Raw genomic sequence first — 128,051 nt, forward strand, 5'->3', positions numbered from 1 at the left:
ATCGAAACCGAAGATACATATCTCATGATTCGTTTCAGGGACATTTTGCACCGCACTGCTTCTTTTTTAGAATTTGACCCCGTTTTTAGGGTTCCGTAGTCAACTAGGAACCCTTATAGTTTCGCCATGTCTGTCTGTCCGTCCGTCCGTCCGTCCGTCCGCGGATAATCTCAGTAACCGTTAGCACTAGAAAGCTGAAATTTGGTACCAATATATATATCAATCACGCCAACAAAGTGCAAAAATAAAAAATGGAAAAAAATGTTTTATTAGGGTACCCCCCCCCCCCTACATGTAAAGTGGGGGCTGATATTTTTTTTCATTCCAACCCCAACGTGTGATATATTGTTGGATAGGTATTTAAAAAATAATAAGGGTTTACTAAGATCGTTTTTTGAAAATATTAGTTTTTTCGGAAATAATCGCTCTAACTTTTGAAGCATATGTTTAAAAAATATGAAAAAAATCACAAAAGTAGAACTTTATAAAGACTTTCTAGGAAAATTATTTTGAACTTGATAGGTTCAGTAGTTTTTGAGAAAAATACGGCAAACTACGGAACCCTACACTGAGCGTGGCCCGACACGCTCTTGGCCGGTTTTTAAGTAAGTACCTAAGGTTGTAAAGATTAGGTCCTTTTTTAGGGTTTGCAACAGATTTTTATTTTAAATGGGTATTGTGGTAATAATGAAAATGCTATGTAATATTTTACTAACTGTTTTATTCAACCACTTAAGTCGATCCCACGGCAAGTCTACAATCTAGTTTTGATCGGTATGTACGGCATAACTATGATAATGAAAAGCACATACGTGTTGAAGCTCATTATAATCTATTTTACAAATCATATTTCATACTTGTTAAGGATTGTTCAAACAGCGTTGTTTCGTGTCCTTAACACATTCATTTCCAGGGCCAGCTACGCACTACGATTGTAATATAATATACTATATGGTTTTCTTGTTTGCAAAGAGAAGTACAGGGCATCTGCCTAGCGGGCCACTGCGTTGGCAGTGAATGTGAATACAATTACATTTCGTTCAAGCATATTTTTTTCACAAATGACTTGCTTCAAGGAACCAAGTCATCTTCACTCTTCTCATAACAAAACTTTTTTCAAGCGTGTATTTAGTCTCTTAACTGATATACATACCATATTCTTGCAGTATATGTATGAGAGCTGAAAAAAGTCACTGTCAGCCACCTGCTGTGCGGATTTTCTATTCGTAAAGCGAAGTTAGCGCTGGCAGTGAATGTGTTTTTAACATGCTAGTTTACTTAGCTGGCATTTTTCTCTTAAAAGAAACCGAGATATTATATTTAGTCCAGCTTTTATGATCTGATTGTTACATTGACCAATAAAATTATTTCTGTACATGTTATTCTTACTATGATCTATCTACTTTTCAGAATTCCATAAAATTCAACTAAAACGCTTAATAATTCGTGTCTAAATAGTTATATATTTCTTTCTATAGGGTACTCGTACAAATAATAACATGAAATTGCAACATCTGATTTAACTGTAATTTCGCTTTTTGAAACGACACATGCATGCCAGCTTTTAAATCTGAATGCAGCACCTAACTGGTATTTGGTGGGATTCTTATTTAATAGGTACAATCAGTACCTAGAAACATAAAGTAGGTATGTCCCGATAGAAATAACACTGCAGTTTAATTCTGCATTGACTGATTGCATCTTTTGTTATGTAAAACTTGCGTGGTTATCAATCCTTGTTTTTATAATTACAATACTTGTTAAATTCGTTTAAATATCTATTTACATTTCTTAACTTAAATGTACAATTTACATATTGCAGGGCGACAATATCGTCGCCAATTTTCAATATTATGTTTTTATTTGAACAATTGTTTGGAATAAATCTATATTTACAATTTGTTTTGTGAACTAGAATAAAGTGATGGCAAACACATCCGTCAGCTGTGAGGGAACTGAGAGTCTACCGTGAGTTTTTGGTCGTTACTCGTTAGCGTTCACGGAAAATGATTAATTAATTATATGGAACAAGTGAACAGTTATTTATTAAAACCAAAAATTAGATACTAACATTGTTAGCTATCGAGTACCGTATTCTGACCGCATGGTAATAAACGGATTGGTTATTATGGCAAAAAAACATTAAAATAATGGTTATAGTGTTATTTTTAGCAATAAACTCGTGTATGTTAAATTAGTAAGTTGTCTTATGTTCTGCTTTGCTGCTATAATTTGATGGCACAGTAAAATACATATTAACTATAATAAATTAATGAATTTCTGTTCATTTCATTCAATTGAAAAATCCATATTAAAGTACATAAACTTAACTGCAACTACATGGGTAGGTATGACAAATGTTTTAATGAATCACACTTTACTGTGTTATGTAAAATACATCATAGTACTTTTCAGATGTAGGTATAATTTGAATGATGAGTTTTTAATCGACACAAAATTCACTGTGCGTTCGTAATTTCGACGTAAACAACCACAGATGTTATACTTATTAATACTAAATGTTTCTACTTATAGGAAAATTGGCACCGGGAGCATAAAAATGTACAATTATTAGTAATTACTCACAAAATACATTTAGTACCATGTAAAATCTAACTATAATAAATACTTATTTTATCACATGACTACTTAAATGTAGGTATTTACAATATTAAAGATCAAGCTTCAATTTAAAGAACTAAAGTTGCTGTACATCTAGCAGGTATAAAACTTTAAAATTTAAAATAAATATAGCATACAACTTTTTATTTTGAGGTCTTAGACCAATTGTATCCCAATTCAAAAATCTTGCAGAAAGGGCATATACATTATATAATGTACGAATATGTCAGAATTATGTGACATAATATTATTGATGTGCCAGCAACAGATAATCCTTAATCTCATTAAAAATGATAATAGGCAAAATTGATGGGCTGAGCATCATCGTTAGTTTCACTTGCACCTTGTTCACTATCCACCTCGCTAGTGGCGATCTCTCTCTCGTTCTCGGCCATACTTTGTTCGAACTTGTCTCTGTGCCAGTTGGAGAGATCACAAGGACCCTCTTCGGGGAACGAATACCATCCAACGTCACTGGGTGGTCTGTAAATATCACTGGGAGCACTAAGGTTTGCACAGGCGTTGGGTTCATAGTCTTTGACGCCTGTCGGGAGCGATCACTGCCGGTGGTGCGGCAGGTGCATGGGGTGGTGTAGTTCGAGCCGCGGCCGCTTGGCGTCGTCGTCGTCGCTGCAGTCGTTGTCCTGCGGCTCCTGGTCGTCGCACTCGTCGCCGAGCTCTTCTTGCTTGCGTTTGGCGGTCGCCATTTCGGCCGCGTGCTTTTTCCGCCATTTTGTTCTTCTGTTTTGAAACCATACCTGTGAACAAGAAGTAGAATGTGAGTTACTATATAATGCCAATACTTTGTTAGAGTAAAAAATGATCAGGGTCGCAGTTATATAAGATAAACTTTCGTCTTAACTATTTTGAAATTCCTTGAGAGAAAGCAGCAATGTTTTTCGACTAACTGTGGTGCGTTCTTAAATTTATATTAAGTAGGTACCTATATCAAAAGTTTCAGGATCTCGGGATTAAACGTGAATATAAAAGCAAACATTAGTTTGAAACTTAAACACCTCTGTGTAGCGGATGCCATAATGCGCCACTAAATTCAAGCCCCTGTTTACCTCCCGAAAGCCAAATATAAAGAGCGCGCAAACAAATTTTCAGCGCCATGTGAACCTAATCTGCTCAAGCGACATCATAATGCCTCATTAAACAACGCCTTTAAAGTTGAACCGGCAACTTACGGTGGCCTCCCTCGCGCCCACCCAAGTGCTTCGAACGCGATAAGGATGGAGATAGTAGCCGTGTTCTACGGTAATTAAGGGTCGTTTTGCAAATTACACGGTACTTAACCAGCCATATAACAATCATTAATCACTGGCGTCGGCCCTGCGCTATCCTTCTTTCTCTTCTTTAGGCTCGAGTAAGGCTGTCCCGCTCTGTAGGTTCGGGAGGCAGCCGGCAGTTTAATTAGGTCATAAATACATTCTCATTATTAGAAGGATGCTTGTCGATTCCGGGCTGAATGATTTACTTTGAAGCAGATGCCACCGTTATTATGTCCTGGTATTATTATTGGTAATGGTGTCAAATCTTAATTTAATTTGTAAAATATAATCCAGAAGTTAGTAGGTACCGTTTCATACAGGTTCAAACTACAATATTCTTAATATTGCCTATCGCATGGGAGACAATAAATCGCTGGAATCCCGGGTTATCACAAACGCATTGCAGACAGTGACAATATTTCATACTTAAAACTTCCCTATGAGGGCTATGAGCTAGTTGGAAATATATGTTGAAGTTTTAAGCGATCTGTCATTTTTCTATCTTGTTCATTATACAATGGCTAAAAAAAATTACAACCGCATTTATTGCTTCCAACATTAATTGCTTTATATTTGTAAACACTGAGCACAGATTTTGAACGACGTTATGCCGCAGTAGGCTCGATAGGAAATCAGGTGAGCCTTAATATGACTGTAGGTACTGAGTTGCTGACGTCATATTATATCCGGGGCCCATTTGTCAAACGTTATTTAGTCCATGAACTGTCAAATTATATTGGTCACCATGACAACATACTAATAATATTAGACTAATATCTTCTAAGAAACGGGCCCCTGATGAAGCGCTGGTGCCGCCATTTCTCCGACGCGAAACGAAAACGAAACGCAGTCTGGCTCTGTCGCGCCAATCCGCAAGAGCGATGCGACTTTCAATCCGTTTCGTTTCGTGAGGTCGCGGGTTCGAACGTGCGAATGTGCGAAATATCATTTGATATTTGCCAGTCGCTTTTCGGTGAAGGAAAACATCGTGAGGAAACCGGACTAATTCCAATAAGGCCTAGTTTACCCTTTGGGTTGGAAGGTCAGATGGCAGTCGCTTTCGTAAAACTAGTGCCTACGCCAAATCTTGGGATTAGTTGTCACAGCGGACCCCAGGCTCCCATGAGCCGCGGCAAATGCCGGGATAACGCAAGGAGGATGATGATGAAACGGGCCCCTGATAGCGACCGTTCAGCAAACTAAATGCATGCAATATCAAGTACCGTTCATTAATAAGGCCCTTAACTTGCGACAGCGTCATAAAAACTTCGTTTCGCACTCTATACAGCCTCATTAAAAATTAAATTGAAAATAAAACTTGATATGTGTGATTTTTATGCTTTATGGTCACTGTGAGCCATTAAAATACTTCTTTATTTCTTTTATCGCAGTTTTACAAGTCCTTGGCACGTTTAGATTTATGCTTTAAGAGATGTTAAATTTAGTGCCTAATGGTATTTGGTAGAAAAGTAGTTAATTGTTGGTAAGCAATTTAGTATGCATATTTTTCTTTATTTACTCTATTTTAGGCTTTAAATGTAAATAAAAGTAGGTGTTATAATTTTCCTCACTTAGTTGCAAAAGGTTAAATATAGATAACAATAAATATATATCAATCATCATCATTCGCCTGCCCTTATCCCCGTTATTCAGGGTTGGCGCAGCATACCTACCCTTCTCTTCCATACCTCTCTATCACCCGTCATCTCATCATTCACTTGTTTCCGTTTCATATCATCTCGCACACAGTCCACCCACCTTTTTCTTGGTTTTCCTCTTCCATTACTTCCTTTGACAATCAATTCAATTCGTAACACCTTTGTCGTCACATAGATAGATAGATAAAAACTTTATTGCATAAAAATATCATGAAAATGAAAATAAAAATGAAATATTTATTTTTCAAGTAGGCATATTACAATGCGCATATGAACCTCAAATAAAGCTACGCCGGCTCTAACCCTACGCCTCAGCCTCGAGAAGATTTCAGTCCCGCCTCAGTTGGGAGGGGGACTGAAATCTTCTCTGATAAAAAATTAAGAACTAGAATATAATTTAGGCCTATAGAACTAACTACTAGCTACTATTTGACAATTTAGATTTTTTTATCATGACACAATTACGAATAGGCGCCGACTCAGCATGAGCTGCTGCATTGCTGTCGCAAGTGCCACAGCGCTGGTATTCTGACGGGACTTTCATCCCTTCGCATCATATGCCCATACCATACTCGTCGATTCGCTCTTACTTTTTTAATATATATAAATATATAAGGTGAATAATTATGTTTTTAATACTTATGAATACACACGAGTAAAAATATAAATAAGTTTATGTAATGTCATTCCTAAATACAAACTTTACGACCGAAAGAAAACTATGTAAGCCATTAAACGGAATTGAAAAAATAAAGCTAACACACAACAAAATAGCAATAAAAAAAATAGAGCGTACAAAACAAGACATCGTAAGTTACTCGCATTATTATTGCGTCATTTGTTTTTACTGCCAACTTGATGCGACAAACTTCATGTTTATGCCTTGTATCTATTTTAGTAGTTTACATTGTAAACATGTCTGCTATAGTGTCATACGATGGGAATGGTATACGATCTATGTATTGGTGTACATTGTTATATTGCTGTCTAGTTTTAGTATTGTATTTTGCTTTTACATATGACTGTACATTTCGTAGAGAACATTAAATAAAACGTTATCTCATTAAAGTAATTCTTAAAATATTTAAAAAATGATTTTGAAAAAAAACCCGAGGTAGTGGACCGCTTTCTATCAAAAATGGCTAAGAACACTCCCTACTAATTCAGCTTTCAAACAAAAAAATCTAGGGGAGCTACGATACTACAGACAGACACACACACATACAGACAGACAGACACGTCAAACTTATAACACCCCTTTAATAACAGACTCGCATAGGTAAACAATTAGGTACATGATTGAGGTTATGTTACTTTACAAAATAGAACTGGTTTTAATTTCAGGTTCAAGTTAACCGTCTTATATGTGTCAGTTACCGCCCAGCTCATAACAACTCGGATAAACTCAATGTTGGCCCAACAAACATCGTGACGTATGTTTATTATTATATTTACGACTACAGTAGTCTCCATAACTTGCGACCCTTTCACGCCGCGCCGCGAACATTATTACTTATATTATTATTTTCCAGTCTTCCTTTATGCCCCAACTTACCCGAGCCCCCTGCATTCAATTACTTAAGTGCTTAAAGACGCACGAAACGAAATATGGCCGTCTCGCTTTGCCGTATGCTATGACAGTGATATCGCCATCTCACGCTCCAGAGGAGGGTTGGGATAATTATGTGAATATCTATTATTTTTCACAAGAGAGCTCTGTAATGGCTTGATAGAGATAATGCGCTTTCAGTGGCGTCGACGAATAAAGGCGTCTTAACATGTCCGCCATGTTGTTTTCCAAGCAATTAATTTGAATGATAAGGTGAATGTTTTATTCTTTTGTTACGTGAACGTATTCAATAGGTTTAAATTCAAATTAATATACTAATTAACATAGAAAAAAAATCATCACGAGAAGGTAAGGGTTTCTAAACATATTAATAACGAAAAAAAAATTACAGCAAGTTTAAACTAAATTGACAATGATTGTGATAGAGCAAACTTTGCACGTATTAAGTGAACGTCATACTTTCATATAATTTTGACGTTTTAAATGCTCAATATGCGCATAATCTGTGCCTATCAAACTGGTGATCATCTTAACTTGGTATGTCTTAGGTCCTTATTTAGGTACAGTTTATTGCTAGTTACCAAGTAATCTGCAGCTTAGAGTACTAAATATAATATTTCTCCATAGACGGTTGAATCGTTGGCTCTGTCAATAGGCGGGATAAATCAAGCATTTGATCGCAGTGAGGTAGTTTGCGACGCGTGCCCTGCGTGCCAATGCCGGGGAACGAGGAAACAGCCACTTTTGCACTTTTACACACTATAATAATACTCATATGAGCAATGCTGGAGGATTTTACGACTGCGCTGAATTAAATTATAGCTCGAACAATTATAACTTTATGAGTGAAGTTGTCAATTAGGTATACGTAATTATCGAAGTACGTCTGAGCAGGGGTTGACCCTAAAGAATAAAAAACATAAAAATACCTTGGGCTGAGTTATCATGGTCAAAGCAATAATAAGTTCCGCAGTCAACAAAATATCCATTGATTGATGTCAATAAATAACGTGAAGGTTATTTTTATTATTTAAAAATAATATTGGTCTAAAACACAACCACGTGCAAAGTTTAAACCTATCACTTTTATTAAATACGAGTAGCATAAATGCCACCGAAAAAGTCTCCTCAGCATGACGTTAAGTTGCCTTTCGGGTGAGTATCTTGAAACTGGTCTTTCTTGGAAACCTGTGTAACATTATAAGTATTTTAGATAGCGATGATACGAAGAGTAGCCAAATCAGGCAACCCGACACAGCTACAATCGGACACAGGTATTTTAGATAACGACCACATGATGAGCAACCAAATCAGGTGGTACTCAACTACAATCTGATACAGGTATTTGAGATGGCGACAATATGAACAACAACCAAATCAGGCGGTACACGGCTACAATCCGACACAGGTATTTGAGATGGCGACCATATGAACAGCAACCAAATCAGGCGGTACACGGCTACAATCCGACACAGGTATTTGAGATGGCGACCATATGAACAGCAACCAAATCAGGCGATACACGGCTACAATCCAACACAGGTATTTGAGATGGCGACCATATGAACAGCAACCAAATCAGGCGGTACACGGCTACAATCCGACACAGGTATTTGAGGTGGCGACCATATGAATAGCAACCAAATTAGGCGGTACACCGCTACAATCCGACACAGGTATTTGAGATGGCGACCATATGAACAGCAACCAAATCGGGCGATACACGGCTACAATCCGACACAGGTATTTGAGATGGCGACCATATGAACAGCAACCAAATGAGGCGATACATCGCTACAATCCGACACAGGTATTTGAGATAGCGACCATATATGAACAGCAACCAAATGAATGTAAAACGTCCCACTTTGTCGGTTACCATTAAGGCGAGATTTACTTGTATCTTTATATGAATAAACTGACAAAGCGGCTTTAGCAATCGACGAAGTGGGATATTTTCCCGTGCACACTCACATATGAACAGCAACCAAATCAGGCGGTATTTGAGATGGCGACCATATGAACAGCAACCAAATCAGGGTACTCAGCTAAAATCCGACACAGGTATTTGAGATAGCGACCATATGAACAGCAACCAAATCAGGCGGTACACGGCTACAATCCGACACAGGTATTTGAGATGGCGACCATATGAACAGCAACCAAATCAGGGTACTCAGCTAAAATCCGACACAGGTATTTGAGATAGCGACCATATGAACAGCAACCAAATCAGGCGGTACACAGCTACTAGTACAATCCAACACATGTACGAGCGAGGCCATTAAGCGCGGCACCATTAGCGGAAGGGTGCAGTGACAAATGATCGCTAATGATGTGCGGATACACTGGAAAGGGTTTTGTCTATCCTAGATAAGTGGAGATTGCCTTTGTTTACATTTTAGTTTTGGTAAAAAATGGTCTTTTTTCTTGTTGTTACACAATCCTACGACTTTGTAGTCTTTACACTTATCACTCTTATCAGATAATTCTGCAAGATCCGACAGTCAAATATATTTTTTAAATAGTCATTTATTTTTAACTGTCCTTCATTTTGATGATTACACTGTCTGCTAAGCTCATAGTCTACTTGTCTTACTGTTATGTAGAAAGGCCAAAAACTTAATTTTTACATGTCTTGCTAATAACTAATTAATTAATTATGTTTAATTTATTAACCGTCGCCTCATATCTCAAGAAGGACGGTTATCAAGTCGTCTGTATTTTTTTTTATGTTTGTTCCTCGATATGTCCGTCGTTACTGGACCGATTTTGAACATTTTTTTTTGTTTGAATGTATATATACAGATTGGTCCCATTTTTCTCAGAACCCAGTTCTGATGATGGGATCCTGGAGAAATCGAGGGAACTCCTCAAATCTGAAAGGCATACATATGGTGATTTTTGTGTTTTTAAAGGAACAGCATGCATTTAGGTACGGAACAGTGACATTTGGTGCAGTGGAACTGCTGATGATCGCCAGAACGGAACTCCTCAAATCTGAACGGCACGCTTATAGTGACTTTGATATTTTTATAAGAACAGCATGCACTTTCGTCCAGAACAGTGACATTTGGTGCAGTGGAACTGCTGATGATGGCCAAAACCAAACTCCTCAAATCTGAACGGCACGCTTATAGTGACTTTGCCATTTTTATAAGAACAGCATGCACTTACGTCTAGAACAGTGATATTTGGTACAGTGGAACTGCTGATGATGGTCAGAACCGAACTCCTCAAATCTGAACGGCACGCTTATAGTGACTTTGGTATTTTTATAAGAACAGCATGCACTTACGTCAACAGTGACATTTGGTGCAGTGGAACTGCTGATGATAGTCAGAACCAAACTCCTCAAACCTGAACGGCACACTCATAGTGACTTTGGTATTTTTGTAAGAAAAGCATGCATTTAAGTTCAGAACAGTGACATTTATTTAGTTATGTTTGTTAAGCATATTGAGTTTTGAAGTCAAAGTTTGTCAAGCTTCGATTTCTTATATAATATAATCGGATTCATGAGGAATTGAGGAAACTCCTCAAACCTTAACGTTATACGTATATTCATTTGTGTTGCCATCTAATAATTAAAGCATTAAAAGCAGTTTTTAAAAATACTTACACATTTCTACATAATCCAACATTCGCAAGTAGCTTTCACCAGAACCCTAAGGGGACGGTTTTTTATGGTTCCGTAGTCAACTAGGAACCCTTATAGTTTCGCCATGTCTGTCTGTCCGTCCGTCCGTCCGTCCGTCCGTCCGTCCGTCCGTCCGTCCGTCCGTCCGTCCGTCCGTCCGTCCGTCCGTCCGTCCGTCCGTCCGCGGATAATCTCAGTAACCGTTAGCACTAGAAAGCTGAAATTTGGTACCAATATGTATATGAATCACGCCGACAAAGTGCAAAAATAAAAAATGGAAGAAAATGTTTTATTAGGGTACCCCCCCTGCATGTAAAGTGGGGGCTGAAATTTTTTTTCATTCCAACCCTAACGTGTGATATATTGTTGGATAGGTATTTAAAAATGAATAAGGGTTTGCTAAGATCGTTTTTTGATAATATTTATATTTTCGGAAATAATCGCTCCTAAAGAAAAAAAAAGTGCGTCCCCCCCCTCTAACTTTTGAACCCTATGTTTAAAAAATATGAAAAAAATCACAAAAGTAGAACTTTATAAAAACTTTCTAGGAAAATTATTTTGAACTTGATAGGTTCAGTAGTTTTTGAGAAAAATACGGAAAACTACGGAACCCTACACTGAGCGTGGCCCGACACGCTCTTGGCCGGCTTTTTTTTTAATTATTTAATAGTTCACGTTCGCGTGGATTGTAGAAGACGTTTAAAAATCCTACGATGCTTCGTTGCAATCCAATTAAATCTACATCCTAGTTCCTCCGCTTTAATAGTATTATAGTATTTTATACTACTTATACATACCTACATACCTACTCAGATATTACGAGTTTATAGTAATTATTACTAATTAATAAGTAAATAATTATTACTAATTTAGTAAGAAATATGTCTGAACTCGTAATATCTGAGTAGGTATGCTCATCCCGAGTGATCAGTGCTCATCAAAAGTGATCAATGATCGAATGTAAAAACATTATAACATCGCTTCATAGTTAACAATATCTCAGTCTGCCAAAAGCCACAGACAAACAGCACGTCACAGACCATAGCTATCGAGTTATTTTCTTTTTTGACATCCGGTATTTGTGGCCAGGAACAAATTGGAACGTTTGATCGATGGAACCGTCGGCCTAATGGATACCGATGCAGAATGGAAATGAAATGCAATTTCCATTCTGTGCATTCGGATGGTATCTTTGCGGCCTTTTAGATTTTTAGGATATTTATGGCCGCGGTTTGAACCAAACGTGGAATATTTATAGATTCGCAGAAGTAGAACAACAAAATATCATCTTTATTACATTTGTTTGTCATGATTTTAAAACACAACTACCTACCTAAATATACAAAGTTTACGTAGGTAGGTACTGTAGTCACATACTCGTATAGGGCAATATGCTTTAAATCTTTAAGTTTCACCTAATAAAGATATTGAAAATATTTTTCTTTACTAACCATATTATAGATATTTTAATTGCCAATTTTTTTAGTATGTAATTATTGATATTCGGTGCATCGGACAAATATTTTTTCCCCTCACTAGCTCGGAAACACGTGTTTTGTCCTTTAATACCAGCGGGTAAAAACGCATTTTATCCACTAGTGGGTAAAGTAATTTGACCTTGAATAAAGTCAAATTAACTGCTTTAAAATTGATTAAAGTAGGTGAATCTAGTAATAAAGATGATTTACCTCGCTATAGTGAGGGGAAAAGTTTTGTGTTACACTCGGGTGCAAATGTATTTTACTTCTCGTGTGTTAAAAATAGTCTCGCAAGTTCAGGAGTCTATTTCTCGAAGTGAGGGGAAAAGTTTTGTGTTACACTCGGGTGCAAATGTATTTTACTTCTCGCTTCGCTCGTGGTTCAACTATAGAATCCTTTCACTTGCTCGTTTTTCAATTCCACACTCGCCGTTAAAATACATCTTTGCACCCTTGTATAACAAATAACTAATAGACGGCAGGGTCCATCACATGTGTTAATTTGTTGGATTTCGCCAATTTACGGTCGATACCTACTATAACTTTCCGGCATTTCGAGTGTTGTACTTGGAACACATGTTGTTCGTTTTGTCACAGAGTACAAGTACAGAAGGCTCATCTCTTTGATGTTCACAAAATGCCGCCATTCTAAATTCTTACCTACATTAACAAACGGACCGCACGCGAGCAGCCAACATTGAATTTTATTGCGCCGCGCGAAGGTCGTCGCCAATGAATGGGCCGCGAACTCGCGGCCGCTGACATGTACACTGAGATAACTCTACAATTGAATATACTCTAAGGCCGCTTTCACATTATCCGATCCGATATCGGATGTCGAACTGACATCCTACATCCGATAAACGCTTCCGATAATGTCGGATGTAGGTCCGATAAAACGCATTGTTCCAAATCAATGAAGTATGATTTTGTATCAAAAAATATTTAAAAAATAATTTATATTTAATAATTATAAGCACTATATTCCAAATATTATATTGTAAAATTAAAATAACGAACATAAAAAATATTCAGTGTCAGGCAAAATAAATAATTTTACATTCAACTATATAAATATATATATTCAATATTATATATTGTAAATAATATTGCTATACTTGTCAATAGTTGTCATGCTTTCTAAATTTATTTTTCTCACTGCACCCACATTCGCGAATTTCTGTTTGGCCCTATGGTTGACTGGTAGAGAATGCCTTAAGGCATTAAGTCCGCCATTTGTACTTTTTTCCAATTGTGCAATAAAGTTTAAATAAATAAATAAATAAATATATCTACTAAAAGATGAAAAAACTAGTATCCGCAATTCGGACCGATGCATTACAACCTTTTTTATTTCAATGGAAATTGTCAACTAATTTGAATTTCGATCAATTAACAGCTGTTTAATAGACGCCATTTTTGTCACGCACACTACTACATACGTATACCTACATTATATACGCACACAAACAAATATTATCGGCCGACAACTGGCGGGGGGCCGGCATGCCAAAAATAGTCGGAAGCGTCCTGCCGATATCGGCAGTTCGATGGTGCCTCGGACAAAAACTGTTGTAGGAGAGTGCCATCGGCATTAAATCCGCAATTTTTGCGTTTTATATCGTTTTTTAGTAATAATGATCTATTAAATACATAAATGAAGACCTGGAAGCGCATAAATCTTACATTTTACGTCCTTCCTACATCCGATATCGGATCGGATAATGTGAAAACGGCCTAAGGTAGAGCAGAGTCTAACTGGGGAAGTATACCTCCGCTTTACAAAAGACCGCAGTCAAGTAGCACTAGACCTTACTCATTGTTGTGTTCCTGCCAGTGAGTAAGGCAGCCAGAGCTCAACGAGGGTGCGGTATGCTGACAACGGAAGTAATTTTTAGAACAATAGATTGTCCTTTGAGTCGTCGGTACCCAGGCCCCTTCTAAGTACAGATTTGTACAAGTTTCTAATGAGTCGAGTCGGCAACGCACATGTGCCACTCCTTGAGTGGCAGGCGTCCATAGGTTACAGTGACCGCTTTCCATCAGGCGGACCGTATGCCTGTTTGCCACCTACGTGGTACAAAAAAAACTCTCGACGAATTCACCTTAAACATTAAAAACTAAATCAAAACCGATTGATTCGTTCGGGAGCTTCATAGCCACAGACATACAGACATGTCAAGCGTCAAACCTATTATTATTATAACACTCCGTCGCTTTTGCGTTGGTGGTTAAAAACAAGAAACCTCCTTCAAAACTATAATAAAACACAACTTTCTAAGAAAATTGGTCAAGTGCGAGTCGGATTTCGACATTTCCATACAAAAAGGTCATGAGCGCCTGACGACATGTAATGGCAACGTTCACTAAATTTCGTACTATAAAGATTTTGCGTATATTTTGGAAACTATAAGAGATAGAGCAAATAGACTTCAGATTTTGGTTGTCGGTGGCACAATTTTTTTGTTTTCGTATATATACACCTTTTTTTGGACCTATGTGGGCAATATTATGGTCAGTGAAGTTCTAAACGGTCTTAAGCGCCTCCTTTTTAGTAGGAACTTAAGTCATTTTGGAAAATGTTTTTTTTTTTTTAACAATTTCTAAAGCAAAACGAAACAGAAATTGATTTCTTTATACCTGTCCAACGCGCTTACACAATTTTAAGTCGTTTAGTAACTACTTGCAGCGGCAGTGAGTGAAATTCGTAATCTGAGTATTTTTCTCTTAAGTCCGACTTACGCTTGACTGTAGATTTCTAATAGGTTTTCCTGTAATCTACAGATAGAGGGCTATCTCGTGTATTTTTTTGAAAATTTTACGCTAAGTAGTTTCGGAGATAAGGGGGGGAATGGTCATTTTTTGCTTATTTTCTTAAATTACTTCTAAATTACCAAAATAAAAAATATAAAAAAAATATATTTCAGATGCTGATAAAATGCTTTTTATTTGATATGTAACACAATATAGTTTTAATAACTTTGATTTTTAATTTTCAATTTTACCCCCCAAAAGTGACCCCTGCGATTAAATTTCATTTAATTAAATTACATGTCCGTCTTTGGGCCACAGGTTTACATACGTGTGCCAAATTTCAAGTAAATCGGTCCAGTAGTTTCGGAGAAATCGGCTGTGACAGAGGGACAGACAGACACGCGAGTGATCCTATAAGGGTTCCGTTTTTCCTCTTTGAGGTACGGAACCCTAAAAACACCTGAAACTCGTTCTTGACCAACGTACCTAACTGGATTTTATTTATTCGATCTGAATTAGTTATGGTTCATCTTTCATCTGTTCTTTTAGTCTCAGTTTCAGCCTGATTTGATCTTTCAGTGTGAAGAAAATACTTTTCAGTACAGATGGTGTTTTTTACGCACTAGTGCGAGAAATGGTTCATTTTTTGTCAGGTTGAAACATCGACCTGTACCTGCTGAAAAACGTCGTACGATACACGTGCGAAAAGGAAATTCGTAAGTCGTGTCAATTTATATATCACTCCCTTGGGTCGTGCTTTAATTTATCGCTAATCGTTTAGAACTTCCTTTTTTCCGCACTTGTATACTATTGTGGTAGAACTTCCCCTTCTTCACTAATAGATCAAATCCATATCTAATATGAGTAATATGTACAATACAATTCTTATTTGCTGGGTACACAACAACACAATACACTATAAAATAGAATCGGCTTCTTGAAACGCAGAAATTATTTGTCATATCAGTCATATGCCAGAGTCCAGTCGGCATTCACCACTCTTAAGAAACATGCAATAATCCTTGCTTCAGTAACTCTTATTATTAATGAATATTCGGCCATTATCGGAGAATAAGCGCCGGATTGGCCTTAATCACTTATTGATCTTTAGTTCCCACGCAACGAAGGCGTTAAGGAAGCCGTAGTTAGAGCAAGATCATGCAGAGCTCGGTAATTACGTGATTATCAAGGTTAATTACACGAGGACAGATAAAAATAAAGATTGATCATCGCAATAAACAGTTACGTTCATCATAAAGATTCATCAGTCACATTGTAGGGCCCAAATTTTCACTATCTAAGTATAGGTTACCTACTCAAAGGCGACTCGTGCTGCGTGCTGCCCTCACTTTGTCGGATTTTTGACGTTTGAAATAAAATAAGTTCCATATAAAAAGCTGCAGCTAGCATTATTGTTTGATTTGATATGCCCGATATTCCGTTAAAGGTATTATTTGTAATAATCAGCGCGGCAAGTCCACGAGCCTTTCCAATAACTCTTCTTCAATCTCCATACAACATAGATATAAAAGTAAGTATAAATACTAAACTAACAAGTGATAAGTGAATAACATTACTTACGAGTACAAATCAGTCTGAATTATTAAAAACAATAACTAAAAAAGCTTACGGCGAAAGTAACTGAGATGACGTGACGTCTCTAAATCAAGGGAAGGATTAGGGAAGAGCCAAATTGCGTTATTAAAAAAACTCATTAGCAAATTTTTAAGGACGAAGAGATATTAAAGCGATAAACTCAGTTATCTACAATTTACCCCCGGTGGGTGAACCCCTTTTTTCAGTGAAGAGAATATAAAAATGTTAATGTGAAGTATTTAGCATTATCTTAGAGAGTGTAATTAAGGATGGTTTTTCATTTAAACAAAAATAAAGAGGATTGTGCTAGTTCTTAGTTACTTGAATTAACACTACTTATAAGAATTATAAAAAAAATATGTTTCTTGATGACGATGTAGTTGGTGAAGTATAAGACAGTTAAAGAGGCTCATCTGTACTGAAAAACGTCGTACGATACACGTGCGAAAAGGAAATTCGTAACTCGTGTCGATTCCATTTTATCATCAAACCAAACCACAGGCTTTTTGAACGATACGAACAACGCCAAAAGCGATTAAAATTTGTCAAAAACAAACTTTTCCAATACAAGTCACGAGAGACGGCAGCGCCGGACAAGTCCAAATGCAACAAAAGGAAGTTTGCAAATTAAGAAAATGTAATTAGTGTACACCCCACGGCCCCCTAACGGACATAATTAAAGCAAATCTTGTTGTAATTTTGACATTTAATTTTTTCTCCCTACTTCACCTCTCCCTTATTAATTAATTAAAAAAAGTACCTCTAAAATTTTATCTTCGGACGACATTTTTTTCTAAGAGTTAATGAAACGGCTGAGATTTTTGATAGCAGTTTGTTTTTTAATTTTTTTCGACATGACTAATGGATTTCACCTTTTCTTATTAATTTTGGAGTTTTTAAATTTCGCCCGTTATTAGTTTTGGCTCTGATTCAAGTTCTGTTACAGTTGACAAGGCGAACTTTTGCTGCTTCATTTTCGTTTCGTTAAAAATATAAATTAATTTCGTTGGGTTGTGGCTATCGAAGCTTCTCAAAAAGCGAATTAACTTTAGGTTAACTAAATTCAGGTTCTATATATGTAAATACCCAGAAACTAAGAAAGAAACTAAGTACCTATAACCTATAACCTAATAGAGACGTTGATTTCATCTATTAGCCTTAAAAAATCTTATCTCATCAGATCTCATCATCCTATTAGACAGCACACGCCATTTAATCTTCAATAATTCCACACACGTAATATATGTAAAATAAAGCCAGCACATGTAAACCTTTTATCTTCAATCTTGAAATTTTAAAGGGCGCCACCCCCGCCTTATCAGCGTGTAAGCCACTCATCAATTCGGAATTAGCGTGTGAGGCCGTCTTTATGGCGACACGCCGTTATGTTGGTAGTGGGTGTGGCGGGAAAATTACAAAGATAATGTTGCCAGTGTAATTAAAGTGACACTTTTATAGTTTAATGCAAAATTATAAATAATATTGGGCATAATGAAGTTCTATCGTTAAATAAAACTATGGAAACGGATTAAATCGCGTATAATGAATTTATAATTCATCCCGACGTTTCGAACACTTTACAGCATTCGTGGTGAACGGGTGACTGAGAAAAAATTACAATGTGCAGAAGCTACCCACATACAAGAAATATTAACGAACCATGACCACAAATAATATAGATTTTTAAGGCAGGTTCACACACTATTAATAAAGCTAGTTATACAATATTCAAAAAATTTACCATTACTACGTTAAAAAACAATTAATCAATTAATCTACACAAAATTGACAAAAAACAAACTGCAAATGTCCAACACCATACAACACAAATGCTTCACAGTAAATACTTCGTTTCGTAAAGTCGGGTAGCTTTTGCACATTGTAATTTTTCCTCAGTCACCCCTAGGGTTTCTGGTCGAGAGTCTCGAACTCGAGACTTCTCGAGAATTTCGGCTTCATTCGAGACGAAAAAAAAACAGGTACTCGAGACGTCTCGAGTCCCGAATGTAAAGTACGACCTGAAGTGAAATGCAACTTTTTACCTTCTGTCCGGTCTCATCGCGAGGCGGTGGGGACGGTGTCTAACGGCGGCCATAAATTATAACGAGATAAAGCCTAACCTCTCATGCCAACGTAAGCTGGCAGCGACTTTGGCTAGTTTTGACAGCCTCGTGTTATTTAAAAGCAATTCGTCATTACGAAAAAGTCAGCGCGTTTATGTATCTTGGGTCATTGATAACCTGCGAAGAGTGCTATGGCTAACTTCGACAAGACTTGGAAAAAGAGAGGAATCCGACGTCAAAATAAAGTGCGATTATTTCGATATTTCTTGATCTCAATGGCCTCTTGCCCAAAATTTTGATGTGGCTAAGATTGACCTATTGCTTCTACTATAACTTGAAAAGCTAGAAGAACTAACAAACATCTCTATTTTGCAAGAACTTATCACCACACAGCTAGCATGATTGACTTTATCCATGACATGTTCAGAGACTGCAAACCTTTGCTCGACGGTGTTTGACTGTGTGATCCGCTATGTGTTCCTTCACCCGTGTGGAAACGCTGTGGTCGACTCGACGAAACGAGGAGAAGAAGAAGTTATTTTAAACGTTTAATTTCAATGACATTTGTTTAATACATGACATTTTATGTACACAGGCGGGGAAGTGTTGGTATTATTTTCAAGACTATAATTATTTTTCTTGTTAATTTTGATTTATGTTTATTTCAAAGTTTTTTCTTACATTTTTTATAATAGTAATGGTAATTTTTTTGAATATTATATAACTTTTACCTTTATAAAAAAAGACTCGAGACTGAACCTCGAGACTTTGGGCTCGAATTTTTTGAAATTTCATTTCGAGAAATCAACAGTCACCCGTTGACCACGAATGCTGTAAAGTGTTTGAAACGTCGGGATGAATTATAAATTCATTATACGCGATTTAATCCGTTTCCATAGTTTTATTTCATGAGTAACTATCGCGGTAACCGAAGACAATATTAAGTTCTATCGTTGTTACAATTACGCTGAATGTAAAATTTATAATTGAGTCAGCGATGCCGAGATTATGGCTGTCTGTATATAAGTTTGCGCTGGTGTTACCTATATAAAAAAGCGACATTATTAATTATTGTGCAAATTTTGCAAACTGCCAAAGTTGTACTGTACAAAGTATTGACAGCAATGCGGCAACAACTTCAACAGTGCCAATTATAACGCAAACTGTGACATCGCCAATGTCCTGCTGCAGCATATACTAATATGTACATGTAGTTACCTACAGAGAGATAAGCGCTTAGGTTTATCTACCATGTCCTTAAAATAACGGCGATTTATTGCTAAATCACGCCTGGCCACAATTTGTAAAACCATTAAACAAAACACAATGTCACTCGCAAACCCCCTATCGTCCACGAGCTTAGATGTCATTTAAATTTAAATTAAGGTATTAGCCAGTGTTGCCAGCAAACCGCGACCACGTCTTATCGTGTGAAGGGTGCATTATTTTACATTTTGCAATGTATTTACTGTTCATTTAGGGGCGATTAGATTGATTTGTTTAGTGATATGGAGTAATGTGACGGCTTAATGGGATTACTAGATCAGCATAAAGTGAGCCGTTTGTAAAACTTATTGGAAAATATGACTGTAGGTATTTTCGTGCTGTAGGTACTCGTAATAGTTTTCAAACAATATTTATGAAAAAATTTGGTGCAAATTCTGGACTTCTATAGCGACTACATTTTCAGAGGCAGCGAGGATTGATTCAATATCAATTGATCAATTTCATGTTCATGAAATTATGTTCAACTGATTAGTTGATACCAAAATAATTAATAATTTTATTATAAGTTGGTTATCTGGGTACCTAAGTCTCTGTCTGTGTCTGACTATAGGTAATACACAATGACACAATTATGATCCTCCTGTTATCCAATTCAGTTTCATTTTCCTTATGATATGTTGGTGTTGGTACCTATTTATCAAAGCTAATACTCGTAAACAGATAAACATTATTCCCTTCTTTGTGGTACTTCTTCTAGAGGTATAGATAAGAGTAATAAAGCGTAAAGGAAGCCTTTGCTTACTAACATAATTTTCATAGCCCATCGGCTCGGCCGTAAACACTCCAATTACGCCGTTACGACTATCAATAACAGGGGGACATCTCAGTCCCCGGAGAGGAGCCCGATAAAGGAAACCGCCGAAACAAATTGAAAATTCGCGCAAACAACCCTACATTCAGTGCCCTATCTAACCAACTCTTTGGTGCAGACAATAATGTAGCCAGCTCGAAAAAACAAAGGAAACTCGCTCCACAGAGAACGCAACAACACAGACTATAACAGCTCGCGAACTTCGCTGGTTACATTGGCAGAAATATATCCGATATCGGAATCACACACCGAGTGTTTTATACGCGGTTTTATTATTTATCCAGCGTTTAATCCGCGAACGCAATAAATCTGCGCGGACAGACATGGCGGCTTTTTTGGCGCGAAAAAGAATCGTTCGCGGAAAGCGGGAATGAACCAGATTAGGCCGGATAAGTCCGCGTTATTAATGGACCCTGATACCCGCCCGGGTAAATGGATAGGTAACAAATGGTGTTTTTTTTTCGACAGCCGATTTTTGTTTACGTGTGTGACGAATGGGCGGCGACAAACAAGTCGCTCTGCTGTCACCTGTGACGTAAACCGTTCACGAGATTTATACCTATAGCTTAACACACACAAACTTTATCACTAGTTTTGACTGAAACAATGAGGTTAACTCATACTGACATGTATACTTCCTACTTATTTCAGTTATTTAAGATTGTAGTTAGGATTTTTATTATAGAGGTATAAATGAAAATGAAAGTAAATCCTTCACATTGCTACACATTACCTACTACGAATATGAACACATGTTATATGAACTGTCTTATGAATCCGATGATATCGAAACGCAATAAAGAGAATAGTGTCCAGACTTCATATTTCTGTAGCTCACCAAGGCAAGACAGTGTTCATCTCAAGCTGTCTAGCCAACATGACAATCATGTACGCTTCATAGCATACAGTATAGACTATGCCAGAATAGTAGTTGGCTATAAATATATAATATTACATAAGTACCTTATGTGCTGTTGCTATGTTATTGTAATATATGCACAATAAATTTATTTGCCAACATCAAAAGACCCAATCAGAAAAGATACAACATCAAATACAACTCACACATCGATTGCCATACAATATTTTTTATCCAGAAAAAATGCAAATAAATTACATCATACGAATCGAGAACATAATCAGGATAAACGAATTCATTATTCGCATAGGCCGAGTGAAAGCGCAATATATATTCATGAATCGATCTGAGAATCGAATGGAATCGAATGGTATCGAGAGAACTCCTCGTTATATCAATATGATGGCGCATCAAATTTCATGGCCACACTGATTTTTATGGACACGCGTGATTTTTATTAATCTGTGGTGGTTATTTTTTAAATGTTGGTCATTATGTTTCTGTCATCAATTTTGTAGCTTCAGGTAAAGCTTAATATGTCCTTGATTTCTGGAAAACAGTTGTGCATAAAAATTTCATTAGGTACGTAGCTTTATGTTATAGGTATTATTTATACAATACTAACATTGTTTATTTATTACCCATGTGTTTAGACTGTTTAGGTCGCATTGGCGATTTCCTGATGATACTCCTCGGTAAGAAGGGAATTTCGACTTATCATTTAAACTTACTTCATATGTACCTACTCATTTTATTTAAATGTACCTACATGTAAATTTAAGACGAATTTACGTTTGAATTTGTTTATTCTCCAAATCCTTACAATGTGGCTAATAAACAAATTTAATGAATGTGTATAGTCCCCTGTAATACCGCTACAACTGCTCACGCTCAGTCGTCCATTTGTCGTGAAATTCGCTGAGCGCGAGTCAATATGTGGATATAATAATAAAGGCTCCGCGGGCCGCATACGCACGGCGCGGTCGGCGCGATTATTGGCCTCGAGCATCTGAAGTTGGCTATTGCTTATTCGCTTGTACCTTTTATAGACACCGTGCTTTTGTATTGTTGTAAGGCTGTGCAGATTATCCATGAATAACGGGTCACAGATATGAGCTTTTCCTTTAGTATGTCTATGTCCAAAAATCTGTTATTTTAATAATCTTGTATTTAATAATTCATTAAGCAGTCTAATTTTATATCAAAAAGGATTAAGTCATTTATCAATAATTACAAGTAGAAAATCTTATTCACAGCTGTAAATTGTCTACAGACCTAGACGCAGCATGTTTGAGAAGAGCTAAATTGAATAATAATTTTGACTGACTGACAGTTGCCAAATTTTCTAAAAGCCATTTTAAACGCGACACCTAAATCTAAAAATAACAATATATTTTTATGAAAAAGAAACATTTTCAGACAATCGTACCGCAATAGGTATTTAAACTGGCATTGTCTACGTTCACCGAAAACGTCTGGCCCAAGCAGTCCATACGGGGCCCGGGACACCCCGCCCCTCCCCCCTACGCTGTGGGGGAAAGACACGTGTAGCGGGAATCGATCCGGCTAATGTCTTTCCGATTGGCCGGCCAACATGCTTTTGATGGCTATTTAAAATAATGTGACAGACTGTGCACTTTGGAAATATTGGAAGATGGGTCAACGGCTGTGAGGAAGCTTGAATGGAATAACATATGTGCAGGGGTTTTGATCTACTTTTTAAACAGATCACTTGATATAAGTATATTGTTTGTAAATAGTAAATGTAACTTCAAATCTTGGTTTAGAATGACAATTTTAAACCGAAAATACGTACGAAGGAAAAACTAGCAAAATATCTAAGGGCCAGAACCGGATACGCAATAGCGTTCTCTGCAATAGCGTATTCGTGGCATCGTGACTAGATAACTGAGTGATCTAGGTATCTGTCCGGTGAACACAGACTTTAAGGCCTACTTGCACCAACCACTTAACTCAGGGTTAGTAGGTTGTCATCTGTCAAATTCCATAAAAAATTGTTGGATTAACCCTCCATTTTCTTTGATGCTAGTGGCCCTAATACAAATTAACTATTCTCACAGAAACTATAGTTCTTAGAGTACCGTCAAACGGGGTAGCCTTCAAATGCAAGGGCGAATCATACTCAAATATCATATTTTATATACAAATCTTTGCTATATATTTGTATAACCTGAATAATGATAAACATTTGATCAAAACAAACCTAACTACATTACCATCGTTGTTTGCTGCAAGTCCAATCGGCGTAACATAGAGCATGTATTACAATATTAGAAGAACATAACAAGTGTGCAATAACAAAGTGTACATGGAGTCGAGCAGATAATGCAATACCGCGACACGCCGGCGTACTCGGGACTAGGAAACTGTGGAGAGGACCTATTGTAGAAACTGTTGAGATATTTTATGAGATCAATTTTGAAAATGTCAGGTTTGAAGCTGTAATTTTATAAACTTAGATATTTACCTCTAAGACTAGAAGAATCTTTTTCATACCTAATTTAAAATAAGTGATACTGAAGTGAAGTGTCAAGAAATTAGTACCTAGCTCAGGAAATATTTTCAATGTTTTCATACTGCTACGATGGCATAGAAGCGCTCCCGCCTAAAGTGAAGCGGTCACAGCAGCTAAAAATTTTACGTGGAATCACAAACTCCTTGCAAACTTAGGTACAATGATTACGTTTTTATTACGCTGTTACGAAATGGTAAACTCCTCCACTCCAAAGATGTAAGAAATACCATCTAATACATCTGCACGCAGTAGTATATAAAAATCGTAACTTACATAATTTACAAAGAGCGGCTCTACATCATTCCCTAGCCGCCGCCAGGCGCGTCGTCGGCTCATATGAATAATGTGCTATCGATTGTCCTCGGGAGGGATGCGTGCGTTATAGACATGAGTAATACGGCATATGAGGTGTTTGGCGGAATGCTGACGTCTGTACGTGTCATTACTTTGCGCTTATAGAGATTCTGAGACGCCTAAATGTTTGAAACTATTGTTAGGTACGTAGTTACAGCATATTTTTTGGAAGCATTCGTTACATTGACAGACAATAATACATTATGTAGGTACTGTACTAACTTATCTACCCCTAAATATTAGACGCGCTCAATCTCCTACTTCTTTTAAGATACTTCTCAAGCTTCACTTTTTATCTGATCATTGATCAATGATACCTTGATAGACTTATGTCCCCTATGGCTGGCATGTAATTTGTTATATATATATATATTTGTATATTGTTTTGCGTAGTATGGTTTGTGCTAGATTTCCTCTAAGTCTACATTTAGTACACCTACTTACAAGGTTAAATTTATTATTCTCCACTACCTAGGTTGTCTGGAAAAGGTCGCTCTTTAGCGATAAGACCGCCTCTTGTTTTACCTCTTAAGTTGTTGTTTATACTTAAATTGCTATGTTGTTTCGTGTATTGAGATGTGCAATAAAGAGTAGTTGTATTGAATTGTATTATCTGTCACAGTGTGTAGCACATGAACTATTTTATAAAAATTGCTTCTAAGGTAGCAGTTTAAGAGTAGATTAGAAATGCAAACAATTATTTGATTCGTTCGTAACGAAGCTTTCAATCGACTTACGAAACTTTATAACAATAAATAACCTTTAAAAACAAATAAGTTTGAACAGTCAAACAGGATACAGCTACGTATATGATTAAGCAGTGACAATCTAACCGCTAACCACTTTATTCTCGAGATAATATCGATTGATCGCAGGTATGTTAGTCCACTCGCACACTAAATCAATTAAAGCTGCGTGCCCAAACGAGGAATTTACACGCGCGATTTGATTGACACCGTGAGAGCTAGTGTAGTTATCGAAATTTATTTTGCAGGCTTCTTGATCCGGCTATAGAAAAAGCTATGATGTTATGAATGCGACGATTTTTATGTCGTGTATATTTTATAGTAACGTCGAAACTAAGTGAACGATTTGGGTCAATGAAGTATTAATACATTCATTATATGACGCAAGTGACTGGTGCATAAGTTATATTTTAAGGACAAGTTAGTCCGTTTTCACATTATCCGATCCGATATCGGATGCCGGTGTATGATGTAATGTATGGAATATCGGTCCTACATCCGATATCGGATCGGATAATGTGAAAACGCAGTTAGGTTGCCTTAAATCTATGATTCTGTTTAAAAATCAGTGTCATAGTGCATTATGGAGGAACAAATGAAACTTATCAAGCTTATGTACACATAATCTCAATCCTAATCGTATGATTTTTAACCGTCGCCTCATATCTCTCAAGAAGGACGGTTATCAAGTCGTCTGTATGTTTTTTTTTTTTTTTAATGTTTGTTCCTCGATATCTCCGTCGTTACTGGACAGATTTTGAAATTTTTTTTTTCATTGAATGTACAAGCATACAGATTGGTCCCATTTTTCTCAGAACCCAGTTCTGATGATGGGATCCTGGAGAAATCGAGGGAACTCCTCGAATCTGAAAGGCATACATATGGTGATTTTTGTGTTTTTAAAGGAACAGCATGCATTTAGGTACGGAACAGTGACTTTTGGTGCAGTGGAACTGCTGATGATGGCCAGAATGGAACTCTTCAAATCTGAACGGCACGCTTATAGTGACTTTGGTATTTTTATAAGAACAGCATGCACTTTCGTCCAGAACAGTGACATTTGGTGCAGTGGAATTGCTGATGATGGTCAGAACCGAACTCCTCAAATCTGAACGGCACGCTTATAGTGACTTTGGTATTTTTATAAGAACAGCATGCACTTTCATCCAGAACAGTGACATTTGTGTTGCCATCTAATAATTAAAGCATTAAAAGCAGTTTTAAAAAATACTTACACATTTCTACATAATCCAACATTCGCATGTAGCTTTCACCAGAACCAGAACCCGAAAGGCGACGGTTTTTTTTTCTTAAAAATTATTATAATTACAGACCGGTCTGAGGAATGTTACTGTAGTCACGAATCGAAATGTTTGTCTGCAAACTATAAGGAGAAGATAAACTTAATGAAACCGATTTTTGTCTTTGTGCAACCGTGATTAGAAATATTACAGCTACTTATTGCGGCTACCTATTCTCATGCGCGTCTCTGCCGGCCTTATCTTAATATCATCGATTAATATATCACTCTGTCCGTCTATCCGTCCGTCGCGTGACAAATGAAAGCGTCAGCCGCCGTAAATACAGGCGTCGATAATTATCTAGGCCTGGGCAAGCGTGAGACGGGTTTATTAAGTTGATTCTGGCACAGATGAATAGGTAATCTTACTATGCCAACCAAAGATATTGTGCGCAATATTCTCGAAGGTACGTACGTTTCATTTATAAAGGCAATTGTATTCAGAGAATTCACTCAATTTTACATCTTTTAAAAATAATTAAGGTACAGCGGGGCAAATCTCGACTGTGGGGCAATTGTAACTAATCCATTTTTTTCATTATTACACTTGTACACATGTATCCACTGAACCCCCGCTGTACCTTAATCCATTTTTAGGGAAATATTAAGATATCCAACGCAGACCAAGCCAAGTTTTAAAATCAAGAACACCAGTTTTGAAAACGGATCGCTTTATTCGCTTATGGTTACCGAGGGCTATTTACTATCATAGGGTAGATATATATCAATTAGGTCAGCTTCAATCTCATAAAAAACTTTCATATCAGCCAAAATACAGAACTCTAAAATCAAATGCACCGCGAGCCAGTAAATTAACTTCCAACATCGCCGGATTAAATCTAGAAATCGATTAAAAATCGACTTACCGCACATTCGGATTGCGATTACTATTTCAGCTGTCAAACCCGTCTATCAAATACCATTTCCATATGTTCTTACACATACAACCGCAACACAAAAATCTACTTTAGATGATTAGACAGAGAATAGATTATTCGTGAGACGACGGTTGTTAGTTAGGTGGGAATGAATAGAGTGATTAAGTAAGTCGGAAGATTGGTTGGTGTCAAAATGGTAATGATGTTGTGTGAGAGTGCCGCCGTTCGGTAGCGCGTTGGTTTCATTAAATCCATTAGAATAAAGCCTTATTCATTTATTTATATTCTGTTTATATTACAAATATGATCTCTACTTCTTTAGACGTAGAGTACATAATTCCGTAGAATATAAAATTAAAGATAAGGCATTTTTAATGGGAGAGGGGAAAATGTCGCTACTAATGACATTAGAGTAATGAGATCGACGGGTACACGGGTTTAAGGCGGCTCGTTACACGGTTGTTATTTTCGACGAATTTCTGACGAGTCTTAATTGTTGGTTATTACGCATAAATTGATTTATCTCAAAGATAAGCTTAATCGAATAATTTAGTTAGTTTTATTGTGATTTATGTAGACCGTTACTTTTTTTACCGTCCGGATTTAAAAGTGTATAATGTCACTATTGAGTTATGAATGTGACACCTGAGCAATTTGCTATACCAATTTAGTTAATATCACAATCCATGTCTATGTTCTTAATTCGATATTTCTTACAGCATTGCTGACTGTATTTCAGTAATGGCGAATGACAATACTGTTGCAGTCACGCAAGTACAGTATCACCTGTACTCATCAAAGGCAAATTGGATTATTAGAACAGAAAACTCTTTTATTTCTACTGTGATACAGACTTAAATCTATATTTAATAAACCACATACCTAATTATACAGTTATTAAAATTAATCATCATTACTTTAATTTCAAACAGCCTTGATAAAAACACCTGCGACTTTTCCGTAATGAGGGATGAATGTTAACCTCCATAATCGCAGTCGGTTAAGGACCCCGCGGTCGGCGATTAATTTAAACATTAATTAGAATATTAATTATTAGCTAACTCGTGTCCCGACCCTTTTGGTGTAGCGACGGCAGAATAATTGTTAGGCTTGGATGCGATTTCCATCTGGACATCATGTTTAATTATAAAAACTGTGATAAAATTGGTACGCCATTCTTGCTGATATCGTAATTTAAAACTATCCGGCTAAGAGGATAATATTATCTGATTTTTAAGAAGTAATTTTCAAATACCTACAACTATTTATTGAAACGAATTACTTAATTTGAAATTATACATCTTCATTCAGTTTTCAGAATCAAATGCCATACTATGACATTTTCTTTTTTTTTTTTTTTTTTTTTTTTTTTCAATTTATTTGGGACAACAAACAGTAACACACAGGGCTCTAATAGAGAATTACAGTGTTAACAATAGTAAGGTGTGAGACCAACAACATTGTCCACCGATTACTAGATTTAACTTAAATCTAAAGTATACAGCGCAAGGTAACAATGATATTGAATTAAAGGTACTTAACAATGGAAATAGTACAAAGGTTTGTGAATACAGTAACGCACTAACACAATTTTATTAACAAATATAGGTACGTAACACGTAAAATGTAGATAAGAAATTACAAAACAAACGACTGCATTATCAACAATTTTGAGGACAAGTAAGAATGGTAGTAAGTACATAATAGTATGGTCTATTGGAGTGACTTTCAATTTTGTTTATTATTGAGTAATTTAATTAAGTTGTTTTTATATACATTGTCTGACATCATGAAAATGTCAATTTCATTGAAATGTAAGTTATATGATTTGACCATCCTGTAAAGGGGATCACGCTCCCCGGCGCGGGTTCGACAGCGCGCATCTGCTTTCTTTCTAAACCTTTATAAATACATGCACTTAGTTGATTCCGGGTTTCTCGGAAGGCCAATATCCCATATTTATTACATTTTGATTTTTGATGAAAGCCAGTACAAACTTAATCGCGTAGGTAAATTGAATACCATAAGAATGATAATAGAATTGTTTTTTTTTTTAACTGATTTGCATCCTCATTGCTATCTCAAATATATTTCAATAATGTCGGCGCAAAATTTCCAAAACTCATGAACAGTAATTGCTTGCCGACGCTACTTTAAACTGGCACATAAGCTCGAAGACGCGAGCGACATCTGTCCACGTAATTGAGGGATTACGCAGATAATTGAAACTGTGTGAGTGAGAACGGCACTGAGCAAATACATGAGGATAACAGAGATGAATAGACACTGCCGGTGCCGCCGTCAAGAGAACGTTTAACAACGTGTCTTCTTGTATATTGTATTATCTTACGTTTTATGCCCTATTAATCTTGCTCGAGAGTCGCTCTCCGCGGATTAAATGATTTGAGACTTGGAATAAGGGTAGTCTAAGGTTGTTTTTTGATCGTCCCTTTAGTTTCGCTTAGGGTGTTTGCTTGTTTTCGCAGCCATAAATAATTGTTTGTGCTCCGTAAAACGTGAAGCGTTTTGTCGACGTCTCCGTCTAAGCCGGATAACAAGATGTTTACAGATGAGCTAATAAACGTTCTAATTGCGAGCGATTGATGACCGCTTGTGGATCAGGTTTAAAGAAACTGTCATCTTAATCCCTAGAAAGGTATTAAGGCAGATAAATACAGCTAAGGAGACAATTTAGCCCATAGCTATTAGGACAGTTACAGACTAGCAATTTCTTACGCGCTTATATGGTTGTTTCAGCGTTAAGAGTTTATATGCGCGTTTAGTTTTCTAAAATATAGTTTTTACTCACATATGTACATATTTTGATATCGTCTTTATATTTTTAATTAAATGAGAAAATCTCTTTAACATATAATAACGTATTTTTATCAAAAGCAGATTATTTCAACCATTGCACCAATTTTTTTATTACTACTAACCGCAGTAAAAGCCTAGTTCTGTCAATTAGATTATTAAACCACTATGACACCCGTATTAAAATTAATTAGAAACCTATTAAGGCGGCGGAAACGTCACTCGAACCGAATACATATCCACTTTCATCACCCGTGTAACGTCACACGTGGACCGCGGTACTGTGTAATTAAATTTATTAATTTGGATAAGCCGATTAACAAATTGGGCCTTATAAAAAAGTAATTATGGAAGCGATTGAAGTTTAAGCTACTGTTTTAGATAATGAAGTTTTAGTTAAGAATAAAATACACTAATGTCAGCACTGATAATTTGATAGTACTCGTAGCGATGTGGCTCAAAAGTAGTGAGTTTTTATAAAAAAGCATACCTACGTCAAGAATGCCTAAATTCGTTTTCAGGGAGAAAAATATTAAACTACTGTTTATCGTAGTGAATTATCAATATATGTATAAATAAAATTCATACAGGTACGTTTTGTTCATTTTTGACACGTTTGTGGTTGAATAACACTCGAATAAATCGTAATAAAGTACGGAAAGCATTGAATAAAAATATGGAAAGTAGGAACAAATAATATCCCATTTAAATGAGTTGATATTATCAGTTTCGTTTCACCTTTAATAAAATTGTCACATAACATTCGCGTTTCTATCTTCATTATTTAAATTCTAAATGAGGGCCCATTCACACACATAGTCACCGTAGGGCGGCAGGGCGGGCGTAGGGCGGCGCCCATAAAAATGCAAATGGCGGCGTCGACAAGGGATTTCATTGTTGTATCAATCACGGGCCTTATTATTGCGGGATTTCGTGAGATCCGCGCCGTTTATTGTTTTTGAAGAATTGTTTTGTTTTGTTTTAAGTCTGTGCCTTTTTGTGAGAATTTAGAATTATGCTGGGCTTATGGTGTCTAATTTTATATAAAACTCAGTTGCAGTTGTTATTGATTAAATAACCGCCCAATTCAAAGAAAAAAATGAGTTTATCAGCAATTCAAAATGAGTAGGTATGTTACGCTGTCATAATTAAAAAGCAAGCGTATAGGTACACAAACAATATATTTCTGTCAAAATTGTTTCGTTACAGAGATGCGGAATACAAACAATGCTTTTATGGATAAAATGTCACTGCGGTATAATACAGACCCGTCAGTGTCAAAAGCGACATTTCTTAGAACGGAAATTTCAGTTTTGACACTAAAACATTTATACCGAAATTTGACTTGCAAAATAATTATAATCTGGCAGTAAGACTATTGCAGGTACCTGCAATAAGTAGGCACTACTTAAGAATAAGGTCCATTACTAGCAACCCTCGCACGTGTGAGGAGGCACTTGTCAAGGAGGCCCTTAATTGATCGGCCTCGTTAACTTGCCCGTTTATGGCAAGTCGAGCTGTAAAAATATGGAACAGTAGGCATTACCGGTGTGGGGGAATGTCACGTAGCTTTATTTTACTGCTCAAAATTATTGAAACCAATAAAGTAAGGTATATCTCCTGCTTAATACCTATTTACGTCAGTACTCTGCTCCAGTTAAATCAAAGGATATTCATGATCTAATTAATGAAACCACCGATGGATATACTATCCTTTGAAATTCTGTTTTTAATAGCGTAACTTTTTTATTAAAATATACGTCCATATTTTGAAAACGTCATACATCAAACAACAATGACATGTCACAATAGCACACGTCAGGGACGACACCGCCAAAAAACCGTCATTTATAAAAATCCCAGCATTCAACGCGTATAATTTTTCGCTAATTCTTCAAAAACCACATGTCGACAGCCCTAAACGATCGCGCGCAGATGTGTCCTCAGCTTAACATGAGAAAATGAGACGAATATATAAAAGCTGAGTGAGTGTAAAAGGGACGTGAGACGTGAAAGAATTAATCATACGTTTCCATAGTTAAGTCTAGGGTAAGATTGCACTAGGGTGGGATTGTGGATTTGAGCTGTAATATAATTTTATTTTTGCATTGATATTCAGGAAGGGTTTGTAAACAAATCGGTTGAATATTCGCGGCTCGCCACATGTGGCCAGTGTGGGGTTGGCTGAAAATTGGCCAACTTAATACCCGTAATACTTAATTCTGTATTTATTATCGTTTTCATTTAATGGTATTTTTACTGAATCTTGTTTATTTTTACCCGCTTTATGCAAATAATATTATGTGGCCTGCTAATTTAAACAGCTTCTGCTGTTGGCAATTTTGACAACTATTTATCATACAATATTTTTTTACAAAGAAAATTAGTTGACCCAAAGTGCGTATCTGGATTAAGACTTTAGTGAGTTAGCGTTACATTTAATTGTGCTTTTTATATACTAACCGATCAATAATAAATATATCATTAGTTTCCAAAAATGCATACTGTTTGATGTCCATCCATCAACAAACAACGCCCTCGTGGTACGGAAATGCAGTATTTAATAATAGCATTAGTATGGCAACATATTGACCGCGGCCGTATTATATCCATATTAGCATTACAATATGCTTCCCTACGGGCTCTGCTGTACGTTGTTATGTTCGAGCCACGAATGATGAATTACAGACAGTATTGATAACTTCATAAAGCCTAGTGTACATAGTGTGCACTATACTCGTAAGTACTGGAATATTTACATTCTGCTACATCGAAAAACTTGGCACACATTATATATTTATTTATAACAAGTAGCAAATTTAATCGGCTTTCATTATTTGATAATCATCAGACATCACTAGAATGAAAGCGTCCGCGAAATAAGCAAAAAAACCGAAAAACTGAAACTATAAACCCTTCTCCGGCTCAAAGGTTACGACTTTCGAGATTTTTACCCCCTAAAAAAGTTACTAAGTCAAAAATTATGTTCAAGCTTTTCCTTACTATTCGATTATTTTTTTGTATTTTCCTGGCCTTTAGGACATTGATTCCAATTTTCGTATTGGCCAACAATTACAATTCCTCAATACTTTACAACAAATATTTTACATACACTTAACAATGTGTAAAATGTCGAGAACAGCTGATGGAGCGACAGATGGTCGAGGAATCCGATTAGCTGCGGACTTATTGTTATGCCTGATTTGTACCTACTCAGACTGCAATTTCCTCGATTTAATATTGTGTTAATATGTGAAATGATAAAGATAATTCATACATTTATATTGGAAAAGTTTAGGTATGCACAACGTAAGATTCTAGGCCACGGCAATTATGAACAAAAATTGATGAAAATATTATCTACTACCGATGTCTATTTGTTTTAGATGAAGTAATGAACATCACAATCATAAATAAAATTCCATTTTTTCTGAGATTTTTAGGTCATCCTACAAAGCCTACCCTGCTAATAGGTTATTTTCATCACATAAATTAATCCTTAAACTTCTACACCAACGTTAAATTCGTCAGTTTTCCTCTTGAGCACCCTGTATTTATTAAGAATAAATGAAAGTCAACAAAAGCATTGACTTACCAAATATCCTCAAAATCAATCAGCCCAACTGGGTTCAATTGATGAGACTCGATTACCCCGCTGTTGTCATCGGCTCAATCGATTGATTTCCCAAACCGATATTAGCCAACTTCACAATCGTTTTCGCTTCTTAAGTGTATCGTAGCTAGCTCTCTCTGTCGCTCTTCTGTAGTGGCGAGACAGAGCCAGACTACGTTTCGGTAACCACGTAGCGTTAATGATTGCCAATTCGGCTAGAGCGGCGGGGCAATCAACTATCATTGCAGCGTATTTTCAACCTAAACATCATTGTATTAGAACTTTCATCCCATCATAATGTGGTATATTGACATCGAGTAATTATTGCACTGCATTTTGACCCTTATCAATGGTTCATTGAGTTGATTTCTTCATTGAGATCAGTTATAGGAAATGCAGAAGAGTGTAAAAGTGATTTCGTTAGTGTCTGTGTGATTAGTTTTTGTTTTTGGAAGGACTATCGATGTCGCGTTTGTTAGCACTATCCAATATATTTATCATTTATCCAAACAGGCCATGCGTTGCGGGATCACTTGGTGGTTTATACACAGTGTTTTTATTGAATTCCGTTAACTTAGATGTAACACCTGCGATAGATGTTACATCAATTGCTGTTGAAACGGGCTTTGTGTGTTCGATATGCGATTGACATGGCATAGTTTTGACACTTACTTAGTGTGAGTAAATTTGTAAAGCCCGTTTCTCAACAGCAGTTGAAGTAACATCTATCGCATGTGTATGGTTTTTTTAGAAAAAAAAAATAGAATTTGAGAAACTAATTATGCCATTTTGTTTTCTATAATGGACCTAACTATAATATGCCGAAGTTAACGGAATTTAATGAAAAAACCGGCCAAGAGCGTGTCGGGCCACGCTCAGTGTAGGGTTCCGTAGTTTTCCGTATTTTTCTCAAAAACTACTGAACCTATCAAGTTCAAAACAATTTTCCTAGAAAGTCTTTATAAAGTTCTACTTTTGTGATTTTTTTCATATTTTTTAAACATATGGTTCAAAAGTTAGAGGGGGGGGACGCACTTTTTTTTCCTTTAGGAGCGATTATTTCCGAAAATATTAATATTATCAAAAAACGATCTTAGTAAACCCTTATTCATTTTTAAATACCTATCCAACGATATATCACACGTTGGGGTTGGAATGAAAAAAAATATCCGCCCCCACTTGGCGTTAAGGGTTCCTAGATGACTTCGGAACCCTAAAAAATACGGTGTATATGGTTGCTATTGCTATTAAAGTTATGTTATGTCTCGAGTTTCGAGAAATCTCGAGCCCAAAGTCTCGAGTCTTCTCGAGTCTCGAGTCTTTTTTTATAAATGGTAAAATTTTGATAAAACAATAAACTACAATATGATTAGTAGTTTTTATTGCACCACACTATGCGTAAGAGCAATAAAAATCTTATTTGAAATAAACATAAATCAAATTTTTACAAGAAAACTACAATTATAGTCTTGAAAATAATACCTAATCCTTTAACTTCCCCGCCTGTGCACGGGTTAAGTAAATTAAAATGTCATGTATTAAATCATAATGTCATTGAAATTAAACGTTTAAAATAACTTCTTCTTCTTCCTCGTTTCCTCATTGCCGAGGTTCGCGACCACAAGTAGCGTGTCTCCATTGAACGCGGTCATAAGCCATGTGGACTGCACAGTATACGCTGTCGCCACACGATTTCTTCACATAGTCAGACCATCTCTTACGAGCCCCACCCCAAGAATGTTTACCATTAATTCGCCATATTATGCATTGGTGCTCTCATAATGTGTCCGAAAAATCTGAGGGTCGCTCTTGGCATATTTTGGAGAGCCGTGTGGTGATATTCAGTTCTTGCAAAATAGAGATGTTTGTTAGTTCTTCTAGCTTTTCAAGTTATACTCGTAGCAGTCTTCGCCAGCACCACATCTCAATAGCGTCAATCTTAGCCACATCAAAACTTTTCAGGGTCCAAGTTTCGGCACCATACATAAATATCGAGATTATTGAAATAATCGCACTTTATTTTGACGTCGGATTCCTCTGTTCTTCCAAATCTTGTCGAAGTTAGCCATAGCACTCTTCGCAGGTTATCAATGACCCAAGATACATAAACGCGCTGACTTTTTTGTAATGACGAATTGCTTTTAAATAACATGAGGCTGTCAAAACTAGCGAAAGTCGCTGCCAGCTTACGTTGGAATGAGAGGTTAGATCGCTTTATCTCGTTATAATTTATGACCGCCGTTCGACACCGTCACCACCGCCTTGCGATGAGACCGGGCAGAAGGTAAAAAGTTGCATTTCACTTCAGGTCGTACTTTACATTCGGGCCTCGAGACGTCTCGAGTACCTGTCATTTTTTTCTCGTCTCGAATGAAGCCGAAAGTCTCGAGAAGTCTCGAGTTCGAGACTCTCGAGCAGAAACCCTGTTTCGTTTATAAAGAGATGTTTACTGTAGTTTCAATTTATTTCGGTAGGTAATTATAAAAACAATTCCTACAAAAGTATCGTTAAACCAATAAGATTTGTCTCGATACCTACAATAAAGAGTTGTCTCTCTATTACGTGACTCATGAAACCAATCAAATATGTATTTCATTGGCATATGGATTCCATGCCATTATCACACACTCGTGTTCGACAAGGCCCGACGAACTAATAACTGCGTAAGGTGGATGTACTAGTGCTCGACGCGGTACTAGTACTCGTCACCCATGGTTTAAATAGCGATTAATAAGATAAGATTACCGTTACATTCATCGCAATTAGATTTATTAGATGAGAAATGTTTGTAGCCTTCACATTTCATACGCCATATTATAAAATATAGAAACTTTTTTCAATTAATGAATAATATATGTGATGACATTGTCATGAGCAATCAATCTCTCAATTTTGTTAGCGATTTGGTTAAGCTTTGCTCGTATTTGCTGACTTATTTAAAATACTTTCACGGTAAGTTGTGAACATATTCTATAATTGTGTTGGTGCTAGAATGTGCGGGGAGATATTTAAGTAATTAAATGTCGATTTCGTTCATTGTTACTGTGATAAACAAGCGTGTCATTTATTAGGACTGAAAACCGTCGCAAGTCTAAAACTCGACACGGCTGGCATTTATTGGGACTGTTACGTTATTTTCCAAGTCCCAGTGTTTGTCGAGCCGTTTTTTCAGGATATCACGATTAAAGTAGCCAAAACGAATCGTTTACAGTTTCATATTATCAGCATATTTTTCTGTAAGTTGTGACGATCCGATCATCTCGTTTCGTACAAATCTATGCATGCATATATAATAATAATATGTTTCAATACTAATCATTATTTTCATTCCAAATAGAAACATCATTCAAAACATCGGTAGCAAAAGTTCTAGGAAACAGGTCGAAACTCGACTTGGCGTCAGGCGATGGTGCGCAGCCAATCACGATCGAGATGAGCGCGTCGGCGCTGCAGGGTGCGCGTCGGATGCCCATATATGGTAATACAAGCGAGCAGGGTCGTCGGGGCTCCGGGGGGACGCTAGCGTGGCAGGTTCGGGCGGGGCCGGCACCCGAGCGGGCTATATAAGCCAGTACACGGGGCGCAGGGGGAACATTCAGGAACGAGTCGCGGGTCGAGGCAGCCACGGGGAGATCTCTCCAAAGATAAGAAGGAGTCATGTGAGTTCTTTAATATTTATCACTGTTTTTCTTTGTGATTTCATTATGATGTTCTATTGTGCTTTGTTATATGACTATTTTGTGGTACTTTGAAACATAACTGATTTATTAAGGGTTTTTATTATACACTTTGAATAATCTATAGATTTTAAATAATTCTCTGAAAATTCTGGAGCATATTATATTATAATTTTATTACAATGCTTATCTGCATATTTTCTGTGTATGAGATCCAAGGGTCTTCCATTAATTCTAATGAATGCTGAAGCAAACTAAATTATTTTATATGAGAACTTATTACAATGTTAATTATATGGTTATTTATACAAGCTTTTGCTTTTAAGTGAACTAAGGTTCTAAACAACTTCAGAAAAACAATGCTTAACTGCATGCTTTTGTGTTTGAGATCCAAGGGTCTTACTTTAAGTCCAAGGAGTTCTGAAGCAAACTAAATGATATTTTATGTGTTAATTATATGGTTATTCTGTACAAGCTTTTGCTTTTAAATGAACTAAGGTTCTTAATCAACTTCAGAAAATGCTGAAGCCAATTATATTTTATTTATTCTTCAGAAATAAAAGATTATTTTTATTTCTTTATACGTGATATTATATTTTTATTATATCTGTAGAATGAGCTGCTAATGGGGACTATATCTGTGGAGGTTTAATTGCTGAAGTATATGGGATAGCTGGGTTTTGAGAAGCTTAGGGACTAGGTTCTGTCGGGAATGCCAGTTTGAATTAAATATTTTTTATTTCGGGTTTGTTTTTGATAAATTAAAGAGACTCAGGTCTTTTCTCTTGCTAGTTGGCATTGAAGTTATGATGCTTGTTTGGGCAGGAGGTCCAGGCTTGAGTATATCAGCTAAGCGTAACGTGACAGTTGAGGCAAGTCTTGTATAGCAATGCGTACGAGCTTACCACATACAATGATGGCCATTAAATGGAATGTTCTTGTTCAAATATAGTAATTGTAGTCTTCATTTGTCGATATGTTGGAGGAGAGTCTGGGGTTCTATGGTTTATATGGTTCAAAATTTTTAAGAGAACCGGTTGAAAGGTTCACATTCCAGAAAAGATGATTCTAAGAAAGGATCCAAGGCCTGGTATTTTAGATGACAGAATAGGCGACCTTACCTCATGCGCAAACCAGGGGGCATTTGCCTAAATAAAGCCCTAAATACAAAATAAAACAAAGGGTTCTTGGAATTCTTGAATTGCTGAGAGTTTTCCTTTAATTATCTTTGAATAGTATTAATAGTGAAGTTGTATTCTCATTTTCGCTGATTCTCACTGATAATTTAACATAGAAACAATAGAAATAGCGTTCCAATTTTATTTTCGATTCAAAGAAAGAATTGAACTGGCAAATAGCTCTACGTTGATGGTCAGAGCTTAGTATGTATTACCGACTATGTATTGTAATTCATACTAGGACGCGTTGGGGATAAAACACCTTTAAAAATAAAATTCCTAAAAAAAATTTGACAAATAAATTGAAATTTTCACTTTAATTATTGTATTTTATTTCTTTCTACTTCACAAGGTGTATATTTGACTTTGAGAATTGAATGAACATGTTGGTTGTAATTGCTCTATAAAATAAATTATGTATCGGTACTCATCTATAGGGAATATCAGAATAGCAGAGACTATTATTACCTAGGAGGTAGAATTTCTAAATGTTAGGGGAATATCCAGTGTGTTGAAACTTACTACACTTGAGAAAAGGATTTGTGGTTACTTCGTACAATTTAGACGTCCTACTTTTACTAAACGATCACATTTTATTATTTTTCTATGGCCAATCGTTTTAAATGCAGAACAAAACAAACAAAATAAATTGGGATTAAATTCAGGGGTAGTTATTGAGCTTAATGGATCTTGGATTGTTAAATATATGGGGTGCTTATGGTAGAGTATAGGCTAGAGTAGGTAGGTCACCTTTTGACTGTTACAAAGTCACATTAACTTTACTGAAAAAAACAAATTACATGCACATAGACAGTTTTTGTATATCTTTTACGGTTTTATTGATATGTTTTCGTTAAATGTAGTGAAATCTGTATAATTTCTTTGGGTAGTGCTTGACATGTCATTTTTCACAAAACATTTTCCTGGATCTGTTCTTCGTGATGCTTCCAGATACAGAGGTGGATTTAAACGACGAAGAAGTGGAGCCGGCAAAGTATTGCAGAACCTGTGGAATACAATTTTTATTTTGGGGAATCACTATTTTAGTTCATTACATAATTTATTTTGCTATCGTTTATCTATTCGTACATATCACGGCACATATGTTTCCACCTGTGAGCAGTGGACATGACTACGGGAAACTATGATTAAATTTCGAACACGGATCTCAGCCTGTCATGACTATGATGATAATTATTTTTTGTGTATACGAGTTAGTACATACACAACTTGTACTTAAATATAAAGCTATTTTTATCAGCCAATAGGAAATATGTACATGAAATTTTTACTTTCAATGACTTTTCTTTGTGTATTCACCCAAAGATTCGAAATAGGTCACATCCTGGCCGATAGTGCAACTTTTTATAAAGTAACAAAGTAATAATAAAGTAAAAAATCCCTTTTATTACGTTACGTATCGTCCTGTATATCAATATTGTAAACCCTTAAATTATCTTTATTCCCTTCTTCAATATGCCCATAGAAAATTCAAAAATAAATCTGACAAAAATCCCATCTAAGTTTTTACAAATTAAGTATCTTTAATAGTACAAAGTTTACAAATATTCATTTTGGTGCACTCAAACTCATGTATTATTGCAAATACATACCTACCAAGTTAGCTTAATCCGACTCTATCGTTATCTAGACAAGCGCCTATAGCACAAAATTATCGAAATAGTCGCACGTTATACAGAATAGACCCCTTACGCCTAATGACGTCACACAGATAAGACAAACGACAGTTTAAACTCATGTAGATGACTCCGATACCTCCAGCCCTCGCTCGCACTTGTAGTACCCACTACCCTCTCTCGCACGCTCGCACTCATAGTTGGGCCCGCTACCCTCTCGCTCCAGGGGAAGCACCATATTAAATTATCGTGATGGATGACGCAGTAATTTAATTTTAATGTGTTTTGATATTTTATGAATGCTTAATCGCGTTACGGATTTTTTGTGATAATTTAAAGCGCCATTTAAATATAATTTGCAAGTGTCGTTGAGATTTAGGGCGAGATGTTTTCTTATTTTTAATGCCGCTGTTATTTTGTGCTAAAATAGTTTATTAAGCCTAATGTGTGTGAAGAGCACATCACCACGAAAAAAACTTTTAATCATAGGATTTGGTAAAATGAGTGACGGACTGACGATTTCTTCACTTATGCGGCACTAAAACAAACTACTCGGCTATCTACAAATGGTGAAATGTTGATGTATCATATTTGACTCAATTAGAGTTAGAGGATATAGGACCAATATCACCATAAATATATAAGTAATGATTCACGCGTTAATATTGGCTCACCTACCTGACTCGCGGTCCTAAACTTAACGATTCGCCCTGATATACAACAGCCCTTAACCTTCTTATTGCGCCTCATAATTCCGTCTCCTACACAAAATGCAAATCATTTCAGTTATCATCTTTATGGTGCACTAAAAAATTGAATTCGTTTTGTGTCCGTCATGTTTCTCATTGATGCGATATTATTAATTTTTATCTGTGGCGTTATTATAGCGCTTTTTAGGGGCGTTTTAAATGCGGTTTTCTTTTTGATTTTATTGCGTTACGGTGTTACTGCAGAATATTCAGACATTAAACTAATTGAAATGTGCAACGACAACAACAATAGTCAGGTTTTTCCCACGAATAGTTAAATTTCAATAAAATTTGTTCGAGTTCTGCCTCTGTGTGCAACATGACGATCAGTGCTCGATACTTAGACTTACTCACCGGTACCCATTTAAAAAATCTATCAACCGATCAAAAATATGTAAAAAAAAACCGAAGCAAGCAAAGAAATTAAGGAACTGGAAATGCTTAGCGACTAAATAATTGGTATAGCATCGTCTCTAACTATCAATCTCTGTCAAAATTATAAAGTGCATCATTTACACGCGTTATGCAAATTCGCGCACAGTTTAATGCATTTCGTCCACTAGCGCAGTGTCATCGTCATTAAGAGTCTGAAGTAGTCAGTCATTAATATAACCTACCAGTGGCGTGGTGTGAAAATTTTCGTTGATAAGCCGGAGGGGTTTTCGGGCTCTGTTTTGTATGAACTTCTTACTGATACTTGAGAATTTTAGGGAACCCGTAGGGAATCGAGTTGTATCGACGCCTCGCCACTGTAACCTACACTCTGCGCTTTAAATAATTATATAATTCGTAGCATAGGCAAAAATCATGTTATGGGAAATTTACAATTAAAGATAATTATACTCGTCATTTAGATAATGTACGTTATTGACGTTGTGATACATGTATTAGGCTCAAGTCAAGAGATGATTTTTTTTTTTTTAAGAACACAAACAGTCACATAAACAAATGAGTTGGTGTACTACAATGTAGGTACTTACTAAGTAATTTGGATAAAAAAAGACCTGGAGGTTCATTACTGAATATAAAGATTGTTAACATACTAACAAAATTAGGTATGTAAGCTAATAGGTAAGCAAAAGAAATCATGAACAGTAGGTAATACTTAAGAAATTTTACAGTCATTAGACTAAATACATTTTCATTACTACGATCGGATACAATTATAATTAATTTAATTAGAGATAAACATTAGTTACTCATATTAAACCGAACAAAAATGTACACTTAGGTTTTTTATTTGTAATACTAGTGTTAAATCTAAATCTAAAACACTTTTCGCTTGAGTAAAATTTTCAAACTACACAAAGAAGTGTTAAAAGGATCAATGTCAAATAGATACTTATTATAATAACTAGGGACTCGTCTGAAAAAAGTGTGCTTTGAGTAATTTTTACGAGCAAAACTAATATGAAATAGAGATCTAGGACGTAGGGGGTGTCGCGGACAACTGAAAGTAATTAAGGGCCAGTTGCATCAACCACATTTGACAGACACATCATCGTCACGCAGCAGACGACTATGGAACTTCCCATACAATAAAATTTAACGAACGCTTTAACAGTGACAGACGGTTTCATGCAACCGGCCCTAAGTCTAAAAGGTTAGATATTATTGGTAATGGCGATATATGGTGTTAGATATATAGTGATTCGTTATTAGACATTATGTTAGCTTTCGGGCTTCTGCTACGTTTCTTATACCTACTGACATATTGGCAGTCTGACACCCAATTGACATTTCAGGCTCTATTACGGCCATTAGTCGCTATACAATAATCCTTTGTGTCGCTAAACGTTGAACGTATCGCAGATCATCTCCATTCACAAATTGCGCTAAAAACCATACCATGGGGGCACGGTTTACCGTTACCACCTGTCGTCCAGCCAGTCAACATTCAACTTTGCTATATTGCTTTAAGAGCGGCTACAAGTGTAAATGTTTGTTTGTATTTTTCAATTCCCCTATACATTTATACAAAGTTTTACGTGCTGTATGTTAGTTCTTAGCACATTGACAGAGAGTATATTACTGTGTGAGGGATGTATGAAATAACTCGGTCAGTGAATGTCCGGGTGTCATAGCTCATTTGACATTCGATAAATTAATCCCAAGGGAGATGCAGGGGGTTCTGTGTTTACACATGTGTTGCACTGATGCAATTAATTCTAAGCAATTGTTTATTTTATTAAGTTAATATGGAGGATTATTAAGTGGGATATTATACGGAATAGGTTTAATCGGCTTTGTGTAATGGCTGCAGAAAAAAAAAACGAAAAATGGATTATTGTCACGCCAGCCAATAAAATTTTAAGCGTATTTAGGTAAGTAGGTATACAGGTACACGCGGCTAACTACGGTTTATTGTATTTTCTTCCTATATTAAAACATAACAAAACCTTGTTATGGAATGTATTTAAAAAAAATAGTTTATTTATATTATATAGCAATTTTACATCGAAAATTCCTAGACAGCACTTCTGCAATAAAACTTGTTTATGTTCTGCTAAGTCAATAAAGTGCCAAATATAAATATCTTACATAGACGTACAGTAATGTACTTGATTGATCATTTTATTGACAGCGCAGTGCATTCAGCGCAATTGTAACGGCATCCATTCATCGCGTTACTTCCAGTCAACTACCCGGCGAAGCGACGGCCCGAGAATATTGACACTAAATGGTTAAGTGAGTTAAAGTGAATAATACTCTTAATGTCAAAAAATGCTCTTTTGCGAAAATTATGATATGTCATTGAGCCAAATTGAATGCATTTCGAAGCGGAAGCTGCAAGATAAAAGTGCAATTTAGTATACTGCTAGTACTTTATTGGCGATATAGGTAGATACTACCTATATTGCATTTTTGATGCTATACCTCATACGTAATTTGTTACGTGTATATGAGCATTGACGGCCGTCTAACATAAGATCTTTCCTTGAGATTATGGACAGCAAACTATTTCGAAAAAAAAACAGTAATAATATGTGGGTTTTTCACAGTAGTTTTTTGATCATATTCGTCAGTGCACTAAAACTTTACGAAATGTGTAAATTTTCTAATGTACGTATGTACATTGTACAATCAGCCACAGAGAAAAGTTATCCTCATTGCATTGAAGTTAGTACGCAAGGGTGCTAAAAGCGAAAAAGACAGGTGATGAGTGAGGCTATATATTTTAGACATTTGCCTACCTTATCGGCATGTGGCTAACGTCTCACTCATATTTTTGATTTTAAAAAGCATAATGTCACGCTCCACTTGGCACTACTAACACGCACCCTCTAAATGGTAAGTATCACTTAGTATAATGCGATTTGTACCCTCGTGAGGGAGACTTGACTGCCAGTTTGTGACGTTTGGCTATGGATGACGATTTTAATTATGTTTGATGGCTGGCTGTACTTACACTTTATTCTGTTTTGGCCTTTAGTAATGTGCTAAGGTATATTGGTATGATGCGTTCATTAGACTTATAATTTTTATTGAGCCTGACAGGTTCAGTTGCTTTTGAGAAGCTTGAGAGTATTTAACTTATGGAGTGTTATTTGTAGTTTACTTGCAATACGCGTAAATATAAGGGAGGGTATGTAAATCAGACTGGATTCGAACTATACATTAATTTTAGGGTAGTCAGAAACTAGCTAAAATGAGATTCAAATGCACAGGAAAGGCCCAAGCATGTAGTAAACTAATAACCTACATTTTCTTACTTTATGAATACTTTTCAATTTATATGAAATATTGTGGTCGATCCTTTTAAACTAACAATTAATACAACGATAATACCATTCCATTCACTTAACTTGTTGATTATTTCATCGTAAGTTCATTTATCAAACTATCCCCATCGCTACACAGCAGCGCCCTCTGTCGCTCTAAATGCGCGTGACCGCAGCGTTTAGGACCCTAACCTATAGTTTAGCACGTCAACTAGTGGGGTAAATGCCTTCACATTGGGCGTTCACTGTTACGTTCATGGTAACAGTACATGTATAGTGCCAGTTGAGTGCTAGTATTTTAACTTGCCACGCAGCGATAGCGGCGGACTTGATCGCTTTTTTTTCAGTATGGTATCTATTTGATGGATATATCTATTTGGAGGATGCCGCGCCGCGGCTTAGCGACAACACCGTATTTTTTTTGCTCCGTGTTCAATATTCATTTCTAGTCGCAATACAGTTTTGTTTTCAAAGAAATTTGTATCTTAAGAAAGCGTAATTCGTGAGCTTTCTAGTGATAGCTTCAGTTTCAGTGAGAAGTGCGTGCCCGAAGTACAATCATAATATTAGTAAGACCGAAAACGTTGTTCACTTAAAACTAAACCGGCGTTATCAGTGTGCCGCGTCGGCCGTGCGCGTGAGTCACCACTCCGCCCCGCTACCACGAGACTCAACGGCACTGGTGCTACTTATCGCTTAGGTATCGCTTAGGCGTGCTTGGTACGAGGTGCAACATGAATTGCTCGGGCTGCATTTTACCGATAGAGGGGGGGCAATTTATTGCCTGTACTTTCGAAAACTGCGAGAAGGTGTGCCATTTGACCTGCGGAAATGCGCTAAAGCTCAACATTGAGCAAATAAAGACTTGGATATGCCCGGACTGTCAGGCAAGCTCCAGGGTAGGAGGTGACAACACGCACACTCCAGTCCGATCAGCTGGGAATATAACCTTCCGAAAAAATAACCTACAGTGTAGCTCGGTCCAGGATAAGCCACAAAGCCCGCGGGACGACATGCAAACGCTGATCTCAGAAATTAGGCTGCTACGAGAAGACATGACTAAACTTCGACTCGAGTTCACAAATCGCCTAGAGGCACTGTCAAAAAATATCTGTGACTACGATGCACGTATTTTGAAGCTGGAGGAGAAGGAAAATGAAAACGCGATCCTCAAAACCCAGGTCGCAGAGCTACAGTCCCAATTGAATCAACAGGCGCAACAATCTTTGTGCTCTGAGCTGGAAATAATAGGCCTACCAGAAACTCCCAATGAAAACCCTTATCACATAGTATTAACGACAGCGACGAAATTAGGGATGAATCTAGAAGAGACCGACGTGAATTTTGTGTCCCGCGTGGGCCCGCGTCGCAACACTGAAGGAGACAGCAGCCTGTCAAGGTCAAGACCGATGGTTGTTTCTTTTGTAAGGAGGGCGAAACGCGAAGAATTTCTGAAACATGCAAGAACTCGGCGATCTACACTTAGCAGTAAAGATATCGTACACACAGGCCAGGAGTCGAAAGTATTTATAAATGAGCGTCTCACCAGCGACGGCAGGCGTTTATTTCGTGACACGCGAGTGTGGGTCAGAGAGAACGGTTTCAAGTACTGCTGGACACGCAGAGGAAACATTTATGTCAGAAAGCACGAGGGTAGGGAAGGAAGCCCAGCTCTACAAATCCGATCTCACGAAGACCTGCAAAAGCTGGAACGAAAACACGACACACAACCCATATAAAAGGACTCTGTCTCTATGGTTTATAATAACACGATTTCTCGCGCTCTCTCTTTTAATAATGTTTCAACTTCACGTTACTTTATCATTAAGACATCTAGATTTAAATGTATTCATGTCGATTTGTCGAAGCACGCTCAAGCATCACTTAAACACACACTCACACAGTCACATACAAAAAAACCACTTAACAGATGCACCTTATTTTAAAACATACTCAACTAGGAATCACTACTCACCGCAAGTATGGGACATTTATAACTCCGTGTGGCGTTATTCTATCATCAGGTTCTATCATTTTATTTTATTTCAGCACTCTAAATGGCCGATTTAGAGCTTATGCGTGAAATCGACAATTCTCTCAATTTTGAATGCCACACAATCTCTACGCCTGAAGAGTGTTGTCCTATACTAAACAAATATAATCTTAAACTTTTACAAGTTAATATCAGGAGCATGCAAAGGAACTTCGATAATTTTCTACTGATTCTTGCACGTTTTAATGTAAACTTCGATATCATTCTCTTCAGTGAATGTTGGATTAATGATAGCTCTACCATCAAACAAATTGAAGGTTTTACGTCGTATAGAACAGAAAAATATATAAATAAAGCAGGTGGGGTGATCGCCTATGTAAATAATAGATGGTCTCCCAACGTTTCTGAACCCGAGATAGCTGACGCGAATTGTTTATTGATACATATTCCAACCGTTGCCTCAGTCCTGGGTCTTTACCGATCCCCGTCCATTTCTAATATTGACAACTTTACTCTATCTCTGGACCAACTTCTCAATAATATTAGCCGAAACTCGTGTCTTATTGTATCAGGTGATTTAAATATAAACATTTTAGAATCAGTTATAGACAGCGAACAGACATCACGTTATTTAGAGCTGCTTGCATCGCATGGTCTATTGCCAACTATCAACAAACCAACGCATGACAAAACCTGCATTGACCACATTTTCCTCACAAGTCGGTATAATGGCGAATCGATTATATGCACTACTGATCTTACTGACCATGACCTTATCATGATCGGCATCAATACAGAAAGTTCTAGAAGCACGACTCCAAAACGATCGAGGTTAAAAATTGACTATGGCGGCTTATGTAGAGAGCTACAATGTGTTGACTGGAGCCCTGTTAGCCAAGTTGGTACTGTCGATGATGCCGTATCTACTTTCTCAAATGTCATTTCAAACGCGGTCTCTAAGAATATGAAAATGACCCACGTAAGGCGCTCTAGATTTTGCATCCAACCTTGGATGACTCCGGGTCTTATACGGTGTTCAAAGCATAGGGACAAACTTCATCGTATCTCTAGACAGTTTCCAAACGATAAAATTAAGAGACTAATTTATACAAGGTATCGCAACTACCGGCCGATATCACTTCTCAGTTCTTTCTCTAAACTTCTTGAACGGGTTGTTAATAAAAGAGTGGTCAATTATCTGGAATCCAAATCTATTTTAACAGATCGTCAGTTTGGCTTTAGGAGGGGGATATCGACCGAAGACGCTGTCACGCTTTTAACAAAAATAGTCTCAACCCATATGGACGAAGGCCGGGCTTGTGTCGGAGTCTTCCTGGACCTAGCAAAGGCATTCGACACAGTGTCTGTTCCGGTATTATTAAGAAAGCTAGAAGCGCACGGGTTCCGAGGAAATACTCTGAAATGGTTCGAAAGCTATCTGACTGAAAGAAATCAATGTGTAAAGATAGGTGAGCATGTGAGTGACCTGAGACCAGTGTCTTGTGGTGTGCCCCAAGGAAGTATCCTGGGTCCTACGCTATTTCTGGTGTACATGAACGACATCTCACTCATACCTTTACAAAATGCGGAGATATTATGTTACGCCGACGACACGGCTTTAATTTTTCACGGGAGTTCATGGAAGGACGTCTATGTTCAAGTCGAGCGAGGTATGACGTTAGTGGCAGGGTGGTTGAAGCAGAACTTGTTAACACTGAACACATCAAAAACTAATTTCTTATGTTTTCATAAGACTTCGGCTTCTTCACCTGGAGCAAATCGGGAGCTTAAAATTCACAGGGTCAATTGTATAAATTCCCTAGACACAGACTGTGCCTGTGATCACATGACCAGAATGACCTTAACTAAGTACCTTGGCATCGTCATAGACGAAAAACTAAACTTCAAGGAGCATGTGGCAGCAGTCTCGGCCAGAGTTCGAAAGCTGATTCACATAATGAAAATGTTACGAGAGTCAGCTGAATTTTCTTTATTAAAAACTATATATTTATCACTAGGGCAGTCTATAATTAATTACTGCATTTTAGCATGGGGAGGTCAATCCTCTGCCACTCTACTGAAATTGGAAAGAGCACAAAGGGCGGTGTTGAAAGTTGCGCTGAAGAAACAAATTATGTACCCAACACAGGCATTGTACTACGAAGCACAGGTACTTAGTGTTCGAAAACTGTATTTGATGAGGGTAGCACTGCACGTGCATAAAACAGTTCTTAACTCACCCAACTACGACAATCTACTCAAACATCGTTTATTTAGAATTCCCACCACAGGTGTTAATACCAAATTTGCATACCATTTTTCAACATTTTTGTTTCCCCGTATTTACAACCGCTTAGTTAGTTTGTATGAGTTTAAAAATCTCTCCATCTACAAGACAAAAAAGTTGCTATCGAAAAGCATGATAAATCTCTCTTATGTAGATACGGAAAATCTAACGAAGATTACGTCGTAATCAGACCCAACTTTCAGACACTGAAATACATCTACATACCTACACACACACACAAACACACACACACACACACACACACACACACACACACACACACACACACACACACACACACACACACACACACACACACACACACACACACACACACACACACACACACACACACACACACACACACACACACACACACACACACACACGCACACACGCGCGCGCTTGTGCATGTTGTTATGTCATTGTATAAATACTATTTAGGATTCCTTTTGCATGTTACTTACCTACCTATGTACTTGGATCGTAAGCCATAACTTAAGCCTATTCTCTTTATTTAAAATCCCAAGTAACTAAATGTAATTTTTTTTTTTAATAGTTTCCTAGATTAATGTTGTTACTAAATGCCGCAAATATTTCTGTTAATCTTACATTCTCCTCCACGATACAGGCTACGCCTAGTGTGGAGGTCAGTATAATGTACCACTGACTAAATTTATATTGCCAAATAAACAATTTTGTTTTTTTTTTTTTGTTTTTTTGTTATTTCAGTTTGCCACGACTGAATTAAATAATATTTATCAAAAACAATAATTTTCTTGGTGAAAACAGTGTTACACATCGTTCACCCGTTTTAGGGAACGAAGTGTCAGATGACGCGTCTCGGCTCCGTCCTGGTCTAGCGTCAGTGATCCTTCAAGAAACTTTTTAGTCAAGTTCTAAACGGTTATTTGCAGAAATTAAACTCATGTGTTTATAACAATAAAATCAACCGGTTCAAATACTGCTTTTTATTTTAATTGTGACCTTCCTAGCCAGCGGGACGCAGGGTAAACATGTCGGTTTTGAGCCCTCACAGGCTGCACGACTGCAGGGTGCAAGCGCGCCAGTGTCGTCCCTATCGCTGTAAACGCTCCATTTAGCGTCACTTGAGGGTCACACCCTAATTAGTTTGGAATAAAAGCGAGCCTTTATCGTTGCGCGTTATTCGCCTAATTTATAGATGCTCGTTTAGTTTCTGAATAAAGTGCTTTCGGATTATTTAACTTTAATATATTATGATGACAAGTTTTGTGACGTCTTGGAAAGTTTTATTTGAAGTTAAATTGAACGAAATGTACCAAAACTTAGAATAAAATTAGTATCGTCTTCAATTAATGAAAGTGTAAACTATTATTAATTTTCCAAGTTATTGTAAGTCGGCTTGATTTAATTGAAATATTTTACTGATTACATTTACAAAAACCTCTGTATATTGTCACATTATTGATATTTTATAGAATATGTACATTACTTACATCATTCATTGTATCAACGATGCATCAAAAGTCATCATCATCCTCCTTGCGTTATCCTGGCAAAAGTATCAACTAGTAATAGTAAGTCAAACATCGCCTTCATAATTTTATAATAAGTAAAAAAAATAGCGACACGTAACCATAACTTCGATTGTCATGCTACATTGTCAATATGATCACAAATATTAATACTTTTTTACCATACCCCGTATAGAGACACATTGACATATGTACTCCCATAGCTCCAATACACACAGATACACCCCGATAGAGCAACTGCGCCACGGTTAATCCCGTTTGACTGCGCCGCTAAGTGATTGACTTTTCAATCTCGGTAATCGGATTACCGGCCGGTTAATTGTGCATGTACATGTGCACGCCGGATTGTCAGTGTGTTTGGACTTAATTAGAAGCATTGGCAGTCTATAGCGGACTTTATGAAGAAAATCTTCATTACTACCCCATTTACTATAGTCGTGTTATACTAGATGCAGAATATGCAAATTCTAAAGAGAAGTATCTAATATAAAATGAAAATAAGTTGCTAAGTTTGGTATAGTTTGTTGAATCAACCGCCAACCTAAGCTAGGGTGTGCAAACCGGTTAACCGGTTAACCGGTTAACCGAGACTTTTTGGCCTCTGTTAAAAACCGGTTTTTATAGTCTCTAACCGGTTAATAACCGAAACCGTATTTATTTCTCAAAATTTGGAAAATTAGGCATTAAAAGGTTCAAAAATACGTATTTATTTAATGTTTTGTAATACATAATAAAGATTTATTCATTACTTTTCATTGACAACATTATTATCTGTAATGATTTTATTTTAAAAATTAGTCCCGTGTCTACTCAATTATACATTTTATACAATACAGTAGAGTCCGGTTAGTATATTACGACTCCGCATAGACCTAACGTCCAACCTCTTACAACGAAACGACATAAGCACAGGTATTTATTTGGTTTTCGTATGTGATAGTATGAAAGTACATCCGTTTATTACGACTCCGATTTTAACGACCAGCCGCTTTTTACGACACATTTTACACAGAATCCGTCCGTCAAGTCCGGTTGCAACGACGAGCGACAACGTTTTTAGTTTTACTAGTAAATTGAGGAAACAAAGCTACTTCCACCCGAGCACGGCCCCCTGTCTTGCCTACAACAAGTAGCAAGATTTTGAAGTATTGCTTTTAAAATTTTAACAATTTGTTCGCCTCGGGTCTAATCTTATAAGCTAAATAGAACCCAATTTGCATTTTTCGATTGCGTATAAACTAGCTTTACTTACAAATGATGAGCAAGCACGCATACTAAAAAGGACTTTTTAACTAAACAAGTCACAATAAAATAAGGTATTAATACTATGATAATAATACCCTGTAAATAAACCTATTGATTGAAATGTTTTAGTAATAGAGATGTAGATATTACTTTTAATAAAAAGAAATGAAATTCGTTTTGTACGACATCCGGTTAGTACGACACGACGTAATATCAGCGGTCCCTTGAGCGTCGTTGTAACCGGAGTCTACCGTATATTTCAAACTATATTTTTTAAAAGAAAGGCAAAATTGAGATCTTGGTTTTCTTACATCAATTGCTTGTATTACTAGGGGCTCTGGGAGCTGTAGACATGCCTAGAAAACGCAAAACTGACGAATCACATTCAAACCACACAAGCCTATTTTAGCAATATCCGCATTTACTAAATTTCCAAAAACTGGAATTAACTGGATAAAAATGATCTTCATCGTGCAAGTAATACCTGCTACGATATCATCAACATCAGAATTCTTAAAGGTAATTGTAATTATTGCGTAGTACGGCCATTTACTAAAAATCCTCAAAACCGGTTAATAACCGGTTAACCGGTTTTGAAGGAAAAGTCTCGGTTATTAACCGGTTTTTTAAGTTAACCGGTTTTTGCATACCCTAACCTAAGCAGAACGAGAATGACATCTTCTTGCCTATCCGCGACTCTTCTTTCCTCCTCTATGTGTACAAGCAAACTTCGATGGTACATAGATATATTTCATAGAATGCTCACCTTGACTTGCGATTCCGTCATGCCCAGCGCATACGCAAGCTTGGCCCGCTCGGGCCCTGCCAAGTACTTGGTCTGCTCGAAAGTCTTCTCAAGAGCGAAGATCTGTTGCCCGCTGAATGTGGGCCGCGTATGTTTCTTCTTGCCGTCCTTGTCCATCCCGCCTTGTGCGCACGCGCTCAGCGCGCCATTGCTCACTGGAACAAAAAAAGGATGTTAAGGTTGATGTGTTCACTGCTAGCCTTTTCGTAGCGCAACGCGTACCCAATTCTAGCCTTGTAGAGGACTGACTGAATGACTACGAACAGAGTGACTGCAGTTCGTGTATTACGGTGTCTGTCCCGTAACGTGTCTGACACGCTCAATGTCTGTAGATATGAATGGACTTTTATGTCACAGTTATACGACAACGTACTGTATGTGTCAAAAGTGACGTATGTCATTGCAAATACGTTCTAAATTTCTTCAAATTTACCCTTTTTCTGGTGGTACAGTACAGAGTTTATTTACTTACTTTTTTAATCAAAATACCCGTGTTTACTATTTTTTACTCAAATTGGTGGATATAAACTATTTAGAGCGCTGAAAAGGGCATACAAATGAGATATATGGGTGTGTTTTGTAGGTATTTGTATTTGCAATCAAAAACTCCACTTTCGGCACTGACAGATCGGTGTCATATCGCTATGACATATAAGTATGTTTCGAATCAGACCGCCAGACACCAACAGACGCATCCTAATTAAAAATAATGCTCTTAATTAGTACTAATTAATCCCAGTGCATGGGGGTTTTGTGTTATGTTTTAAACATTCATAAATATTATTCAAAACTATCTTAATACTCTTTACATCGCTATGTCAGATTTATACATACAACTAAAGAGGTTTATAGCGCGTTGGACGCTTGCCAGTGTAATTGCTTAAATGGGGGAATGAACCAACGCATAAAAACTTATGGTGATATAATTTAAGAACATATGAGAAAGACATTTGAAAACTGTATGTTATCTATGTATACTGAAAAAGTAATCTACTTACAGGTCATTTTAAAAATACTTATTTATATTGATTAATCACCATCAAACGTAACAATTTGGCGAGAATATAAATGTATAATTGAGAGGATGTAAATTTGACTACCTACGAAACAATTATGCTGTACGAAATTATCAAAAATAGACTGACACTTGGTCTTTACTACGACGAAATATTTACAAACATATCGCTTTTATATATCTTTTATCTCATCCTAGATTATAGCATTATAATTAGCCAGCAACTTTAGACAGGTATATATATTTATATTTCATTCATCAATTCCATTGTCCCCAGACGCAACTCAAAATTAAAAACTCAACTGGAAAAGGGAAATAAAAGGCTCATGAAACCGCGCGGTCGGCGGAACATTCAGATGAAGCGCGTCCCGCGGGAGGGGCTGATAAAAACGCAGTAGCGTCGGAATAAAGGGACATCGAATGTAAGTACATTGTAGGATATTATAACTGGCTAAAACAAAACACTAATCGTCAACGCTTCGAAGTGAAAAGCAACTTTCTCTTTTACAAGAAGTAACTGTTGAAAAGCAGGAGAGAAGTGAACCTACGATACGCATGAACAATTGGCATTTAGTCTACAGACCCTGTCCGGCGTGCGTAGCCGAATACACAAACGCTTACGAAACGCTCACGAAACGAAACGCTCGTAGATATCTATCTCTATTAGGGTTGCCAACTTTTTTTTTAGGGAAATATAGTATGTTTTACTTAGCGTAATATATAACTAGTTTATTTATTATATGTAATGTACCAAATGTTTTATTGAACACCAACAATATATATGGCGTATTTCGAAAAATATGCAATATTGAGTCACTATCTAAATGTATTGACACTGACAGGTGTGCAATTTTTACTTACGTACCTATTAATATTCTTTTAATTTAAATAGTTACCTACTTACTTTTTTTACAAGACCCATATTTAAAGATACAAACATCTCAATCACACATAGTACTAAGTTCTTAGGACTACTCATAGACGATAAAATGAATTGGGCGACTCATACTGATAGTCTCTGTAACAAATTAATGAAATATTCGTATACCCTATATATGCTTAGTAAAACTGTAAATCGCGATGCTGTCATGTCTGCCTATCATGGCTACGTATCTTCTGCACTACGATACGGTATCATTTTCTGGGGGAACTCTAGCCAAGCCGACGATGTTCTCAAAGCACAAAAACGATGCGTAAGATCGATCTGTAAGTTGAGATATAATGCCAGCTGCCGACCACACTTTAAGCAACTACACCTACTAACTGTGCCTGCTTTATATATTTTAGAGACAGTATTGTTTGTACGAAAAAATTTACACCTTTACACACGTGTTGCAAGCGTAAGACATTGTGATAAACTTTACCCTGTTCCTGGCAAATCAGCTCTTTTCCAGAAGAGCATTTTCTCAATGGCGCCGAAAATCTATAACGGTTTGCCTAAATCATTAAGGTTGGTAGATGAAGAAGTCGTTTTTAAGAAACTGTTAATTAAGTTTTTGCATGAGCACTGTTTTTATTCAATGAAGGAATTTTTTAATATTAAAGAATGACTTTTATGACAACGATTATTTAAATTAATTACTTGATATAATATTACCCAATTTAATTATTTATTTTGACCTCAGATAATTTTATAGCATTTTATTTCTAACTTTAATTTTGTCGTGTAAATATGATGTAAATAGTTTTGTAAATATGAATGTTTTAATTTAGGTAGGTATTTTTATGATTTGCATGCCATATGGGTCAATGCACTGATACCATGTATATATTTCCACCATTATATTATGATGTACGTGCATTTTAGCAAATAAAAGTTTTGAAGTTTGAAGTTTAAAAAAAAATACCCATATTATAAGTACTTATATTTTTTATGAAATTTGACATTGTTTTAAAATCATTTTTACTTCAATGAAATGTAGACTTTTATAAAAATGCAAAAGCGATTTTAATTTTAAACTAATTAAGGCAAAAATTTTGACCAAAGAACCAGTTTCGGTCCTAAAATAGTTCATCTTTGATGCTAAATATCACAGAATCAATGAGCTGTGAAGTAGGTACCTAATTATGGGATGCTAGTTTGTTTAAAGACGATTCTGTTAATATGATATACTTCAGAAACTATCGTAATATTCATAACAGCAATGGATTCAAATCGAAGCTCATCGGAGTAGAGAATCCCCTTAAGAAATGTCGTTATTTAATATATCAAGGAAAAAATACGAATGTTTGCAAACAACGGTGGCTTTATACGTAACTGCAATATTTGCAGGACAGAACGAAGTAATAATGAAGGTAAAGGGCCCCCACAGACGGGAGACAAAACTGTTTTGTCTCCGTCGCTCGGTCTATGGGCTAGTATGAAGGTGCGCACACGAGGCGACGCAACTTTTCATACAAATACGAAAGTCGCCGAGCAACTTTGTCGCCCGTGTGCGCGCACCCTAAATATGAATAAAAGCGCGAGCAGAGCGAGCGCGAAATTTTTTTCATTATCAAAACGCCGCTCCTGGCGGTTTGACCCTAGTGTAAATTCGCCACTGGCATGGACCCCAAAAATATAGTACTTTTGCGTACTATATATGCTTCATATAGAATATAGTACGCTGGGCCAAAATATAGTACAGTACTATATTATATAGTACGGTTGGCAACCCTAATCTCTATCGCTCTTACGTATTGGCGCAACAGAGCCAGACTATCTTTCGCGGCGTTTCGTTTTCGTTTCGCGTCGTAGAAATGCCATTCGGCTACGTAGGGATTGCAGTACCGGTACTGTTTCAAAGAACCGGGATTTTCGGTACCGAAGCAATATGGAACCGGGATTTCCCGGGATTTTCGGTACTTTCGGGACTGGTTAATTTGTTTCGCTTTTTCAAATAAAACAACATATTTTTTGGCATTTCACATCTTTTATTATTATATTACCATAACCGAACCGTACCGCCTTCGATGGACGTATTATTTTATCTGTATTTTTTTATTATAAGGAAACGGGAGTCGAGAGAACAAGCATAAAATCGTGAAGAATTCCGCTTAAACCCGACTATATGGCCACCATAGGCTTTAATGGTTAACGTTGCAATACATTGCTCCGATTAAGCTATCTGCTATTACTGGGAGATGTTTAATGGATTAGTAAAAGAAATAAGACAAAATACTATTAAAGAAATGTAATAATTGATTATATAGACCGGCAGTAAAACCTCACAAAATTCCCCAAATATGTAATTTGAAGCAAATAATGTAAACTAAAGGAAACAAAACATTTGAGATGGTGCACAATTTTTTTTTGCTAGTCAGAGGGAACGTTCTCGAGAAAATTAGTCATTTTCTGGAAATTTATGTGGAATACCGTAATACCACATTATACGTAAACATTTTTTTTAAGTTAAGCATGTTTATAGCAGTTATCCTTTAAAGTTAGACATAAGCCATTGCCGACTTTTTTCTAGGCCTAAATTTATGTATAAGAGCGACAATTCCACCATACATTATTTTGTTATAAGTTGATCGGTACTTACGGGCAGGGTTTTCTATTGAAGCTCTTAAGCAGCGTGATTTTTAGCGACTTTTAGCACATATAGTCATGTTTTAATAATCAATTTATAATAACAAAACCTTAAACATTCCTCAAGAATCACTCTATTCATACATAGGTGAAAAACGCATAAATATCCGTTTAGTAGTTTTTGAGTCTATAGCAAACCCTAGCTACGGGGCCTGTTATTTGACAATCTAGTTAGTCAGTTTTATTGGGCATTTTCCGCAAGTCGACAACCATTGTGCCTATTTTGCGTGATTTGTCAATCTAATTCTTACAATAATATATTACGGTTTACCTCGAGTGTAAAGCTAGGTTCGCGCGAGGTTATTAGCATCTACAAGAAAATTAAAAAAATTTCAAATGGAAAAGCGAAATAAAAGGCTCGTGAAACTGCGCGGTCGACGCGAACATTCTGATGAAGCGCGTCCCGCGGGAGGGGCTGATAAAAACGCTGTAGCGTCAGAATAAAGGGTCATCGAATGAACGATATACTAACTGGCTGCTTACACAAGATGACTTTAACGCTTCGTTGCGAACGAAACGCAACAGTCTATGTCGGATCGATTTTTATTCAACGAAGACCAGTATTGTGCGAGTAGGTACAAAACTTTCAAATCGTCACGTATAATTCCAATAGCAGACGGTTCATGACCCTCTTTGTAGCCTTTTGTTAGGAATTATTATGAAAACAATTGGGACAGTGTCAACAACTCGAACGGAATATTGACGTAACCCACATCGTTAGCGCGGATTTGGACAATACCTAACATGATTTTATGAAAAACCTTCGGACACAAATACCGACTTAAATATTTTTGGTAACCTTTTTTTTATAAGATGACCAATTCAGCCCATTTTATACCGTTTTAAATCTCCCCTAAAGATATCAATATCTCCTCCCAGCAATAACGTCAAAATAAACGGCCTACATAATCAAATTAAACGCGAGAGCGGAATCATTATTAACATTGCCATTTCATCAAAATAAACACAATCACGTTATAAATAATTCGGTTAAGCACTTAATTATATGAAACGGGGACTTATGGCGCTTTTGTCGACGGTACAGACGATAAATAAAGTGGAATTGAATTGAACGTTTGCGACTGTACTGAATGTACCGGGGGCGGGATGCGACGCGCGACAGCGCGAGAGCGCGACTGTACTTGCGGAGTGAATATGCCTAGTTTGTGCTGGTACATTGAGTGTAGGATATTTACTATACCTACTTAATGTGCTTACAAATAGATAGCTGCAAACCAATTTGTTTGTATAGGTACCTTCGTAATTGCTAGTATGCCTAATAATAAAATCTTGCTGTGTATTCAACATTAAGGCATTACATTTGAGAATGCTTCTATTGGTGTAGCAAATTGTTCCAGTCAGACTTATTTGTGGTTGTTGTTCTCCTAAACTATTAGTGTAGACTTGGAGAGAACCTCAAGGTCCTGATATCTACCTGAACTTGAGTCTGTATTTGCCAATACGACTCGGTCTCCGTTATTGAGATTTCATATGTTACTTGTCTGCTGTCTAACGCATGAAATTATTGTAAATCAACAAATGAAAGAACAGTCTAAATCTAAATGCTTTTCACGGTCTTGCCCACGAACCTAAGATGTTTGCAAATAAAAGATAACGTGCTTCGATAAACTATGTTTTGCTATATCTCAGATACTTTAACTATGCATAAAGTGATATTAATATCACGGGCGACTTACAGAAGCCCGGATTGTTCATTAATATTAATCCGGGTTGTGTTCCGAGGTACGTAATTTATTGCCGCCCCATTATATGTATCATCGCTGGTTTTATTGCTGCACATATTTTCTGAATTATTTACGGGCTGAATATTTACCTATATAATTTAATTAGTTAAGAAAATACTTTGAATTATTTTACTCAACCCTTTTATGGGTAGGTAAGCCTAGTCTTCTTACATAATTTATTGTATGAATGCCTTTTGCATCATAATGCGAATAAATGTACAAGTATTGTTGCAAACATATATAGTACTAGCTTTTACCCGCGGCTTCGCCCGCGTAATAAAAGTATTCTTATTGAAACGTTTACAAAAAATAAGATTTTCATTTGGATCCGTAGGTTTCTTTGTAGGTACATCTGTCCGCGATTATTTCGATTAAGGTAAAGCGGGGCAATTCTCGACTGGAGGGCCATTGTAACTGATCTATTTGCTGTACGGTCCGGTTTTGGCTGACTGTACCTTACACCTATTGTTTTTAAAGAAATTCTTGCAATGATTGTAGAATTGTTACACAGCGACCACAGCGTAGGTAGTAGGTACGAATATGTATGTATTTTACCTTTATAAATATTTATACTGGGGAAACTTCATACAACCCACATAGCCAGTATCTCGACGCTAATGGTCGGTAGGGTAAAAAGTACTTCCTTGCATTATCGCTTACAATTTTTTCCATTTTGCTTATACTTATTGCAAACGTAAACATATAAAAGGCAAGCAAACAACGATCTTCTTACAGCACATTGAATGTAATAGTTATTACGGATGCAGGATACTCGCCGATGCCTACTTACTAATACCTTCCCACTAAGCCACCTGCATTTTACACTGCCTAGATATCGATTGCCGACCGATTATTCCGACCCCAATCCCTATTCTTATCCCCGTCCCTATCTCTATCTTTGTCCCCGTCCCTATCTCTATCTTTGTCCCCGTCCCCGTTCCCGTCCCGTCTCTGTCCCCGTCCCTCCCCTATCCCTATCCCCGTCCCCGTCCCCTATTTTTATCCATATTTCTATCCCTATCCCTATCCCTATCCCTATTTCTATCCCTATCCCTATCCCTATCCCTATCCCGATCCCGATCCCGATCCCTATCCCTATCCCTATCCCCACCCCTACCCCCACCCCCACCCCCACCCCTACCCCTACCACTACCCCTACCCCTACCCCTACCCTTACCCCTACCCCTATCCCTATCCCGATCCCGATCCCGATGCAGATCCCTATCCCTATCCCTATCCCCACCCCTACCCCACCCCCACCTCTACCCCTACCACTACCCCTACCCCTACCCCTATCCCTATCCCTATCCCTACCCCTTTCTTTGTAATGTAATAATTGTCTAAAGGATAGGATACCCCTAAATATATTATGTAGAAATTCCTGTAGAACGGTCACCACGACACAGGCCTCGCCTAGTGTGGGACCACAGATATAGTTGTTAAATTTTATGTCATTTTTTCTAATAAACGCATTTTTATTTTTTTATTTTATTTATTTTATCCCTATCCCTATCCCTATCCCTATCCCTATCCCTATCCCGATCCCGATCCCGATCCCGATCCCGATCCCGATCCAGATCCCTATCCCTATTAAATATAAAATTATTGTTTTTTTTTTTATCATTATTATCTTTTCATGTAAATTTGATGATACAAATGTCATGTTAGGTGATAAATAGGTTAATTAAGATTATTTGTACGCCATGTATTATGGTAAATTAAGGCTGGTTATAATATAATGTAACATCAATGTATACCCTTTTTTAAACAAATAAAACGATTCTATTCTATTCTATTCTATCCCCACCCCTACCACCCCCACCCCTACCCCTACCACTACCCCTACCCCTATCCCTATCCCTATCCATATCCCTATCCCTATCCCAATCCCAATCCCAATCCCAATCCCAATCCCAATCCCAATCCCAACCCCAATCCCAATCCCAATCCCTATCCCTATCCCTATCCCTATCCCTAACCCTATCCCGTTCCTGTCCCTGTCCCTGTCCCTGTCCCTGTCCCTGTCCCTGTCCCTGTCCTTGCCCCTGTCAAATTATCATGCTAGGAGGTGAACTTTGAAAAATCCTTTCTTAGTGCTCTGCTCCTCTAAGGAACTTCCGTGTCAATTTGAAATCTCTTGAACCAGAAGTAAAGATAAAAACTAAAGCTATACTTATGGCTATTTTGGATATTTTAACCCCATTGCACAACAACAGGGGAGAAAATTTCTTTTCCACCTCATTAGATTTTAAAATCGTTGTATTTATCGTGATCAGCGACCCGATAAACCATAAAAACGATACCCATATTGTGTTTTTGACTTTACCCCCTTTGCACCCCTTTAGGGGTCAAATTTTCAAAAAACCTGAAACATGTATTTAGTCATAATATGTCTTTAGGAATCCTCCTGTGAAGTTTCGAATAAAATAGTCAAACTAATCTTGTTTCCCCATACAAACTTTGAACCCCCATTTCACCCTTTTAAGAGGAGAATTTTGAAAAATCCTTTCTTAGTGCTCCTCTACGCCATATAAGGAACCCATGGTTTCGGCTGTGTTGATATATCAATCAGTCAGTCAATATCTTCTTTTATATATTTAAACCCCATTGCACCACAACAGGGGAGAAGGTATTTCACTTCCGCCTCGTTAGATTTTAAAAACGTTGTATTTATCGTGATCAGCGACCCGATAAACCGTAAAAACGATACCCATATTGATTTTTTTACTTTATCACCCCCTTTTCACCCTTTTAGGGGTTAAATTTTCAAAAAACCTGAAACACGTATTCAGTCATATGTCTTAAGGAATCTTCCTGTGAAGTTTCGAATAAAATAGTCAAACTAATCTTGTTTCCCCATACAAACTTTGAACCCCCATTTGACCCCATTAGGAGGTGAATTTTGGAAAATCCTTTCTTAGTGCTCTTCTACACCATATAAGGAACCTACGTGCCAAATTTGAAATCTCTAGGACCAGCGGTTTCGGCTGTGTGTTGATATGTCAGTCAGTCAGTCAATATCTTCTTTTATATATTTTTTTGATATTTAAACCCTATTGCACCACAACAGGGGAGAAGGTATTTCACTTTCGCCTCGTTAGATTTTAAAAACGTTGTATTTATTGTGATGAGCGACCCGATAAACCATAAAAACGATACTCATATTGATTTTTTGACTTTATCACCCCCTTTTCACCATTTTAGGGGTTAAATTTTCAAAAAACCTGAAACACGTATTCAGACATATGTCTTAAGGAATCTTCCTGTGAAGTTTCGAATAAAATAGTCAAACTAATCTTGTTTCCCCATACAAACTTTGAACCCCCATTTGACCCCATTAGGAGGTGAATTTTGGAAAATCCTTTCTTAGTGCTCTTCTACACCATATAAGGAACCTACGTGCCAAATTTGAAATCTCTAGGACCAGCGGTTTCGGCTGTGTGTTGATATGTCAGTCAGTCAGTCAATATCTTCTTTTATATATTTTTTTGATATTTTCATATTGATTTTTTGACTATATCACCCCCTTTTCACCATTTTAGGGGTGTAATTTTCAAAAAACCTGAAACACGTATTCAGACATATGTCTTAAGGAATCTTCCTGTGAAGTTTCGAATAAAATAGTCAAACTAATCTTGTTTCCCCATACAAACTTTGAACCCCCATTTGACCCCCTTAGGAGGTGAATTTTGAAAAATCCTTTCTTAGTGCTCCTCTACACTATATAAGGAACCTACGTGCCAAATTTGAAATCTCTAGGACCAGCGGTTTCGGCTGTGCGTTGATATGTCAGTCAGTCAGTGAGTCAGTCAGCTTCTTCTTTTATATATTTAGACTGGACATATCCCTAGTAGGGTCTGTTCGTAAAGAGAAGAGTCGTGAAAATACGATACATTCCACGACTCTTCTCTTTCTGAACAGACTTTATTAAAATTTAAGTATGTACATACTTTTACAAATGAAAAGGAAAATTTGAATATTGAAATATTTTATATTAGGACTCCATGTAAGACAAATACCTACCTAAGCAATATTTTTACCTGCCTCAATACCTTACACGAAAAGGAAAGCCCTCCGACGAGTCTCGATTAGCAAGTAATTACAAGAACCGTCGGGAGATCCCATTGGAAACTACATCGATTCCTGCACCACATTGCGCCAAACCCCTATTTACTGAATCCACGGCATACTAAACTCTATCTACACATATTAAAGTCCCAATAAGCCCGGCAATGCTTCCGCCAACATATTAAGTCCTAATGCGAAACTGGTTCGGTCGGTTAGTTTCAACTTTATAAAGAAGATGATAGGGTAGGATTTAGTTTATGCATTTTCAGCCGGTCTAGTCGAAGTGACAATCATTGACTTCACGTACTTACCTAGCTATCGAAACGCACTCTGACTCTGTCGCCCACTACAGAAGAGCAACAGGGGAAGCTAGCTAAGAAGCGTAAGCTATTATAACTTTGGCTAACCTGTTAGGTTGGTTGGTTTCATTTGGTCGTTGTTTGTACGTCTGTTTGACAATATTTAGTGCGGCTGACTGCGCGCCTGCTAATGTGAGCTATTTATTTATTAAGGCAGTAAATACGTTTGAAACGTAAGTTGTCGGGATTTGTGTCACGCTAACTGAATACACAGCATTACAGGGATTGCTTTGAAATCATAATAGCAATGTCATGATAACGTGTATGTTGTTCACATTGTGTGGAAGCTTCAAGTTCTAACTTATGCCATTTGGGTTACTAAACGCGCCCTCGCGTCGCGTTGCGAAAAAACTAGGTATCTAACTAATACCAGTTCTCTCCATTCGAAACTACTTTTCCCTGGTGGTCAATTCCGACGTCCAAGTTGGTCCGGCGTACTAGTTATACCCGTGCTCGCACGGAGCTTCCGGCGTAGTTTTTCCGTCATGCTGTCCATGCATAATGCATACTGTTAATATTGCACCACTATTCGGGGTTATGAGACGGGGTGTGAGGAGTTTAAAACTATATTGGTTTATCAAAGTGGATGACAGTTGGAATGTTATATTATATAGGTATTTTTAATATAGTGCAGTATAAAACACATGCCTTTAATGCAGTTCTTTGCAATTAAAAAGTTTAGAACATTTGAGCGCTTATTTTTGTCAGATTCAATGAAAGCAAGAAAATTTAAATGGGTACTTACAATATTGCATCTGCCCCAGATGTGAATCTGGAGAAAGGATAAGAAAGAAAATTATAGTTTTATTAGATATTAAGCATAAAATAAAATAAAAATTACAACAAATAATGTTTTTTCATAACTGTACAACATTAAATCCGTTTGACTGAAACACCTAATCAAACCCTTGCACTTGTAATACCCAAAATCTCCACGACCCTTTCGAGTTGCGAAATTATTCCAGTCACGTCTGTACCGCAATAAAACCTCTTCGGATACGAGCTGCAACAGCATTCGCGGCAACGTTACACCAAATTACAATTATTGCAATGGCTACCATTATTACAATAGCTACAATTATTGCAATAAGCGAAGTGACGGGCGGGGTACTTTATGTTCTAATTTAAACGTCTGCTGAGTAAGCGAGAGCTAATTGATTAATAATTGAAATGCTGGATTACTTTTGCATAAACGTGGTTATATAAACTTATTTCGAGAGATAGATGAAGCAGAGAAGATTACTAAAATATAGACTATGCGTGTTCTGAAAGTTAATTTTTGGTAATGATTTTATTTATTTTAAAATATACGGCTTGCAAAGAAAAACAGAATTGCAATAATGCCCCATAATGACCGTATAACAAGGATATCGTTGCATTTTTTGCGTTATGCGCTCCCGGGAGCCTCGGGTCCACCTTAGCAACTAATACTGATTTACTAAATAATGTATACAAACAAAACAAAATATCAAATCGGTATCAGATTTTAAAAATCCAAATGTCGCTTCTACCGCTATCTGCAGTGTAAAAATATGGGTGTACAAATCTTAATCAAAAATATGTTCCATAACATCTTAGTGCGGTACTGTAATAAGAGCGTACTAGTACCACATTTATGAGACGATTTTTTCGATACATATTTTTGCACTTGCACTTGAATGTGCTACGCCGAGCCTACGCCGTAGCTCGTAGCAGGTTAAGGTAAAACATTAATTAAAAATTTCACAATTTCCTACTTATGTCATATCAGGTTGTGTAGGTAATAAAGGATTTGTTAGGTCATATTATCATCTTATTCTATACAATAATGGAAGGTTGCGTTTAAAACGTAGTACTATCAAAGCACATTCCATCAACCCCCTCCCTTAGGGAGGGGTAACGAGGAGCGAACGGTGGGGAGACGTTAACTCGTGTAGAGGGCGAGGGTATATACTTTTATTATGTGGCTCAAGTAGGTACTAACTTATATAAGTAGGTGCTTAAAATGTAGATTCTTACGCGATGTCATTGTTGTTGTGAGTTTTACGTTTTATTTGTCCGAATGAGGTTTGTAGCTGTACATATGCATTATGTAAATATTGGGGAACGGTTAGTAGTACCACTTTATTATCCTTTGATTGTTAAATTAATTGATGTAGGTTCTTCATATAAAAAATAACACGCAGTTCCACGCACATACACGCAGTTGCCAAAAAGAACGCGATTGAATATTTTTGCGTTTCAAAATTGACTTTAACTTCAAACAAAAAAGTCTTTTTAAAATTAATCTGTTCTCATTTGCGGATAAATTGCATCCTCGTTTTTACTCAATTTGGTAGGGTTGTCTTAAATACTTATCATAAAAAGTAGGGTCAGAGAATGAAGTTATTTAATATATGAAATTAGAATTTATGAGTTATTTGAGTCAGGAACTGGAACTAGGAATTTGTTATTATTTTATTTTAATTAGTTATTTTGAATCATAGATCAGTTTCTAATTTGTCTCATACGTACATCTCTCAAAATGTCTACATTTGATCTTGATCGTTTTATTTGTAGTCGATACCTACTTGCAACTGATTCTAATTCTATTACAGATAGAGAACTGATACTAACGTCATGTTTTACGACTTTCAAACGTTCGCAACTGAGAGTCATAAAATTGACAACAATAAAGACAATTGAATCACATAATGATAATAAAGGCTAGTGGACTAAAGGGGACTTGTGCAAATTAACCTTTCGTATGCGTCTGTCAAAAAATTGTCATTAATATATTAGTCATAATAACTACATGTTAAAGTTGAAACAATATGGAGCAGATCTGCTCCTAAGCATACGAGAGGTTAAGGAATATTTACAATACTAACGTATACCGATAATACCGTACCCTTAAATGACCTTCTTATATCTTATGACCTAACGCTATAATGAAATAGTACGTATAAGCACGAGCATTTCAATGAATGCGCCCAATGTATGCATTATTCATTAACCCACCATCTTAATATGTTTCAAGTATTAATTAAAGTTTGCCACGCCAAATTTTCCCTGCAATTGCCAACCCTATGTGAACCTCAAAGAATCTTGTTACATTTGTTCGCACTAATTACTGCGTAAAGTTTGCGAAGTTCGCACATATCGCGAACTTACGCGTCGCCATTACGCGTTACGGAGCGTAGGGGAATTACAAGTGGCTTCATTTGACGCGCGAATTAAAACGCGTACGGTGGAGCGTAAGATGTAGAGAGTTAATGTTAAGAGTTCCCGAGTGGGGCAGTTTGTGAAATATAATCAGGATTATGTGCCGAAATTTAAATTACTCGTGCCCTTGATACACAAGCGTGTTTACTACGTCAAAATGCTAAAGTACGAGGGAAAACTTGTTACAACAGCATATTTCTGAGTTTATTTCTTAAAAGGCAATGAACCGAAACTGATAAAAGATATTCTTTCCGAGCTGCTATTTGACGTAGGTACCATGTCCATTAAGCTGGTTTTAGTGACATGCGGACTGTCTGCGCGATCCGCGCCGCACTAATATCTATGAAGTTCAGGAAGCATTTTAGAGTGGCGCGGACGGGACGGGTCCACGCGGACGACATCATCAACTTCATACAAATTAGTCGCGCGGATTGCTCCGCGCGGACGGTCCGCGTGACACTAACGCCGTGTCTTGCGTGGGCGACGGTCGCGCGACCGTCGCGCGACCGTCGCCATCGCATCGTCTACTTCCATATCGATAAGGTTTGATTTCGTATGCGTCGCATCGCCGTCGCGCGACCATCGCCGTCGCGCGACCATCGCGCGACCGTCGCCCACGCAAGCCACGGCGTAAAACCAGCCTTAAGCCGCCGAAGCAGTGCGTAATATATGTCAGCGTGTTGCTCCTGAAGTTGTGTCTGAGGCCACGGCGAAACGATGGTTCCAGCGGTTTCGTAGTGGCGACTTTTCATTATCAGATCAACCTAAGTCTGGTCGACCGGTGAAGATTGATGTAGCCAAATTAAAAACCTTAATTGAAGGAGATCCGAGGCTAACGAGTCGTACTCTTGCTACCGAGTTAGGCTGCTCTCATGTCACCATAGAGACACATTTACACGAGTTGGGAAAAAACTACAAATACAGTGTTTGGATACCGCACGAACTTGATAGAGATCAACTAAACCGCCGTGCCGATATCTGCATACAACTTCTGTCTTTTCGCCGCACATTCAACTGGTTGGACCATCTTATCACTGGAGATGAAAAATGGGTCTTATATATAAATTACACACGCAAACGTCAGTGGCTAGCTCCAAACGAAAAAGGAATAGAGGCACCAAAAACAGAGCCTCACCCGAAATAAGTTTAAGCATGATAAATAATTATGTACTCGTAGGCTGTTTTGATATCTTTTTCGTCGTTCTAATTATGTGGACTGAAATGTCCATGGCTATACATTGTCACCATCAGATAACAGTGTTTTACTAAAGTATCGACAAATATCCGAACAAAGTCTACTATTATTGTCTTCGGTTACCGAGATGGTTACTCATGAAATAAAACTATGGAAACGGATTATATCGCGTATAATGAATTTAAAATTCATTCAAGATGGCTTTACTTTACCACTGGCTTGGGACCCAGTAGTACATTTGATAACGGAACAAACACGACGAAGACCACAGAACTAAATCAATTTTGTGTAGATTAATTAATTAATTGTTTTTAACATAGTAATTGTATTTTTTGATCCCAATAGAGCGTGGCACGACCATTTTCAAGAACTGGCGCAGGCAAGTACTTGTAGTACGGTACTTCGCGGTCCACAAGGCTATTTTTTATTATTATTATGAGCCTATTGTGTCCCACTGCTGGGCAAAGGCCTCCCCCTTCTTTCTCCATTCTTCTCGATCTTGAGCTAAAACTGGCCAGTCTGTCAAAAAGGAATCCAAGTTATCCCGCCATCGCCGGCGAGGTCTGCCGGATCCTCTGTTCGACTTATGGGGCTCCCATTCCGTGGCTACCTTGGCCCACAAGTCATTCGGCATACGGCAGACATGTCCAGCCCAGTTCCACTTTAACTTGGCCGCTTTTCGAGCTACATCAATTATCCGAGTTTTTGAGCGCAGCGTGGTGTTTCGAATTCGATCCCTTAATTTTTTTTTTTATTATTATGGACTGATCGGCGATTGACCCTAGTCACACCTGATGGGAAGTGAAGACAGAGTCTAAGATGGAGCTCACCGATTCAATGAGTCTTTGACATATTCATTTTTTTTATATTGCGTAAACTAGCTTTATTTGCACTTTGTAAACCAGCCTTTAAAATCTATATTATTAATCTATATTATTTATGGTTCATTAATATTTATTAGAACAAATTAAATTATCCTCATAGAAAATCATTAATATTTCTTGTATGTGGGTAGGTTTTGCACATTGTAATTTTACCTCAGTCACCCGTTGACCACGAATGCTGTAAAGTGTTCGAAACGTCGTCGGGATAAATTGCAAATTCATTATACGCGATGTAATCTGTTTCCATAGTTTTATTTCAAAAGTCTACTATTGTACTACCAATAGTAGTAATAGACTTTTGAAATAATACATAATATTTGAGGATGCGCCGATATATATCTGAAGGCAACTGTACCTACTTATCTGTCCTTGGTTTCTTTATAACACGTATCACGTTCACGATATTCGCTTATTTAGGGCGCGGCGTTACACACACCGGCATACAACATTGTCACCGCCTAATTACAATATTAATTCTGTAATGGAAACGCGAAATTCGCGAGCATGTAGTACAATGTAAGCAGATAAGCATCCGCCATATTGTCTACGATGACGACACGCCGCAGCCGGGCGATACGATACGTGTACCTACAACACGCGACGCGCAGGGTTGACACCAATGAACTACCGTCAAATGGGATGAATAGGGCCGGCCGGGGTAAATAGGGATGAAAATTATAATGTGATTTACCTTACGGTTACGAAATATCGAATAACAAAGTGTGTGTCACTGTAATGTACTGTTAATTTCAATCGGATGATACAATTTTTGTAGCATTTTGTATATACATTTGGCAGAAAATCACCGTAATTTGCCCTGGCCATCCCTATTAACACCATTTTACGTAAAATGATAATGTATCAGTTACCTACTGCGACACATAAATTTCATATTAAATCTATTATATGTATGTTTATGCACTCTGCGTTACATATTACACACAAACTCGTACTTTTGTGAAGCAATATTCTGTAAATAATATGAACTATGCAGGTTAGGATGAAAGTACGCGTATGTATGTATAACGATTTAGGTTAATGTAAAAAAATAATTTATTCTTATACAATGTCACAGATTATGCCTGGCAAAAAGAACGAAACCCCAGCGTATGTATTTTGTAAATTGTTAAGGCAACCCTAGAGGCTAGTATTTGAGCCCTTACCACACCTGAGAGGGTGTGTTATCAGTCGGTAGGGCGCGACGTTGTTAGACATTATTTCCTTTACTGCGGTATATACATAAAGTGGAACCAATGTCATTGATCTACACACCGTATACAACATAATAAAAAAACTTTAGACTACAACATAGTTACCATTTTGCTTTATATCTTCTTCTTCCTCGTTCCCTCAATGCTGAGGATCGCGACCACAAGTAGCGTGTCTCCATTGAACGCGGTCATAAGCCATGAGGACTGCACGATATAGGCTGCCGCCAATCGACTTCTTCACACAGTCAGACCATCTCTTACGAGCCCCACCCCAAGCGCGTTTACCATTCATTCGCCCCAATATGATACACTTCTCCATATTATGCATTGGTGGCTTTATATAGATCTTTTCGTATATTTTGTTTTTCTTTGTGGAAACATGGTCGTAATTATTTATTTTTCGTATAGTTCATTGAGTAGTAAAATTAAACTGTGCAGAATATTTAGCAAGTAACATAGGTACAAACATAAGTCATAACACACTAGCATATGGATTTTAACTCCCATTTATATGCTTACAGTAGTAAGGTTAAGTAGTTGATATGAGAAGAAGACCCTATCCAACACATAGCTAAAGAGAAGAGTAGGTAGTAGAATGTACGGTTCTGCACACCCTTGTCTTCTCCTATCGTTTACCAATAAAAACATGTATATTTAGTCTTCGATAATTAAATAATTCGTTCATATTATAGTCCGTTGTAGCTATAGTCCGAACAACAGCAAGCCGTATCACGCTAAAACAATCACTCCATTTACCCGTATCGGAATGCGTGGGGTGCGTTGTGCCCCACAACGCTCTAATGAAATCAGCGCCCTTATCGTGCCCCACTAATATGGATTTGGATATTAATATTGTATCTGTCAAACGCGTGTATGCTTTGTTCCATTGACTTTCTTCTTTTGCCGCTTGAACGATGAGTTCGATATTAGGTTATGTCTACATTAATATGGGTACACCGGTACAGTGACACGTGCAGGGACTTGTGTAGCGATAGGTTGTTAGCAAGGAAATTATGTGATAAACCAACCAAAATAAACAATGAAATTGTTTGTTACTATGCCTGGCTTTAAAACCTGGATCACATACGATTAGGTTACTTTTATTATCATACAATTAGTCAATTACATGCCTATCTTTCATATACCTACCTGAAGATTTTTTTCCGCTTTAGATTCTAGCTATGTCATGTATGGATCAGAATGTTGGGCTCTAAAGGTGATGGACGAAAAGAGATTGCATGAAGCGGAGATGAGAATGTTAAGATGGATGTGTGGAGTCACAAGAATGGATAAGATTAGGAATGAGTATATAAGAGGAAGTCTGAAAGTTGCACCGATAGTAGAAAAAGTAAGAGCGAATCGACTAGCTTGGTATGGGCATGTGATGCGAAGGGATGAAAGTCATGTGACGAGAAAAGTATTACGAATGAATGTTGAAGGAAGTAATGGGAGAGGAAAACCGAGGAAAAGGTGGACGGACTGTGTGAAAGATTATATGAAACAGAAACAAGTGAATGATGAGATTACGGGGGATAGAGAGGTATGGAAGAGAAGGACATGTTGCGCCGACCCCAAATGACTGGGATAAGGGCAGGCGAATGATGATGATGATGATTCTAGCTATCTTCGAAGTAAATAGTTAAGAGATAGGTATTTGTGTAAAAAAGTGATAACAATGCTCAGATATAATAAAATCATTACCATGACAATGAACTTAAATAAAAACACAGTGTTGTTCAAATCAAATAACGCAATTTACCTACCCAACATCAACATTTAACTACATTTTACGCAGAAACAAGGTCACACTCAGAGTATCATCCGAAAAACAAAGATGGGGGAAAGCGAAAATGTGCGGTTTCTCCCCCCCTGGTGGGGGTGGGAATTATGTTATGCTTAATTTAATTTCATTAGGCCGGGCGAGATTGCGCGGTCTTTATGCGGACCGTACTATAATTGCTTCGAGGTAATTGTTTGAAAATTGTTATGCTGACTTTTTTGTTGACGGTGCGTAAGGATTTTATAGCTTGGTCTTATGAACACAGCGAAGTTTGGAAGTGAAACTTGGGTATCATGAGATTGCATGATGCAACGTGGCAGCATTTAGCTGTATAATATATTAAAGAAATAAAAACCCAAATTAATAAGAAACCAGAGTAAATAACAATGTGTAATAAAAACTTTATCAATATTAAAATTACGTGTGCACAAAACGTTTCAATTAACCACCAACCCAAAAGAAAATAAACGCAATTTTCCAAACTCCGAACTAAAAAAACAGTTGCATTCGGCTGAAATTTTAATTCGTGGCGACATATGGGATGCACGGGGGTGTGGGTCTGTGGGCGTGGGGTGTGGGTGGGGGTCATTAAAAAAATGTGTCCCACTTCATTGGAGCCCAGTGCGGCCGCAGCGCGCCCTCGCTAATTAATAACCGAATGTTCTCGAATATTAAATTTTGCGTCTAAGGTTTGGTTTCAATGAGGCTGGACAATGTTGGAGATTCTAATTTGATATTGAATTGTATAATTTTAGAGAATGGCGGTTGGAAAAGTAAATGTATCTATATAAATTTTGTAAATATTACTATGTGTCAAATTATTGTAAAAAAGCGGGGCTCCGTCGACACTGCCTTAGATTTTTTTTTATATATATATTTTTTTTATTGATTTGGGAAACATACAGCATTAATAATACATATTATGTCTTACAAATTAAAGGTAGTTCACAAGCCAAAACAGTTTCCACTTTAAAGTTATACGAGTACGTGAGAAAGCTCTCAAATAGACATGCGTGAGATAAGTTCTTAAAAACAGAAACAACAGGTAATTTACTACAAAAATGCAAACAAGACAACCAATTTTATCTGTGATGGAAGCGAAGTTAATAGAATTAAAATAAAACGAAAAAATATTGTAGGCATTTTGCGTTCTAGACCGACCGAGATCAACCCCGATGTCTTATTAAGAGACGATCATTTTGCGTGTAATATACTGCTAGGATACCGACTAGGTGTCGACAAATCTGTGGAAAATCATCTACAAAACCAATATGACTTATAAAGTAGGTACAAACAGAAAAAGTGCTCTTTTCCTTTTATGCAAACTTCAATAACCTAAAATGAGGTTTTGTCGACAATAATTGTGTTCTGTTATCACTCATTACACACGGCGTTGCCGCTATCAGTTAATATGCACCGCCGCTTTGTTATACTGACCAAGCACCATGACGGCGATATGTCGTAGCTTATTAAGGTTACCTATCCGCTGAATATAATTTTATTCTATAAAACCTCGTTTTGATGTTCAACACTGCCAATTTCTTCATAAAATAAACCAAATGTTCAATTTACCCGCAATCCTGAAATACGATTTCAAATTAAGTTCGATATAACAATATTCCTATTCATAAATTATTTTCTCCTTTTGTACGAGTATAACATCTCTAAGTGATTCCTTGTAAGAACTTTCTGTGATATTACTAGTAATTATTTTATTATTATGCTGCGAGTGCTCGAAGTACTCATCTAGGTTCACGCCTGTATCCTATAAAGGAGTAGGCAGAGCACATGAACTACTCAAGTTTCAGTGCCATTCTTGGCAAAAAGGGGTTGAAAGAAATCGAAAATCCATCCAAGTTCGTAGCAATATTTTACCTACGCCATAAAAAAATCCTACGTTTTATAATACAAAATATAGCTATAACAAAATATATATCTCAATAAATACTTGCATAGTAATACATATAAATAGATAAATATAATTATTAACCCCCTTAAAACTATCTAGTCCCCCCATTTCTCTTAATTAAAGCTATGCGCGTATCTCGAGTGCCCGATTACACGCATTAAAGCTGTAATACGCGCCAGTTTAATAACCGCTATCTGCGAATATCGCGCGATATCGCGCCGTATCGCGCGTTAATCGGATAAGCTTCCCGCGATTACAATGTAATTTCATCAAGTGTTATTCTTATTAGTAGTAGGAAGCGTGACTAAATATTGGAGCTTTTTTTATATTAATTTTGTAATTAATTAATCAATCATTGACGTAAGTGGTGACCGAAAAACTGGCGACATTTACACAAAAACGCTATAAATATTAGTTGCTTCGGTTTCGATTGAATTATTAAATTGTCACGTGTAAACAAATGTACTTACTCATTTAAATGAATCAATCATTTGATATGCAACCAAGTTAGGATCGACAGTATGCCTTTAGTATTTTATGAATTTGTATACTGTTTTGAGTCTGACAGTAAATTGAGATGTTATTTTGAGGGAAAATGAAGTAGCCAAAGTAGGCAATAGCGCAACAAATACTTTGTTCATCAACCCATTACTTGACCTTCTACTTCCAGTCAGCCTTCGACTCTGGGGGATATGATCACAATAACGTTGAAGATTACGATTAAGTATCTAGAATTGTAGATGCTCTTAGTTAATCAAACATAATTAATTAGCACAATTACTTGCATTTGATTAACTGTAGGTACGAGGGTCATGCCAAAAGAAATTAGATACTCAAAATTTACATACTTTATTCTTTATTACAGCTATCTATTTTTTCGAAGTATTCACCGTGAACACGTATACACTTTTCCATCCGTCTAAACCACTTAGAAAATACCGATGACCACTCTTCTTTAGACACCTCAGAAATTTCATAATTATACGCAGCCAGGGCGTCTTCTTTGTTCTCAAATCTCTTTCCTTTTAATTTTTCTTTAATTTTAGGAAAAAGGTAAAAATCACAGGGGGCTAGGTCAGGGGAATATGGGGGGTGGGGCAGAATAGTCCGTTTTTTGAGCTGAAATAGTCAAGTGTTCTAGCGGAAGTGTGCGGGGCAGCGTTGTCGTGGTGCCAGAGCAGGTGCCGGGTTCCTGACTTCGGCCGCTTGTCACACCAAGCTGACAGTACTCTTGGGGCACAAACTGTCACATACCATTCTGAATTAACTGTCTTTTGATCTTCTAGCACTATTGTAGCAATATGTCCCGTCTTGCAGAAAAATGAGGCAACCATTTGTTTTTGTGTACTTCGGGTTCGGCGACATTTTGTTGGCGTCGGTTCATCTACAAAACACCATACTGTGGACTGTCGCTTTGTTTCGGGATCGTAGTTATATAGCCATGTTTCGTCACCTGTAAGTATATCATATACGTTTTTTTTCTCGCCTGCGTCGAATTTATCTATCATAGATTTGCACCAATCCGTGCGACGGGGTTTCTATAAATCGGTGAGCTTGTGCGGCACCCATCTTGAAAAACGCTTATGAAGAGACAGTAGTAGACAGTACTATGAAAGTCCAGTTCACGTTCTAGCTCTACATATGTAATTCGTCGGTTCGCACGAATATTTTTTTCCACAGCCTGTACATTTTCTTCAGTGACTGCGGTTGGCGGCCGTCCGGTCTTCGCCTCATCTTTAAAGCTCTCCCGTCCTCTTTTAAATTCAGCAAACCAATTAAAAACAGTTGCACGTGAACACGCAGACTCTCCAAAAGTCGAGACTAAAAGTTCAAAACACTCTTGAGGTTTTAAACCTTTTTTAAAGTCATAATATATCATAACACGAAAATCACGTCCAGTAAGCTCCATTGTTGCGGAAAATTCCCGCCAAAATTATTTAGAAAAAAATAATTAAAAAAAGAATCCTAAGAATTTCCAAGTGTTCCATTTTTACTGTTTTGTATGGACTTCTACAGATACTAGAGAATTTTAGGGAACCCGTTGGGAATCAAGTTGTATCGACGCTCCGCTACTGGTAGGTAGGTACCTATTACAAGATATACTTATACATTACCAAGTAAAATAAGCAAGTTATTAAACTTATTAATTTAAATATTTTTAATGAAGCTTTTTCTGTCACAACATACACCATTTTTTATTTTTGTCCTTTTTTTGTTAGGTTTGGACAAAGTTCAGTGAATATATAAAATCCATGCGTTAATAAGTCATGTCATGAAAAATTTGTGAAAACAAATATAGAATTTGTTATAACCAATAAAAATATAAAAGCTCAAAAATACATTGTTGTAGACAGAACGTGTTTTCGTTTTCCTCCGACGGATTTATGAATATATACAGCGTGTGGATTCCATACGGGCGAATAATGTATCCAGTTATAGTATCTAATCATACGAATCATATAGGATAATCATTTTATTAAAAAGTGTTTTTAATTAAGAGTAATTTTTTTTTTAATCTGACCAAGCAGCAATGTACGCCGTCCATATTAACTTGACATGACATAAACGTCGTGTCGTAATGACGTTTAGGTAGGTACGCTAATTGATGTGGACGTAATACATTGCGTGCTGAATTATTATGTATGAAAAAAAAAATCTCATCTATTCAATAAAAAAACCATGTAGTTAGGCTCCTTAGGTCCAATACTAATCGTTATTTAAATATTCGCCCGTATGGAATACACACGCTGTATGTGCTTATATAGGAAGCAAGAAATGAATATGCAAGAGATGAGACCATTTCGTGGCACTTTTGTCTGTTAGCCTTTGTGTGTATGGTTACTTGTTTGTGTCGTTAATTTTTGTGTATATTATATTGTTATCGTCGTTGTTAAGTGCTTACGAATAAAAAATATTCTATTCTATTCTATTCTAATATGTTCCTACGTTTAACAGAAAAATATACGAAATTTATGTTAAAATTGTGTAGGACAGTACCTTCTCTCTCTGTAGAGGTGATATACTTATTTGTGGATAGGGTTATGATATGCACTTTTTTTGAATGATAGAACTATAAAACTAGATTTAGGTTACATTTTTTATTTATTTAAGTACATTACATTAAGAATTATTTAAAATATCTCATCATTGTTTCTATTAATAAGCTTCAGGAAAAAGTTAACAACAACTAGCAGTCTTAATATAATACCTACATGAAATATTTTCATTCACATTTATTCAAATCAATTCAATTACCTCATGAACATGAACTAAAGAGGCAATAATATTGTAACAGCAGAATTGGCTCATATCTTATTGGGTGTTTCGCCAAGTACATCCATTCGGCGCGGGAACAGCCGTAAAGCCTCCGCAAATGGCCGCCACCGGAAGTGCCACCGGCGGAAGCGCGTGCCGGCCGGGCCTCCTTTCATATAATATGTTAGTTCAATACCTACATATATTAACTATTTTGTTTCTTGAATATTCTTTAAAAATATCGTGCCTATTTATCTAATTTATTTAAAAAGGTTTTAAGTGAGTACGACATACCTACAAGTATAGATCATTAAATTGCTTCTTTCAGTAAAGCACTGATAATCTGTACATACCTACATAGTTACAAATAACGATTTTAATTAAAATTATTATTGAAAGCGTTTGGGCGCGTTGATGTCTTTCTTTCTTTTAAAATTTTAAACGTAAAAATTGTAGGATATTTTATTTGGCTAACTTTCAAAAGTATTCCATCTCTTAAAATATAAAACCTACATTTTAGTATTAAGTATTTCATTTTAGGGTACGTATTTATTAGGTATATAATAATAGTTTTTGACACCTAGCTTTAAAAATAAATTAGTAGTGAACAAATAAAAAAAACAGTCAATATCATCAGATACATATATTTATTTTTTATCGTATCAAGTAGGTTCAGGTAGACCAGACCCAATAAGAACGGCAGTGAAATTTACAATACAATATAACGTATATACTTATAAAATATAGATCATTGATATTAGAGTTATTCTAAGGTTAGCTGGAAGAGATCCCTTAAAGGGATAAGCTCGCCTTTGTACATAACCGTTATAATTATTCTCTATACATGTAATTTGGTCTGTACAATAAAGTGTTTACTGCTACTACTATTACTACTAGAGCACCTCTTTTAGCGATAAAAGTTATAAAAAGGTCCCAACCACGTTGACACTTCGCGGATAAGATTATAATATGTATTTATATATAATGGGTATGTTGTTGTATTCAAGTTTAAGTAAGTTAATAAGTATTCTACTGCATTTCGAAAGGACAGGGAGCAAAACACGCGTTACATACTTCTCGTTAACTAAAAAGACTTACTAGATTGCAGCCGGTCTCTCCATGCCATCGGGTTAGACACCAGTCCCTGGAAGCCAGGCCAGTACAGCGGCTTATGCTGGAGGTAGTGCGCCATGCCCGCCGCCGCCGCCGCCAGGGACAGCCGGGGCGTCAGCATCCCTCCCATGCCGACAGAACCCCCTACAGGTCGCGACAGGATGTGGTCGATGCCGTGAGGGTTCGGGGCCGGCGGCGGTGCCTCCGCTAGAGAGCTCAGTGCGGCCAGCGGCGCTCCGAAACCGTTTTCTAGGTTACGCGTTAGAGGGGGCGACCCGCGAAGCTCTGACATTGTTTACTGTCTGTACACCAGTCCCGTTAGGACTTTAAAACATGCCCTTTAACACCTTGAGTCTAGTCCTCTTTAATCAGTGTAATGTTTTTCAATATCACGAATTTTGAGTCCAATTTAAATTGTCCTTACATTTAAATGACAATCTTCAAATCATGACCAGTCCACTTTGTCAATAGAGTTACTATCCAATCAAGAAGTTCACAGGTTAGAATCGCACTAGTGCAGAAATCTTATTTGGGCACACTGGATTGTCATCACACGACCGTGACGCGGGCGGCCGCGCGCGCGCTGCGACTGCAAATGAAAATAACCAAACCGGCCAAATAAAAACTGGATAGAGACCGCCCAGTCAATCTGAACCTTATAGACAACGCCCCTTCGAAGGCAGGTTCACGAAACTATAGCTGACTCACTCATATTAGCTTACGATAGAAAGGGTGGGAAGACGTGTGGTGTTAACAGAAGAGTGTAGATTGAGGGAATGGCTATTTGATGGCGTTTCTTGTCTCTTTATAATTAAGTCGGGTGCAGTTTTTGTCCCCCCTCCGCTGTCGTGGTCGGTATAGTTTGTCGATGCCGACAAATGTAATGCAGCTGTTTGTTTGTTATTGATAGTCAATGGGTAATAAATCTTTGACAAATTCGCGAATTATAATGTGATTTATTGACCTGAATTGGGCCCAAGTATAATGTGCACTTCAATAAACTGCAATTTAAAGCAGTTGCCTTATAATGTACGTTATTTGGAAAGTTAGATAATATATTATCTTTCTCATATATTTTTATTTTTATGGATATAAAAGAAAATCAGTTTTCTTTACATCTATTAACATACAAGATGTGGTTGCTACAACCAATTTTAATTAATATGTATAAATGTAAATATTAAATAAATTCACCCAAATCTTTATATTCTAACGAACCTAGATGTAATATTTCATACTCGTATACAATATATAATTCTTACCTAATTCCTATTTAAAAAATCCAGACACATCCGGCTCTTAGACAAAAAAGTTATAAAAAACCTTTAAAGCTTATTATTATATGTTTAAACCGCCACAACATTACCCCGGTTTACACCCCTCCGATCCCAAAAGCTTTAGGCAAATTAAAAAGCTCCGACCATCATAAATAAATAACAATAAAGCTATTTATTAGCTGCACAAAAGTTACATCCTGACTTTTGACAATAAAGTATTTTTTAGTTGGGGTAATAGTTTAATTGATTGGGTTAAATTGTGAGATAATGTCTATAAAAGTTTAAATTCAATGGATATTATATTATAAGGGTTGGTTTTATTTTCTATTTTAATACTTACGAGTATATCCGGACCAATTTTATCCCAATACGGTATTTAAAAAAAAACAGAAAGTCTAGGTACCTACACTAATTAAAATTACACTCATTTTATCATTTAATTGACTAGACTACTTTACAATTTCATAATTATTTACAGCTAGATAATTTATGTAGGTATTTAAAAAGTCAGATTGAAATTATTTCTTGATATCGTGTTAGGTGCTATTCTTATGTCATCTAATCGACCAGTATTATATTTAATTTAAAAACACCATATCAGAAATATTTAGTACCTATTTTTACTAACGTGAAATCTTTTGTGAAGTTAACCCTCAAAAGCCCAAATCCGCTAACACCAAGATAAAAATCAGCAATTACCAGCCAAATGTCGCCAAAGTGTCTGTGAGCGTCAAGCTGTATAGTGTAGCCGCCAATTAATAATGTTTACAATGGGATTGTTGCGCTCCGTGCGGCCGGATGTGCGCCCGGCGCGACGCCCGGATGTCGGGTGAGGTACCAGTGCGAGCGAGAAGCCATCTAGTAGCCAAAGTGTCTGCGAGTGTCAAGCTGTAGTGTAGCCGCCAATTAATAATGTTTACAATGGGATTGTTGCGCTCCGTGCGGCCGGATGTGCGCCCGGCGCGACGCCCGGATGTCGGGTGAGGTACCAGTGTGAGCGAGAAGCCATCTAGTAGCCAAAGTGTCTGTGAGCGTCAAGCTGTAGCGTAGCCGCCAATTAATAATGTTTACAATGGGATTGTTGCGCTCCGTGCGGCCGGATGTGCGCCCGGCGCGACGCCCGGATGTCGGGTGAGGTACCAGTGTGAGCGAGAAGCCATCTAGTAGCCAAAGTGTCTGTGAGCGTCAAGCTGTAGCGTAGCCGCCAATTAATAATGTTTACAATGGGATTGTTGCGCTCCGTGCGGCCGGATGTGTGCCCGGCGGCGCGACGCACGGATGTCGGATGAGGTACCATGACTCAGAGCGGACGCTGCACCACCACCTGCAGTGTATACTCAAACATACTTGTGTGTTTTATTAACTACAATTCCTAGATGTCAGTCTCCCTCCTTCTTCTTTAAATCTGTTACCTTTTTCAATTCAGACTGTTTTGAAAACTAGATTAGTACATTTTTTTTTATATACATATATGATTGTTTTTTTTTTCTTTTTCTTCAATAGCATACAAATCATACAATATAATTGTACAATGCAAGCATCGCACATTTCTCGCGTCAGCATTAAAATTAATATAATTATGACTTGATTAGAATTGCTTTGCATTGCTTGATTGCATTTGCATGCATTTAGTTATGTTTTATTGCAAATAAATAATGATTGATTGATTGATTGATCGCTGTATTTGCGATTACGCTATACATCGATTTATGCATTAGTTTATGTTTATACGTGCTCCTAGCTAGTACTCAGTATACCTTGGTTATCAATAAATTTATAAGTGTATCAAAAATCAGTGTTTCTATCAAGACTACCATCAACCATCAAGAATCATATCATCTAAGGTGTACGGCTCGTACAATAATATTTCACTAATTTCATACCTTTTCAAGATTTACATTATTATTATTTTTTTTTTTTTTTAGGTCGCTTGTCAGGCGTCTAATGTATATTAGGTAATTATTGATGATAACATTGATAACTGATTGTATCGGCCCTATACTTCATTATATGCACCTATTATTGCTAGTAACTAGTAAATAGTACATATAAGTATTTAGTTATAGAACCTAATGTATCTGGAGCCTCGTCTGCCGACAAACCATACTCTGGTTTGGCAGAAGATAAATTTAGTTGTAGGTTTAGTTTTTGAATAAACATTTATTTCATTTTTCATTTCATCTAATGCAATTCATAATACTTACGGATATTATAATGTTTAGTTAGATCTACTCATAAATTTAATTATAAATTGCAGTGCATAGTTATTAAAACTTTTACTGTCTACTGTTTTTTTCTGGATCGAAAGGGCTCGTGATTCATTGCATTGTAATACATAGAGATACTATATAGAATATGCATTAAAATCCTATTCAGGGTCACGTATCCACTTTATCGTTTTATTGATTTTGTTTCATCATGATCAGCTTTCTTTCTCGTAGATACTTTGTACCACACAAAGTAATCAACGATTAATTTTCTAAAATAGATAGCTGTTCATATACTATTTAAGAAGTGCTTACCCAATTGACCCAATTATACTAACATCCGATTTATATCTACACAGTATGTATATATTTTAGATAACACTTTTCTTTTAAAGTATTTTATCAACATCTTTTTTTTATTATTATTATCTCTTTATCTATCTTAAGATCTTAACTCTTAGGCTAGGCTATTTTATAATATGATTATTAAAGAAATTACAAAACCACTTTTTTTTTTTTTTTTTGGCTGATTGGCGATTGACCATAGTCACACCCGATGGAAGGTGAAGATATAGTCGAAGATGGAGCTCACCGATTCAGTAATACTTAGCATATTCACTTTTATCTTAAAGAGACCGAGGTCGTATTTTTCTGGGAACATCTATGGTGGGAGTGCATTCCATTCCTTTGATAAAATATTATCTAAATTATTACCCAAATATTATCTCCTTCATTTACTTTCTTTGCGCTGTTAACCGAACAAATCAGCATGCCCATTTACAAGGCATCAAGTCATACTGAAATTGACCGGAGTAACAGGAGTAACAGAATACTTATGCAGCTCACCGAACTACGAGGTAACTACCTCGTAGTAGGTAAGCACAGTGTTTCTCCCCAGGTACCACGATTTGAATTTGTTTTTGCAGCTGTTCAGATTCAGATTCAGATTCAGGGGGTAACTCCAGCCAGCAGATCCTGCTGCAAGGACTAGGAAGGGGAGACTACAGGGGGAGGAGATTTTGATACGCAATAGCGCTGTAGGCTCACGTGACTCTGATGATTGAGCCTAAGAGGCAGCGAGTCGTTGGATATGTCTGCGTCACATCTCACCGACTAAGACTCGAACGCAGAATCAGACAGAGTACGTTTGCAAACTGGCTCATTGCGCAGCAACCCCTGCTGCCCCGCCGTAGGCCCCCGCAGCCTGTCCAAGACACCAGAGCACCCAGTAGATAGGGTTGGGAGTGTAGGGTTTGCAGTCAGGATAGTAGGAGAGACGGGAAATTTGGAGCCGACCCGAATACAAGGCATCGTAAAGTCAGCGTTGGGTAGATAAATACTATACTTGGTGTGTAATAAATATTAGGTGTGAGGATATGTGACTGCATTTAAAATACACCCTCCCCTTTGTCTCACTTGTCATTTCTTCGTCTCGGATGTATCAGACGGAAGCTGGCTAGCTTCCAGAGGGGCTTCTCCCGTCTTCTTTTACGGTTTCAGAGCCAGCTTGATGTCGTTGCACGTTGTAGTTGTGTTATTTCAGCGATAGTGGAGTATATCGGTAGTTTTCTATAACTCCACGGATCCCATGTATATTGTTCTTCTTTGTCTCAATTCTTCCATAAGTAGTCTCTACGCGTGAAGTGTGTAAATATTGGTTGATTACTACATTGCCACTGTTAAGATCACCCACAACACTTTACTATACGTTAACTAAACAAATGACACTAAAAAATCAAAACGTAACTAAGTAATTGTTAAATTTGGTAAATATTTCACACTGTAACTGCTTTCACTGTAAGATAAAACTGAGGCTAGCATTCTGAAGATATTGTAGCACAGTTCTCAGTTTTGTTCAACCGGCTGCGCAGCGCATTCTTGATGATGATCTACGAAGAGGGTTGAGTTGAGCACTGTTTAGATAATGAGTTATTTTTTCTGTTGCTTATTCTCGTTGATAGTTTCATTTCATGTCATTCTTTGTGAACTCGATGTATTTCTTATTTCTTGACAGACGACAAACACGTGAGGTTTAGTGCAAACAGTTTGAGTGTCCATAATATGAGCAGACTTGGCGAAGTAATAAGGGCTCCAATAACGTTGTCCTGTTGTGGGTAAGTGCAGAGTAATGTAATGGTGTTGCTGGTTGTAGACGTCTACGGCGATATGTTTGATAACACGTCCGCTGATGGGATAATTAAGAATGAATAACGTTTTAAAGCGCCGATGCAACTATGTATTACCATTTAGGCAAATAAGGGTTTATGTATTTCTTTAGTATCTTCTTGTGACATCTATTTCTTCGAGCTCATAAAAGACCCTCACAATTTTAGGCCCATACTTTCACGGTGCATCCATTCACCACAACACATATAGCATTAGATACACAAGTTCACTTAAGGATAGCACAGATAATAACAACGACAAATTATGGTAGTAATAGTCACTTCATCATCTACACTCGAAATCACTTAATAAGTACTATACTTCTGTTAGTACCTACTATTTTGACTACCACAAGTACCACAACACTAGATCGCGCCCGTATGTATTCATGTAGGTACCTAAAACTGAGAGAATAAAAATATAGTTTAATATAGTTGGCCGGTTTAGTCTGGTCTGGTAATAAAAGCGATTGTTATTTTTTTCTCTAGTAGGTAGCGTGGGTTCGAATGCCAGATGGGGCCTATTGTCTTAGTTATAAATTTGCGTCAGGAATTTGGAAAGACATTTGGATGAAAAGATTTAATGGGGTTTGCAGTTATACTATAGTCGGGCGGCCGGCCGTTAAACAACCCTATATCAATAGAGTATTGCATAATTTATATCCTTTTTGACCGCGTTTGGCAGAATAGCGGTGACTGGAGGCCAGATGTGTGCGTCTTTACAAGGAAATTGTCTTGGTTTTTTTAAGAAAGTAATTTATCCTTTTCTTTAATGGGAAGTTATTGGCTTGGTTTATGGTTTGGAAGTGCAATGTATTATGTTGTAAAAGTTGCCCAGATAGTTCAAGAAAACAGCCCGTGTTTTTTTTCCTTTTTTTGAGTCTCAGATACTTGTTTGGTATTTCCAGCTAGCTATGTATCATTGGGGGTTGAGTAAGTACCTAAGGTGCTATTATGTAAAGCTAAGTAAAGTGAAGTTAGTATCCACAACATTATAGGTATGTTTTCCAAACTAAGATATTTCGTTACAGTTCCTAGTTAAAACGGTACCAAAGGTATGATATAAAGTGTTATACAGCGCAAAAGCAATGGTAATTTTAATGCTGACAACCTGGTCAAATAGACATCGCTATCGGTTTTATCGAGACCAACATTACAGGCCTTCTTAAATCAACTTTCCTGTCTTGTGCAGAACCGTAGCGCTAGTTCTAGACACATAACTAATATGAACTATGCGGCCCATGGAAATTGCGTAGTGGAAATTTTAGCTAATATAGTTTAATTGAGGTACCTGGACTATGTGACCTGTCTTACCTACCTAGTTACTAAAATAGTCAGGTATAATTTTATGGTAACGTCACGGCTATCGCTCAACGGTTCTGCGAGTCAATGTTAACTTTTGTTCTCGATTCATTAATTTAAAACTGATCAAATAAGGCGTTACTTAATGTAACTTAAGATTAGATTCAATAGGACTATAAGATTAGCTTAAATATAACTGAAATTGGTCACGTGACTGGCTCTTTCAGGCTAGTGACAAATAACCTTATCTTAAGTCGATGCTAGATTATAGATTTGAAATCAAAGTTAGGTAGGTGTAATAATAATAAGTTACTTAAAATGATAGCGTGTACAAATGATAGGTATACATTATTGAATGTTTCGCTTGGTTATTCTTAAAATAAATTTAGTATTAAGTATATATGTTCAGTACAGTTACATGATATTTGTATCCGATTTACATTTTGTTACCTCGCCTAGAAACAAATAAATAATTACCATTAGATTGAACTATGTGGAATACAAGCATACTATGTGTTGTGCTTATTAAATAGTAAATAAATAGTCGCGTTATATAAATTAGGCACAATGTGTATAATTAGCTAAACTGGGCGTATAATTGTAATCAGCTGATATCCCTTTCGTTGAGGCTTAACAACTTGGTCAAGCTAAATCTAGTTAAATAGGCACCTAAACCTAGGAGCACCGGTGTTAGCACTAAGTAAGACAAGTGTTTTTGCAGCTGTGTCTTTAAATTCCTTCAGGAGATGTTATATCTTGACAGACTCAGCGTTTATTTATGTGTCACACGGAGAGAAAAACAACTAGATTTAATGTTCGTTCAACATTTCTATTTTTTTTTTTTAAATTGCGCCTACGTGTTCTTTCATTCCAACTACAAGTTTGATGTTGTTAAGTGTAGTTACACTTCCTTCTACATTTTTTTTTATACCACGTCGGTGGCAAACAGTTATAGGGCCTCCTAATTGAAAGCGATCACCGTAACCTATGGACGCCTGCAACTCAAGGGGTGTCACATGCGCGTCGTCGACCCATTAGAAACTTGTATAGTCCTTTTTTTTTTTTTTTTAGAACCCCATACTGTAGTTCATCGGGGAATACCTTGACATAGCTCATTCCACAGCCGGAGCGTTCGTGGGAGGAAATATTATTGTTTTTTTTTTTTTTTTTTTTGAACCAATCTTTTATTTAAACCAACAAGTCGATTTTGTAAAAGCACATGTCACATATTGATTTAAACATAATGTTTGGCTGATTCAATAAAATATATTTTAACAAGTTTGACCTTGTTGTTTGGTTCGTACAAATTCGACTTGTATCATCAATATTGTGATTTATTCCCTTTACTAAAATACTATTGTTTCAAACAGATAAACACGCAACAAGACGAGTTTGTTAGATTCACAAGGCAAATTTCTCTCAGTTGTACCCTTAACTTCACATCCGTCTATCAATCCATTTATATATAGAATAGAATCATGTTCCCTAACTTCTAAATAATGTGCATTGTAAGTAGTTAGATACCTAGATAATTGACGTGAAGCATTGAAATCTGTGATTATTTAACATTTTACAATCACTACAGACAAAGCTGATTCAGCCGCTGATTGTTGTCCTTTTGTTCATTTTCTTGACCAGACGAAATAAGGTCACTAGTGAGATTTCAATATCCTCCCGTGAAATTACGCAAACAAGTTCAGCATTTTTATTTCTTATTTTTTTTTCTATATTAGTTCAATAGAGGCTCACAGATCCATTAGTTTATTTGTTTTAACTGGACACCTGACTTGTATGAGATTCACCTACATGAATCTCTGCAGTATGTACCTATTACCCTAACTGATAACGAGTACCTTCAGTACCAATATATTTTTGTAATGATTTTCAACTGACGTAGATTGTCTTTGAAAATCTATCATAGATCAACTTAAATAGGCATGTCTTTCTCTTGAGGTCACCCATACTGACAAAGCCTTGTTGACGGTAAGCAGAGTTAGCAACTTCTTTTTTTTCCGCGTTGTTGAAATGTATCAAGCGTTCGCTTAATTTTATTCAATTCAGCTGCACCACTACGTGTTTTTTTTATATACAATGCAATGTCAAACCAATGAACTGTCTTTTTTTTTTTTTTTTTTTTCACTCTTTTCACTCTGATTGACGTTAGCGGCATCTAGGTATATAAAGAGTGCTCTTTTCCAGCGCTCCTACCGAACTCCTACTGATGTAGGATCACCTTCGCTGTCAAATGCCTCCAACGACAATTAAGAAGCCATACTGGACTTTCTTGGGGCAACCTGTACCCAATCAATTTAATGATTCTAACTAACACAAGTCAAAATATATTATATTGAAAATATTTCAACTTATGCTATCTCAAAGTACTCAGTCATTGTACTTGAGTGTTTTACTGGGGTAGTTGTCTCAGACTCTCAGGCACTGGATGCCTTGGTATTTTTTCTTTCATATGTGTAATTTATTTCGGTTTCAATTTAATGATATTTATTGACCGACGTCAATCTACTATTATGACAATTGAAGGCTCAGATAGCATTTATCATCTGATCTAAGCGTCATTTAAGCGCACGTTCAACCAGTATAACCGTAATTTACTTCGTGTTTAGGTTATTATCATTAAGCTCATATTTGCAACAATTCAATGTTCAGTTTTTTTTTTTTTTTAATTGCTGTTTAACTATGTTTACAACAATTTAATGACCAGATAAATATATCTGCCTTAACCAAGGTATGTTTTTTTTTCATTTATTTTACATGACAATTAAATGTCCAGATTCAGTAATCTGCTGGTTCCACATATATCTATATTTATCCTCGTAAGGCTAAAGTCATGTCAAATTAATGACCAGATACATTTTATCTGCTTTGAATGAGCCGTGCACACTGTACAGGTCAGGTCATTGTTATTCTGTTACCAGTAGGTTTTTTCCATGACAATTTAATGTCCAGATTCGGTAATCTGCTGTATTAACTAGCTTAATAACCAGAATTTCTGTTATCCAATTCACACACATGACAATTAAATGTCCAGATTCTGTAATCTGCTGTTTCCAAATTCGCAATTTAATGCCTTATTTTCAGCCACAAATGGCATAAAATTTCATAGTATTTAGATGCCATTTAAACGGTCGATACTAAACAATACAATTGAATGTACAGAGTGCACCTCCATGTGCTGTTTCCAAATTCGCAATTTAATGCCTTATTTTCAGCCACAAATGGCATAAAATTTCATAGTACTTAGGTGCCAATTAAATGTTCGATACAATTGAATGTACAGAGTTGCATATCCGTTTAATGCCTCTTTTTTTCTGCCGACTTTACTGGTAAAGTAATTTAATACTTAGATGGAAACTGCTTATCATAAGTGCTTCAAAAATGTATTTTTTTTTCTATACCGTGTTTTTTTTTCGTTAAATTTGACACGTCGTTAGGTTCATTATCAAGAACCATCCTGTATATCACTTTTAGGTATATTTAGCACTTAATGTGAACCCATCTGGTTTTCTGGTTTTTAAGTAATTAAATACTCAGATAAAACTGCTCGAAATCGGCGTTAGGAATGTTTACGTAAGTCAATCCGCGACAAGAGTATTAGTCATGATTTTATGGCATGTTCAATCAATTCAAAAGATTCACGTTCAAGTGATAATCTATCTCTAAATAAGTGTTACTTTCCCGACATATGCATAGATCCTTTCATTTGCAGCTGTAGTTCAAATAACCACTTAATGAAGTCGTGACTTACGTTACTTTTACGTAAATTCACCCCTGTAAGGAAGTATACTTAGGTAAGTATTTATCTAGTTTGTTTTGGTTTTCACCTTACTCTCAAACATCGACTAATGCTACCATAGGACATTTAAGTGTGATGGTTGTACAACATTTTATCATTCAAGTAAATGCCTTATTTAGGTAAATAGCTTAACCATTCATAAATTTAGCAACATCACATAATTTTGTGTATTAAACCAACCAACAGGTAGATGGTAACTTCACTAATTAAAAATAAATATCATTTCTTTTGGTTGGACGGAAATTATTGTAATGATTCCGGGCTGTGATTTATGTAAATAATAAATCAATTTTATAAACCCACTACACATAAACTCAAATAACATTTTGGTACCTAAAAACATTTGGCAATCTAGGTAGGTAACCAAACCGTTTACTAGGTAGGTAGGAGCCACACACCGACACCTGTATAGGCATGACAATCTAGGAAGGCTGGCCGTATGTTGTCAATTGCCTCAAACATTTTATTAATTACATCTATCGGTTACCTGCTTAAGGTTTATATTCGCACGGTTGAAAGAAATAACATTTCATTTATTTTTATTTGGGTTTGACTTAATTCTTGAAAAACTGCCGTTATAATCATTTCGCTTTGTAGTATTTAATGAACACTTTCATTTAGCTTCATTACGTTCCGAAACTACTAAGAATGCCAGTAATTTAAAACGGCAGGTAACCAAACCTGTTTACAAAAAGATAACGGTGCATCATGGCGCATCGTTACTCGATTTTATAGGTTATGTTACTTATGTTTCTATCCCATCTTTTCCGAATACTAGATTCACGTGGTAAGTACTTGCTTTTATCCTCGTCGCCACTTGTAATGTCACGCTATTACACTATATACATCGGGTTGGCTCGCCAATACACACCGCACGTCCGTGCTCCATCACACTCGGACACCGACTGCCATATGTACTCGAGACACCTATACACTACAGTACCAGTGTGAGCGAGAAGCCATCTAGTAGCCAAAGTGTCTGTGAGCGTCAAGCTGTAGCGTAGCCGCCAATTAATAATGTTTACAATGGGATTGTTGCGCTCCGTGCGGCCGGATGTGTGCCCGGCGCGACGCCCGGATGTCGGGTGAGGTACCAGTGTGAGCGAGAAGCCATCTAGTAGCCAAAGTGTCTGTGAGCGTCAAGCTGTAGCGTAGCCGCCAATTAATAATGTTTACAATGGGATTGTTGCGCTCCGTGCGGCCGGATGTGCGCCCGGCGCGACGCCCGGATGTCGGGTGAGGTACCAGTGTGAGCGAGAAGCCATCTAGTAGCCAAAGTGTCTGTGAGCGTCAAGCTGTAGCGTAGCCGCCAATTAATAATGTTTACAATGGGATTGTTGCGCTCCGTGCGGCCGGATGTGTGCCCGGCGGCGCGACGCACGGATGTCGGATGAGGTACCAGTGCGAGCGAGAAGCCATCTAGTAGCCAAAGTGTTTGCGAGTGTCAAGCTGTAGTGTAGCCGCCAATTAATAATGTTTACAATGGGATGCGTACTTACGTGAACGTTAAAATTAGGTGGACCAAATCCTGCTAAGTTGAGTTTTAACCTCACCTGTGCATCCAGTAAACGTCATAGTTTTATATAAAATTGACGTTTAAGATTTAAAATGATACTCGCACATGCAAGGTTGTGAAAATTGCGGTCAACTTAGCTTGGCATGGCACTATGTAATTATTTACTTAGTTTGCAAACTTTTTTACTTTTTTCAAAACATTTTTTTAGATTACTGGGCAACCGCTGTGAAAATATAGCTATGTAGGTGTATTAAGTTTCTTCCTATAATCGTTTTTTCTATACCTAAACTGAGGCGGTAATAAGTTAGATAAAATTCGAGGCCCAAAACAGTTAGGCCTCTACGAAATTTTCGGTTCCCAAATAGGTATAGCATGAGTATAGGTACTTTGACATCGGCTACATCATAGTCATAGCGCTACAAATACTGCCACAGAAAATGCTATAATAGTACAAGTACAGAAGGCTCACTCCTTTGATATTCACAAAATGCCGCCTTTCTAAACCTAATTAACAAACCTACCTTAACAAACGGACCGCACGCGAGCAGCCGACATTGAATTCTATGGCCACGCGCGAAGGTCGTTTGTAGCGCGGCGATAGAATCGCGGAGTGAGCCGCCCCTGATGCTGCCTAATGGGTAGATGAGGAATTACGTATTATTTTATTTATTTAACCTTTATTGCACAAAAGAAAACCTTAAAGTACAAAAGGCGAACTTAATGCCATAATGCATTCTCTACCAGTAAACCTTTAGGCAAGACCTTAAGGCAGAAAAATTGTGGGTGGTGTTACTTTAAAGAACTTCAACAAATAATATACCTATACATACATACATATAAGAGTACTGGAATATACATATGTGACAAAAACAACGATAAGTAACTACTAACCATTATCACTATAGCGATAAATTCAGTTCGCCTGTAAGAAATCCGCTTTCCAATTCATCCGCTCGCTATTCCGCTGTAACTCGCACCTCGTCCTTACCCCTCGCTCTTCCATTCATCCCCACGTCAATTAGACCAACAGTACCAACACCTTTGCTTTGTCGGCCATTATAAACGGTCTATTATATATTATGACCCAAATTAAACAACCACACTCTAAATACTCCCATTTATACAGTTTTAGACCTTTTACACTTTATAATAAAGGCCCCTGTAACTGCAAAATATTTTCAAAAACCTTTTCACTTTATGGGTAACTTTCAACTCTATTGCGCAGGATATAAAGAAATAAGATATAGGTAATGTTGTAATGTTAGTCGTAAATCTGGTTATAACCGGTAGAGATTTCATAGTCGGCTTTTAGGACGATAATGTGTTTAGAGATTAGTCAGGGGTGCTTTAGAATTTGGTAATTTGTATTACGATACCATTTTAATTGAAAAATAATCATATATGAATCTCTGCATAGAGGAGTCATTTAACAAGTATCACAACGATTTTTGTTGGTAAATTTTAACAATTTACGATGTTTTTCATTTACTTACATATTTTGGTCTGAACTGAGGTACGGAAATCCATTACCGTTTAATTATCCCAAAAAAGTAATTCAAATAAATTCTCCATTGCATCGATTGCAACTATTACCTCCACAACAAGAATGCTTAAACAACAAAATTGGCAACATTCTATACGAATTGCGGCTCCACCATATTCGCTGCGAAACTTTAAACAGCTATAAAAAAATCAACCGATATGAAGAATCGAGTAGTGTGACCGCGCATTCAGATAGAATCATCCCACGGGTGAGCGAGAGAGGTAATCAGGAGCGTCTTTGATTGGCTAAGAGGACGATAGTCCCGCCCCCACCCGACGGTCACCCCACGTGTTTTTGCCGAGACGATTTTCAGACACGATAGCGCTCGGACGTGCCCGCGACTGAACAAACTTTTGTAAATTTACGCTTATGGGTTATTTAAGGGCAGTTTGTCAAGTTTAAATGGTTATTATATCTATTCACAGACTGAGCTAATAAAATGTCCCATGAATCCCATGATAAATATTTAAATAATCTTCAACTTGGATAACTTATTAAAAGTTATTGGAAACTAACTGGATTAGAACTAATGGGTTTCAATTCTTACAAGAAAACAGACATCATAATCATAAATCATTTATTTCTGAGAATATGGTACAGTTTTGGTTAGTAAAATAGGTGTTAGAACAGCATATTCTGCCGGCATGCAACGGCGTAGAAATATTTACATGAGGTTGAAGGGGAAAATAATGTAACATAAAATTAACATAATCATAATCAACACAATATAAACATTCCAAAATTATTTTATATAGTGCAGCGGTAATATAATATAGTTAACATACTTAATCAGCAAAGTCATTCAAAAAATTCTTGTACCGAGTAAAAACATTTTTGCAGTAGCCACTTATACATTTTTTTTTTCAAATTGGCATGTTGGCAGGGTTTTGAACTCATCAGGTACATGATCAAATATTTTTATAGCCATATGGTATGCATTTGACTTTGACACTTTCAGCTTTTGCATAGGTTGAAATAGCTGGAGTGGCCTTCTGCTGGGCCTTTGCTTATTGATTACTTCGATTTTGAGATTTTGGAATATTGGCTTACAATGGGCAAGATGTTCACTACCACTTATAGCTCTAACACAAGCTTTTTGGGTAACAAATGCTCTTTGGATATCGGTGCTATTACCCCAAATGACTAGTCCGTACCGCAGAATTGAGGCCACATAACCATGATAGGCAGATAGTGCAGCCTCTTTTAATGCTATAGATCTAAGTCGGCGCAATGCAAAAACAAATCGGTCTAATCTAGAACATACATTTTCAACATGTGTAGACCAATTTAATTTTATATTATTAAATTAAAACGGGACTTAATCGCGTAAAACTTACGTTTTATATTTAACCCGACGTTTCGGACATGACATTACGTCCGTGGTCACGGGTAGACTGGCTGGGTTGTATCAACATCTTCTAGCTGTACGAGTTTTTCGAACTACCCGCACTTGATTGTCATCAGTCACTTTTACGCTAGGGTTGCCACTCTGCCTACATACAACACTCACGACATCCGATGGTATGGGACGGGAAGTTTTCTCACGTTTACACTTGCCAATCACTGGATTCCACGAAGATGAAATCCCTTGCCCTTCATTTTGATTGAAATTACGATGTTTCCTGATTTCAATCGGCTTCACGTACTTTCCTGCTATAGTAAAGACGTTCAGTTGAAAGGACTTTGGGATTATGCAGTTCAATCCAGTGGTTCGGTCCTGACTCTAGCAAATGCTCGGCAACCGCAGACTTATTTATTTGTTTATTTACTTAGTTATTTATTTGTTAAGTCCCGTTTTAATTTAATAATATGAGTGAAGATCGTGTTAGTTTAAATCAATTTAATTTTGTTTAGATTTAATTTATGTTACATTTTATATCATTGACACCAATAATATTATGTGTTTGTATTTTAGGCAAGATGTTAACCATGACGAAATAAAAGGTATTATATTTTAACATTTAAATGTTCATCCAAAGTGATACCAAGAAAAGTGGTTGAATTAACAAGTTCTATATTCGAATTATCAATATGTACATTTATATCAGTAATAGTAGAATGTCGAGTTTTGAATCTAATAATTTTAGTCTTAGTTAAATTTAATTTTAAAGAGTTATTTTCCAACCAGGCAGTCGTGTTACGCAGTTCATTAATCGAAAGTAGTGTCTTTAGACTGAATTTAATAACACGTCTGTGCATGAACTTTTATGGGTACCTAATTTTAGATGAGGTTAATTTTATTAAATTAATCCAATAATGGTATAAGTAGGTACCTACTCTTTTTTATATTCATTCGTTTTAGTACTTACATAGTATTCAAAGGCCTTTTGATAAATCCTTAACATAAATCAGAAAACGGCTGTTGTGCACTTGCATATTGTTATATATGAAACACCTATATAACATATCTAAGTTCCTAAGGCCCACTTGCACCAACCACTTAACTCAGAGTTAGTGGGCTGTCAACTGTCAAACTGCATATAAAATGATAGGGTAACCCTCGGGTTAACTCTCCATTGTCGTCAACATCTGCCAAATTCCATATAAAATGGTGGGTTAACTCACATGGAATTTGACAGCCCACTAACCCTGAGTTTAGTGGTTGGTGCAAATGGGCCTAAAAGTAATGATTTTCAGAAAGAATAGAATTTCTGGATTTAATATACAGAGATATGCACAGAAAGTTAAATAGTTACTCAGTATTAATAAGGTACTTAAACCGTACCATATATAATAACACTAAAAGGGGCATAACAATTAATCCAGCCATTAAACTAAATAAAGTCGTTTATTGCATTTGCGATTAAAAGTCCAATCGAGTTAGTTTTTAATCTCCATAAACGCGTATAAATCAATCGTGCGCGCGGCAAACTCAGTTAAACCCTCCGCCCTAATGATGTGGGGTCCTGCCTCCTGCCCTATGACGCGATGTGAATATTATTTTATATTTCATATTAATATTTAATTTGACGACCGATCTGGCCTAGCGCGTAGTGACCCTGCCTGCTAAGCCGCGGTCCCGGGTTCGAATCCCGGTAAGGGCATTTATTTGTGTGATGAGCACAGATATTTGTTGCCGAGTCATGGATGTTTGTTCCTCGATATCTCCGTCGTTACTGGACCGATTTTGAATTTTTTTATTTTTATTGAAGGAACTCCTCAAATCTGAAAGGCATACATATGGTGATTTTTGTGTTTTTAAAGGAACATCATGCATTTACGTACGGAACAGTGACATTTGGTGCAGTGGAACTCCTGATGATGGTCAGATGAAGATACTTATTTTTAAGGATTTGTGTTTTTTTGTCCATAATGGCATCACCGTCCATTATGGGGTATTTCGGGTACGTATCACAATGTCTAAAATTAAAAAACCTAACGTTAAATGACCTACGTTCAAAATACCTAAAATCAAAATACCTAATGTTTTTAATTACCTAAGCAAGTTACACCTACGCACGTATTACCGAAACTTAAAATACCTATTGGACTAAATACCTAATGTTTGAAATACCAAAAACTATGTCACCTAAATTTTATACACCAACATTTGAAATACCCTATGGTCAAAATACCTAAAATGATTAGCCGGTCAAAATACCGAAGTATCTAGTAGGTAGTGTAGGTTCCGCGAGCGTAAAAGAGGGTATATTGAAGTATTCATTTTAAGAATAGTATAGTTACGCATAATTTATCTAGGCATATTTTTGTTTGTTCAAATACATGTTGTGCATAAAAGTTTTTCGTCAATGGTTTTTATGGATAACATTGTTTAGTCGAAATTTATCTCGCAGAATTTTTATCATAGCTAATACTACTATACTGATGTTGCAGTTATAACCTACCCTAACCTAACCGACATTCGTGCATTCTTAACAAAATATTGTATTTCTTGAGGTCGCAGTTCTAACCTAACCTAACCGACTCTCCTGACTGCATTTAGTATGGGTGGTTATTCTGATTTTAAGATATATGCCAAATACAATTATGCAAGTCAATGTTTCATAAAAAACGATCGGCGTAAAAAGTATTCTGCGAACTTATTTTCGGACAAAGTAATATTAGTATTATTTTAGATTATGTCAAATAATTTTTCTGACAAATTAACATTCGTCGAAAATCGATTATGCGAAGTTTGTTATGCGAAAATCGTTTCGGACAATTAAAGGTATGCCAAATAGAGGGAGCCCGATTGGTTTAAATCCTATATTAGAGTAGGTTTAGGTTAGCTTAGAACTCCGCCCTTACACAACAACTAACGGCTTTTAAAGTAGGTTTAGGTTAGGTTAGAACTGTGACCACGCGCAAAAACAAACGGTTTACAGATTAGGTTTAGGTGAGGTTAGTAACAGTACTCTGTAAACTGTTTGTTTTTGTGTGTGGTCACAGGACCACACACAAAAACAAACAGTTTACAGAGTAGGTTTAGGTTAGGTTAGAACTGCGATCACACAGAAAAGAACTGCTTACAGAGTAGGTTTAGGTTAGGTTAGAACTTCGACCCTACACATCAACGCACGACCTTTAAAATAGGTTTAGGTTAGGTTAGAAGGTTAGGTTAGTTGTGACCAAACTTAAAAACAAATAATTTACAAATTGTAAAATTTTAGAAAAATTAACAATTGAAATAGGTTTACAAAATTGAAATAATATTATGCGTGATAAATTTTATTTAATGTAAAACAAAATGAAATGAAAAAACCGGCCAAGAGCGTGTCGGGCCACGCTCAGTGTAGGGTTCCGTAGTTTTTCGTATTTTTCTCAAAAACTACTGAACCTATCAAGTTCAAAACAATTTTCCTAGAAAGTCTTTACAAAGTTCTACTTTGGTGATTTTTTTCATATTTTTTAAACATATGGTTCAAAAGTTAGAGGGGGGGGGACGCACTTTTTTTTCCTTTAAGAGCGATTATTTCCGAAACTATTAATATTATCAAAAAATGATCTTAGTAAACCCTTATTCATTTTTAAATACCTATCCAACAATATATCACACGTTGGGGTTGGAATGAAAAAAAATATCAGCCCCCACTTTGCATGTAGGGGGGGTACCCTAATAAAACATTTTTTCCCATTTTTTCTTTTTGCACTTTGTTGGCGTGATTGATATACATATTGGTACCAAATTTCAGCTTTCTAGTGCTTACGGTTACTGAGATTATCCGCGGACGGACGGACGGACGGACGGACGGACGGACAGACATGGCGAAACTATAAGGGTTCCTAGTTGACTACGGAACCCTAAAAACACAAAACAAAGTACTACGATATAAAATACTTTATAAGTATACACTCGGAATAAGTTATCTACGAAGTAAAATTCTACGGTTTAATTTGACTTGTATCGATCATTCTACGATATGAACTGTCGATGAAATGAAATTATTTGAAACGTTGTCTTTGAAATAATATTCGATTAATTGTCTGTCGACGATTCAAGGGTAAACCGGTTATTTAAGCCCCATTTATTAGGCATTTTTGCTTTTCGGATTTAATCATTAGGTATTTCGATTTTAGGTATTTTGAACGTAGGTCATTTAACGTTAGTTTTTTTAATTTTAGGTATTTTGAACGTAGGTCATTTAACGTTAGTTTTTTTATTTTAGACATTATAATATGCAACTTTTTAAACTTTAGGTATTTTGAATTTCGGTCGAAACACCATTATGTATTTTGATTTTAGGTATTTTGAACGTAGGTCATTTAACGTTAGGTTTTTTAACTGTAGACATTGTGATACGTACCCGGTATTTCACCTTATATAAGTATTTGTATATTATGTATATCGTTGTCTGAGTACCCACAACACAAGCCTTCTTGGGTTTACCGTGGGACTCAGTCAATCTGTAATAATAATGTCCTATAATATTTATTTTACACCCGGCCCTTTTGTGGGTAGTAGTTGCCGTAATCTATAGACGCCTGCAACTCCAGAGATACGCATAAATTGTATTATCACTCTGACAATGTAGGTAAATGGAATTAAAATCTTATTTAGAAAATGCTTCCGCTTACTTTATTTTTGACCACGACATCCTTTCAAACACTTCTTACTTACTTACTAACTTTGTTGGTGCGATGACTCAAAATGAGTCTTGCCCTCCAACACAAGCACACGTCACTTACCTACCTAGTAACAAGGTGTACACTTCCTCAACCTCTAAACCCACTATCCCCGAAAAACATGAAATAATAACCTTTTAAATTCACCCGTTTCCAATGAGTGAATATTAGACAAGCCATGGACCTTGGGACTTGCGGTTAAGGGAGCGTGTCATTGCTTATTGGAATATCTCGGCCCATTTCAGGGCATACTGTGATGGTTTTTATTACAAATGTAAAGCTTCACACACAATTTCTTCCTAATTTAGTTTTTATACATAGGTAATTCTTGTGTTTGAGATTTAAAGTGAACAATTACGCCGTGTCTTGCGTGGGCGACGGTCACGCGACCGTCGCGCGACTTCCATTATCTTATATTCCATATCGATAAGGTTTGATTTCGTATGCGTCGCATCGCCGTCGCGCGACCATCGCGCGACCGTCGCCCACGCAAGCCACGGCGTTAGGTAGCCCAATGACATGTTTAATTGTACAGAATGACAGTAAACTAAAATGAAGGCAGTTAGAATACTAGCATAGAATAAAATGGCATTAACACGACTTTTATGACTTATGACTTTGTATGCCAGAAAATTACCAGCCTAATACTTAATTTGTAGAAAATTAGTAACTGACGTATTAAGTCAACATGACGCTCGACATGTTTCGCTCCATTTCCGAGGAGCTTTTTCAAGAGTAGCGACCCCGCCTCGCCAAGAGCGCGGCGCGTACCCGTTTTTTAAATATGTCTGAGTCTCACGGGAGTTTTAGTTAAAATTAGTAAGTAACTGGTGGTGACAATGGTGTACATATTTGGTTGATTGCCGGATTCGAACTTCAGAAATGTTCTCTCGATACGATAGGAATTGGACTAAAAGTATTGTAATGGCCTGATAATAAACATGTGTATTTACCAGGCAATGCACTCATGAAAAAATGCTATTTCGTTAACTGCATTAAAACAGACAGTTAAATAGTAATATGCTAACTAGGCACTGCTCGCCATAATAGAGGTGTTGTCTGTAGAGTCCCTTCATTAACATGGCGCTAACGACGCGCCATTACGCCATGAAAATGACCAGCAGGGCAAGCACGCACTCGAATAAATATGTGCAAGAATGATTTTTTTTTTCTTTTGGGAAACATCGGGAGAAATTTACAAAATACTATTTCAAATAAGTTTTAGTTATGAAAATGTTTCATGAGCAAGTGTGGCATTGAATTGCGTATGATCCGCATCTAACAGCAGTGGAAAGTGGTTTGCAACTTGCTGCAGTAGAAATTAATGCAAGATACATTTGAAAAGATTCCTGGTATTCTTTACTACATAGTTATTTTTAATATCATCATTACAATCATCAAATAGAAAGACATACCTACTAAACTATGTATTTTTTTTTCCTAGTGCTATCCCGGCATTTCTCGCTGCTCGTGAGAGTCTGGCGCCCGCTTACGAGTAGTAAAATACATATATTTATTTAGCTTTTACATACTTTCATTACTCTCTCTTTATTCAACTTTTCCTGCAGTAGTCGGTACTCCGAAAACTTCTCCTTAGAATAATGCTAGTTCAGGATCGAGCATGCTAGCCCCGCACCAAGACGTACAGGGTAATTAGCAACAAACTGCGTCAGCGGTCTGTCCGTTTGTCCGCTGCAACTACTAAACTCAGGTTAACTGGGATTGCGCGTGTAAATAACCCTTAATGGCGTTAAGAGTGGAGTTTACACTATTAACGGGAAGAACGGGTAACTAAGTTAATGGAGTAATTCAGTTTTATGATGATTACTGCGCAAAATGCTATTATTTGTAAGTTACGATACTTATTATACAAAATGTATAATCGCGCAAGGGCAAGATCAAGATTTTTATTTTCACCATCATCTACTGTGGCCGTCACGAATATCTACCTTTTTTTACCTAATTACTTCAAACTGACGTAGAAATTAAAACAAAATCTCGTTTGCAAATTCTTTAATCAGATAATTAATAAAAAAAAAACTTTGTATATCTTTGGCCCACTTGCACCAATCACTTAACTCAGGGTTAGTGGGCTGTCATCTGTCAAACTCCAGACAAAATGGTGGGTTAACCCTCGTGTCAACCCTCCATTTTCGTTGGTGCAAGAGGCCCTTAGGTAATTTTATTGAGACCTACATGAGTTATTAGTTCTAAAAATAAATCAAGCGAAAAAAACCAAAACAACTTCTTTAATCGAATAATTGCAAATCTTCGCCATAAAATATGAAGTGCTGTTAACATTAACAAAAAGTTTTTTAATGAAATGTAAAAGTCACTTAAGTTAAAATTAAACAATAAACAATGTGCATTACGCGAGCCGTTTGGTGAACTTTTTCAATTCGCTGCGGCTACAATTTATCGCTTTTAATTCGAGTGGTCGATAATGTAACGTCACTCGATACAACACAAAATTAATGTTAGGTGCACCGAGTAACTAGGGGTGGGTGAGTACCTAGCGATAGAATGAATGGCCAGCACGGGAAGCATGGTCGCGCGATAGACGATAAAATAGCAGGCCGCCTCTATCGCACTATTTGTAAGTGCGATAGGGACGGCCTGCTATTTTATCGTCTATCGCGCGACCATGCTTCCCGTGCTGACCCTGTGTCGAAATTTTTATACAAGACATATCTAATAATCACCTTTGAAAATATTATTTATTGTAAACATTATTTTAGTATGGTACGTCGCTTCCTATAGGACAATAAGCTCATAGAAAATTGGTAGGAATGCTTGGGGAGGAGAAGTAATTTATAGGTATAGATACTTAGGTGTCAACCATTAATTAAGTCACAACAAATTTCCAGTTTTTATAGATTCCAGTCACACGTAGTAGGCTCTTAATAGGTACGTACTGTCATACATTACGTTCACAGAACAACAATAATATACTATATTATATCGATAAGAGGGGCTTCCCTAGTGAACAGTAAGCAGCGTCCGTTAATCCGCAAGTTTTCCAATAGCCGCGCACCTGCGCCGTGTTTATTGTCCCTTACTGCCCCGGTGAACGATACATCGACCACTCCTGTAATATTGTAATCTTACAAGCCAGTTGTTGCTATTATACCGGAGGATATTATTATTTCAGGTGAGTCGAGTAGTTGGTTTTAATGATTGTCCTTTACCTAATTGCAAGAGAATAACAATGTCTACAAGTGTCTCAATGTCTCCCGAGAATATTTAATTCAAAAGCATCGGGTCAATCTATGGATTTATGACAAAAGTTCCAGCGGTGAACAATACCTTCTTAATTGCAAACAATAAAACCTAACTTCGTGATCACCAATTCCTATGAAACACAAAAATAAAGCATTTCTAAAATGTGTGATGATATTTTGTAATAAGTTACTAAAGTGCATGTGAAATAAATGTAAAATTTCCGGCTTGGCAATGACAATTTCTACTCAAAGAAATATAAATTTTAATTTGAACGTTGTCTAAAGCATGATCCAAAATGTGGTCCAAAAGTTGGCGTAAAAACCAAAAGCTTTTCATCAATTTAGGTAGTGAAGCCAATAAAAGCAGCACTTAGCACTTATGGGGCGGAGCGGCGGCACATACGTCGCGGCCCGGCGCCGCTCGCCGCCGAGCGGTAAATCTGCAATTAGCGGCTTCGACGCTGACGCCGAGCGGGCTAAGAGTGGCTAGAGGCGGCAAAAGATATCGACAATCCTTTTATATTTAAAGCAGATCTAATAAAAACGTCACTACTGTTGACAATATTATAAAACTCAATGACTCTGGTCCGTCAAGTATCCCGGTTTTCTTATTTCAATCTCAAGTATTGCAGAAATGTCCCCCACCTGTAGCCTAAAAGTTAGCTTTAGATTTCCGTAACTTTAGACTTGTCGACAGGAGGTACCTATATTGTAAAATTTGTATACTCTTACGTGTAAGTTTTTTACCTGATATAATATAGTAACTATCATAGAAACAATTGATGCGTTTTCTCATACTGTTCCTTGATATTTTTTGGCATTTTAAACTCTGTACACAGGAATTACATAAGAACTGAAGTTTTACTTACGTCAGCTTATTATTCATTAAGTACAAAGACTTGAAATATGTTTGTATTAGTGTTAATTGATCTCTTTATTACGGTACGACTTATTTATTACGGTAATTTCAAAGGTGTTCTAAACATTCCTAACACTATGCAGCCTCGTCTGTTGTCTCGGCTAGTTAGAGGGCCCATACGTCGCCAAGTATGTCGTAAGTGCACCACATTTCAGCCCGAGCCGGAAGGAAACCGCGGCCTAAATAAGATCTATGGCCTAATGTGTAAATGGAAAATTGCAGCTTCTGTTCCAAAATTAGCGATTCAGAAGGGTTAAAAGAAAAACGGAAGACTTGGTCGGTGCGTCGGAGACATAGAAGGTACTAGATAGCCTTTCACGTAAATATTTTTATAAGAAATGGAATAGGTACATCATACCGGCCTACATAATTATGTCGGCGGCCGCGCGATCGTACCTAGTAAGTATCCGGTAGATCATGCAATCATGATGCCCTGCCTACCTAAATAATGTGTAAGAATGTCCTATATTGATTTTAACTACATATTTTACTTTACAATCTGCAGGATTTTAATGAAACACATATTTTCATGTAAACGGGTAATTTGGCTTTGATTGTTTCTTGGACGCATGCAGATTCAAGTTGTTTGGGCAATAGATTAGTATTTTTGTGTACGGTTTATTTCTATTAAATATAAAAAAATAATTATTTTAAAGTAAATACAAACATTTTTGAATATTTCATTTTTTGTAAAGTCTTAATAGAAATAAACTGTAAACGAAAACCCAATAATCACTAGTCTATTGTCCAAACAACCCGAATCTGCGTCCAAGAAACAATCAAAGCCAAATTACCCGTCGTCAAGACAGCGGTCGAACAAATTGAATCAGGTCCCCCCGGCCAAGTGCTAAGTGCCAGATAATGGACCAGATTTACGGGTTACGCGGACCCAGATTTATTTGCGGTCAACAATTGGCTGGCGGGGTCAGAGAAATACTATTTATTTGGAGTGCAGTTTCTTCTAATTTTGTTGTTTTTCCAGACGTAAAACGCTAAGGCCCACTTGCACCAACCACGTAAAAACTCATAGTAAACTGTCAAATTCCATATAAAACGGTGGGTTGATAACCCGGGGGTTGATCTGATACTAGGTATGATCCAATCTGTCCCAGTTATAAGTGTGACGTGGAACTTCACCTTTTTAAACCTGAGTTGCGCGAGACTTGTAACTAGGGTCATAAGTTGGTCCAATGTCTTCAAATTTTGCCAGTCAATTCTGCAGTTTTCAGTCAGGTTCATTATGTTCAAAAACTATGCAGTCACTAAATGGTGAGAAAATACCAGTTGTGCTTAATAAATATCTAAATAAAACACCACTTTTTTATGTACGAAGAATATTGTAATACCAGGAACGATTTAATACTGGACTGAGAAAGCCCATACAAAAAAGCGTACCCCTGAAATGTATGGGCCTTTTAGGCTTAAAACTAGATGGCGCTGTTTCGCAACCTGAAAGAGGCCAAACTCATATTTTCCCCAAATATTTTTGCGTGTTTTTATTTTTTATAAGAACAAATGACATATTTCTTTATTTTAAAATCATGATATCAAATCAACACACATTTAAAAAAAAATTGTTGACATCGTCCGTGTAGTTATGATAGTATTTAATAGGTGGCGCTAAAATATCTAGGTACGATTCTCAGTATGAAGTATGTAAATCCTATATAAATAATCCTTGGTAATACTAAACCTAAACTAATCAGATCTTCGAAATGATAAAACAACGAATTTGTTTAGTATAAAACGCCAATGTAAGTTCTATCAAAGAACATTACAGACATTAAATAAAAAAATGTTTAATTTGTGAAAAAGCTCAAAGAGAGCAAGAAATCATCTTAATCGAATAAGTTCTTCACCCTTTTAGTAATCAGAATAATTAACAAAAAAAATCTTGTTAACGTATTAAAAACTTAGCTTTTACTTGGGGTGTAACAAAAAATTAAAGGGTTCTGCTAGAATGAAATACTTAAATTCATATTTAGGTAAAATATTACTTAATTGAAGTAAAAACCGTTTGTGTTAGGATAACATTTTAGCAGGAATGGATTAGTTCAATTTAAAAACTAAGCGCGGTTGATTGTCATAAAAATAATTATTTTATAAATATATCACTAGCTCTTGCCGAAACAAAAAGTAGCCTATGACACTCTCCATCCCTTCAACTATCTCCACTTAAAAAATCACGTCAATTCGTCGCTCCGTTTCGCCGTGAAAGACGGACAAACAAACAGACACACACACTTTCCCATTTATAATATTAGTATGGATTTTTACCCACGACGGCACGGAGAAGGTATATGCGTTTATCGTGAGAGATTGTGCGTTTGTTTGTTTGTGCAAACGTATGTTACCGATTATCTCCTAAACTACTAAACCGATTTTAATGCGGTTTTCAGTAATCGGTTTGTGGTTGGTGCATGTTCTTAGATAGATATTACGGTTATAGGCCTCCAGATAAATATTAATAATTTCTTTTGTCTTTGTGAAAAATCTTCACACTTCATTTTAATTTACGATAAATTTAAATAAGTATGTCTGATATCTTAATATAATGTTTTTAAAATGTTACTCATTGTTCCGTAAAAAAAAGAAAACAGCTTACCTCACAAAAGCTGAGATTTTTCAAAGTCGCTTCCCAATCAAGTAATTGTGCAAGTGCTCTCATGACTCTTGACCGTTTTTTCATTCCGGCCATTTCGCCTCGCGTCGCCATAACTCACGCTGCAAAAACACCTCATCTACAAATGGGTCCGGAATAAGTTCCAATTCTTCGATTCCAATTTCAAACCGAATGCGTTCCAATATTTATTGGAGATTCAGATTAATCTTTAATTCCGACTCCCTGTTCTCGTTTAAAAACGCGCTTATGACTATTTCTAAACAAAACATTTGAAGCTCTACGTTCTTTATTATAAAGCTGGCTTTTGTAATGAAGGGCGCGGGTGGGAGTAGTAAAAGTGGGAAATATTTATGAGCTTTCGAAGGAAATTCTTTCTGAATGTTTGCATTTATGAAAATATGCTCGAATGAATTGGGGGCCGATCGGCTACAGGCTGATTCGTTTAGTTTGTTAATTGACAGCGATTTATTGCGACTTTGCGTTAATGATATTTTTTTAGTCTGGACCGAAACTGTTAGTTAACTTTTAATTTTTCATAAATATCGAGGATCATAATTCATTTTTAAATAAAACTTTGTTTCTTATCGATGCCTATCTACTTAGGTAGGTAAATAAAGCAGGATACAAAATAAGCAAACTTGAATGTTTTATGTAGGTACAGTGTATTATGAAATGTATACATTTATAATATTTGTTTAAGTATATATGCACACATATGTTAAACGTTTCACTGTTTTTACCATAGATATGAAAAAGAAATATAAACCCATAATTTTTAAAACTGTATAATGGAACTTAATCTGCGCACTAATTGTCGATCGTGACTCGATCCGGATCAACAGGGTTAGCACATGATTGCCGCGAGATAGACTACCCGTCCTTATGTTATCAATACAGTTAGAATAACGCCGTGTCTTGCGTGGGCGACGGTCGCGCGACCGTTGTTGTCGCGTCTCATACTTCCATATCGATAAGGTTTGATTTCGTATGCGTCGCATCGCCGTCGCGCGATCATCGCGCGACCGTCGCCTACGCAAGCCACGGCGTAAGACGTGTCATTTATCTCGCGGTGACATTCTCTCACGGCAATCATGTGCTAATTCCTAGCTCTGGCTAAAATGTATAAAACAACTTTGGTAGTTACAGTGTGTTCTATGCTTACGTTACCAGAAGCTCACGCCGTAACTACATAGGATATGATATGATAACTCGCGAACCGAATTCTATTAATACTGGGACCGTCTAGTTTCTGTCACCATTGAAAATTGATTTTCTGCATTGATCTGTCTTACCTATTTAATTCTAAGACTAGTCCATGAAACTATCGAACGTGCTGTAGCTGCGTTCCAATCGCGGGCGTGTTCGATCCGGATCAGCTCCGGCTAATAATGTTCCTCCACCCTCCCCACTGCCGTTTTATATCACCTATTGCCGTCATATGTTGTTATTATAACTATGATCCCGATTGATTGTAATGGAAGAAATTATATTATAACCCAAATCAAGTTTGGTAAATAATAAGCAATTCCATAAATTAAATTAGCCAGTACTGCAGCTACCTACATACCTGCAGTACCTAGTACCTACCAAATATTTATTTAAACTTTATTGCACAAAATATACAAAAAAATGTACAAATAGCATACTTAATGCCAAAAAGCATTCTCTACCAGTCACCCATAGGATCAAACAGAGATTCAATGCAGATGGTGCAGAGAGAAAGCAAAATGGTGATGAAGTAAAGAAAAGCAAACTATAATATTCGAAAGGTCTAAAGGTGGTCCTAATTTATTTACAATTAATTTAAGTAAGTTTAAAGTTATTGCTGTTTTACAGCAATGTTAGTTGGTAATCTTCAGACTAAATTAATAGAAAGCACAATAATACAAACATAAAATTGTAATTGTAAAGATGAAAAAATATATGAAAAGAGCAGCTCTTTGTGAACATTAAATATTTATTATTAAAATAACGACATAAGTACTTACAGCAATAAATCCAAAGCTGTTAATACACCAAAATCATTCACACTCTGCGATATTAAAAAGCATTATTTTTCTGCACCTACTTATCAATGACTTTTCAATTGTTTACGCAACCTGAACCGAACCGTGTTTCGGTTTCTATAAGGGTATTTTTTCTTCGAGATTTTATAAAGGCTTCTTAAGGAGGTTCGATTCGTGGAATTCTTTTAATAAGGCGGATGATTTACGCGACGCCACGCGCACGCGGCGCCCCCTTAATTAGAGGAAAAAATTCACGCCAGTGCAGTGGCACCTTTATTGGGTTACGTGCGCCATTGATTTGCTGTGATTTAATTTATGACGGAAGTTTATATTCGCGCCGTTGTTTGTTGATGTGCTCGATGCTTGAGGCACTCAAGAAAGATGAAAATACGTTTTACTGGCCGGTTCTTTTATGATATATTTTACCTTTTGTACCTACAGAGCTGCAATACGAACTTAATTACAATGTCTTATCTGATTCCGGACAATTGAATAAGTAGTTCTATTTTAACTTCCCATCTCCCTGGGTAAAAATGCGAACGAATTGCAAGATAATTTGCAATAATATTAACCATGATCGTGTAAAAACTAAATTTTACTTACAAACCCGAATATCATACCGCATTATTTTTCTCTTCACGTGCATCGTGCAAATGTGCTACGAATGCTACGCCGTAGCTTGCATCATTGTACAAAATCAGCAATCAGGTGTAAAAAGGATGTATACGTAATTTCTTCAATGTTATTTTGTTAATAATTCCACATCAACTTCGCAAGCAAAGGTAAACATTGTAATTCGGCCTCCCAATTTCATTACCCTCAGTTTCCATAATCATGCAAAGTATCAATTGGGTCCAAAAATGGCGTTCGAATCAAAACCCCCAGGTAAAGCCTTCACCAAATAGCATCATTCTAAATAAAAACATTGCTCCCAAATCGTTTCTATTCGCCGACATCTGTATACGTAAACCCATTTTATTTTCACCCACTAAAATGCAAAATAATCCCTGAATCCTAAGTAATAAGATTCGTATCTGTAAACTGAGTAGCAAAATTGAGTTGGCGGTATAGGTATGATATTGCAAGCAGTGGCGTGTGTGGCAACATTAAGGCGAATAAAATTTAAATATGGCGACACAGGCAAGCTATAAAAAGCGCGATCGTATAAAAACGTATAAAATTAGAAATGATTTCGGGATGTAATCTCAATCACCTGGCGTACGGAGTTATTTCTTTATACGAAAACATTCAGGAATGCTGCTTCAGGACATACTTATTTAAAAAAATAAAAATTATATCTTTGACATATTTTTTGTTGCATCAAAGACTTTTCTTATTACTTAAGAATTTAGGATCTATAATAAGTATCGTTTCGATACCTAAAATATACCCTTGTACCTATTTATTTCTATTGACACACAAAGTTCCAAAATCACTAGATTTCTGCGTTGATAAACATATGTCTTGAAATCACGAGACTCGAGTATTAAACACGGTGCCCGATTGATATTCCGAAATAAAATACGCCGATTTTCGGTACGCCGACAACGATTCGCCGACATCTGTTTTGGTAAACGGAGTCGGTAGGCAGAAGTTTGATACGCCGATTTACTTTTCGACGAATAATCATTTAGTAATTGTAAAAATTGGTCGAAACACTTGTGAGTTTGTGAGTTGGCTGGAGTCTGGAACTTGCGTACAAATTGTTCTGCGGATTCAAAAATCTAGTTGTTAGATCGTTTGTAAGAATAATCCACATTTATTTCATTTACTTATTTATATTAATTATCATGTTCTGATTCCAAGGATTAATTTTAGTAAATATGTATTGTTGTTTTCAATTCACCAATTTTTTTCAAGAACATAATGTTGCCAGTATATGTAAATTATTACCGAAACGAAAAGAATTTCACCCCTTTCTTCCCGCCCTATCCCGTGAGTGTCGTGGAGGTCGACTGTGACCCCTGTGACAATCTGGATTTCTTTCAACCCCTTTTTGCCAAGAGTGGCACTGAAACTTAGTAGTTCATGTGCTCTACCTACCCCTTTATGGGGTATAGGCGTGATTATATGTATGTATGAATGTAAGAAAAAAAAGTGTCTACGCTTTCCATACAAAAAACATCTACCATTTATTTAGTCACCGCACACTACAACTAAATAAAAATATGCGCATACATCTACTATACATTATCCGTCGTCGCGGTAGTGAATGAAATGGCTACCTAATGATTCTCCGACAATTTTTTAGCCGATTATTGATTCGCCGACAACGATTCGCCGAATGCCATTTAGCCGAATAATCAAACTATCGCTGTCACTTTTGGTCGAATAACGTTACGTAGAATCTTGGTTCGCATACAGTTCAGTTCGCTTCTGTGCAAATTATCCGAACTATCATTGGACATTTTTCATTTAGCAAAGTAATATTTTCGTGTAGGCCACTTTTAGTCGAATAACGTTTCACATTTTATACATTGTTAAAATATTTTCGAATGAATGAATTATCGCTGTTGTAAAAAAATTACGCACTTAATAGACATTTTTTTTCTTAAACAATGTATAATGTGAATTTTTTTTCGTTGCGGTAATAATTTACATATTCTGGCAATTAACATTATGTTCTTGAACAGAAAAGTGCTAATTTCCGAATGGGAGAACTAAAAATTTTAAATGTATAAATTCGGTGAGTTGAAAACAACAATAAATAATTTACTAAAATTAATCCTTAGAATAAGGGTGGCTAGCCGAATGGCACAATCGCTCACGAAACGCTCACGAAACGAAGCGCTAGTAGATATCTATCTCTATCGCGCTTGCGTATTGGCGCGACAGAGCCAGCGGCGTATCGCTTTCGTTTGGCGTCGGAGAAATGCCATTCGGCTACGGGGCCAGAACATTTTGACACGTTGAAATAAGTAAATGTAAGTTTCTTATAAACGATCTAACAACTAGATTTTTGAATCCACAGAACAGTTTGTGCGCAAGTTCCTGCCAACTCACCAAAAAAAAAACCAAATGATTACTCGAACTATTGTGTTTCGACCAATTTTTTGTCGGCCAATTTTTACAATTACTAAATGATTATTCGACGAAAAGTCAATCGGCGTATCAAATTTCTGCTTACCGACTCCGTTTACGAACGAATATTATGCGAAATGAGACTCTTCCAATCGTTATTCGGCCAAAAAAGATGTCGGCGAATCGTTGTCGGCGTACCGAAAATCGGCGTATTTTATTTCGGAATATCAATCGGGCACCGAATGAAATACATTGTTTCATACAGAAATCATGGACAAATTCATGTGAACTTTTTATTAATTTTACGTAAATGTGCGTGCCAAATTTTGTGCACAGATACAGAGCCGTCATATTTCGCGCATTTTTAGTTGAAATTGTCATCAGTGACATTTGGCTCTTGACAAGTAATTATTTAAAGATATTGGTTTAGTTAACTCAAGCAGACTCAGAAATAATGACGCATTTTGTCAACAAAGATACATATCGTGTATTTCGACACTGCTAATGTAAATCGAAATGGCGTCTCGGTCAAACGACCGACTATGATGCAGAAGATCGTGGTTTCGATTCCGAAGTTTTTTTTAATCATTTGAACTTTTATGGATTTATTAAGTATTTTTTATTTTTTTAATGGAATATTTGACTATTACTATATTGCTTTCCTATTTTTTATTTTCATACAAAAATACAATACAATCCTTTATTATGCCTTTGTTGATAAAATAAAATATTACACGTCTGGTATGGTATAATACATTATACATAGGTCATAGTGTGGGCATAGTATTAGTAATGTGCTGTACTCCTTGCATTTACTGAGCTGGTTGACCTATGTTGTTGTTGTGTGAATGTTTTTCTTCAACAACTAAATGGTTATATACAAGAATATAATAGCAAGAATATGGGTAGCTTTTGCACATTGTAATTTTTCCTCAGTCACCCGTTGACCACGAACGCTGTAAAGTGTTTGAAACATCGGGATGAATTTTAAACTCATTATACGCGATTTAATCCGTTTTCATAGTTTTTATTTCATGAGTAACTATCGCGGTAACTGAAGACAATATTAACTAAATGGTTACAAATAATAATTATCATCAAATTATCATCAACATAATCTGGTCCAGGCAGGCAATTAATATAGTCGCGCGATAAATGATAAAACATCTGGCCGTCCCTATAATCGCACTTACTAATAGTGCGACAGGGACGGCCTGATATTTTATCGTCTATCGCGCGACCATGCTACCCGATCTGTACTAGCTTTTGCCCGCGGCTTCGCTTGCGTTAGAAAGAAACAAAAGTAGCCTAAATATGTCACTCTCCATCCCTTCAACTAAATCCCCTTAAATAATCACGTCAATTCGTCGCTCCAGTTTTGCCGTGAAAGACGGACAAACAAACAGACACATACCCTTTCCCATTTGTAATATTAGTATGGGTTTGACATTATTATTTATATTTAAATAATTATATAAGTATAGCCTAATTTCGTCGGTAACAGCGTGTTATGTAATAGCGTCGTTGGTGAACAGTCGCCTGTCACGTCGTGAAACTGCGTTCGAATCCCAGGATTCTATAAACTTTTTGTATTTTTTTGGATATAAGTTTCGTATTTTTTATTGACTGAGCAAGAATAGAGAGCCGAAGGTATCAATTTTATCTTAGAGAACATATTGATTTTTTTATTGTCATTTTCATTTTCTATTTATTAAGTTGAGATATAAAACACAACTTTTAATACCCTCGCTAAATATAATATTTTCTCGAAATTACTCCTTAGATAAAAAAGTCCACTTGAGTTTTTAAAGCATTACGTTACTCAGTTAACATTTAGCATCATCGTCACTCAGTTAGCATTTTGATTTACTAATTTAAGATTTCAAAAGCGATTTGAATACCCTTGCTCCGTCGAAAATAAACAATTAGAAAAAAAAATCATTCGAATCGTAGTTTAGAAACTAAAATTTATCTATACTTTTTGGAATTTTTTAAAATATCAGATTAGGATAATTATGTTAGAAATTCTGAGTTCGACGAACCCAATAGTTATTTGTTATACAAGGGGGTAAAGTTGTATTTTAACGCCGAGTGTGGAATTGAAAAACGAGCAAGTGAAAGGATTCTATAGTTGAACTACGAGCGAAGCGAGTGGTTCTAGAATAGAATCCTGAACTTGCGAGTTTTTTAACACACGAGAAGTAAAATACATTTGCACCCGAGTGTAACACAAAACTTTTCCCCTCACTATAGCGAGGAAACTACAACGCAAAAAATGCGTTTATAACTGCTGCCAGTAGTTCCACAGGTGGTAAATCATCTTTATTACTAGATTCACCTACTTTTATCAATTTTACATCAGTTAATTTGACTTTATTCAAGGTCCAATTACTTTATCTACTAGTGGATAAAATGCGTTTTTACCCGCTGGTATTAAAGGACAAAACACGTGTTTCCGAGCTAGTGAGGGGAAAAAATTATTACCATGTAAGAGAATAGGTTTTTAATCTTTTTTGTGGAAAACGCTCAGTAACTACTGTACGAGTACATATACATTTATGTATAAATAATAAAACAAAAAATAGTGTCTCATAGTGTTGTGTTCCTGCCGGTGAGTAAGGCTGCCAGAGCTCAACGAGGGTGCGGGGTGCTGACGACGGGAGGACTTACGGAACTAATTTGTTCCGTCTATTGTCCTTTGAGTCGTCGGCAACCCAAACCCTCCTTTGAACTTGTACACTCCTTTTTGCTGTGCACACACAGCAAAGGGGAGTGTACAAGTTTCTAATGGGGCGGTAACGCGCATGCGACACTCTTTGAGTTGCAGGCGTCGATAGGTTACGGTGACCGCTTTCCATCAGGCGGACCGTATGCTTGTTTGCCACCGACGTAGTATTAAAAAAAAAGTCCTGGATTCGAACCCAGTACTTCCATGCAAATCATGCGATGGGACGTATTTACCGCAAGGCTATTTAAACAAGCTGTCGCCGCGTGAAATTATTGACTAGAAGGGATACAAAAACACTGTTTGTATGGGTGCCCGATTGATATTCCGAAATAAAATACGCCGATTTTCGGTACGTCGACAACGATTCGCCGACGTCTGTTTTGGCCGAATAACGATTGGAAGATTCTCATTTCGCATAATATTCGTTCGTAAACGGAGTCAGTAGGCAGAAATTTGATACGCCGATTTACTTTTCGACGAACAATCATTTAGTAATTGTAAAAATTGGCCGACACAAAATTGGTCGAAACACAATAGGTCGAGTGATCATTTGGTATTTTTTTTTGGTGAGTTGGCTGGAGCCTGGAACTTGCGTACAAAGTGTTTTACGGATTCAAGAATCTAGTTGTTAGATCGTTTGTAAGAGTAATTCACATTTATTTCATTTACTTATTTATATTAATCATCATGTTCTGATTCTAAGGATTAATTTTAGTAAATTATGTATTGTTGTTTTCAACTCACCAAATTTTTTACCGAACATAATGTTGCCAGTATATGTAGATTATTACCGCAACGAAAAGAATTTCACATTATACATTGTTCAAGACCCCCCCCCCCCCCCCCCCCCACTTTCTTCCCGTGGGTGTCGTGGAAGTCGACTGAGAGGTATGGGTTAAATTGTGGCACTGTCACTGCAATGTCACAATCTGGATTCCTTTTAACCCTTTTTTGCCAAGAGTGGCACTGAAACTTAAGAGTTCATGTGCTCTACCTACCCCTTTATGGGCTACAGGCGTGATTATATGTATGTATTTATGTATGTAAGAAAAAAAAGTGTCTATAAGTGCGCAATTTTTTTACAACAGCGATAAGTCATTCATTCGAAAATATTTTAACAATGTATAAAATGTGAAACGTTATTCGACTAAACGTGGCCTAAACGAAAATATTACTTTGCTAAATGTAAAATGTCCAATAATAGTTCGGATAATTTGCACAGAAGCGAACTGAACTGTATGCGAATCAAGATTCTACGTAACGTTATTCGACCAAAAGTGACAGCGATAGTTTGATTATTCGGCTAAATGGCATTCAGCGAATCGTTGTCGGCGAATCAATAATCGGCTAAAAAATTGTCGGAGAATCATTAGGTAGCCGTTTGTATGTGTGAGTGGTACTTAAAAATAGTGTAAAATAGTAAATTTATCTACATTGAGGGGATTAACGTTACAATGAGAAGTTGAATGTTTGTTGTAATACGTCAATTTTAATATTAAATGTTCGCGAAGCATAATTAAAAGTATATAAATGCCTGTACGACTCCACAAAAAAAATAAGACTGGTAATTTGCAGATTAACGCCATCTAACGCAGCCTGAGCTTCGGGTAACCTAGGCGAGCCACCTTAAGTGCGTAATTTTTTTACAACAGCGATAACTCATTCGTTGGAAAATATTTTAACAATGTATAAAATGTGAAAACGTTATTCGACTAAATGTGGCCTAAACGAAAATATTACTTTGCTAAATGAAGAATGTCCAATAATAGTTCGGATAATTTGCACAGAAGCGAACTGAACTGTATGCGAACCAAGATTCTACGTAACGTTATTCGACCAAAAGTGACAGCGATAGTTTGATTATTCGGCTAAACGGCATTCGGCGAATCGTTGTCGGCGAATCAATAATCGGCTAAAAAATTGTCGGAGAATCATTAGGTAGCCATTAAACACTGACTGGATTTTTTTATTATTGAGTTAAAGTTTACTAATAAGTTACTAATTATTGTCTACTTACTACTGCCTAGTGCCTACTATGCCAGTAATTAAGTATGAGAAACGTATAATCTAATAACATTGTTTACAGCAAACTGAAAATCTTGGACCCTTCGCGAGTGGTAAATTAGTGAAGGCAACTAATACCTGCCCCAATTCAGTCAACAACAAATTAGAGAAGTTCTAAGTTGAGTATGTTTTTGCTCAGTAAAGTAAGTGTATGTACTTGTAGCAGCGCCCTTATACATACACCCTGTTTTTATTGAATTCCGTTAACTTTAAGGGAAGGTTCTTTAGATCAAATACAACTAATTTCTCTAAGAAACTAGCGTCCTAAGGTCCTAACTCTTACGGTTATCGAGCTATAAAAAAAATAATAGTTATTTGTTATACAAGGGGGCAAAGTTGTATTTTAACGCCGAGTGTGGAATTGAAAAACGAGCAAGTGAAAGGATTAAGATAGTTGAACAACGAGCGAAGCGAGTGGTTCAAGAATAGAATCCTGAACTTGCGAGTTTTTTAACACACGAGAAGTAAAATACATTTGCACCCGAGTGTAACACAAAACTTTTCCCCTCACTATAGCGAGGAAACTACAACGCAAAAAATGCGTTTATTACTGCTTCCAGTAGTTCCACAGGTGGTAAATCATCTTTATTACTAGATTCACCTACTTTTATCAATTTTAAAGCAGTTAATTTGACTTTATTCAAGGTCAAATTACTTTACCCACTAGTGAATAAAATGCGTTTTTACCCGCTGGTATTAAAGGACAAAACACGTGTTTCCGAGCTAGTGAGGGGAAAAGATAATTACTGAACACGTATGTGACAGCCTTTACCAATTTCGAATGTTATTTGTTTTGACATGTGCCGTCAATCAGTTGACACTAACTTGAATGTTATTATTAAGGGTCTCTCACACTAATAAATTCATTTTTCTACTCGTCGACTTTAATCTGTCAATTAGGATACCACAGACTAAACTATATGTGCCGACTTTTCAGTGTTGGATAATCTTTGACACTTAGTCAACTATAATATTTAATTACAGCTCACTTTAGTTAACTGAAAAAAATTCAAAAATAATAGATCTTCATACAAGTTCTATACAAATTTGCGATATTTTTCTGCATCTGAAACACATTTTTAGGGTTCCGTAGTCAACTAGGAACCCTTATAGTTTCGCCATATCTGTCTGTCCGTCCGTCCGTCCGTCCGCGGATAATCTCAGTAACCGTAAGCACTAGAAAGCTGAAATTTGGTACCAATATGTATATCAATCACGCCAACAAAGTGCAAAAATAAAAAATGGAAAAAACTGTTTTATTAGGGTACCCCCCCTACATGTAAAGTGGGGGCGGATATTTTTTTTCATTCCAACCCCAACATGTGATATATTGTTGGATAGGTATTAAAAAATGAAGAAGGGTTTACTAAAATCGTTTTTTGATAATATTAATATTTTCGGAAATAATCGCTTCTAAAGGAAAAAAAAGTGCGTCCCCCCCCCTCTAACTTTTGAACCCTATGTTCAAAAAATATGAAAAAAATCACAATAGTAGATCTTTATAAAAACTTTCTAGGAAAATTGTTTTGAACTTGATAGGTTCAGTAGTTTTTGAGAAAAATACGGAAAACTACGGAACCCTACACTGAGCGTGGCCCGACACGCTCTTGGCCGGTTTTTTTTAATCTATCGCGTTATCGACCAATCAGAGACGGTTATTATAAACAATTGGTTGCTAGGTAATTCGATGTTGATACAACGGTGAACGACGCTATTAACATTAATTTTAACTTGAATTATGATATTTTTTTAACCCCCGACGCAAAAACGACGGGGTGTTATAAGTTTGACGTGTCTGTCTGTCTGTCTGTCTGTCTGTCTGTCTGTCTGTCTGTCTGTCTGTCTGTTTATCTGTGTGTGTGTCTGTCTGTGGCACCGTAGCTCCCGAACGGGTGAACCGATTTCGATTTAGTTTTTTTTGTTTGAAAGCTGAGTTAGTCGGGAGTGTTCTTAGCCATGTTTCATGAAAATCGGTCCACTATGTCGAGGTCGGGGGTTTTTTCAAAATTTTTTCGTCCATTGATGATAAAAATGATGACTCATATAAAAAGTATTGTATACAATAGTGATATAATTATGCTTTTCACTCTCGTATCGTACTATTAGGTGGTCATGGTACATGGTACTCCACTGAAAAGATTTGTATTATATGACAATTATATAAAATACTATTATTATATATGAAAATGATGAAAAAAAATTTTTTTTGCGAATTTAGCTTTAAGTGATATACAGTTTCTTATAATGAACCTAATTACGTGTCGAATTTAAAGGAAAACAAAAAACACGGTGCATAATAGTGGTTATTACTATTTTGGGATAAGTAAGCACAAAATTGCATTTGTTTTGAACATAATCGTTATGAGTGTGTTCACTATTAAGTAAGTATGTGAGATATTGAGGTACATATATAGTTCTTTTTGTCATTAGACTTAAATTACACTATTTTGAAAGGAGCCAAATCTGATAATTGAACACAATATTTTGTTTTCAAAAACACCTACCTATTTATACATACCTAAGTAAACTCGTTTAGGATACTGCTTGTAATAAAACACCTACCAACTGCTTCAACTAAATAATTTGAAGCAGGATTTTCACTTTCATACTTGTCAGTACCTACATTTCTACATCGTTCCATTTAAGTACACAAAGCACCATTCGTTGTTACTTATAAGTTTGCCACTTAATACCCCTACTTACATTAGATTCCCTTCACGGAGGGCTTATTAAACTTGCCAAGTTGCGACAAACTGTCATTTATATCATATTATTAGATTTATTATACATTACACTCAGTTAATTAGATTTAGAGACATTAAGCGTCATGTGAGACCCTGTTCTTTAGAGTATTAAATATATTAAAAGTGTTTAATTGTTAGTGTACTTACTTATATGTTACAATATTAATTATTATGCAAATTAAAACTAACAAAAATGAAAAAATAATGACGGCCCAGTTTAAACACATTTTTATCATTTTTGATTAAATTGCAGATAAGTTTATAGGTATTAAGGGAATAAAATGATGCTCTAACAACGCAATGTCAAAAATAAAAATGAAAAAGTACATTTGAAGGGTTGGTAACGGAGCACAATACAATACAAAGGGTTAAATCGCTTATCAAAAAGGATAAACAGCCAGCTTACAACTTAAACAAGAGCAACACCAGTAATCCAAAGATTAAAATGTAATTTAAATTGTAACATTTCATATATTACCGTATTAGTGGTGTAACTATTGTTACGCTTCATTAAGCGAGTGGCGCGAGCGACGCGTGACTTGCACGTGACTTGCACGCGGCGCTAAACAAACCACGAGCTTGCTCAACATGTCCGGTGCTGCAGCCATGATTAATTAAAGTGGCAAAAAAGGGTTGAAGTTTGGACACAAGATTATCTAGAAACTAGCCACACATTCCTTATAATGTCTTTTTTTTCTTGACTATTAGGAAATAAAACGTGATAATTATGTGATAAAGTTAACGACCATTCTGACACCGCTGGTGTAAACAGAGCAACTACCGTAAATATTAGTAGGCTCTATCACCCATTAGGTATATTTAACAAAGGGACCTAATACTCTTATTTACACACATACATACAAATTCTGACATGAAAATACTCCCGTAAAAGATATCCGGCATCCGAACCCGTGGCCTTTAATTTGATAAGCAGGGTTACTACAAACTTGAATAGGAGGCCATAATCAAGTCATTAATTTTTAATATCTACTTTGAATATAATATATTTGTTTTGTTTTACACAGAATCTGTCAGATAACACAGCAACAAGTTATACATGTAAACGTACATCCAAAGCACGCGCCCCGCACGTGCCACGCACGCGGCACACGCCTTCTCATCCACCACTTGCAAGTGGCGCTAGTGTATAAACATCATGACCGTGTTAACATCGTGGTTGACCGATAGTGCTTTGTTAGTTTTGATGGGAATTTTCCGAATAAAAAAGTCCAGCTCATTTTGTTTAAAACGCATCTCTATTAACCACCCCATCTCCTAGTCTCCTGAATGAAACCTAGCAATGTCTTCAGTTTGATAATTATTAAATTACCTATACATCGTCGTCGGCTACGTAGTACGTACTGCGATTAAAAACATAATCTTGCATATTAAAGTGTATAAAATGGAATCACTCGAATCCAGATAGTATTCAACGGTATTGTATGAAATGAGAAAAGGTCATTAAAAATTTTAAAGCTAAACTGCAGTATGCGAGCTTAATATACTGTGTGCTCATAAACTTTATAATTATGATTGTCAGTCATCAAAAAAACCTATAATTGACTTGTCGCGACATAATCTATACGCACGGTGAGTACAATTAACCAACGACCACCATGTCCTTATACTTGGACTGCGTACAACCTTCTAGGTAGCCAGGAGTAGGTAGTCAAGCTGGCTACCCCTTCCATGGCCGCGAGTATCAGCCGAACCGTGGTTTTATGTTATAATCGCAAGCGGTAAAAGTTTACGGCGCGGGCACCTGCGGCGGGCCCGCGGAACTATGTTGTTATTGCTATGAATACGCCTCATGTGGGGCATAAAAATAATAACGTAAGGTCAAATATTATTCCTTTTTACGAGTTTTTTTATATCAGATTTTATACTGTGACCTTTTTGCTATAGCTAATTTATTTTATACCTTATGATAAGACTTATTATTTCTCTTTATCTATGTCGAATAGGCAACTAGGTATTTAAATGAGAAAGCTATCCTACTGGTACTGCGCCAGATAGCCCAGGTACTGCAGTGAAAGTCTTCATCATATTCCATCGCAGTGCGTGAAAGTATTTTATCCTAAGCCCCATCGCACATTATTAGCAACATGGCACGGCTACATTGGCATATTAGTTACATACCAAGGCATCATAGGAGATGCCTTGGTATGCTTGGAAAACAAGTACGAATATAGGTAAATTATTAGGTACGTATTCTTTGACTTCTACATATATGTATACCTAAAACACAATTAACGACATACATTTAAAACAGAGGTTTAAGTATACATATTATCTATTTAATAAGTGTAAGAAGCTTAGCAATAAAAAAATAATCTCTCCGAAGAGAGTGCCTTTTCATTGTTGTGGCTAGAACACAGATCTAAACTACCCCCTGATAAGAGAAGTCGAGTAGGCTTACTTGAATCTAAATTTCACATAATTCTGTGTTATCTTAGCCTATTTAGCAATACCTATAAACCTATAAAAATACTTCATCATCAATGAAATATCCAATAGTCGATTTTTTTGTGTGAAAAGTAATTATGAAGTAGGATTGAATTTAAATAGAATTTGTTTTAAGGTACAGCGGGGCAAATTTCGACTGGGGGGCAATTGTAACTAATCAATTTTTTCCATTATTACACTATGATATTGAGTTATACATGTATCCATTGAAGATACTAGAGAATTTTAGGGAACCCGTTGGGAATCGAGTTGTATCGACGCTCCACCACTGCCATATACTAGTATAACCTATTTAATAATGCAAACATTGTAAAACATGGAAAAAATGGACCAGTTACATTTGCCCCACAATCGAGATTTGTCCCGCTGTACCTTATAAGTAACCTAGGGATTGGTTTTTAAATATTGACCGTTAATTTTCGGCGTAGCGGGTGATCCCCGATATTATTATTTTCGTCGTTTCTATATCTACAGATTTCCGCGTGGTGAAATGAAGCGATCGATATTCAAACATCGCCTATCATAATTACATATTTACCTAGTCTTAATGACACCTTCTAGCCCAGATATATCTTCGTGATCAGTAGCAGTCCGATATTTATTCGCAGCGGTAGTTTTACGATCGACCGTAAAGGCCCTTATTGGCCGCATTTCCATACACCCTGTAGCGCAAAATATTTACCACCACCTGTATAAGTTACGTCTTCTTAACCTTTTCTGCGTATAGCCATAAAATACAAGGGTTAAAGGTGACCTTTACTTGTTTTACTCAGTCCGAGTACGAATTGGGTTCTCAAAAAATTTTATTACCTAAAAAAAATTTAAGTTACCTACAGCGGGGCAAATCTCGACTGGGGGGGCAATTGTAACTGTTCCATTATTACACTATGATGTTAAGTTCTACCATGTATCCACTGAACACGCCTACCATAAATAACCGGTGCAAAACATGGAAAAAATGGATCAGTTACACAACGATTTTACGCGTAAATACCGGGTTACCATAATAAGAGAACATTTTTATATCTATTGCTATAATCACAATACATGTATTCACATTGTTCAACGCAAAAAAAACGTTGTCTACCTACTAATAATCTTACCTTATAATATGTCTAGATAACTTTCGAAAAACAATATTTTAAGTGACGAATTTAAAAAAGTCTTGTAGCCGTAACATATAACATTCAGACTTATAAACGGTTCGATAGTAAGACTCGAGGAGAGACGAATGTGCATGTGTATATATGTAATTCATTTATTTTTGTCAGTCAGTTCTGCACGTAATATAACGGAGTTGCCTAGTATACGGGCAAATAACATCGTCATCATTTGTGTAGAAATATTTTATGCAATTCCAAGTACCTAATACTATTCAATCCATGTTAGTACATACTCACCTAGAGAGCTTACATCAAGTACCTAAAACTATTCTTCTTTTAGCTCATAATGTTCATATCAATCCAAACATAACGGCACCTATTATTAGAGAAAACATCTTCGTAACAAAGAGCAACCATCAATATTCTTATTTTGCTAGCTTTTACAATATCAAAGCCACCATTTGTATTTACAGATTAGAAATCAAAGATCGTGAGCAAGAATGGGAAAATATTTGGTTTTCCCCCGCGTCACCGTGCAATGATATCATTTCCGAACGGACTGCGAAGTTCAAGAAGTCCCCTTTAACAATTTCTGAACATATCTATGCGTTTAGACCATCGGGGATAGGACGAACATCTATGGATGCGCCTTGGGCCTCTGCCACTGCACCCAATATATCTCTTTCATCGAAGTTAAAATATAAGTGTATATGTTAGAGAGGTACCTAGTTATACTTACGTGAATACCATAATTTATTGTATCACTCACATTGCAGTGACTAAGAACCTCGTGATGAAACCATACAAATATCAGGGCCCAAAATTTTGGACTCTGAAATGAAAGGAAAACAGCAGTCAAATTTCGTATAATCCTGAGCAATTATCAGATCATCTTGCTTCTTGCTCTTAAATGACCAGTGGTATAAATGACGAACGCATAGATCCATACTAATATTATAAATTTAATATGTGTGTGTCTGTTTGTTTGTCCGTCCTTCACGGTAAAACGGAGCGACGAATCGTGATATTTTAAGTGGAGATAGTTGAAGGGATGAAGAGTGACATAGGCTACTTTTTTGTCTCTTTCTAACGCGAGCGAAGCTGCGGGCAAAAGCTAGTTAAATATAAGAAGATCATATCATCCCATACATTAAAATGGGTCGCATTAAGAACGCGCATACAGTACAATGCCTTGTTGCCATCGATTATTTGTAAATTGGCGTTAAGTGTCACTTTTGAGCCATAAATCTATGTCAAAAGTGACACTTAACGCCATCTACAAGTACAATCGAAAGCTACATTTTTTTGTGGTGCCATCTGATGCGCGTTCTTAGGCGGTCGCTATTTTATGGGATGGTAGAGACAACACTAAGAAGCTAACGTTATTAAACGTGTGTTAATTATTTAAGTTGGTAAGGTGTGTATATTTTGAACATTCCCCAATTTATTGAATAAAGTCATAAAGTGTCTTTAAACTTGCCCATGCAATAGTCTCTACACTTACAAACATCAATTTTAACTAGCAACATAGTATATAATTTTAATGCAGCGTAATGTCCACTCCAGTCCACGGCGATTGATATTCAATTCGGGCAGAAAGATCGCCCCGAGACTGTGCACAATTGAATTTGAAAACACCACCCCCATGCTAGGGGGGCCACGGGTCTGGGGGCAGCGGGACACGGCCGCTACTTTGTACACAGGAATACTGTTCGTGGAGACAGTTGTTAATACATATTTGTTGTTCTCAATAAATATGTAGAAACGCCATAAAATACGCATCATTGTTTAAGACTCTGCTGTAGTTTAATTGGGTTGGGTTGGGAGTGAAATTGGGAGAATAAACCTTCAAGTAAAGTTTATGTCTATGTATTTACTAGCTTTTGCCCGCGGCTTCACTCGCATTGTTCGAAAATAGCCGAATGTTCCATACAAACTTCCACCCCCCATTGTAGGGAAGTGGGGGGTTAGAAAAAGACCAAAAGTAGCCTATGTCACTCTCCATCCCTTCAACTACCTCGACTTAAATCACGTCTATTCGTCGCTCCGTTTTGCCGTGAAAGACGTACAAACAAACAGACACACACACTTTCCCATTTATAATATTAAGTATGGAGTATGGATATAAGTACCTTAATACCATGAGTTTAAAACTGTGTAAAGATTAAAAATGCGGTAAAAATTCTGATGTAAGTATATAGACAATATCAACATTACCAACGATAAAAAGCAGATGCACCTGCAATAAACGCTCTAGTAGATATCTATCTCTGTCGCGCCAATATAGGATAGATATCTACTAGCGCTTCGTTTCGTGAAAAAACTTATTTATGTGCTTATAGGTAAAAAACTTAAGAAAGTCACCTGTTGTAGGTATGTGTGAGTGACGTTTTCGATTAGAGAACACATATTTAAAATTAGTAACACAAAAAAAAGGCCTATTCGAACACGTCACTCACACATACAACAGGTGATTTTCTTAAGTTTTTCACCTATACTTGTAATTAAAGTATCAAATCATGCGAATTTTCGTCCTTGACAACAGACCCGTGTAGGAACGATTAAAATTAACCATACGGTAAAACATGATGCTATTATTTGTATGTTTTTATTGGCTTTACATTCAGCTATTCTATATTATATGTATTGACTCCAAATTATCGAAAAAACAAATGAATTACTTTTGTGTGGTCACCGTGCCGCCAGCGCGCGTCCATTCTCCCGCCCATAGACAACAGTTTTATTGTTTTTATATTTATTTATCCGAACTGTTTTTGCTGTCCGTGGCCCTGTCGTTTGCGCCTTTATGATAGCAGAGGACCAGAGTATTATTATAGATACGACTTGATATCTGTAATAGAGATCGGGTATAAAGATATACCTCATGATCCTGAATTATTTTAATCTGAGTTTCGGAGCCATTATGATGATTGAAACGATACTAGCAAGAGAACCAAACCAAGTGCCAAATTTATTTTTTTGCAAGTCTGTTACAGGTGAAGTGTTTTTCCTAATAATCTAAATAGATAAAATCCTTTAGGTAGAAACCCTAAAATGAAAAATTGGGAAGTCCTAGAACGGGACGAATGATTTTTGAATAAGGTACAGCGGGGCAAATCTCGACTGGGGGGCAATTGTAAATTTGTAACTAATCCATTTTTTCCATTATTACACTATGATGTTGAGTTCTACGTGTATCCACTGAACACGCCTCACTCTATTTAATAATGCAAACATTGTAAATTGTAAAACATGAAAAAAATTGACCAGTTACATTTGTCCCCGAGTCGAGATTTGCCCCGCTGTACCCACCTTAATGTCTTTTTAGAAGCCTGTGAATATAAAGCGAGTGTGTCTACGAAATTGATTTCCTTATCATAACACAACCACCTGTAATTCTGTCGATAATAATGATAATACCTCCATTTTCTATCAACGTTTGTCGTCTTGGCTAGAGTTCTTGTTATTCCCCAATCACAATATTGGAATTTTACTTTAATCATTGGGTACCAACCCTAATTTAAATAAATAGGTAACATAAGACTAGCATTTGATTCAAGTCATATCCCTACTAAGCTGTCTGTATCAGGTGAAAGCAAAGGTCCGACTATAATACGTCAGCGCGATTTAGAATAGCCACCCCCGCGTTATCGTAAACTTTTACCACTTTATACTTAAAGCTCCTTTAGACTAACATCGACCTTAGCATTTGTTAATAGAGGCGGTACTGAGTGTAAAGTTATGTTGGTAAGTGTGTATGATATTTTGCCGTTCGAAATCAATCCAATATCGCGTCGTGTTTGATCGCATCGTTCCGAATATTACTCATACAATGTCGCAAATGGATATGAATACGTGAGATAGGTTGAGCGGAAAACATGTTTTGATTACGTTATGGGGAATAATGAGGGCTTTTTTGTAGAGAGTCTATAACAAAGAAAGCAGCTTGATGACTGACACACAGCACAGTTGTTAAAGGAATCGAGTACAGCTGACTGTGGTTTTAAATCTGTAGCATCGAGACATATTACATCTCTCAAATGATAATTAACCTTCATAACTACTTATACATCTTATTATGTAGGGATATTTACCTAGGTTTTAATTTATAAATCCACCAATTCTTAAGTTGAGGCGGAGAACCGTAATGCAACTTACCCATAAGTACCTTAACGTAGTACCTACACTACCTACTTGTATGTAACTAAGTACTCATAGATAAGCTTGATTAAAATTAAAAATCGTGTGGGAGTACTTCATATCATGTTGTCATAGGTTTGGAAGAAAAAAAACGTAATGCATTTTAAAAACACAATACAGTCAATCAATACGAATGCTATGATTTCATTTAGATAGGGCGAATTTTTCGTTAAAACTCGCAAAAAATAAATGAAAAGCTCGATTTCCACCATCCAGAGCACGCTAAACTGTTAATTCTTATGCTTAGGTCAGTTCAGTAAGAATCCGAGAAGCCTCCGATCCTACAGGACCAGGCATAATGTGGTCGTAGTGGACATCGCCTATAGATCAACAACAAGATGGCGGCATCGGCAGTCAGTTTTTGCCGCCAAAACTTCACTCATTTAGTTTTTATTACGTCACACGCCGCCCACTATGGCCGGGGTTCTTGTCACCATCAATCAATGTTTTATGCTAAAATCTAAGCAGATACGAACCTTCTACAAAATTTTAAATTAGGCAATTAGTAGGTATCTTCTATTTAAGCATATCATAACTAGTAAAAACCATTAGTTACCATTGTGTGGGCATATAACAGCGTGTATTTTTGATATAACAACAATATAACCCTTCAGGTGGCAGAGCTACAAGTTGCATAGGGTAGAAGTGGCGCGGTCATTTCGTTTAAAAACATTCCGTTAAGTGGCAGGCGCCGGGAGCCGGACTCTGGGAAAAACAAGCTGTTAAGTGGCAGGGACCGGCTCCCGGATCCCGTGCGATGATATACCTAAATATATTAAATAAAACCGTCTAAGACTATATCTAGCTTCCTCATACTTGCACGAACCATTCGTCACTAAACAAGAACGACATTCAGTAAAGGTTCAACACCTTCAACTTCAAAACAACTTGAAATATGACCCAATTTGATTGGACCACCCGCCTGCCATATTTGAGAAACGTGTTTAAAATCCGTCTTTTTGCAAAAATTGTACTGTAATATTTAAAAAAAGGGATATAAGTGTAAATAAATGTATACTTAAGTCCCTGAATTACTCTTTTCTACAATTTACTGTTTTTTAGGGTTCCGTAATCAACTAGGAACCCTTATGGTTTCGCCTTGTCTGTCTGTCTGTCCGTCCGTCCGTCCGTCCGCGGATAATCTCAGTAACCGTTAGCATTAGAAAGCTGAAATTTGGTACCAATATGTATATCAATCACGCCAACAAAGTGCAAAAATAAAAAATGGAAAAAAATGTTTTATTAGTATTGATATTTTTTTTTCATTTCAACCCCAAGATGTGATATAGGTATTGTTGGATAGGTATTTAAAAATTTACTGGGTTTACTGCGATCGTTTTTTGATAATATTAATATTTTCGGAAATAATCACTCCTAAAGGAAAAAACCGGCCAAGAGCGTGTCGGACCACGCTCAGTGTAGGGTTCCGTAGTTTTCCGTATTTTTCTCAAAAACTACTGAACCTATCAAATTCAAAATAATTTTCCTAGAAAGTCCTTATAAAGTTCTACTTTTGGGATTTTTTTCACATTTTTTAAACATATGGTTCAAAAGTTAGAGGCGGACGCACTTTTTTTTCCTTTTGGAGCGATTATTTCCGAAAATATGAATATTATCATAAAACGATTTTAGTAAACCCTTATTCATTTTTAAATACCTATCCAACAATATATCACACGTTGGGTTTGGAATGAAAAAAAATATCAGCCCCCACTTTGCATGTAGGGGGGGTACCCTAATAAAACATTTTTTTATTTTTTATTTTTGCACTTTGTTAGCGTGATTGATATACATATTGGTACCAAATTTCAGCTTTCTAGTGCTAACGGTTACTGAGATTATCCGCGGACGGACGGACAGACAGACATGGCGAAACTATAAGGGTTCCTAGTTGACTACGGAACCCTAAAAAGTACGTCCCTCCCCTCTAACTTTTGAATAATATGTTTAAAAAATATGAAAAAAATCACAAAAGTAGAACTTTATAAAGACTTTCTATAGGAAAATTGTTTTGAACTTGAAACCCTACACTGAGCGTGGCCCGACACGCTCTTGACCGGTTTTTTTCCTAAATAAAGTTACTTTAATACCTACATGGAAATGGAAAATGTAGCCATCTGATATTTGATTGAGTCTGGCAAAATTCACATAAATGGAATGTATTTTTTTGCTATGGAATGATTTTAGTAGTTTCATAATGAATCCAGTAATATAATGGCTTATGCACAACATCCCTACATTTTTGAGAAATTATAATTTTTGTAACATTAGTAACATTCTCGATGACCACCCGTGAGGGCCCCGCCACTCAAGGGTAAACTTTTTCTGTCATTTTATCGGTATCCTTGCCATTCAATAGCTTTTTCACTGCCTGCCTGCCACTTTAGGTGCGGTCGGCTCCCGGATTTCGCCAACGAAGGGTTAAGTAAGTGGTAGGTATATATATAGGTACCTACTTACTGGGGTGAGTGCAGATATTTGTAGAACAGTATACCTACCTACAGTTGTGTCTCGGGTTTAAGTCATACAAATCTGAAGCAGATAGATATTACCGCGAATTATAAATACTATCAAAAAATAAAAAAATAAATGTGGGTGGGGTGGGAGGTAATAATCTATTTTTTGGCCATCTGGCAACTGCAATTATGTATACTTATCATTTTCGTAAAATTTTGGGACAAGCAAATTACTATGAGGAAATTTCCTAAGGTCATAAAAAAGTTAATATACGAGTTTTAAGTAGCAAACATTTTTAAGTATTTTTTCTTTGCATGTGTTTTCACTTAAAAACGAAACTTAAAAAAAAGCCTTTCTCAAGAATCACTCTATTCATAGCCATTCATAGGTAAAAGCTCAATAAGATCCCTGTTACGAGCAAGTGTGCTGAAAAGTTACACACGTCAGTGTTCTACATCTTCAAGTCATTTTCATCAGTCTCGCATCCATGGTTCTCGAGAAAGATGCTCGAATAGGCTAGTTTCCTATACTTAAAATAAAATATTCTATGCACTGCACGAAATAAAGCTCCACAAAATTTGAAGATATATATGGACAGTAGTTGTATTTCAACAAAATTTCATAAAAATTTCTATTTAATAAGTCAAAGTGAAAGATAAAAAGT

General features: G+C 36.7%; 1 protein-coding gene across 2 annotated transcripts; it reads right to left on the reverse strand.

Moving 5' to 3' along the window:
- Positions 1-513: 513 nt before the first annotated feature.
- Positions 514-78,520, reverse strand: LOC125227785 (homeobox protein Nkx-6.2-like). 2 transcript variants are annotated; one of them, XM_048132128.1, is made up of 4 exons: positions 77,937-78,520; positions 64,167-64,193; positions 52,625-52,818; positions 514-3,380 (listed from the first exon to the last, which is right to left on the reverse strand). In XM_048132128.1, the coding sequence occupies exons 1-4, from the start codon at positions 78,241-78,243 to the stop codon at positions 3,180-3,182; spliced, it is 729 nt and encodes a 242-aa protein (XP_047988085.1). In that variant the 5' UTR covers positions 78,244-78,520; the 3' UTR covers positions 514-3,179. The 2 variants fall into 2 exon arrangements, with proteins under 2 accessions (XP_047988085.1, XP_047988093.1); XM_048132136.1 differs by lacking the exon at positions 64,167-64,193.
- Between the last annotated feature and the right edge of the window lie 49,531 nt (positions 78,521-128,051).

The sequence above is a fragment of the Leguminivora glycinivorella genome, chromosome 1, assembly GCF_023078275.1.
Source record: "Leguminivora glycinivorella isolate SPB_JAAS2020 chromosome 1, LegGlyc_1.1, whole genome shotgun sequence".
NCBI classification, from domain to species: domain Eukaryota; kingdom Metazoa; phylum Arthropoda; class Insecta; order Lepidoptera; family Tortricidae; genus Leguminivora; species Leguminivora glycinivorella.

Excerpts from the sequence above, each read along its gene's own strand:
- LOC125227785 (XM_048132128.1), bottom strand. The coding sequence starts at position 78,243 with ATGTCAGAGCTTCGCGGGTCGCCCCCTCTAACGCGTAACCTAGAAAAC. Across the intron at positions 64,194-77,936 it reads GAGAGACCGGCTGCAATCTA|ATTCACATCTGGGGCAGATG; the intron begins GTAAGTCTTTTT and ends TCCTTTCTCCAG. Across the intron at positions 3,381-52,624 it reads TGACGGAATCGCAAGTCAAG|GTATGGTTTCAAAACAGAAG; the intron begins GTGAGCATTCTA and ends TCTTGTTCACAG.